Raw genomic sequence first — 134,464 nt, forward strand, 5'->3', positions numbered from 1 at the left:
CTCCAGGCAGTAAAAGTACAGGTGATCTTTGTTTTCTTTGTTTGTTTGTTTGTTTGTTTGTTTTTGCTTTTCTATATTTTCAAGATTTTTGTTTTGGTAATGAACAAATAGTCAGGAAAAAAGCAAACAACAAAGCTATATTTAAGAAGAAGGAGGCAGGGAGCCCACAGTGCTGGAGGGCTAGACTCCTCCCCTTCTCCATCCCTCAACCCCCCCCAACCCATCCCTCCCCCACCCCCCACCCCAGCAGCTCAGTCCGAGGGTGGCTGCGGGCAGAGGAAGTAGGGCTGCGGCGCTCAGAGGCAGCTCAAAGCCGGGATTTCTGGCCGAGCAGATCTCCCATTCTTTGCTTCCAGCCTCAAATCCCACGCTTACTCACTTCACAGCACCTACTTTTAACCTGCCAAATGCCACTAAATCTGCAAATTAAACCTCTGATTACAGAATTCCTTTTGATGTAAAAAAAATGTGGGGATTTTTAAAATGTAATTATTCATACACTAAGATTTTAATTGTGCTGCTTTTCTCCCTCTCTCGCCTTTTTTTCCAGGGCAGGGTGATTCCCCCGTGCGGGCCTGCCCAGGCAGCGCCAGGGGCCGGAGCAGGAAGCAGCCTGCAGGAGTTTTCTGATGCGGATCTGGATGCTCCATTCCAGGGAGGCGGGAAGGGGTCTGGGCGGCAGCTGGTGGTCCCAGGACTCCACCCACAACCTCCCCACCTTAGCACTGAATAACAACCAAACGCAGGGCCACCGTGTGACTTCCCACGTGGGGAGCTTTAAGCTGAGGGCCCAAGGTCCTGGCCTCTGCTGCAGATTCAACATCCAAAGTGCTGGGACTTAGCAAGTGCTCTGCAGGGAAACTCCGGGGCCAGCCCAATACTGTAAGGAGCAGTGGGGGAGATGGCCTGGGCTGTCCTCTTTTTTCCAATTTGCTCCTCCCTCCCCTCTCCAAGGTGTAACCAAACTGATCTTTTTGTTTTTTAAATTGTGGTAAAATACACATAATATAAAATTTACCAGTTAACCATTTTTAAGTGTACAGTTCTGTGGCGTTAAGTACATTCACTTCGTGGCGCAGCCATCACCACCATCCATCTCCAGAATGCTTTCATCATTCTGCACTGAAACTCCACACCCACGAAGCAGTAACTGCCCACTCGCTCCTTCCCCCGCCCTGGAATCACTATTCCCCTCTGTGTCTGTGTGCAGTTGACCACTCTGGTACCTCATATGAGTGGAATCATACAGCGCTTGCCCTTTTGTGTCTGGCTTATTTCACTCCGTACAGTGTCTTCAAGATTCATCCATGTTGTCGCATGTTAGAATTTCATTCCTTTTTAAGGCTGAATACTATTCCGTTGTATGTATGTACCACATTGTATGTATGTACCACAATGGACATTTTGTTTGTCCATTGACCCACTGACAGACACTTAGGTCGCTTCCATCTTTTGGCCATTGTGAACAATGCTGCTATGAACATGGGTGTACAAACATCTCTTCAATACTTTGGGTATATACCCAGAAGTGGAAGTGGAGGATCATATGGTACAAACTGATCTGTTAAACATGCTAATTAAACCATTTTGTTCCACTGTTCATAATAAAATCCAACCCCCTCTTGGAACCCAGGAGAGTCTGCCTGAGGGGGTCCCTGCAAGCTCAGGGAGCTCATCCCCTCCCACTGTCCTTGGGGACACGGCCACAACCACACTTAGACTCTTCAGGATTTGCAAACACCCCAAGCCCGCCCATCCCTATGCCCCTGCTCTGGCTCATGACTTCTTCCTGGAATGCTCTTGGGCATGGCTATTTAATCCTCCTCCTTGGGGAGGCAGCTCCTCAGGGACCCTCCCCTGACCACCCCATCCACAGCCGGCCCTGCCCCTCCCGCCTCCATTGCATCTTCTCCCTTCCGTTTATTCCCCCCACAGCCTCTCACGATCCGGAACGACTTGCGTATTTATTTCCTTCTCTATCGCCTGCGCCCTGATCCCCCATGATGAAAGCTCCAGAAGAGGGGGGACTTTATCTTTTATATCTGTTGCCTAAAACCAAGCCCGGCTTGTAGCTGGTGCTCCTTAAAGGTTTGTTAAATGAATGAATGAATCCAAGCCCCCACCTTTCCAAGTGAGTGGAGTGGGGCCACCGGGGACACTTTAGGCCATAGACTAAGCTTTGTTGTCTTCTAGGAACATAAATTTTATTTGAAGAGTGGAGGGGAAAATATTTTTATATTTATATTTACTAAGACAAAAAAGATACTTTAAAGAATTCATTAGTTTCCTGGGGCTGCCATAACTAAGTATCATAAGCTGAGTAGCTTAAACAACAACAACACTTTGTCTCGCAGTTCTGAAGACCAGAAGTCTGAAGTGAAGGAGTCAGCAGGGTGGGTTCCTTCTGAGCTCTGAGGGGGAAAATCCGTCTATGCCTCTGTCCCAGCTCCCGGTAGCTGCAGGTGCTCCTTGGCTCGCAGAAGGCATTCTCCCTGTCCTCACATCATCTTCCTTATGCTTGTCTTTATGCCCAGATGTCTCCTTTTTATAGGGACAGTGGTCATATTGGATTAAGGCCCACCCTAATGACCTCATCTTGATCCTCTGCAAAGACCCTATTTCCAAATAAAGTCACATTCACAGATCCTGGGGGTTAGGACTCCATCATCTGTTGGGGGTAACCCACAGCAAGGAATGACATGTAAATGTGCATGGATGGTCTGGATGCAGGGGGAACGTTGATTTATTTACCCCCTGTAAGCAGCTGCACCATCAGGGCAGGCAGACTGTGTTGTCAGGTTTCTCTCCTCTTCTGAACTTTGGAGGAAAAGATTTAAAAAGCCCTGGATCTTTTACAAATCAGGGAATGGAGCCAAGGGAAGGGATGCCTTGTCTCTGGTCACGTGGTGCCAACTTCCCACCCAGGGCGCTTTCGGGATCAGGCCTTCTCAGATGGAAGGGAGGTTCCCCCAGACCTGGAGATGGAGAATTGTGTGTAAAGACTTTATTGGGGTGTGCCTGTAGGAGACACGCCTGCCAGGAAGTGAGGGAGGAAGGACAGGCATGGAGAAGGTGACCCACAAAAAAGCAGCTATAACAGAGGACTCAGGCAATCCCACAGGGAGCCAGGAGCTGAGGTGGCCCCTCCAGAGTTGCCCTTTGTACCCCAGTCTGGACCTCTGGGAGGGGGTGTGACCTCAGGTGAGGCAATTCCTTGCCCCGCAAGGGATGCAGCTGTCAGCTATGAGCAGGTGGTACTACCAGCACCTGGAGGACAGGTGTGGGTAGACCTGAAGAGATCTGGGCAGAACATCACAGCCTTTGTGACACAGCCGAGTAAATGTGTGTGAGACAGTGAGCACTCCTGGCCATGGGCCACGGCGAGCAGCCCCGGTCCGTCCAGCCTACATGGTGAGGGTGACAATGATGGCAACCGGCAAGGGAGGTGAACGGCAGGCAAACGGAAGCCACAATCTAGCTGTGTGATCTTGGCCATGTCACATGCGTTTCAGAGCCTCTGGTCTGTCATCTGAAAGCAGTGTCTGGGGAACTTACAGGGGATCGAGTGCCCTGCCCCCGCCTAGCGCACAGGAGCTGCTCCACAAAGCTCAGCCCCCTCCCACTGCACCTCAAGGCGGGCTGATCTCTCGACTACGTTCTGGCCTCTCTATGGTTGTGCACGTTTTGCCGCTTGGCTGGTGCATTACTTTGCTAAGGCTTCCATTACAAAGTACGACAGACCACGTGGCTTAAAAGAAATTTATTGTCTCACAGTTCTGGGGGCTGGAAGTTCAAGAGCAAAATGCTGGTGTCGGCAGGATTGGTTCCTTCTGAGGGACGTGAGGGAGGCATCTGGTCCAGACCTCTCTTCTTGGCTTGCACATGGCCATCTTCCCCCCGTCTTCACATGGTCTTTCCTTTGTACATGCCTATGTCCAAATTTCCTCTTCTTAAAAGAACCCGAGTCATGTTGGATCAGGGTGCACCCTGAAGACCTCCTTTTACTATCATCACCTCTTTAAAGCCCCTGTCTCTGCATACAGCCACACTCTGAAGTACTGGGGTGAGGACTTCAACATGTGAATTTGGGGAATTTCCCTGCTAGAGAGCAGGGCCTACCTTCTTCTTCAGGGGGAAGACGCATTTCAGCCTGCAACGGCTGGTAAGACCTCCCTCAGCCGAAACCTGCCACCCGTTAGTGATGTATGTGACTCACTCCCTCTAGGAAGTTTCCACTAAGTGCCCAGCACTATACCAGTGAGTGCTCGGAACCATCGCAGGAAATGCCCAGTGCCCGCACTCCTTCACGCGCGTGTGCACAGCTCTTCTAGCCACGGCTAGAGGGCAGGCGCCACCCTGGTGCCTGGCATGGTGCCAAACACGAAGCAGGGGCTTTACAAATACTGGATGTTCCACTGGCTGTTGAGCCAAACCCGAGACAGAGAACACTTCTTGTTCTGAGGAATCGCATCCTCTCCCTCTGAAGGACCAGCACAAGCAGCATATGCAGCCCAATGGAGGGCAAGGCTGCCAGAGTGCGGGGTGCAGGGACTAGGGAGGAACGGAGGGGACGTGGGCTGTGACAGCCCGGCCCCACTATTCCACAGACAGGGCACTGCAGCGCTGAGAGGGAAGAGGAGTTGCCAGACAGCAGCAGAAACAGGAGTGGGAACGGGGCCTCCAGACTCCCAGGCTACTCCTCCATCCACAGCAAGCATCGCCTTTGAGGCTGAGGCCTCTGTGCTAGAACCATCTGCTCCAGCCCCCTGAGCTGATTACGCGGACCCACCAGCCAAAGCAAAACAAGCTTTCTTTTATCTAGAAAAAAATGAGGTTCCAGTTAGAAAAGAGGAATAAGTTCAAGGGGTCTGTTGTACAACAAGTTGACCATAGTTGATGATGATGTATTGTATACTTGAAAATTGCTGAGTAGAGAATATGGGGATTCTGGTTCATTGAGAGCAATCACTCACATCATAGACTGGAGGAGAAGATTCCAGTGCTAACTGGCGCTGAGGAGACTGCGGTACCTCCCGTGAGGGCGCTGACCGTGTGCTGGTGCCGGTGGGGGCTCAGTGCCCGCCTCTGAGCCTTCTCCCCGGCAGCCCAGCCTCTGGGGGCTCTGTGAGATCGGGCTGACTCGAAGGTGTCCCCTGGACATTGAATTTTACAATAAATCTCCAGTGTTAACATGTTTACTTGTGCCATTCCTCTTTTTCACTAAGCTGAGAACAGAATGAGGCTCCATTCCAATTTGCTTATTTACCGTATCGGCACTATTTCCTCAACCCTTTTTTCAAATTTACCATTTTGCATTATTCTATCCTCCACACTGCCCCCAAGGTAATCTCTTTAGAGCATAAATCACACCATTTTGGTCCCTTCCTTCCATTTGTCAACCCCTCACCCATCCACCCATGCCATCACCTGTAAGAATAAACCACAGGTTCCCTGGAATGGCATCCGTGTCAGGACATGGAAGTCATCCTCAGGATGACCCTTGCCTCCCTCTTCACCCACACTCTATTACTGAAGATGTCTTTAGCTGCAAGGCACAGAAAACTCAAATAAAATGGGCATAAATATAACTAGCCTTGCTATCTCCCTAACAAAAATAAAGAGGTGGGAAGCTGCAGGGCTGCTCACCCAGAGGTTCCCAGCATCACTGAAGGCCTTGCCCTTTCTGTGCTCTGCCATCCTCATGAGGACAAGCTGGCTGCACTGGCTCCAAGTTGCACTGGCTCCCACCCCAATGTCGAACAGCAGAGCCAGGCCTGGGTGAGCTTTCCCTTGCATCTCATGGGCCAGAATCAGCTGACAGATCCTTTCTGAAGCAATCAGAGAGTGTGGAGTACCGTGATTGGTTTAGACCAGCCTGGTACTCCCCAAGACCCAGGGCACATCCCAGCCCTCACCTTTCCTTTGAAGGATTTCCTGTCTCATTCCTGGAAAGGCTACTTGATATCTTTTCATCCAGTCATTCAACAGCCTCTACTGAGCATCCAGGAGGTGGCAGGCACGGGGGATAGGGCAATGAACAAAAATAGACACTTGGTTCCCCTTATTCTGTCCCTATTTCCATGATAGGACTTGACAGGTTTATTATGTTTCTTGGAGCATGCGATATTAGGCACCTCTCTGAGCCTCAGTTTCCTCATGCATAAAACAACGTCCACCTCATTGTTGCAAGATTTAGAGATAAAGTACATAAAGAACCCAGATGTGCCCAGTTTATAGTTGTACAAGAAATAGTAACTCTTTACAGATATGTTTCCCCCAGCAAAGAGTGTTTTTCTTGTGCCATGAACTCCTTTGACAGTCTGGAATGGTATTTTCAAATGTATATAATAAAATACACGGGAGAAGAAAGGAAACCAATTATATTAAAGAGAGTTATCAAAATATTTTAAAATGTTTATAACAGAAACATATGCTCTTTATTGGTAATTAAATAATATGGTGTCAGCTCTAATAATATTTCAAAGTAGTGATGATGACTATTCATGATATTTCAAGGAAGCTACAACTGTTGTAATGTCATGTGAAAAGGTCTGTGATTTCTACTGCTGACACAGTCCCAGGTGCTGCTAGGTTAACTGGTGTGTTACCAACACACATTGGAAGGAAGTGCTAACCTTCTGTTACAGGTAAAGGAAAATAAAGATGCAGTCTCTTTCCCTTCAGTTTCTCAGACACCCTGAATCCCATCCATGGACCCCTTTGCAGTTAATAGACCTCAAGTTACAAACCTGCCCCTGGAGTTGGGGCAAAGATGGATCTTTTCCTCAAAGGCTCTAATAACAGTGTCCAGTGTGGCCTCAGTATCTGAAAGACCTAATAAGCTGAAAAAAAAAATCAGTGAGAACACACACACACACACAGAGGTGCAGACTGGGTCTTCTTATGAGCACTGCAAGAAGAGCTCCAGGCTTTCTGGGAGATCCCGAGACAAGGTCTTCCCCTCCGTGGTAGCGGCTGTGTATGTCTTTCATTTTCTGAGCTTTGGAAGATGGCTGCTTGCAACCTGCAGAACAGTGGGCCCCACACTGGGATAGCTGATCTCTAAGAAAACCTCCAGGGCTCCTTTTCCAGGGCCATGCCTTCTGTGTGTACAGGAGGCATTGCTGTGCAAAGTGAGAGCCAGAGTTCTCTAGTTGCCTTGTCCTGATCAGCTGTGTGACCTTGGCTAAGGCCACTCTCCTCTCTGAGCCTCAGTTTACTCATCTGTGAGAAACAAAGGTTGGGGGAGATGATGTTTCTCAAATGGGGCTCCAGGCATGCATTCTTGCTGTTTCAGAATTATCTATCGATGATGGGGTATCTGTGTGTTTGTGTGTGATTTCATCTTGATTTTCTTCTTTTGAAAAAAGACATTTTTTGGATCATCAGTCTGGCCACCTTAAAAATACTATCTCAACTGTCACAAGCCTGTAAGGAGACGCCGACTGATGGGACATATATAGGACAAGCTGACACCAAGTAAAGACCATGTAACATGGTCTTTACAAAACTCTTGGGCTTGGGAGGTTTTCCTGTGGTTAGAATAAGAAAAGGACGGAGGAGCAAAGGTGCTCCACCACAAACTGAAAAAACAAAAACAACAAAGCTCCTGTCCCAGGAGAGAAGTGCCAGAGTCACACTGCATCACGGATTTGAGGGCAGCACATGATGTCTCACATATTAATGCTATCACATTGAATTTTATGGATGTTGTTTGTAGATTTGTCCTCATTTAATTTGAATTTTTATTTCTGCTTATCCTTGCATAGGAGCTATCAGTATAAGGAGTTCTTAGGTAGTTATATGTTTAAACATGTTTAAGTAGCTTTATTATAAAAACAAAAACTGTTTAAGACAACATTGGAGGTACCTGTGAATTTTTTTTTTCTTTTAAAGAGAGGAGATCCCAATATTAAATTTGAGAAACAAACAATTAAAAAATATATATCTTCAGGGCCCCATCCCCCCATGACCTTCAGGGCCTCTAATTCCCAGAGAACAAAGTCAGACTTGCCTGCCTGTGGGGTGTGGGAGTGGAAGCGGGTGAGGCCACTTTGGAGGACTTTGGGTGTGTTCTGCTGCCCTCTGCTGGCCATACAAATCATCGGCTGGGCTTGTCCTGGGCTCGGAGAAGAACTTGGAGGGAATGTTTGCCCCTCTGGGGCAGGTCACAGTGACCTTTAGTTGCAGGAACATTGCACAGTGCTGGGCCCTGACCCATTTAAACTCTCCTGATGTAAATCGAGCCAATTTTACAAGCAAGCATTGTCCCTACTTGGGGTGAGCCCTGGATAAGGGATGGTGGAAGACAATGATCCAAGCAAGGGCTGAGATGAAGGGAAGGTGGGAGAGGTGACCCTCTGTGGGCCTCCCAAAAGGAGGCTCCAGCACTTTCACCCTGGCCTGACTGCCCAAGCCCTGCCTTAATTCTCGACTTTGTGCCTGTTACAGGGCCTTGGCCTTGGCTACTTAGCTTCTGAACATCCATTCAGAGGAAAGGAGACCCCTCTCCAGCTGCTAAGGCACTTCTGCCTGCAACAGGAGCCCCCCCAACACACACCTTCCCCAGGGGGTGGGTTTGTCACAGATCTTTGCAAAGAGGAGAATAAAACACCACTGTCGGAGGCTCCCTGGGCATTCAGTAGCCCTTAAAGGTCCAGCTCATCTTTTGCACCCCAGCCCCTGCCCAGGCCTCTCTCCGGGCCTTCAGCGCCTGCTACTGGTTTTGCTCCAGTGAAACATTTGCAGGTTAGGCTAGGCAAGGGGGGTGGGGGGGGTGGGGGAGGAGGTCCTGCACATACCACAGTGGCCTCTGAGGAATGTTCAGGTGGGGGTGGGGGGCGGGGCTGCACCCCAGGTTGGTGCAGGGGTGGGGAGGTAAGAGGGGCTGCAGGAGGGCTGCCTGGGCACCTGAACTGCAGAACCTGTCGCTCACAGCCAAGGGGCAGCTCCTGGATGTTCTCACAAACTTCCATGCTGCTACATAAACAATCTCAGCCACAGCTTTTCCTACTTTTTACGTCTCCTTTGGCACCCAACACTGCGCAGCACAGGGTAGGAAGTCACCACTCTGGTCCTCAGCATCTGCCCAGCCCCTGGCGCCTGGAGGCCCCCAGGCTGTGGAACGGAGGATTGATGGGTGGGGCCTGAGAGCCTGGGTCTGCGCAGGAAGATGCTTCCTTGGGCAAAAGTAGCAAGCTCCACGCATGGAGAGGTTGGCCCTGTCCTCTTTCCAGGAGGCTGAATGGCCCAGCCTTTTCTGTGCTCACCCCATGTTTATTGGGGGACACAGCTGAGAAAACTCAACAAAGCCTCCCAGGCCTTGTCCATCTCCCTCACTCACACCCGCATTCTGAGTCTTTCTGGTGGGGCCCACCAGGCTGGGCTTCCCTGGCACAGCTGGAAACCCCAGGGAGCCACTCTCACTCTCCCCACAGCGCCCTCCACTGAGCAAACAGCTCCCAGCTGTCCCCACAGTGTGGAGCCCAGTTGCCTGTGGGACCCTGAGCCAGAGGGAAGCTCCCCACCAAGTTCCTGGCTCTGTGCCCCATCCCAGAGCATCTGGCCCTTCTCCTAACGATGATGGGCTCTCTCTTCCACCCGTAGACATCACCATCTCCCCACCTAGCTTCAGACCACTGCACACTCTGATTTGAGGGGAACTTGGAGACCACAGGCCCAAAGCGCCCCTCCTGGCACGGCAGTCCAGCCCAACGCTCACAGACCCTACACCCAGCAAACTCACTAGCTGTGTGACCTTGGCCAAGTTTCCTAACTTCTCTGAGTTTCATTTTCTCATCTTTAACATGGGGATTCTAATAGTGTATTCTCACACACTCCTCATGAGGATTAAGGGAATTAATGTCTGGAAAGTGCTTTACAAAGGGCTCAGCACATCATTTGTGCTCAAGTAAGGGAATCGTTCTATCACCATCACCACTGCAAAATAACAAATCCAGTTAACTGGCTAGCAGAACCTAGTGACCAGCCTGTGGGTATTTGGCCCCAGGATCCTAGCAGATCCTGTTGCTGCGCACACTGGCTGGGCCGTGTCAACTTCCAACCCTGTGTCAGCACTGCGAGGGCCACAAAAAAACTTCATCCTCAAGGAAGAGATAATATCACAGGCAAAATAAGACTAATTCACAAAGCAACTGCTAAAAACTACAAGATATTAATAGCTTAAAAGTACTAAATTGTTCGGTGCAAGCTATAATTGTGTTAATAGTAGGAACCATTTGTAAGGTATTTGCGAGTTTACCTAGCACTTGGAAATATGTTATCTCATGTAATCCTCAAAGCAAACCAGCAGGGTAAGTACAGATGCTCCTCAACTTCTGATGGCTATGTCCCAGTGAACACTTTGTAAGCTGAAAATATCCTACGTTGAAAACGCATTTAATACTCCTAACCCACTGAACATAATGGCTTAGCCTAGCCCACCTTAAACGTGCTCAGAACACTTTTATCAGCCTTCAGCTGGGCCACGTCATCTGTCAACAGAGCCCCCTGTCCAGCATCGGCTATTGACCTGGTGACCGTGGGGCTGACTGGGAGCTGGGCTCGCCCTCACTGGCCAGCATCCCTGCATCACCACCAGCCTGGCAAAAGGTCAAAACTCAACATTGAAAGCACTGTTTCCACTGAACGCATATCAGTCGCACCATCTCCACCATAAAGTTGAAAAGTCCTAAGCTGAACCATCCTAAGTCAAGGACCATCTGCATTGTTATTAGTAGATGAGGAAACCCGAGGCTCAGAGAGACGAAATGGCTTATTCGTGATCACAGCACCAGGAAGTGGATGACTCAGAAAAGATTCCAACCTGATTCTAACTTCATTAGGTCCTAGGATCCTTGCTTTGTCCATTAAGTGGTGTGTGTGCGCCTATTAGTCAGCTGGGGCTGCCGTAACACAGTGCCCCAGACTGGATGGCTTAAACAATAGAAATTGATTTCCTCACAGTTCTGCAGGATGGAAGTCCCAGATGGAGGGGCCGTCCAGGTTGGTCTCACTCTAAGGCCTTTCTCGTTGGCTTGTAGACATCCACCTTCTCCCTCTGACTTCACATGGTCTTCCCTCTGCCCACGTCCACATCTGCATCCTAATTCCCCCTTCTTATGAGGACCCTAGTCATATTGGATTAGGGCCTACCTTAAGACTTCATTTTAATTAAATCACCTTTATAAAGACCTTGTCTCCAAAACAAAGTTATATTCAGACATACTGTGGGTTCAACTTAGGACTGCGAGGTGGAGTGGAAACAATTCTGCTCATTATATCATGTGTGCACTACAGCGGTGGGTCCTTCTCATTCCTCCACGACTCCCTGGGGCCAGCACGCCCTGCAGTTCAGGTTTCGTGTCTGCCTGTGCTGTGCCCAGTGGCGTTACTCTGGGTCTCCCTCGCAGGTATGGTGGTCTCTCAGAGCTTGGTAGGTCCAGAACCATCCCAAGGGCAGGAGGTTTCCCTGTGACCCCAGCCCGGCCCTGAGCCCCTCAGAAATTCGGGAGCAAAGGACAAGGAGCCACTGGCTCTGGCCTGCCTGTCTCAGGTGGCAGTGACCTTCACAGACCTGGCTGGTAGGGCTGCAGCAGCCCCAGGTGGGCATGGAGAAGCACAGCCACACTCCCACACCCACCCAAGAGAGGGAAACAGGAGGACGACCCAGAAGCAGGGCAGGGCCTGCGAAGGATGGAGAGAGGCAGACAGCAGAGCGAGCCCCACAAGCACGTGACTGACTTCCTATGAGGTGTGTGATGAGAGCTATACACCAAACTGGGGGCCACATGCCTGGGTTCAGATTCCAGCCACTCTGCTCCCAGTGGTGCCACCCTGGCAAGTTTCTGTACCTCTCACAGCCTCAGTTTCCTCAGCTGTAAAATGGGGGAAGCAGCAGCACCTACTTCACAGGTTGTTGTCAGGACTCAGTGAGCTAACTTTTGTACAGTATCACCTGGCACATAGTGGGTACTATCAGGGCTGCAGTATGACTTTGGTGGGCCCTGGCCACTTTTGCTTTCATGGGCCTCTTCCTCTATAAAAAATATTTAAAATTCTGTTGTACAATTGTGTTCGTAGAAAGATGAATGTAATCCAAGCTGGATTATCCTCAATGTTTTCTTTCAGTTTTAAAAGAAATTAAACACGATGGGTGCAACGCGCACGACCTGGGGAACAGACACGCCTGGAGCTCTGACTTGGGGGGAAAGGCGGTACAGGAGCAACGTATGTAACCTGCAATTCTGTATCACCCATAACAAGATGAAATAAAAAAAAAAAAAAGAAATTAAGACATTTCCATGGGCCTCTGACAATACGGTGACCCCTAAGCACTGGGCCTATCATACCTAATGGGTAAGTGGCCCCAGGGCATCCATCGGGGTCTGCTACTGTGGATATTAACCTGTCTCAGAAACTGTCAAGAGCCACGGCCTGTAAGGAGTCACAGTCATTCCTTTAAGAATACCCCTTCCATCTTGCTGTGGGTCCAGCACCCTCCCCTTCCCTCTTGGTACTTAATGTCATGCCTCAGTGGCAAGTTTTCAAGCAGAGGTGCCCTCAGGCCAGTCCCTCTCCCTCCAGTCCCTAGGCCACGAAGATGCAGGGCTGGCATGTCCTGATGGGGACTGCCAGGCAGAGATGAGCCCTAGGTGACCAGCATCTTTAGACCTCGGGGCAGGGGAAGGGAGCTCTGGAAGCCAGATGCCCACTTGGTCATTTCACAGCAGCCCTTAGTGTGGTGGCTGCCACAGCGCCTCCCCATGCCTGCCTCCCCTGCCTTCTAGAGGGACTCCCAGGGTCTACAGCATGAGGCTTGTGTTGACATTCATGTGTCTGTGTTTGCCTAAAACTCTCCTCACTGCACATAAGACTTGAACCCAGAAATATAAATAACCAGGTTTGCCAGTGTAGTCGATATACAAGCAACAGGGCAACTCAGCTCAGTTTGTATGTTGGTGCCTACGCTTTCCCATAGGGCCTTGATTTGGTGATCCCACCCCTACCGACACCACCGCCACCAGGGCCACCTGCCCCTGCCTGCTCTGCCGGCCTCTTAAGTCTTGGCCAACCTGGTGCAGCAGGTGGACACGGCACACACCACAGCATTATCACTCAGCAGCCACCAGGGCTGGGACGGGATCTGCCCATAGGACGTGCAGCGGCTCTATCACACTGGACAAACACTTTATTCCAGGGGTTCCCAACACTTTAACAGGGTGGAAGCCTCTGATAAGGTGGACCAAGGCCTCTGGATCTGGTTTGGGGGCCAGATCCACTAAGGCTCAGAGACTGTGAGCTGCAGGCTTGCGTTAAGGTGGTGAGCGGCCCTCACCTTCACAGGGCTGGAATCCTAAGCCCTGGAGCTGTGGTTGATCCTGTGCCCGGGGCTCTTCATTTGCAGGCCCTGAAACTTCCACATACAGCATGGTCCAGCAGGGGGTGGGGGCACTTCCAGCAATGATCCACAACCCCTCCCCCTGCCTTCCTGGTGACCAGGCACAGCACCGCCAGGTTGGAGCACAGAGCAGCCGTGGGACGGGGCAAAACCAGCTGGCTCCAGACCCACTGAGCAGCCTCCCGAGAACCTCCTACAACAACTCTTAAGGAGAGAAGGTTCACAAGGCAGCTCGGAGGCTGTACCTCCCTGGGGTCTGAAGCCTAAGGGAAGTCAAACAGAGCCTGGCTATTCTGTGGAGTTCAGGCCATGACCCGTCCACCGCCGGCTCAGGTCCTCAATCTTGTCCCGAAGCATCAGCGTCCAGTCGTCGCCTCTCCTCATAGGGGTACAGCGGGTCTCCTTGTGCTCCAGGGCTAGGATCTCCGCAGGAGTCTCAGGGGACAGCCCAGCAGCCAGGACAGCTTCCGGGAACTTGGCCGCAGAGGCTGGGGCCAGGCAGCACCGGGCAGCACTGCAGGGGATGAGGGGCAGGTGGGAGCAGGAGGGCCGTGAGGGAATGGACAGAAGGATGGGGAAGGGGGAGGGGGGCAGGAACAGGGGAAGGGGAGGGGCAGGGCGGGGCACAGAGGAGGACAGGGCGGGGACAGGGGGGCACAGAGGAGAGACACAGGACAGACAACTGGCACCTTGAACCTATCTCTACGATAATGCTGCCTGGCAAACTGCTCCTCCAGGTTGGAGGCCACCTCTGCCACTGGCTGTCCCTTGGGTATCTGTCATGCTTCCTCTTCTGCGCCCACAGCTCATGGGCATAGTGCCACACACCACCCATCACAGCCCATTAAAACCATTTGTTCACATTCCTGTCTCCCCCCTTGGAGAAGATGAGGGCCCCGAAAGTCAAAGGGTCCCCCACAGCCTGTACCTGGGCTGCTGCCTGTCCACTTGCTGGTAATGGCAGCTCGCGGCCACGGCCGAGTGAGGGCACAGCAGGTACTGGTTCTCGGCCCAGCAGCGGCCCATGGTTTGGGTGATGGCCTCGTCCGACACTGACTCAGATGTCACTGCCTCTGAAAGCTGAAGGGCCCCGGGGGCAGAAGGGTGGGAATCAGGTTGGGGCGAGGCAGGGAAAGAAGACTGAAACCCCACTCTACCCCACACGGCCAGGCGGACGCCAGGGACTCCAGTGAAATGCTCAGATCGAACGGCTGAGATTCAGCTCACAGGCAAATCTGGTTTCCCAGTTTTGACCCCATTCATTCAACTTGGAGGAAGGGTAAGTTTGAGTTTGAGGTCAATAAATTTAGTTGGGATTTGGCTCATGAATCAGCAACTTAGTATATGGTCTTGTTCAACAAGCTGATACAACCCAGAAGGCGAAGGGCACTCACACATTTCTAGTGCTCTGTTGCTTCATGACCGTTCCTGTGGGCGTGAGAACTTCCCTCAGCCCAGACCCAGCTCATGCAGCACCCCCCCCCCCAGGAAGCTTCCCTACTTCCTTCAGACAGAGGACGACTCCCTTCTCCGTGCTCCCTCGGTGTGGTTGGTTTATCTGATTATTCTCTGAAAATGTACTGCATGCTTATAATACACCTAACACCCTGCAGGTACCCGACGGCAAGAGACCACACGGTTTTTTTGTTTTTTGTTTTTTTTTTTTTTTGAGACAGAGTCTCGCTTTGTTGCCTGGGCTAGAGTGAGTGCCGTGGCGTCAGCCTAGCTCACAGCAACCTCAAACTCCTGGGCTTAAGCGATCCTACTGCCTCAGCCTCCCGAGTAGCTGGGACTACAGGCATGCGCCACCATGCCCGACTAATTTTTTCTATATATATTTTAGTTGGCCGGATAATTTCTTTCTATTTTTAGTAGAGACGGGGTCTCACTCTTGCTCAGGCTGGTCTCGAACTCCTGAGCTCAAACGATCCGCCCACCTCGGCCTCCCAGAGTGCTAGGATTACAGGCGTGAGCCACCGCTCCCGGCCCACACGGTGTTATAAATTGTTCATACAGCTACCTGCCCCAGTAGGGTTCACAGCTGACAATGAAAGTATTTAGTTTGTCTCTGTACCCACAGTGCCTGGCCAGTTCCTGGCTCATGGAAGATATATAATCTGAATGAATGAACGAATGAATGCCATTTCAGCAAGTAAAGGGTCTCCTACGTGTACAGCCAGGGAGAGAATGAAGGAGTCAGGGATGTACTGTCCGTCTTCTTGGAGCGCCTCATTTATATGAAGAGAAGGAATGTTAATGGCAAAACAAACCACTAACCAAATAAACTGATCTTTGGTTGTATTAAAAGCAGCATAGAATCCAGAAGACAGGAATTTCACTCCAGTTTGCATGGGTACAGGTCAGCCTAGAGAACTCTATACAGTTTTGAGAACAACTCTTTAAGGTGGACATTGACCATGCAAAACTATGTCATGGGATGGACAACTAAAGGCACTGAAAAGACTAAGTCAGTCAATGCAGATTCTCTTCAAATATGGGAAAAACTTGGCAGTGGAATCAGACTCTGCAAGCTAGAAGGAGCACATTCTAGCTCAACATAAAGACCTTTGTAATGGTTAAGCTGGTGTGAGGTAGTGAGGGCCTCGTCAATGGAGGTATGCACAGTCTGGATGGCTACTCAGTAGGAATGTGGTAGAAAAATTAAAGGCAGCTTCAAAAATCCGATTTTTTTTTTTTACATAAAATAAGTAATGATCACCAGGCTGTATTAAAAGAAAAGCAATCCTTCCCAACTAGACTCCTACCAGTCCAAGGAAATACAATTGCTCCAAAGGCAGGCAGGCAGGAAGGAACGAAGGGAGAAAGGGAGGGAGGGAAGGAGGGAAGGAGGGAAGGAAGGAAGGAAGGAAGGAAAGAAAGAAGAAAAAGCTCAACAGGAACAATAGTCTCTGGTCATAATGGATGAGCAAAAATGGCTTCCAGTTTTCACTCTTATTAGAAATAAACAACAATAAATAAAAACAATAATAATGTACCAAGCCCTATATTAGCAGGTGGTATGCAAAGTGCCTTGCATATATTATTTGACTTAACTCCCACAAGAATTCTATGAAGTAGGGATTCTTATTATCCCCATTTTACAGATGAGAAAACTAAGGCACAAAGTTTAAGAAACTGGCCCAATATTGCACAGCTGGCTTGGGACTGAGCCCGTCTGACTCTAAAACATGCTCTCTATTGCCTCTCCTCATCCAATAAATTATTCCATGTAAAGTGACTGTAAAAGTGCCTGGCTCATAGCAGGTGCTCAAGAAACAGGTGTCCCCTTCCCTTGGCCAGACTTCCAAACTCCAAGTCAGCTGTGTGGCTGCTCCCTTCCCTTTCTCTGTGGTGTATGGGTAGTAACCAACCTTGCTATGCAGTTCCTTGGGCAGTTTCAGACTTTGGGTCCTTTCAAACTGCTCCATGAGGACTCTCGTCACCTGGCTGTCAGAGCCGGAGAGAAGCCAGAAGATCCTCTCCATGTTGTAGGGCACCTGGGCAGAAAGGCAGAATTTCGAGGGCCATGTTGGTCTCAGCCATTGTCCAACCCACCCAACCAACACCTGGGCCAGATCTGCACACCTCCCTACAGGCCCACCTGAATGTCCATAGCTGATGCCAAGGTTGGTTTGACAGCCTCAGACAGAGAGAAGTCTCCCTGCTGGACAGTCCTATGGATGATATCATTGCGGTTCACTGCCACCACCAGGCGGATGGGCAGGCCCATTTTCTGAGCAATGCACCCAGCTTACGACAAAAGAAGAGGAGAATATGTTTGTTTTAGAAACAAAAACAAAAAGAAAAAAGTAAATTGGGCTTCATAAAATAAGAAACTTCTGTGCTTTTGAAGCTTTTGTGCTTCAAAAAGCACACCATCAAGAAAGTAAAAAGGCAACTCACAGAATGAGAAAAATATTTGCAAATCATGTATCTGATAAGGGACTTGTATCCAGAATACATAAAGAACACTTACAATTCAACACTAAAAATACAAATAAGCCAATTAAAAAATGGGCAAAGGATCTAAATACACATTCCTTCAAAGAAGACATACAAATGGCCAATGAGCACATGAAAAGACACTCAACATCATTAGTCATGAGGGAAACACAAACCAAAACCACAATGAGATACCATTTCACACACACCAGGATGGCTAGATCACAAAGACAATAAAAAGCGCTGGTGAGGAGGTAAAGAAATTGGAAAATTCCCACATTGCTGGTGGTAACATAAAATGGTGCAGCCACTTTGAAAAATAGTCCAGTAGTTCCTCAAAAATGGTAAACACAGGATTACTATACGACCCTGCAATTCCACTCCTGGTTATACACCAAAAGAAATAAAAACATGTGTCTACACAAAAACATATACACAAATGTTCATAGCAGCATTACACAAAATAGCCAAAAAGCTGAAACAATCCAAATGTCCATCAACTGATAAACTGATAAATAAAATGTGGTATGTCCATACAATGAAATAAGGATTGATACACGCTACAACATGGATGAAACTTGAAAAAACATTATGCAAAGTGAAAGAAGCCAGACACAAAAGATCACATATTGTATGATTCTATTTATACAGAATGTCTAGAATAGGAAAACCTATAGAGACAAACTGTTTTTGTCTCCTGGTTGCCCAGGACTGGTGGGTGGAATATTCTGAAGGGAAATGAGAAGTAACTGCTGATGGGTACAGTCTCTTTTTAGGGTGATGTAAATGTTCTAAAATTGATTGTGGTGATGGTTGCACAAGTCTGTGAATATACTAAAAACCATTGAATTTTGCACTTTAAATGTGTGACTCTGCTTAGCATGGCAGAGTCAGTATTCAAAAGACATCTAAGTCTGGAGTACATGCTCTTACCCTAACCCAGCCCCCCAGAACCAGCGGCTTCAGACTGTTTCCTGCAGAGGCACCGAGGGAGGGCAGAGCAGCACCCTCGGTCCACCCTAACAGCAGTTCTTGTTTCCATGGAACAAACGAGGAATTCCTCCCCCTGAGAGATGTGGAGCCCCGAAAGGTCTTGTAGTTTCAGAAGGCTTTATATACGGTACTTTCATGAGTGGTGAGTCATTAAGTGGACTTAGGGATAACCACACCACCCAATCTCTCTCTTAATTTTCAAATCACTTTCTCATTCATATTACTCGATCCTCATGAAAACGTAATGATATCCTTGTATGACACAGAACAAATGGAGGCACGGGAGGTTCTAGGGGCTGAAAGTCAAACAGGTGGTTCCTGACAGAGCAGGGATAGGCAGGAACACCCTTGGCAAATGCCAGCTGCATGTTTGTTTGGGGCCAGCCTACCTCTGGGCCACAGAGGGCCACAGGCAGCATGACCCCAGGCTGCATCGCTAACTGGAGGATGGGAGCATGGGGCCATGGGCGTGAAGAAGCTGATCCATCCTTGCCTAACAGCCAGCCCACTGCTGCTCCTTCCACACCCTGGTTGGTGGCAGAAGTCAGGAAGTTTCCTAACCACAGAGATGCTTCCGTGGTCTCACCTAGACCGTCCTCGGCGCCCATCAGAACAATGCCGTTGGCGGACTATGAGCAACGGTGATGCCCACTAGCCTAGCGAGGGGTGAGGAGCAGGCTCCGCAGCCAGACTGCCTGAGTTGTAGTCCTGGCTCTGCCACCGCCCAGCTGTGTCACCAGGGCATGCTGGCTACCTTCTCTGTGCCTCCGTTTCCTCATAATAAAATGGAAATGATAGTTTTGTCCTCCTCACAGGTGCAAGTGAGGACTAAGTGAGTTACTATGTAAAAAGCACTTAGAACAGTGCCAGCTGCATAGCTAAGTGCTTGTAAATGTTAATTATTAGAGAAAACTATTTGAACGCCACACAGCTGTAGAGCACTTTACCCTTACAAAGTTCACACGCATACAAGAATCTTACTTGCTCCCCACAGCAGTCCTGAGAGATATGATAAGTGATCCAATCTCCTTTTTATAGCCGAGGAATTGAGTCTAAAGGACTGTCCCCCAGCCATTCAGCTAGTAAAGTGCAGAACTGGGGCCAGCACCCTAAGTCCGGAACTCTTTCCACCTCACATGGTGTCTGGGAGGTGTGTCCCGGAGCGGGAACACACATGCCAGTCGAGCTACTTGCCCTCACAGCACAGCTGGCAGAGGCTGGGAGTGAAGTCCGTATTTCTGATCAAGGGCACTGCCAGCTGGGCACAGCGACTGACCCCTGACTTCACCCCTCCACACTCTGCTGAGCCAGCAAGTGCATCAGTTCAGGATGCTGGAACACGTCAGGGTTAACCCATCACTCCCCCGAGCAGCAAGAGCCCAGGAGGTCCCCACAGGACGTTAGGAGGGAAGTCTGCTGGGAGCATCGTCTGTGTGGTTTCCCGTCACCTCCAGAACTACGGCTCCACCTTCTTTCTCCTCACACTTGCGGCCAGAGGGCAGCTGGAAGGACTGGGGCCACAGGCATTTTTAAGCAAAGCCGATTTGCACCCCAGGGTCTCCTTACCTGCAAGGTTACCGGCAGCCCCCGTTGGCACAACCACCTCCACAGGGGGCAGGGGGTGTGTGTCCAAGGAGGGCGCACACCGGAAGTAAGCAAAGAAGTGATGGGCCATTTGCACAAGGACCCGGGACCAGTTGATTGAATTCAGGCTCATCAGATGGTGTTTCTTGACAAAAGGCACATCAGCAAACACGGCCTTGATGGGCTCATCGAGCTCGTCGCTGTTTCCCTCCACTGCCAGAGGAGAGAGGAGAGGGCAGCTGTCAGGAGCACAAGGGTCCCCGGGCAATCAGCACCTGTCTGCAACAAGGCCTTCCCAGGCTGAGCCCATCCTGGGACTTTCACACAGCCTTGCTTTCATTACTGTCACGTGACTTGGCCTGGCTTTCTACACTCTACATTAAGCTCCTCAAGGACAGAAACCATGTCTCAGATTCCTGTGTTCTGCCCTGGCTTGGAGAGAACAGAAAATGTAGCCAGAACCAGTTCCAATGTTTCTACCATTATATAAAACATCAAATTTCAACCTTCTGGGATATTAGGGAAAGAATTCCTTGTTGTATTCCACGCCCACTTCCCCCACTCTTCTGCAGAGCAGGAAGAACTGTGTACCTGGCTGTGAGATGGGGAGAGGCTGAGCCTTCACTCCACAGTCCTCTATCAGGGGTCAGGGTGGAAGTAGTCACGGTTCCCCTGTGGTCTGCCCTCTGCCCTCATTTAGATCACATGGGTGGGTGATCTGCTCTCTGCTCCTACGTGGCAGGTAAGCTTGCATGGGCAGAACTTCTCCTCCCTGAACCTGGGTGTGTACGTCAGCTTAATTTATGGGTGAATTATTGGGTAACTTTATAAGTGAATTGTCTACTGTTCCAAGTTATGGTCCCTGTTCTGGCTCAACCAGCAATCAAGCCAATATTGGTCTCTTATCTGATAGCACAATCTATTTCTCCACTGGATCCATACTTGGAGGGGAGAAGGGTGAAATTTACAGAGGCAAGTAGCACAGTACCAGTGAAAATACCAGAGCAGGCACTAAGGTTGTAAACCATTCTGCCCTTCACCACTGTGCAGCAGCAACAAGGCTGGAGGACTGAGTCTAGAACCACATGTGAACCCTAAATGGCCTGAGCTAGTCGTGGTGATACTGTTACTTTGCCAGGACCACGCCAATCAATGCCTGACATTCCCACAGGGTTAGGGTTGGCTGGGAGCCCACCCCATTTGCAGACTTACAGTTACAGAAGCTGGAAAATATTCTTGTTTAAGCTGGTCTGAGTTGGATTTTCTGTTACTTTTAGCCAAAAGCTCCCAAATAATATAATCAATAATCACTAAGTACCTAGCACTTGCAGATTATTCTGTGCTTAAGAAGAACAAAGTATCCAATGCATGTGGAAATTAATGACTTTATAAACCCAATCAGTTTCCACACACAATAATCCAGGTGGTCCATCCTGCTCCTTGGGCTCACCAGTCTAAGGGAAAACACACATTTGCTGTTAGCTCCTGAACTAACACACATCCTCACTGAAATCAAACCAGAAGGCTCCCGAAAGGAAAGGAAGAATTTGAACAGTGCTGTTTATAAACAACACTGCGTACTTTAAAGTTTTGCTGCCTTATTTTCTTGAAGCTCAAAACATGTACAGAACAGAAATACCCCTTCAGCTCCAGAAATACCACATTTATGACATACTGCACTCATCGTCACCCACATTTCTGCCACTATTTTATAAAAGGGCACCATCCTCCAACCCACAGGTCAGGAATGGAGCTTCCATTCACACCCTTAGGTCTGTGAACAAGGCAAGGGAGAAGGGGGCAGGACAATGGTACAAAACACTATTCTCTGCATTGACACACCTAGATCCGTAACTAGCAATTAAGCCTGAATCTTGTGCATTACTGTCTTGCAATAAATAACTGCTGCAAAATGCAGCCCAATGTAGACAATTACCAAGACTAATGTGTAAGGTTTTGTCAATAACCAGAATAGCTAAACCATGGACTTTTCCCTGGAATGTGTAAGCACTTGCTAAAGAATAGAGGGGAGGGGACTTTTTGCTTGCCCTTAAATAAATCAACAAAGGATATTTATGCTACTCCCATGGGTAAGGTTTTTTTTTGTTATTGTTGTTTGCTGTCCTCCCAGGTGAGTGACCAACCAAGCCAGGCCACCTGGACAGCCTGCCCAAGGCCACAGTGTACAAACCACAACCAAGCCCTACCTTGCAGCTACCTGGGGTCTAGTGGGGTGTGAGAAGTGGAAATAAAAATGTACAGCTCCACCCGTACTCACCCGGTCTCTCTCCACTCTCTACCCCCATATCCATTTGGAATAGATGTCCTGACGTTCAAGGAGATGGTTTCTGCCTTTCTCCAAACAAAAAATGCAATGACTCTCATGATGTGGCTCAGCAAGGGGTATAACCAGTGATGGGTACCACCGAGTAGCCTCCTATTTTAAATACTTAGACCTGCTAACCGAGTGCATGGCTTAGCTATTCCTAAGGGAATGTGTGAACTGTCAAAATAATTATTTAACATGTTGGTGTCCTCTAAACTTCAGTGCCCTGGAACAAAACCCAAGTCACTTGGCTTTGGTAATGGCTCTGCATGGCTGCCTACATACATGATGCCAGCAAGTTGAACCTGCATGGAGGTGGCATTCTTTGGGGTATGGTTTTAAACCTGTACTTCCTATGTGGTACTGTTTATATTGGTTTATGCACCTGTTGCTTCCAATAATTTATGAGACTGTGTAGCCAGAAGCCTGCCCAGAGCTAAGCCAAGGAGTATATACCAACCTCAAACTATTAATGGTGAAGGAAGGTTAGCTAGTTAATTGAGCAGTTTTGTCCCAGCCTATCTCCCAAAACAAACCCAGTTAAGACAGGGCCACATTGTCCCTATGGCCTCTGCCTCAGCACCCACCTTCAAACACATGGACGTTCTCCTTCAGCACTGTTGTCATCTGGAGCTCCTGAATCTTTGAGCAGTGACCTTTGGGCAGCAGAACGATGATGTCCACGTTCTTTGCCCCTTGAACACTCTCAATGGCAGCACTCCCTGTGTCCCCAGACGTTCCTGGATAGGAAGAAAAGAGAACCAACCCTCCCCTTCGGAACAAAGGGGATGGAAAAGGGAACAAAAATGGCCCTAAAGCCTTGTTGCCAAATGCGGCAACATCTATTTCAAATACCTTCAGGATAGGCACCTAGTACTTAACCTGGGGTCCATGGATCTATAGATAAAATTCAGAATGTTGATGAACTTGGTACCACATAAACTTAAGTATTTTGTGCATTTAAAAATATTATTCTGAGAAAGATGCATCAGACTGAGAAGGGGTCCATGGCACAAGAAAAGGTGAAAAGGTTAGGGACCCTGCTCCAGAAGAGCCAATAGCACAGTCCCCGAGCAGCTCAATGGAGGGTGTCCAATAGGTGGACACCCTATACTTGGGCCACTACCAGGCTCCTTGCGCAGGCCCAAGACACCCACCTACAACCACGGTGACGTGCTTCTCCCTCTTCCCCAGGAAGTACTGCAGAAACTGTGCCGTACAGCACAGGGACAGGTCCTTGAATGCATACGTGACTCCATGCCACAGCTCCAATACGTTCAGCCCATTCCTCAACCTAGACAGATGGACCACTTCTTTGTGGCGGAATCTGCTGAAGGCTCGGTCGATCAGATCTGTGAGGGTGGGGGGGATTGGACAGTAGATGAAGGGCACAATCTCTTCCCTCAAGTTCTCTCTCAGTCTCTTCAACACTTTGGAATTTAAACTTTCCCGGCTCTTGCTACAAGGTAAAAAGACCAGAAATTTTAATCTTAAATGATACCATTCATGAATATAATTGTCTAAACCTAGAAAGAAGTCTAGAAAGACAAGCACCAAACTTCACAGATTCCTCATAGTGATTTCCTCAAACATCAGAATTGGTACCAGAAGACTTTATTTTTCACTTTATACACTTCTTCACTGTTTGAATTTCTCGTGAGCATGTATTCCAAGAGAGGGTCAATTAAATAGTTTTATAACAAATCAACGTCTCATCTCTTCTAATTTTCCTTCCTAAAGATAGGAAGCTTTTTGGGTTTTGTTGTTGCATTACTAAATCTCACACCTGTGATGACAAAACTTTCAATGGTTGATATACAATCCTACCTAAAGCCGGGCAGTCTAGAATAGAGCGTCTCAAACTTTCATTGGCAAACCAAGCATCTGGGATCTTGTTAAAATGCAGAGTTAGGTTCAGCAGGTCTGAGGGAACCTGAGATTTCTAACAAGTACCCAAGCAATGCCATCACTGCTGGCCACTGGACTACATGTTGAGAGATCTTCTCCTCCCCAACCCAAAAAAACCCACCATTACGTTATGGGTTTTATTTCTGCCACTCAAAGGGTGGTCCATGGACCAGCAGCACCAGTACTATCTGGACACCTGACAGAAGTGCAGAATTCTCAGGCCCACACCAGACCTGCTGAATCAGAACCTGCATTTTAACAAGATCGCCAGGGGAATCCATCTAGGCACATTATAGTTTAAGACAAGCTGCTCCAGGATACTCTCAAACTCCCTCCTGGAATTACCATTCAAGAAAATAAAATAGCAACCTGGGGATTTGGGTGCTTTATACGCAAGAAGGAAATACCCCAACATTCAAGCCAATCAAGAATGATTGTGAAATCTCTAGGCTTGTAAAGGTTTTGTTAAAAAAAAATAAAGGAAAAAATTTTCTAGAGATCATTTCAGTATTCGTCTCTCTGGAAGTGGGAGCTGGAATAGATGAACTCTTTCAGGATGCTTCCAATTCTGGGATTCTAGAGTCAAGGGGAAAAAACCAAAGTTTGGAAATGTGCCCAGAGACTTCCTGGGGGTTGGGTGACGGGTTTATAACCCTGTGAGGGCTGAACTGGCAGAGGCTGGGGGAGTGGAAGCAGGAGTTGGAGCACTCACCATTTAAGTCATCTCTTGGAATGAGCTCAGGCCCAATGAAGAGGGTGCACAGCTCCTTCACCAAGCCAGGATAGGAGAGTGTGCTCCACTGACACAGGGTCTCTTTGTCCAACTGTGGGAGCTCCTCAGGCATGAAGAGGCCCCCATCCGATGCATAACCAGAGAAGAGGGCCCCCTCAAAGTTGACCCGTGGGGCCATCCCCCGGGTGCTGACATACCACATGATGCTGGAAGCCTGCAGAGGGAACAGTTCCAAGGACACCTGGTCTCCAAGTTTCCACGTCCTATGGGGTGAAGCTAAAACCCGCACAGCCTTCTCAGCTGGCCGCTGGACCACCACTCCAGACATGTCCTAGACCCAGAGACAGGAGCTTTGTCTCAAGTCTCACGCCAGCTTCATCTGGGACTGTGTAAATCGTGACCCCTCTAATTCAAATGAGACAATTCCACTGGCCTACTATCCTGTGGGAGAAGGTGTTGGAGCATGCTGGGAAAAGAGAAACTTGGGCTTCACTGGTGAGAAATGAGGTCTTGGGGTGGGGAAAGACAATAGCAATAATGGGCAACTGCCATCGTGACATCCCTCTCGATAAGGAGAAGACTGACATACCTGGCCATACACCCCTTTGAGAGATGTCTGGGATCGCTTCTGCTCAAAAAATAACTGACTACAATGGTTATTTAGGGACATTGCCTACAACCTAGTAGTTCTCAACTCTGGTAGTTTATTGGAATCAATCGGGGAGCTTTAAAAAATTATACCTACTGACCCTATCTGGATCAATTAAGTTAGTCTCTAAAGGAGAGGCTCCTCAAGTGAGTCTAATGTGCAGCCAGGGTTCAGAATAGAGTGACTAATTCGTCCCAGTTTGCCTGGAACTTTCCTGGTTCTAAACTGAAAGTTCCAAGTCCCAGGAAAGCCCTCAATCCCGGGTGAACTAGGAATGACTGATTATCTTAGTCAATAACCAATGCCTTACCTCTCAGCCTAACCCTAGAATGGTAGTTAGAAGTGCTGAGGGCAGTCCTTAAAACTCTCTATCCATAGCTAACTGGTCCTGCATAGACTCAGAGCTCTCTGGTTCTTTGGGTGGGCAGGGAGTCCTAGGTTACCCCAGGACTAACCTTGGTCACATTCTCACATTGGTTGGGTTCCTAGGAACCAGGTGTCTTGTCAAATTGCTGTGATTGATGTCTGAACACCTTTCCCTGGATCATGGTGGTGAATGTAGGAGATCCAGTTTCAAAGTCCCACAGTAACCCTGGGGATGAATTTGACTAGACAGAGCTCTCAGTACCAGCTTGGACTCTTCTGTGCCAGGGCAGGAGAACTCCTGCCCTCTAGGGGCAAAGCCACCCAAAGCTCTCCACCTACAAGTAGGGTATGAGCTAGCATTGACCTGGAGGAATTCTGGTTTTCTGGGCTGTGGCTATGACACCTGTGGGCCACGAGCCACTTTCCTGCCCACAAATACAAGTGCATCCAACTTAGAGACAAAGACAAACTTAATCATCCAAACTATGAATCTTTTGAAAGTGAAAGGGGATACTGTTATGCTGGGACAATGCGAATAAGCCAGAACTGCCTCCCACAAACTGGGAAATACGGTCACCCTGTATAGGAGTCCATGTCAAAGAAATGAAATCAAGGTAACTCCAAAAGCCAACTGCAAGGGGTAAGCAAAGCAGGCACAGTATTTCACAAAACAGAACCAGGGTCAGGGGCAGGGGTGGCAGTGCCTTCAATCTAGAGGAATTTCTGCAATTCTGTGGTAAGAGTTAGAGCCAATGCAACTGCCCAAAACCCTGGAGTAACAGGAAGAAGGCTTTGCCAGGCCACTTCATGGGATCAGACTAAAGAAAATGCCACAACTGAGCTGACAAAAGGAGTGCTACAGGAGTGAGGGCAAGGGCATGCAGGACTGTAAGGAACAGCAAAAGAAAGCGTTTCTGGAATACCCTTCCCTGGATGTGGGCGGGGGGCACATCACACCTGGGGCACTGGGGAAGGAAGATGTGCACAAGCTGTCGGGGAACAAAGGAGAGGGGATGTCCCTGGCGCTGCACATGCCAGTGTAAGGAGCTGGCCTGAGTAGCACACAGACGCATGCTCCTCACGGGAGCAGGCAGTCCCTGCTCTGTCCAGTGAGCTCCAGGAACAGCATTCTCAGGCCAAAAGCGCAAACCTATAGAGAAACACACTTCGTGGGCTTCAATGTGAGGTCAACAAAATAGAGAGGCCCAGCGGTAGAATTAGCTACTCCAAGAGGTGGTGAAGTGGAGGAAGAAAATCTAGCACTTTTGTTGGACTACAAGTTGCATGAGGGGTTCCAAGCATTGGATGGCGGCCTGGACTAAGTGACCTCTAGGGTTTAATATTATAATATTTTCCCCTGTGACTCCTCTGAACTCTATTCCAGAGTAGAGACAGGTGGGAAGTCTCTGACCAATAACCAGGATAAAAGGGGAAAGAGGGCATGTCGCCCGAAGGGTGGGGGTGGAAGTAGGGGAAGCGGACATTTGAGGAAGGGCTCCTTGGTGTGGCTCAGGGAGAGATTTTCTGAGACCGGTGGGGCAGGGAGGAGACTTTCACCCCAGCGGCCAACTGTGCCCCTCAGGGTGGAGGCCGGCCCTGGGCTCTCTAAGGTCACTGGGCTCCAGTCCTGCGGCCGAGGAGGGCGGTCTAAACCCGCAGGGGCCTCCCGGGAGCCTGAAGCTCCTACACTCCAGCAGCCAAACACAACGCGGCCTTCTCAGTTTCGGGCCCTCCAAGACCGCCCCAACCCCGCGGAAGGCGCAAAGGATCGGAACCCGCGTTCCTCCAAGTCCAGTGCCTGCGCTAGAGCTTCCAGAAACGGGCGGGGCGGCCCACGCAGGCACGCCAGGGTCCCGGCTGAGCCGAGTCGCGGAGCTCCCAGAGCCCGGGAAGCTCGGCCGCCGCGACCCCCAGCAGGGCGCGGCCACTTGGGAGGGCGGCGAGCGGTTACCGGGTGCGGACGCGGGGCGCGGCGGGGCTGTCCGGGCTGCGGACGTGCGCTGCAGCCCGAGTCTGCGTGCGCCACCGGCAACAGCTGCGGACTTCCGGTCAGACCCCTCCTGGTGCGGGTATAACTATCCGGAGTGGGGCGGATCTCGCGGGAGTGAGGCGGGGCGGGGGAAGAAAGGGCGAGGGAAGCCGGGGAGGAGAGAGCGAAGAAGGCGAGTGATAACGAGAAAGAAGCCCCTTTGCTCCTACCTCCTGTTTTTCAGGCACTTTGCTAAACGCTTTATTCACATTCAGGCTGTGAATCTTAGCTGCAGGGCTGTGAATACTACAAAACTTCACTTTGCAAATTAGGAAAAGGAGGGCAAGATGGGAAGGAAGGCCCTGCCTTTCTCTGGGCTTCTTGCCTCTCTGTCTGCAACACGAGAGAGCTGGGCAGACGCCTTGGTTCTCAAACTGAGGCCAGTATGGCAGGAGCTCAGAACTCACGCGATAGGTGACATCAACTCAGCTTTAAAAAATTCCTTATATTTTCTGAGGAACACTTTTAAGTAATCATGAATCTATTCTAGGGTAAAAGCTTGCTCCCCCTCCCATTCGTTTTTTAGAGAAAAAGCAAGAACTTGAAAAACAGACCCTCCAGAATGCGCAAACGCCCCCAGATTCACATACATCCTCCTAGGTCCCATCCCACTGAGGTGGCAAAGTTTGAGGAGCTGGACTGGACAGGTGCAGGATGAGGTTTAGCCCTGCCTCTGGGCTGGGCCTGGTCCTGGTAGCGATCCCAGCTCGGCCTCAGGCTGCCCTCTGGTTGCCTGTTTTCGCCCTTTCTTCCTCCTATTTATGACATCCTCCTAAACCTGTGGTCTCTGCTTACTTAAGTTACCCACTCCAAACTTTGGCCCACACGTGGTGCCCACATGACATATCTACCAAGTTCCTGCAGCTACCATTGACCGACCCTCGTCTGGGTGGGTCTCAGGTCCTAGAAAGAAAGAAAGGTGGAGGGGGGGAGAGAGGTGAGAAGGGCTGGTCGCTCCTTAGCTAATGAGATTGGCCTTCCCTGTAGGAGCTGGGGCCTAGGACCTCTTGTCATGGAGTTCACACAGGGCTGTGTGTGGGGCCATCCCCAGACAGGGGTGTAGGCCAAGCAGGGACCCACAAAGGGTTTACATCCCCTCCATCAGATGTGCTTAATCACTCAGAGGCCAGGGAAGCTGAAGCCCATGGCAAAAATGCTATAAGATTCAGCAGTGTTTGTTAGAGTGCTCATAACTAACTGAGTGAAGTCTGTGTAACCATCACAGGGACAGAGGTCCCTTCCACAGAGCTCTCCCACTTGGCCTTCTGCCAGACTCACACAGGCCTGCAGGACTTCTTCACGGTTCTGTGGGCAAGAGGGGCAGCCAGAAGCTCTTCCGTGAATTGTAGTTTGACTCCTCAGAAAAGAGAGGAGCAAAAGGCTCAAGGAACAACAGATTTAATTCGTGAGGAGTCCCTGCCTGGGACATTCAGAACAGTGCAGCCACAGAAAACAAACATCTGCATGGCCCATAAGGAAGACAGAATTCTGAGAGCCAAGCAAGAACAGAAAGGATGTGGAGTTCATGGAGACTTCTGCACTGTATCCACATTTACTTTTTATAGGATTAAGAACCGCTTTTATTGTTTTTCCTTTTAGACCTTATTGGTTAGAGTGCTTAGCAGTCTGTGGCTTTGAAGCCATCAAGCTTCAAAGAAAGCCGAAGCAGGCACCCCAGGGTCCTTGCTGTGCATGCTATTTCTTTGGTGTGACCCAGGCAGAGCTATCTTAAGTGAGGCTTCTCCAAGGCTGTGCAGAGGGACACTATGCACTGGGATGTGGGAGTTAGGGACCAGAGCCCTGGCTGAGGATTAGGAAACACAAAACCTGGACTGCTGGAGAAAAAAGTAGCCTGCCTCCAGCCTTTATGCAGGGCAAAGGCCAAAATTCAGCCTTCTGGTGTCCAAGCTGGGCAAGGACAGCAGGGCAAAGTCCAAAATTCAGCCTTCTGGTGTCCAAGCTGGGCAAGGACAGCAGGGCAGAGAGGAGAGAAAACGATGTTCCAAGTTAAGACAAACCTGTTCTCTCTGAGCATTTTTGAACTCCTAAATTAACAATCCATTGTTTCACCAAATGTACATGGTTTGAGAAGGTGGGGTAATATTTAAGCTCAAGTACCCTGAATCACACTCAGATCACTTCTTGAGTTCCTCACTCTGTAACAAGATTCCAAATAAATAGTCCCAAATTATCAAGCAAAAACTGACTTGCATAATTCCAACTGCCTTTTTCACAGAAATGGATGAGCTAATCCTAAAATTCATATGGAAGTGCAAGGAACCCAGAATAGCCAAAATAATCTTGAAAAAGAAGAACAAAGTTGGAGGACTTATACTTCCCAATTTTAAAACTGGTACAAAGCTATAGTAATCAAAATGGGCTGGTACTGGCATAAGGATAGACAAAGGAATCATTGGAATAAAACTCATACACATATTGATTTTTGACAATGGTGTGAAGACCATTTAATGGGGAAAGAATAGTCTCTCAACAAATGATACTTAGAAAGCTGAACATCCACATGCAGTGCGTGAATTTGGACCCCTACCTCACACCATATGCAAAAATTAGCTCAAAATGGATCAAAGACCTGAATATAAGAACTAAAACTATAAAACTGTTAGAAAAAAACATGGGTTTAAATCTTTGTGACCATGACACATTTGACAAAAGGGAAAATAGAGAAATTGAACTTCATCAAAATTAAAACTTGTGCATCAAAGGATTCCATTAAGAAAGTGAAAAGAGGCCATGCGTGGTGGCTCACACCTGTAATCCTAGCACTCTGGGAGGCTGAGGCCAGAGGACCACTTGAGCTCAGGAGTTCACAGCCAGCCTGAGCAAGACCCTGTCTTTACTTTAAAAAAAAAAAATAGAAAAAAATAGCCAGGTGTGGTGGCACACACCTGTAATCCTAGGTACTCGGAAGGCTGAGGCAGGAGTTTGAGGTTGCTGTGAGGTAGGCTGATGCCACGGCACTCTACCCCAGGCAACAGAGTAAGACTCTGTCTCAAAAAAAAAAAAAAAAAAAAAAAAAGAAAGTGAAAAGACAACCTAAAACATGGGAGAAAATGGTTGCAAATCATATATCTGATAAGAGTCTAGTATCCAAAATATACAAAAAGCCCTTACAACTCAATAGTAAAAAGACAATCTAATTTTAAAATGGACAAAGGATTTAAATAGACATTTCTCTAAAGAAGATACAAAAATGGCTGCTAAGCAGATAAAAAGATGCTCAACGTCATTAGTGATTAGAGAAATGCAAATCAAAACCACAATGAGATACCCCTTCGTACCTGCTAGGATGGTTAGAATGAAAAAGAGAGATAACAAGTGTTGTCAAGGATGTGGAGGAATTGGAACCCTCATACATTACTGGTGGGATGTAAATTGGTGCAGTCATATTTATTTATTTTTATTTACTTTTGGAGATAAGGTCTCATTCTATCACCCAGGCTGGAGTGCAGTGGTGCAATCATAGCTCACTGCAGCCTCCAACTCTTGTCTCATCCTCCCCAGTAGCTACAGGCTTGTACCATCATGCCAAGCTAATTTTTAAAACTCTTTTGTAGAAATGGATCTCTCTATGTTGCCCAGGCTGGTCTTGAACCCCTGGTGTCAAGCAATCCTCCCAACTCGGCTTCCCAAAGTGCTGGGATTACAGGCATGAGCCATTATGTCTAGTTGGTGCAGCCACTTTGGAAAACGGTTTGGCAGTTCCTCAAAATGTTAAACATAGAATCACTGTGTGACCCAGCAATTCCGTTCCTAGGTACATACCCAGGAGAATTGAAAACATGTTAATACAAAATATTGTGCATGAAGGTTTATAGCAGCACTATTTATAATAGCCAAAAAGTGAAAACAACACAAATGTCCATAAACTGATAAATGCATAAACGAAATGTGGTGTATTCATACAATGGAATATTATTCAGCCATAAAAGGAATGAAGTACTGAAACATGCTACAACATGGATGAACCTTGAAAACATTATGCTAAGTGAAGGAAGCCTAACATAAAAGGCTAGGTATTGTATGGTTCTATTTATATGAAATATCTTGGAAAGGGTCTTGCTGCTGCCACTGGGAGAACAAGACAATCCGAGAATAATTTTGATTCAGACGTGACTAATTCATCAGTAAACAGCTTTAGAAATCATTTCTAAAAACTCAGAGAAGAACAACAAAGCCTCTTCCATTGCTTCTTATATGTGTTAATTATGCACTGTTTCCTTTTGTTCCAAATAAATTTTTCCATCGCTGAATTTGGAATAGCAGTGAATAGTCATGCAGAATTAATTCAGATTAGAGATGCCTTTTAATATTCTGATATGTAGTTTTACTCAATAAATTTGAGAAACCAGCAGAATACATTTGAGAAAGGTACAAGTAGTTCTATAGTTATTTTTACTTCTGGTGCTGTTCTTTTACCATTTGAGCAGAGTGTGTGTTATAGGAGGTGTTTGTTGTAAGGACTGGGTGCTGGTTTCTCAGTCAGGTCTTTTTCCTTACCCTGGTCCATGACAAGCATTGCTGTATGTGCATGAAAGCATCTGTGCCAAGTTCAAAGGTACTTTTATTCATGCAAATAGGAAAAATATGCCTATCCAACAATCTCCACTGAAATAGAATTAAGTCAAAGTAAGGTTTGCATCCCCAAATTAGGAGTTTTATAGGCTGCTGGTACATCTGCTCATTCTTCCCTCCAGAGAAAGATTACTCATTAACAAATCTCCTCCAAGGGAAGGGGGAAGGTATAGCTAGATTGATCACCCTAGAATGTAAGGAATGTCCCCAGAAAAGAGGAGAGGGATGTAACTCTTCAAATCTCTCAGGAGGTCTCTACCTTTAGGGAGTCACTATTACCAGTTTCCAAGACCTTGGCAATTCAAACACGCTCTTTGTTCATTCAGAAAGCCTGCACCATGCAAAACTGTGAAGTATTCATGGAGAATTTTTTTCCCACCTTGCACCATGAGGAGGAAAGCCAAGTTAATGATGAAGGAGCAGAAAGACAGAGGGGGCCTGGGACCTTCGTGGCTTCCTTGAGCAACTGAACAAGCCCTGTACTTGTTTGTTTGAACCTTGATTTCTCTTGCTAGGAGCCAAACAATATCCTAACTGCTATATTTCTTCTACTGGAAACTAACAGAACAAAAGAAAAGCAAAAAAGAAAAGAGTGTGAGTAGGACAATCATTACAAAAGAGTAAGAGTACGAAAGAGGTGCCTGTGTCATCTTCAGTGCAGCACCCCTGCACAGAACTCTTCACGCTCCCCACTACTCTTCCCTCACTCTGTAAATGGCACCACCATTGGCTCAGTTGCTCAAGCTCCTAAGTAGGCATTCTTGATTTTTCCCTTCCCCTTATCCCCCATATCCAATCCATCAGCAAGCCATAGGGGTTCTACCCACAAAATGTGTGGTCCACTTTCACCATCTCCACCTCCTACCCACCAACACCCTGAAGTCTCTGACCTTCCACCCTGTAGTCCATTCTCCCAGCAGCAGGACTGGTCCAAGGACACTGGTGATTAAAGCCTCAACAGATATTGTCACTATTAGAATTCAGTTCTGAGCCCATGTGGTCTTGAGTGATTTCTCCAGTCTCACTTTGATACACTCCAATTCTCATCTACTGTGATGATCAAGCAGCACTTAGCTTTCTTCCTTTCTAGAACAAGACAAGCTTTTTCTTATCTCTGGGCATTGCTGTTCCTTCTAACTAAATGCTGTTCCCCAGCATTTTGTTGTTGTTGTTTGTTTGTTGAGTTTTTTGGCCACAAGGTCTTGCTCTGTCACCCAACTAGAATGCAGTGGTACCATCAGAGCTCACTGTAACCTCAAACTCCAGGGCTCAAGCGATCTTCCTGCCTTAGCCTCTTGAGTAGCTGGGACTACAGGTGTGCACCTCCACATCTGGCTAATTTTTCTATTTTTTTTTTTTTGTAGAGACAGGTTCTCACTCTTGCTCAGGCTGGTCTCGAACTCCTGACCTCCAGCAATCCTCCCACCTTGGCCTCCCAAAGTGCCAGGATTATAGGCATGAGCCACTGTATCCAGCCCCCAGCGTCTTCTATAATTGACTCTTTGTCAAAACTGAGGTCATCACCTTCTCAGAGAAGCTTCCCTGATCTTTTCCCCTTTCCTGTTTCTATCAGATTACCCTTCTTATTTTCTTTATAGCACGTAATACAGTCTGAAGTTGCCTTGCTTGTTTTTTGTTTTTATTTATTGTCCACCCTCACTTCAACCTTGGGAAGCAGGACCGTGCCCCATTCATCACTGTGCCTACAGCCCCTGGGCCAAGTACCGGCCCCTGGAGCTCTTAAGAAGGTTGGTTTTGGTAGGCGTGGCAGCCACCTCTCTTTTAGGAAAGAGATAGTGAATACTGTTTTATCACTTCAAAATGGCCTTACAGCAACCTAAGAGCCCACCTGCCCACAATCACTCTCTATCATATCACTGTTTTACTACGTTTGTAGCTATTGCTATCAGATTCGTGTTGGCTGTCTTTCTCCCCTCTCTATTCTAATGGAAGCTCTATGAGAGCAGAGACCTTATTTGTTGTATTCAACACTTTGTCCCCAGCACCTAGAACAGTAACTGGCAACACTCAATACATGCATGTTAAATGAATGAATAAAATGCAAGAAAACAAAACTGACCTGCTTAAACAGTCACCTGAATGTCACTGGCAACTCAGCACAGAGCCAATCTGCAGAAGTTGATTTGACCAATATGAAATTCCACAATTCGTGGCCATGATAAATGCCCCTGGAAAACAAGGTTTAGCAAGGACATTTCAAGCTTCAGAAAGAGAACACACTTTTGCAGTTGAATACATTGAGAACTAGAAAATCTTTGGAGATTGAAGTGGTCTCAAATGCAGATAGGGAACCTGTAGACTGTCAAGCAACCGTTTCTTGGTATGTAAAGGACGGCATGAACAAGACCTCTAGGAGCTCATAGTATGGGGAGCAGAAGGAAAGGGACAGACAGTCAGAAATGCACAGCCCAACTGAGAAGTGCTCTACAGTAAGCAAGCACAGGCCTTGGCACAGCACAGGGAGTGAAGAGGCCAGAGAAGGTGGCCTCTGATCTAGCCTTGGCGACTTGGGTTTGTAGCGATAGGTGGAACTGAAGAGGGATTCTTGTTACCTGCCCACACCAGGCAGAAAGCTGGCTGATGCAGTGTTTGGCACCCTTCTCTCCTATATAGTACTAGCACCATGAGTTGAAACTCTCTAGTTCTTTCTGGTTCCGGCAAAACCAAGGTAGTTACATTCACTACCACTAGATGGAACTTGGTCAAAAGTGCTCCCAACAGGTGTTTTATTGCAAATCAGCCCCAGTTCTGGTTTTGGTTTGGGGTTAGGGGGAATCTTTGGGAGTGGCAGTAGAATGTTATAGATTAAAAAGAAAATTTTCTTTAATTCATTATATTACATAAGGTATATATATTCATTTGCCAAAAAGGATTAAAAAATCAAGCAAATACTAGAGTTTATAGGCCATTATATTCATATCCATAGACTGGAAATTGTTGCTTAAAAAGGAGAGAAGGGATGAGGAGAAGGAACAGTAAATGTTTTCCCAGAAAATTGTCAACACTGGAATTCTTCCATGACAATTACCTTTCCTTACTATGTCCTCTGCTACTGCCTGGCCAGATACTAGTGTACCCACATTAGTGATAGTATATAATAGTTAACTTTTTTCTTGATCTCCAAGTAACAGCATCTTCTATCACTTTTGCCTGTTCCTTCGGATCCTCCGTTAAGTAGATGATGATTGGAAACCAGCAATTGTCTAAAACGTTTGTAATATGTTAGAATCAGAAGGTAGGTTAGACCTTACCCACATTTTATAGATGCAACAAATAAAGTTAGGGTCTCATCTCCAAGGTCACCTGGCTCCTTTAACAGTATAGGCATACGCTGGAGATACTGCAGGTTTGGTTCCAGACCACGGCAATTAAGTGAATATTGCAAAAAAGTGAATATTACAATAAAGAAAGTCACATGAATATTTTTATTTCCCAGTACATATAAAAGTTACATTTATATTATACTATAATCTATCGAGTGTACACTAGCATTATGTCTAAAGAAAGTACATTAGTTTTAAAAATACTTTATTGCTAAAGATGCTAATGATCATCTGACCCTTCAGTGAGTAACCTTTTTGCTGGTGGAAGCGTCTTGCCTCAGTGTTGATGGCTGCCGACTGATCAGGGTGGCATTTGCTGAAGGTTGGGGTGGCTGTGGCAATTTCTTAAAATAAGACTACAGTGACATTTGCTGCATCAATCAACTCTTCCTTTCACGAAAGATTTCTCTGTAGCATGTGATGCTGTTTGATAGCATTTTACCCACAGTAGAACTTTCAAAATTAGACTCAGCCCTCTCAAACCCTGCCGCTGATTTATCAACTAAGTTTATGTAACATTCAAAATCCTGTGTTGCCCTTTCAACAATGTTCACAGCATCCTCACCAAGAGCAGATTCCATCTCAAGAAAACACTTTCTTTGCTCATCCATAAGAAGCAACTCCTAATCTGTAAAAGTTTTGTCATGAGATTGCCGCAATTCAGTCACATCTTCAGGCTCCACTTCTGATTCTAGTTCTCCTGCCATTCCCACCCCATTTGCAGTGACTTTCTCTACTGAAATCTTATCCCCTCAGTCATCCATGCAGATTAGAATCAACTTCTCCCAAACTTCAGTTAATGTTGATATTTTGACCTCTTCCCATGAATCATGAATGTTCTTTCTTTTCCTTCTACTTTTAGTTGATGTGTAATAATTATACATATTTATGGGATATAGACTGTTATTTCAATACATGTATACAATGTGTAATGATCAAATCAGGCTAATAATTAGCATATTCATCACCTTGAACATTTATTATTTCTTTGTGTAGTGAACATTCAAAGTCCTCTAACTTTTTGAAAATGTACACTAAATTATTGTTAACCGTCTGCACCCTATACAGTACTACAGAACACTAGAACTTATTCTTCCCATAGAGCTATAACTTTATATCTGTTAACCAACCTCTCCTTCCTCCCCTCCCTCTTACCCTTCCTAGTCTCTAATAACCACAATTCTACTTCCCTCTGTGAGCTCATTTTTTAACTCTCACAAAGAAGTGAGACTATTCAGTATTTATTAATATCTTTCTATGCCTAACTTATTTCATTTAATATCCTCCAGGCTCATCCATGTTGCTGTGAATGATAGGATTTCACTTTTGTATGTCTGAATATGGATAAAGACATTTTCTTTATGCATTTGTCTGTTGATGTACATTTAGGTTGATTCCATTTCTTGGCTATAGTGAATAGAGCTACAGTGAACATGGGGGTGCAGGTATCTCTTCTATATACTGATTTTCTTTGCTTTGGATGAATACTAAGTAATGGTACTGCTGAAATGTATGGTAGTTCTATTTTGAGTTTTTTTGAGAAACTTCCATACTGTTTTCTATAATGATTGTACTAATTTACATTTCCCCAACAGTATATAAGAGTTCCCTTTTCTTCACATCCTCACCAGCATTTATTATTTTTTGTCTTTTCTGACTGGGGTGAGATGATGCCTCATTGTGGCTTTAATTTGCATTTCCCTGATGAATAGTGATGTTGAGCATTTTTTCATATACTTGGCTGTTTGTCTTCTTTTGAGAAATGTTTATTCAATTCTTTGCCCATTTTTTAATTAGATAATTTGTTTTGTTTTGTTTTGTTTTGCTGTTGAGTTGTTTGGGTTCCTTGCATATTCTGGATTTTAGTCCATTGTTGGATAAATAGCTTGAAAATATTTTCTGCCATTCTAAAAGTTGTCTCTTCATCCTGTTGGTTGTTTTCTTTGCTGTGCAGAAGATTTTTAGTTTCATATAGTCCCAGTAGTCTATTTTTGTTTTTGTTGGTTATGCTTTTGTTGCTTATGCTTACCCATAAAATTTTTGCCTAGACCAATGCCCCAAAAAGCATTTCCCCTATGTTTTCTCTAGTACTTTTATAGTTTGAGGCCTTACATTTAAGTCTTTTTTTTTTCTTTTTAAGACTAGTCAAGTACATTTAAGTTTTAAATCCATTTTGAGTTCATTTTTGTATATGGTGAGAGATAGGAGTCTAATTTATTCTTCTCCATAGGGATATCCAGGTTTTTCAGCACCATTTATTAAAGAGGGTATCCTTTCCTCAATGCATGTTCTTGGCACCTTTGTTGAATATCAGTTGGCTACAAATACATGGATTTATTTCCGGGTTCTTAATTCTGTTCCATTGGTCTGTGTGTCTGTTTTTACACCTATACCATGCTGTTTTGGTTACTACAGCTTTGTAGCATATTTTGAAGCTAGGTAGTGTGATGCCTTTAGCTTTGTTCTTTTTGCTCAGAATTGCTTTGGCTATTCAAAATCTTTTGTGGTTCCATACAAATTTTAGGATTTTTACTTCTATTTCTGTTAAGAATGTCATTGGTGCTTTGATAGGGATTGCATTGAATCTGAAGATATCTTTAGGTAGTATGGTCATTTTAACAATATGAATTCTTCCAATCCATGAGCATAAGATGTTTTTCCATTTTTTGTTTCCTCTTCAGTTTCTTTCATCAGTGGTTTATACTTTTCATTATAGAGATCTTTCACCTTTTTGTTTAAATTTATTCATAGGTATTTTATATTTTTGTAGCTATTGTAAATGGAAATGCCTTCTTGATTTCTTTTTCAGCAATTTCATTATTGGTGTATAGAAAAGCTGATTTTTTGTATGTTGATTTTTTATCTTACAACTTTACTGAACTCATTTATCAGTTCTAAGAGTTTTTGATGGAATCTTTAGATTTTTGTCTATATAAGATCATGTCATCTGCAAAGAGGGACAATTTGACTTCCTCTTTTCCAATTTGGATGCCCTTTATTTCTTCCTCTTGCTTTATTACTCTGCTTAGAACTTCCATTACTATGTTAAATAAGAGTGGTAAGAGTGGACATCCCTTATCTTGTTCCAGATCTTAGAGAAAAGGCTTTCAACTTTTCCCCATTCAGTATGATATTAGCTGTGAGTTTGTTATATGTGGTCTATATTGTGTTGAGGTATGTTCCTTCTATACCTATTTTGTTGAGAGTTTTTATCCTGAAGGGATGTTGAATTTTATCAAATGCTTTTTCTGCGTGTGTTAAAATGATCATATGGCTTTTGTCCTTTATTCTATTGATACGATGTATCACCTTTATTGATTTATGTAAATGAACCATCCTTGCATTCCAAGGATAAATCCCACTTAATCACGGTGTATTATCTTTTTGATGTGTTGCTGGATTTGATTTGGTGGTATTTTTTAGAGGATTTTTGCATCTATGCTTATCAGGGATATTGGCCTGTAGTTTTCTTTCTTTGTTGTGTCCTTGTCTGATTTTGGTATCAGGGTAATGCTGAACTTGTAGAATGAGTTAGAATTCTGTCCTTTTCAACTTTTTGGAATAGCTTGAGAAAATTTTGTGTTAGTTCTTCTTTAAAAGTTTGGAAGGATTAAGCAGCAAAGCCATCCAGTCCTGGGCTTTTCTTTAGTGGGAAACATTTTTTGATTACTGAATCACTCTCATTGCCATTGGTCTGTTCAGGTTTTCTCTTTCTTCCTGGTTCAATATTGATGGGTTATATGTGTCCAGGAATGTATCCATTTCCTCTAGTTTTTGTAATTTGTTGGCATATACTTGTTCATAATAGCTTCTAATGATCTGTTGCATTTCTGTGGTATCAGTTGTAATCTCTTTTTTTTCTGATTTTATTTATTTGAGTCTTCTCTCTTTTCTTAGTCTGTCAATTTTGTTCATCTTTTCAAATAACCAACTTTTCATTATGTTGATGTTTTGTATTTTTGTTTTACTACCTGTATTGTTTAGTTCTTCTCTGATAATTATTATTTTTTTCCCTTCCACTAATTTTGGGATTGGTTTGTTCTTGCTTTACTAGTTGCTTGGGGGTCATCAATAGGTTGTTTATTTGAAATTTTTTTACTTTTCTGAGGTAGGCATTTATTACCATAAACTTCCCTGATAGTACTTCTTTTGCAGTATATCATAGGTTTTGGTATGTTGTGTTTCCATTTTAATTTGTTTCAAGAAATGTTTTGATTTTCTTCTTAATTTTCTATTGACCCAGTGGTTGTTCAGGAGCCTGTTATGTAATTTCCATGTCTTTCTACAGTTTTCAGAGTTCCTTTTGTTATTGATTTTTAGTTTTATTCCATTGTGATCTGATGAGATGCTTGATATGATTTCAATTTTTTAATATTTGTTGAGATTTGTTTTGTGGCCTAAAATATGGTCTATCCTGGAAAGTGGTCCCTGTGCTGATGCAAATAATGTGTATTCTGCAGCTGTTGGATCAAATGTTCTATAAATGTCTATTAGGTCCATTTGGTCTATAGTGCAGTTTAAGTTCATTGTTTCTTTGTTGATATTCTGTCTAGAAGATATGTCCAGTACTGTAAGTGAGCTGTTGCAATCCCTAACCATTTTTGTATTGCAGTCTATCTCTCTTTAGCTGTAATAATATTTGCTTTATATATCTGGGTGCTCCAGTGTTGAGTGCATATGTATTTATAATTGTTATATCCTAATGCTGAATTATATAACTTATTATCTAATGACCGTCTTTGTCTCTTTTTATGTTTTTTGACTTAAAGTCTATTTTGTCTGGTATAAATATAGCTACTCCTGCGTGTTTTTGTTTTCCATTTGCATGGAATATCTTTTTCTGTCCCTTCATTTTCAGTCTATGTGTGTCTTAACAGATGAAATGAGTTTCTTGTAGGCAGCATATAGTGAGGCCTTGATTTTTTTTATTTTTTGCTTTTTTGGGTTTTTTTTTTTTTTTTTCCATTCAGCTGGTCTACACCTTTTAATTGGAGAATTTAAACTATTTACATTCAAGGATGTTATTGCTACTCCTGACATTTTGTTCACTGGTTTCTGATTGTTTTGTATATCCTTTGTTCCTTTCTTCCTCTTTTGTTGTTTATCTATGCAATTTGATGGTTTTCTGTAGGATAATATTTGATTCCTTTCTCTTTATCATCTGTGTATCTGCTCTTCTAGTGAGTTTTATGCTTTTGTGTGTTTTCATAATGGTGGTTATTGTACTTTCACTTCCAGATGAAGGAGCATTTCTTGTAGGGCTGGTCTAATGGGTCTAATGGTGATGAATTCCCTTAGTTTTTGCTTGTCTGGGAAAGACTTTATATTTTTTTAAATATTTTAATTTTTTTTTTTTTTTTTTTTTTTTTGAGACAGAGTCTCACTCTGTGGCCTGGGCTAGAGTGCCGTGGCGTCAGCCTAGCTCACAGCAACCTCAAACTCCTGGGCTCAAGCAATCCTCCTGCCTCAGCCTCCCAAGTAGCTGGGACTACAGGCATGCACCACCATGCCCGGCTAATTTTTCTATATATATTTTTAGCTGTCCATATAATTTCTTTCTATTTTTAGTAGAGATGGGATCTTGCTCTTGCTCAGGCTGGTCTCAAACTCCTGACCTCAAACAATCCACCCACCTCGGCCTCCCAGAGTGCTAGGATTACAGGCATGAGCCACCACACCCGGCCCAAGACTTTATATTTATTAAGGATAGCTTTGCTGGGTATAGTCTTCTTGGCCGCCAGTTTTGTTTTTCCCCCCAGAACTTTAAATATATCATCCCATTGTCTCCTGGCTTGTAAAGTCTCTGCTGAGAAATCTGCTGTTACTCTAAAGGGGATTAGTTATATGTGACTTGATGCTTTTCTCTTGCTGTTTTCGTTTTTTATTTTTAAATTTATTTTTATTTATTTATCCATTTTCAGACAGAGTCTTACTCTCTTGACCAGGCTAGAGTGCAGCAGCAGCATCATAGCTCACTGCAGCCTCAAACTCTTGGGCTCAAGCAACTCTCCTGCCTTGGCCTCCTGAGTAGCTGGGACTATAGACATGTGCCACCATGCCTGGCTAATTTTTTTTTTAATTTTTTGTAGAAATGGAGTCTTTCTATTGTCAAGGCTGGACTCGAACTCTGCCCCAAGCAATCCTCCTGCCTGGCTTCCCAAGCTGCTAGAATTACAGGCATGAACCACTGCACCCAGCCTCTTGCTGTTTTCAAGGTTCTCACTTTAACTCTCTTAAACTTGGTGTTACACTGCTACAACCCTCAGGATGTGGGAGGATGTCAGTGGGGCCCCAGGGATGTGGACATGTAGTGGCCATTGGATCTCAGGGCAGGATGTAGTCTGGTGTTGGCTATGCTCTCAAAATGGTGCCATGCTGGGTCCTAGGAGTTGGGTGAGATCCAGGGTGAATTCCTTCTCTAGGACAGTGCAGTCACATGGACACCAGGCAGCTCCCTCCACTCCACTCAGGATCTAAGAGAGCTAAAGGGCTCTCCTGTAGCTAGGATTCAGGTGTCTGTGCTGGGAATGTGAACTGTCAGGGATCTCTCACTTACCTTTTCCCCTACAGTGAGGAGTCTCTCCTGGCTCTGAGCTGATCCCAGCCAGCTGCTTTGCTTCCCTCTATATGCTGCCATCTTGAGTGTCTGTGCCTCAGAGGGTCCCTCTCACTTCCCTGCTGAATTCTGGTGTTCTCTCTTAGGTGTTCTATGTGACATGTGTTTATCTACTTGCTGTTTTGGTCCTTCTTAGTGGAGCAAGCAAGTGATAGGTACCTCTAATTAGCCATCTTGATCTATCAAGCTTGAATTTCCTTAATAGTGTCTAGAAAGGTGGCTCCTTTCCATAAGGCTTTTAATTTACTTTTCCCGGATCTATCAGAGGAATCACTATCTATGGAATTTGTAGCCTTATGAAATGTATTTCTTAAATATAAGACTTGAGAGTTGAAATTACTCCTGGGCTGCAGAATGGATGTTGTGTTAGCAGGCATGAAAACAACATTAATCTCCTTGTACCTCTCCACCAGAGCTCTTGGGTGACCAGGTGCCCTGTAAATGGGCAGTAATATTCTGAAATGAATCTTTTTTTCTGAGTGTAGTTCTCTACAGTAGGCTTAAAATATTCAGTAAGTCATGCTATAAACAGCTAAGTTGTCATCCAGGCTTTTGTCATTTCATATATAGAGCACAGAGTAGATTTAGCATAATTCTTTAGGGTGCTAAGATTTGGGGAATGATAAATGAGCATTGGCTTCAGCTTAAAGTCACCAGCTGCACTGGCCTCTTAAAAGAGAGTCAGCCTGTCCTTTGAAGCTTTGAAGCCAGGCATTGACTTCTTTCTAGCTATGAAAGTCCTAGATGGCATCTTCTTCCAATAAAAGGCTGTTTTGTCTACATTGAAAATCCGTTGTTTAGTGTAGCTACCTTCATCAGTGTTCTTAGCTAGATCTGGATAACTTGCTGTAGCTTTTATATCAGCACTTGTTGCTTCACCTTGCACTTTTATGTTATGGAAATGGCTCTTTCCTCAAACATCTTGGAACAAATCTCTGGTAGCTTCAGGCATTTTTTCTGCAGCTTCTTCACCTCTCCCAGCCCTCATAGAATAGAAGAGAGTTAGGGGCTTGAGTTATATTAGGCTTTGGCTTAAGGGAATATTGTTGCTGGTTTGATCTTCTATCCAGACCACTAAAATTTTCTCCATATCAGCAGTAAGGCTGTTTTGCTTTCTTATCATTTATGTGTTCACTGGAGTAGCACTTTTAATTTCCTTCGGGAGCTTTCCTTGCATTTATAACTTGGCTAACAATTTGGCACAAGAGGCTTAGCTTTTGGTCTATGTTGGCTTTCAACATGCCTTCCTTACTAAGCTTAAGCATTCCTAGCTTTTGATTTAAAGTGAGAGATACGCAATTCTTGCTTTCACTTGAACAGTTAGAGGCCATTGTAGGGTTACTAATTGTCCTAGTTTGAGTATTGTTGTATCTCAGGGAATAGGGAGGCCCAGAGAGAGGGAGAGAGGGGGGAATGGCAGTTTGGTGGAGCAGTCAGAATACACATAATTAAGTTCACCATCTCATATGGGCATGGTTTGTGGTGCCCCAAAACAATTACAATAGTAACGTCAAAGATCACTGATCACAGACCATCATAACAGATGTAATTATAATTTAAAAGTTTGAAATTTTGTGAGAATTACTAAATTATGACACAGAGACACAATACTATTGGGAAAAAAATGGCACTATTAGACTCGTTTCATGCAGGGTTGCCGCAAACCTTCAATTTGTAAAAAGTGCAATACCTGTAAAGTGCAACAAAGCAAAGCTCAATAAAATGAAGTATGCCATAATCTCCTTTTGATAGAATTAAGAGTCTCACTTCTTATTAACCAGGCCAGTACTATCTCCTGTTTTCATAATTTTATCTCTAGGAAAACTACACTTTAAAAAATACCAGCAGATCTTTTGTAAGGCAAAGTTATTCATTCAACAAATGTGCATTAAGCATTTGCTAATTGCAAAATACTGTATTAGAGTGGAGAGTCAAAACTGAGTATAGTGGTCTCAGCCTTGGAGGCACAAGTGGGAGAAGCAGAGGATATTACACAACTGAGTCCCTCAGCAGAGGAATGACTTTTTTTTTTTTTTTAAGTGAACACAAATTAAAAATTATGGAGTGTCTAATCAACATCTCTTGAGTTGGGAAGATGATATAGAGTTGAAAGTGTGCAGGCAAGGGAATGAAAATGCTGAAACATGGGTCAGGAGAGGCAGAGAGGCAGCAGGGGGACCCTGCAAGTCCGGAGAATGCAGGGATCCCCTCCATTCCCCACACGTTCCCATTGAGAAGATTTACAAGGGATTCCTAGGTTTCTTGTGGCCTCAGAGCAGCTGTGGATGGCAGCTGGGAATGTAAGCCATAGACCAGCTCTCCAGTGGCCCAAATGGGCAGAGATCGGACCTGCTGTGGCAGGTGAAGTGGAATCTGTCATTTGTGCCTCAGGAGTATTCCCTGCTGATGGAGAGGACAGAGGTGTGCCCAGCTGGGCACCTGAGAACCACCAGATCAGTTTCATGACCCTTATTTTCCATGATAATGAATCAGGTGGTAATATCTAAAGCTAAAAGGAAAGAGGGGAGGGAAAAAGAGGGAGAGGAGGAAAGAAAAGTTATAAAAGCATGTTATTTAGAAATGTGGAGAGAATCACCAGAAAAAAATAGCTGAAAGAGCTGAAAGTGGTTGCAATTATCTCATTGCTTAACCTTTTTTTTTTTTTTTGTATGTTTTTTAATTCTGGGAAGGGTCCTGGATTCTCAAACTTTAGAGTGCCCCCAAAACACTAGGGGAGCTTGCTAAAACATGGGCCCTGTGCTCAGAGACTCTCGGTGATGGGCCCAGACATCCAAATGTTTAACCTGATATAGGAGTGGGGTGGATCACTTTGGAGAATTCTCTAGATCCCAAAAGGGATTAGAGAGTGGAGTGTAGCAGACCCCAAGTTCTCTTCCATTTCTACTCCTTTCTAGCTGTGTGACTTTGAGCAGATCACTTGACTTCTCTGTTTTCTCATCAGTTAACAAGGGATTGTTTGCATTAGGTCGAGGCTTCTTGAACTTTTGGGGAAGTTAAGGTTGAGAATCTGGTGAGAGCTTTATCAGAAAAACTTAATCGGAAATTTTGCACACAATTTGGGTGTTCCTGGACTCTTTGAGATCCTATAGACTCTTGGTTACAATCTCTGAGAATAAATCTTCTTCAAGAAGATGTCCCTATCAGCTCTGACATTCAAGGATGATTGGATTCTGGATGCTGTGGGCAAGCTGGCTGGAGGGGGAGGACAGGACTCACTCTGGACAGCAGCTTTGGAGTCCCAGCCTGTGGGTGGTCTCTGGGCACACACTGAATTGGTACCTCACACTGCCTTTTCTACGGATAAAGAGCTAATTGCTAACTTGGCAGATACACACACGATACAGATTGCCCCCACGGTCACCAAGATGTTAGAAGCTAAGCTTCCTGGGCATACTGAGTGACCAAGGACATCCAGGGCAATAAGGAAGTGGAACATCTCAAAAGAGTTGCATTTAATCAGAAACTATCAAGAAAGATGAATGAATCAGCCTGAGGAAGTGGCCTGAGCTTTACCCTTTTTCTTCAGATCCCAGAGGAAATAGCCTTTCTAAATAAGCACAATGTTTCTCCCAGTAATAATTGTGATAAGGGCTGTGATGCTAATTCGTCATCCCATCCATGAACTCATAAGTGAAAAACTATGGGCCAAGAGAGTTCACATTTACTGGGACAGGGTGAAGCAATCTGTGCAGCTGTGAGGTCCAAAGGTCCTTAGTCATCTTTGTCAAGCTCGAGGAGACCTTTCATCTGGATAGGAGCCACAATACAGCCCTGCCCGTTATCTAGTCATACCAGTCCAGGTCTAATCAAAGGAGCCACTGGCTCCTGCTCTTCCCCAGTCTCAATGAGATTAATACAATATTGGCCAATGGTCACAGGGCCAAGTTCTTAGATAGGAAAAGCAAGCTCAGGGCCAGTGAAGCTGTGAGCCACCAACAGGGACATATGTGCTGGCACTGGGCTCCTGAGCACAGTCCATCATTCCTGCCAGCCTGGAAGAGGAGGCTCTCGATGTGAGAGTGGGGGAGTAGGGAGAAGGGTGGTTTGACTGTGGGACACATATCAGAGGACTCACTTGCCCAAGATATGGATTTCCTTCATCAGCCTGCCATCCTCCCTTCTCACTCCCAGCCTGAAAATCCCACTGATACATCATGACTGGGTTACATAACATGTCACAATCAGGTTGCCCACTGTTCTGTCTGAGATTGTACTTTTCTTGTTTGTTTGTGTTTTGTTTGTTATGGTATGACATGATCACCTATGTACTTATTGTTATTGTTATATGTTAGCATCTTTGCAACCCAAATTCTTTTGAACTGGTTTATGAAATCCCAAAACTGGAGTCACTGGGCTGTAAAACAGGCTTGCCAAAGCACTCTTCTTCACTGCACCCTGCCCAGGTCTTCTTATTCCACTGGACTTTTTTTATTAGTTCATCCGGTTAACACAAAAAAATCATAAAACAGTAAGAATGAATAACATACACCACAGAGTTATATGCCCCAGATCTATATAGAGATGATTGACAGATCTACCTCTATTTTACACCAAAGGAGGTCCCCTCAAGAACAAAGGTTAAAGGTTATCCAAAAGCCATCATGATCAGATGTAAGTCAACTTTTCCAACATCATTGCTCTCCATTCCTGTCCTTTCCTCAAGCACTCCTCTAGTCACATTGACTATTTGCTTTCACACCTCTCTGCTTTGCACATACTTTTCCTTCTGTCTATAGTGCCATTCCCATTTGGTCAGACTATTGAACCCATCCTTCAAGATTACACTTAAGTATCACCACCTCTGTGAAGTCCTCCCTGACTTCTTCCACCATTTTTCCTTCAGGCAAGTCATATGTCCTTTATCTCTGTGCCCATAACACCTGGACATATCTCTTGTTTAGTGTATAACACGCTACATTTGGAACAGCTGGCTTAATTTTCTTCACTCCCTACTAAGCTCTGAGCTCCTTCTCTCAAAGACTCTACCACCTGCCTCTTGGTATGCCCAAAACCTAAAATACAATACTTGGCATATATTTGTGCTAAGGAGATTCACTGAACTCAAATGAAACAGAATGAAGCAAGTGACATTTATTGGCTAAAACCTGAATCAACCATCATACTTAGTTAAAAACTTAAGAAAACTTTTAAAATTAGGAATAAAACAAAATAACCCATTATTGCTATTATTGTTATCAGAGTTGTAGCTGTCTTAGCCAAGACTATAAGGCAAGAAAAAGAAATGACAGGTAGAAGGATTGGAAAGGAAGAGATAACATTTTCATTATTTGAATATGATCGACAATTTTTTAAAAAAGGGACTTCTGTTTCTGGCGAAGATTAAGCTTCCTGCATAAAAAAACAGTTTTCAAGACACTGGACATCACACAATGAAGAAAACTGATGTGTGAGAAACTGGAAATAAATGATGGAGTTTTACAGTTGCCCCGGCTTATTTCCTTGAGAGACTTTCTAGGTGATAGCATTGAGGAGACAGAGCTGAGAGTCCAGGAAGACCAAGTCAGCTAAAGTTTGCAGAGCAGTGTACTGGAGAGGAGACAGCTGCATGAATAGAGAACCCCAGAGATCTGCAGAGGGTGCCCTTCAAGCAGTCTCCAAAGAACCTATTAGCAAGGAAACCACCCAAGGCCAAAGAAAGAACCAAAGTGATTGGAGGGTAACAATGTCTGACATTCACACAAGGTCAGGAATAGTGCCTGTTTCTACCAACACAAATGAAAAACCTCATGATTTATAGGGTATTGAATATGTTACATTGAAAGGTCTTCTCTTAGTACTGGTGACTGATTAGCCCTAGTCAGACCACTGCTCCAGTCCTGCCTATCAAGCCTTAAAAATAAGACCTAAAAGGATCAAAGTGTTTCAAAGTAACTAAACTACATCCCAGAACAAAGGTCCAGAATATTTATAGGAATACAAAAACATCTCCCACCCAACACAGCAAAATGTACAAAGTATAGCATCAATAAAAACATTGCCAAGTATACAAAGAAACAAGAAAAAACAACCCATAATAAGGAGAAAGTTCAATCAATTATACCTTCTCAGAACTGACACAGATGCTAGAAGTAGAAGACAAGGATATTGAAACAGTTATTCTTATATTTCATATGTTTACCATATGTTAAGTAGAGATAGGAAAGATCTAAAAAACAAACAAAACCACATTCAACTTTGGGGGATGAAAACTGCAATATCTGAAAGTCTGAGATGAAAAGTACAGATGAGATTAAAAGAAGGTTAGATATTGCAAAAGAAAAGATTAGTAAACCTAAGGACACAGCAATAAATACTATAACAAATGGCAAACACATAGAAAGACAGAATTAAGAAAAGTAATAGAGCAGCCTTGTGGAGTCCTGCCTGACTTCTCCCACCCTCTTTCCTTTGGCCAGGTCATGTGTCCTTTATCTCTGTGCCCATAGCACCAGGGACATTTTGCTTGTTTAGCATGTAACACACTGCGTTTGGAAAAACTGACTTGCTTTTCTGACTTCTCTACTAAGCTGTGAGGCAGTGAACAATAGGACTTCAAGTAGCCTAAATGAAGTGTATCAGAGTCCCCAAAGAAGAGTAGAAATAAGAAGGTACAAAAAATATTTACAGAAATAATAACCAAAAACATTTCCAAATTTAACTAAAACTGTTAACATGCAGATCTAAGAAGCTCAACAAACCCCAAGCACAAGAAATATGAAGAAAACTATATCACATCTCATCAAATTATTCAAATTGTTGATTATTCAAAACTAATGATAAAGAGAAAAATATTTAAAGCAGCCAGAAAAAAAAGACATGTTACATAGAAGAACAAAGGTAAAAATGATAGCAAACTTCTCACAATGCAAACACAAAGATGTAGAGCAATATCTTTAAAGCAGTAAAAGAAACCCTGTCAACCTAGAATTCTATATCAGCAAAAATATCTTTCAGAAATGAAGGAAAGATAAAGACTCTTTCAGATGAACAGAAGCTGAAAGAATTTATAACCAGCAGATCCACACAATAAAAAAATATTAAGGAACTCCTATAGGAAGAAGGAAAATAACAGCAGATGGAAATCTGGATCTACACAAAGGAATGAAGAGCAGAAGAAATGGTAACTACATGGTAAAATTTTAATTATTATTTAAACCTCTCTAAAAGATAATTGATGATTTAAATACAAATAATAACAAGGTAATGTGGAGTTCATAACATACATAAAGGTAAAATGCATGACAGCAGCACAAAGATCTGGAGGGAGGAAATGGTAGCATACTATTTTAAGGTTCTTATACTACACATAAGAAGATGTAATATCACTTAAAGGTAGCACGTGATAAGCTGTGTACTGTAAACCCTAGAGTAATCACAAAAATAATAAAGATTTCATATCTAATAAACCAACAGAGGAGATAAAATGGAAGCATAAAATATGTAATTAATGGAAAAGAAGACAGAAGAAAAAGGAGATAAAGAATAAATGGGACAAATAGTAAACAAACAGCAAGATGATAGATTTAACCCTAACCATATCAATGAACACTTTAAAAGTTTATGGTCTATTAAGTTTAGGCAATGGTTTCTAGACACAACACCAAAAGCACAAACGATAAAAGAAAACTTGATGTATTGGACTTAATCAAAATTAAAAGCTTTCTTACTTCATAGCACACCATCACAACTCACAAAATGAGAGGGAATATTTGCAAATCACATGTCTGATAAGGAACTTGTGTCTAGAATATATAAAAATCACTTAAAATTCAACAATTAAAAGACAACCTAATTTTAAAATAAGCAAAATATTTGGATATGCTTTCCCCAAAAGAAGATATACAAATGACGAATAAACACATAAAGTTATGCTCAAAATCATTAGTGATGAAGGAAATACAAATCAAAACCACACTGAGATACCCACTATAAAGGTGGAAAAAAACAACTGGTGGTAAGAATGTGGAAAAATTAGAACCCTCATACCTGCAGATATAGGAACAAGATTGGGTTTTGTCAGTAAGGAAAATGGGTAGAGATGTATGTTAGGGAGCAACCAAAAGTGTCTACTGCATTAATAAGCATATATACAAGGCACCATTCCCGGATCAGGAGTTAAGAGTCTAGGACTTGAATACCAGCTCCAACATACAAGAATGTGGGAACTTTGGGGCTGATTTCTTTGGCCTCTTATCATCAAACATGAAGGTGAAGTTGGGACTCCTTGATCTCTATAATATATTTTGCCCCGCATTTTACAGTTGAAGTAATAGGCTTTGGGACAGTCGAGTGAGTTGCCCACTCTCCTATAGCTTCAACTTCTGCACAGCAACCCAGGGGGCAAGGAGGTGCCTCCAGCCCCTGGGATCCTCAGTCTTTGTCCTTTAAGAAGATAGCCACATGAATGATCTCCATGAATCCTCTCAGCAATGCCTATGGAGAATGGAGTTGACTCCTGGAAGGATCATAGGTCTGCAAACTCCTCAAGGACAATGGCTGCAATTTATGAGTGTCTGGGATATTAACAAGGAATGAGCAAAGTCCCGGAACAAGGTAAATGCTTAACAAATATTTGTAGAATGAGTAAATAAACTACTTCTTATTCCACAAATGAGAAAGTGTGGTCAGGGAGACTGATGCACCCCCAGGATTGTGTAGCCAGGAATCCCTAATATCTGACTGTAAATCCTGAACTCTCTTCAACTTATCACAGTGCTTATTTTTTATGCCCATTGAAGATATTGAGAGTGGAAATGTGAGTAAGGAACAGGTACCATCCCTAAGAGTCACTGAGGCTGTTTGGCAGCAATAAAACTGCTCCTCCCCCGGACCCCTCCCGCACGGCTCAGCCCAGGCTGAGGTGAGCTGCTAGGAAAGACCAGGGGTTGCTGCTGCAGCCTGGGGTCTTCCAAGGCAGTATGAAAACCTCTTTCCTTCATTCATTCATTATTTAGCACCGACCATGTGCCAGACCCTGATTTCTCTGGCTCTCTGGTCTAGTAGCCAAACTTGCTAGCGATGAACTAGCAATGAAGAGAAATTTCCAAGTTCTGAGTATTTATACTTCATTCTGATGCAAATCTTGCCTTGCATTTAGGATGAAGATTTGAAAGGGAGGCATCTCTGATGTAGTGGAGACTGTTCCAGGCTTACACTCAGAAGGCTTGCCTTCTCTGCTGTTTCCTAGCTGTGTGGCCTCAGGAAAGACACTTTCCCTCTCTGAGTCTCAGTTTTCTTTCTGGTCAAATGAGAGTCATTATATATGCTGTGTCTGCCCAACAGGTAGTTGGAAATGAGTAAGTCTTGGTGAGCTGTGCTGTGCAGGATAAGGGTTCATCATTTTATTCTAGTCTTCAGGAATTCGAAGTCTTTTTGAATCAGTCTCCCCAACGGCAATGGAAAATCTCAACCAAAACCAGGGTCAGGAGTTTGTCCACTGGGACCTATTTGAGAAAGGAGTCAAGTGAATGGTTTGAGACCCCTGACTGGTTCCATCTGGGCCCACACATCTTTGTAAATAAAGATTAGAATCCCTCTTATCATGGCTAATCCTGCCCTTTTCCAAGACACCAGGCTTTTACTCGGCCCTGACGGTGGAAAGCAGCTCCAATCAGAGCTACTCTCAGCAAAGACAGCCAATGAAGGCTGACAGTCTCCAGTTCCCTAAAGCATAAGGGCGTAGTTTAGTCAAATAATGTTTAGTTGAAATTTAACCCAATTGTCAAAAGCTTCAGTCAAAGAGCAATTTGGGTCAGAGTTGAACATGTGATTAAAAACGTCCCACATACTCACACTTATCAGCAGATGAGGTGATCTGCCTCACTCCCACTCTCAGCGGACAATGTGCACTGTGTGGGTTCTGCCCCAGCGTGGAATCCTGCACCCCCCAGGCTGCTTCCCTGCTGCCACTTCTTGCCTATGGCAGTGAACTTTAAAGTTTCTATGAGTTACTTATGAGAATATTGCTACGTAGACTCCAGACCCTTTCTCATAATCTCTGATTACTCGCTCATCTTCACTCTGTGCAAGGCATTTGTTCCCCTGCCTAAACAAAGATCTTGCCAGGAGGCATTTATAGTTGAAATTTGAGACATTTGTTTTATTCTTATCTGTGCACTTAGCCATTCATTAAGCATGTCCTGGGTGCCTTTTGCTCTCAGCAACTTTGCTAAGCTCCAGAGATAGAAATAGAAACATAGTCCCTGCCCTCAAGAAATTTATAAGTAGGCCAGGTGCGGTGGCTCACACCTGTAATCCTAGAACTTTGGGAGGCCGAGGCGGGTGGATCGCTCAAGGTCAGGAGTTCGAGATCAGCCTGAGCAAGAGTGAGACCCCATCTCTACTAAAAATAAGAAGAAATTATCTGGCCAACTAAAAATATATATAGAAAAAATTAGCCGGGCATGGTGGCACATGCCTGTAGTCCCAGCTACTCGGGAGGCTGAGGCAGGAGGATTTCTTAAGCCCAGGAGTTTGAGGTTGCTGTGAGCTAGGCTGACGCCCCGGCACTCTAGCCCAGGCAACAGAGCGAGACTCTGTCTCAAAAAAAAAAAAAAAAAAGAAACTTATAAGTAATAAACAAAAGAAAACAGAAAAAGAAATGTTATTACAAACCCAAAACCTCTGCATCCAATTTTATCGTTGTACCTTTGACTTAATATTATGATTAGTACCTTCTAAAATTTGAAATCATCCTAATCATAAATCAACAGACTGAAAGTAACAGTAGAAAATGTGCTTTTTGTACTTTGTGAGTACTTCACTTCTTAATCAAATTTCTCAATATTCAAAAATGTAATAGTTTAACCATAGTTTGAGGCACAAAGGGAGAGAGAGTAATTCAGGGAACCCCAAGATTTTCCCTTCAGCCCCAGACCAAATGGAGCCTTCAGTGTCTTTGTGCCTGTTGGCCATGCTGCAGAAAACGTCAGAGGTACTGTAAGAAACCTACCACTCTGAGACTTTGGCAGGTTCAAAAACTACACAGAGCATTTGGTAAGGTACCACTGACATGAGGTAGTCCCAAACGTCTAGCGACTTGCACATTTATGAGAAGCATCCTGATGAAGGATTTACAGTGGTTTCTTCTAAGTAGAATCACCCCCAGGTACAGTACAAAGAAAGAGAAGATTGGAGCTGTTTTTACATTAATGGATCCATCTGCCCGTTTTCCATACAAGTTTCCTGTGAATCTGGTGAATGTGGATCATAATCCACCTGGGAAATCTAATGAAATCTGACTTCTCATCTTGCACGGATGTGACTGGTAGGGATGGGCCCAGGTTCTAGAGCTGGACTCCATGGGTTTGAATCCTGAACCTTCAGTTTCTCACCTGGGAGACCTTGGGAAAGTCCCTTTACTTCTCCGTGCTTCAAAGTGCTCATCTCTAAAATGGATTATAATGCCTTGTACATGGGATAATTCACACGCAGGTGCCCAATAACAGTGAGTGTTCAGTATCAGCTGTGTGTGTAGCTGTAACAGCCAAGGACCTGCTGGAGGGATGCCGTGATTCTGCAGCCGTTCGTCCCAGTGAGACGGCTGACTGTGGTTTGGACCTGGAAGGAGACGGGGCAGCAGCTTTTCTCAACTCTACAGGTGGGAGGCGGCACCTACACTTTTCAGGAAGAGGGAGAGATTGGGATGAGTGTTTCTCACACAGCAATGACTGCCTCATTTAAAAAAAATTTTAATCATACAATGAATACATGATGACATTGTGAGAAAAAGTCAGTAAAAAGTAACTTTCCATTCTCCTCCGTGCCCCCTGCTCTCTTCAGAGGTAACCACTGCTCACAGTCTGGAATGTGTCTTTCCAGATGTTCTCTGTATGCGGGTAGACGTGTACATATGATTTTGGTTATTGGGTTTTTTAATTGAAATAAAATCATTCTATATATTTTTCTGCAACTGCCTTTTATTACCTGGCAGCACATTTTTGGAACTATTTCCAAGTCAGTACAAACACAACTTATTCATTTATCTTAATGGCTACCCAGTACTTCAAATCACAGATGAGACACAATCTATATAATCAATCTGTAATCAAAACTGATAGATATTTTGATTATCCTTCTTCTCCCCTTTTTTGCTTTATTAAACAACAGTACAAAGAGAATATCAGTGTGGAGGCTTATTCTTTCTTTCATGAGCCCAAATAAGTTCAAAATTCTGGGGTAAGGATATTCTAGGTTACAGACCTTTAAAATGGTTAATTAAATGAGAAGATGCTACATTTTGAAGCAGAACCGGATTAATTTAGTTTAATAAATGTTTACTGAGCCCGTACTATATATATGTTGTCCTGAGCTTCAGAAACCAGGAAATCCCATCAGATAAGGGGAGCCTGAATGGATTCTGCTGAGCAGCTTTCATCTGGTTTTTGCTATTTCTATCAAGCTATTGACTCAGATGCTGGGTTTTGCCCTCAAGGTTTTAAGGATACCACGGACAATCTACTAGAACTGGAGGGGAAAAAGGAGAGGAGGAGGCATGGTGTGCAAATGCACAAATAACTGTTGTTACAATGTTACAGCTATTGCTTCATTCACCAAACATTTACTGAGCCTGTCTCTGGGCCAGGAACCAGAAAAGTCCAGCACAGGAGGTGAAATGAATCCGTATGCCCTGCCACTGAGCACCTTACCATTCACAGGAAAAGAAGACATGAGCCTAGGTGAGGTTGTAAGATAGAGTGGTCCAAACAATAAAAGGGGCAGAGATCTAGATCAGGAGAGTTCAAAGTGAGAAGAAAATACTTCCAGCTAGAAGAAGGGGAAAAAGAAGGGACAAGGATGTCTCTTCTACCTGCATGGCCATCTCAAGGGATGGCATTAGCACCCCCGTGGCAACCCAAGCTGGGCTTCTAGGTTTGTCTTCAACCCTTCCCCTTCCCTCATGCCCTATAAGGGACCCCCAAAGGCTCTCTGTTGCAATTACAGAACATCTCTCCAATTCATGCCCTCCTACCTACTCCCCAACTCAGGTCCTTATCCTCTCGTGCCAGAATTTTTGCAAGAGGTTCCTAACCCATTTCTCTACCTCCAGGTCTCCCCCGCCATCTTGTCTTTCCTGCTGCCTTGAAAGTAGTCTTCCAAAAGCACGAATCTGATCACTCCTTTGATTAAGAACTTTTGCTGCCTTTCCATTACCTAGAACAGCAAATCCAAAATTTTGTCACTAGCATATCAGCTTCACTATTTTATTTTTTGTCATATCTTTATATGTCTTTGTGCCAGTTATTTCCCTGTGTTCTCAGCCCCTTACCCTCACTTCACCACTCTGCTCTCTATTTGGGGAACATGGTGTCTATAAACTGTTTTCCAGACTCTTGCCAGCTACATCTCTGTTAGGACTAGAGTATGCCAATCACCCAACCAGTGGGAATTAAAAGTCAGGAGTGAGAAACGATCTTCCTTCACAGCTTTGCTGGAAGTTCCAAGGGGTTGCTGTTGTGGCTGCGGTTGTATAGTGGTTCTAGATTCCAGCACCCTGGACAGGGGGAGCACCTTTTTAGTGGTTCAAGCCCTGGTCAAGGTGGTGCCACTTTATTGGATCTAGAATGTAAGTCACCAGCAACCTCCAACATTGTAGAAGCAGGTGTAGACAACTGGGCATTAACAGCTTTGAATCTCTTCTTCCTTTGTTCCGTCAGCTCTTCCAACATCTTGGTAACCAACCCCATGTATTAAATTCCCTCATTTGAAATGCGTAGGTTATCTGTTTTCCATACCAGACTCTGATTGGTATTCTTATATAGTATGTTATGTACTATTTTTCTCTAAGTTACTGCTTCAAAAAAAAAACTTGACCTTATCCTAGGCAATAATATCCATGAGATCATAATTTGGTGTATATTTTTCTAGTATATATTAGACCAAATGCTTAATTATTAATATTAAAAATGTTCATCCATGCACCATCTAGAACCGTCGCCTGTGCTGATATATACCCACTCTGGGAAGGCATGGACCTCCTGCTCACCACTCACCTGTGACCCCTCTGCAGCTCCCGTCTCGGCGCCTCTACTCAGACTCTTCCATTCCCCTCTCTGTCCTCTGCCCTGAACCATGTGCCTTTCTTCTGCAGTAACCTGTTTCTTCATGTTTGTGCATGCTTTGTTCTCTCTTCTTGAAAGAGAGAACAGAAAAATTCCTTCTCACTCTTAATTCAAACATTCCCTACAATTTGAAGTTTCATTCAAACATCATTCTTTCCAAAAGACAACTTCACCTCCCCTCATGTTCCCTACTAGACAGTCAGTTTTTTCATAGATTCAAAATGTAGCCAGGCGCAGTGGCTCACGCCTGTAATCCTAGCACTCTGGGAGGCCGAGGTGGGCGGATCGTTTGAGCTCAGGAGTTCGAGACCAGCCTGAGCAAGAGCGAGACCCCATCTCTACTAAAAAAATAGAAAGAAATTATATGGACAGCTAAAAATATATATAGAAAAAATTAGCCGGGCATGGTGGTGCATGCCTGTAGTCCCAGCTACTCGGGAGGCTGAGACAGGAGGATCGCTTGAGCTCAGGAGTTTGAGGTTGCTGTGAGCTAGGCTGACGCCACGGCACTCACTCTAGCCTGGGCAACAGTGTGAGACTCTGTCTCAAAAAAAAAAAAAAAAAAAAATGTAACCCCAGCAAAAATTGCACACATTGGATCAGAGGATGCTTGGTGAGTGAATAAACAAGTAGTAGGTGAATCATCTGATGGCCTGTAGCTTTGATGGGATCTGAGGTTGAGGAAGGCAACCCAAGAGGGGTGAACAGAATGGTGCTTGTGATCATAATGGAACACAGGTGTGTGTTTGCAGCATGGCCTAGTTGGGGTATTCCAGTAAACCCAGTATTGGAAGAACTGTAGAGCCTTGCTTTAAAGAATGAGAATTCAGTGTATATACTTTACACTGCACCTCTATTAAACACAAGAGTCCAGCAGCCACCTCAGGATCTTTCATTTCTTGAAATCCATCTTCATGCACACAGACTGTGAGGTTATTGTAACACATTTCTGAACCAAGAATAACCCTTTAGAGTTCAATGGCACCTAGACTATTGTCCTGTAACATTTTCTAGGTATGTATTCCATGGAAAGTAGACTGCAAAGCTCCAGTTCAGAAGAATTTTTAGGATGGTAGTCAAGCTATATCTTTAAAAATTATATTATTTAATTGGAGTTTAATAGGAAGACTGGATTCATCTTCCTATTTGGGTAAGTGGAGTCAGTTACAACCCTCTTTCTTCATACCTTAGTTTTCTCATCTGAAAAATGGGGATATAATGCTTACCTTATAGTATTATTTTGAGAATTCACTGAGCTAGTGCAGAGAAAGCACTTACTTTGTGTTCAATTAATGGAAGCTATTATTTTATCACTATTACTATATTGGAATAGAGTAGAAATTGCTTTGGGCATGTTGGTCTAGGAGTGCAAAAAGGCAGAGAGAGGCCTCAGGAGGGCTTCATGGAGAGGGACCAAGGTGCTAAGCCTTAAAGGAGGTCAGTGGAGTCAACACCGTGGCTCCGAAGCATGGATGGTCCATGGCCTGGAAGCAGAGATGGTGCAGGGCTGCAGGGTAGGGGTGGCAAGAGGGTTCAGGACTGCTTGGGAGAGCTCTCTCTTTGAAGTGTCAGGCTGACACTGAAGCCAACTGGACTAGCTTTCAACCCTCAGGGGGCAAGAGACACAGAGACACAGGACAAATAAATAGTATTGGCTTAATAGCCAAAACAGGGGCCTTAGGACTCAGCCTTGCAGATAAGTTTTGAGTTCTTTCTTGATCACCTCAGCCTGCACATTATCTCCACTGCCTGCCGTGTCATCCACGGGCTTCTCCACTCTGCCGTGTGGAGGGGAGCTCAGTGAGGGCCCTCACGTCATAGAACAGGGACATTCCTAAAAACCTATTGTGTGAAGGGAAGGTTTGTCCGTTGCGTACACTTTTCTATGCAGTCTGTGTAGTATGATTTCTTTTACAGTGTAAAGCACCGCCCACAATTTCTGTTTAGCATGTTTTTATTTTCACCCCTCCCCACGGATTCTTTAAGCAGGTAAGTCTCTAAAACTGCCGAGGATAGTGAATGGTTCCTTAAGGCAGGTCCCATTCTAGGCCCTGTGCAGTTGTTACAGGGGAATTCTTTAAGGAACTTACCATGGTTGAAGAGACAAAATAGGCATATGTAAAATAAAGCTTAAAAATGTCTTTGAACATTTTTTTTCTTTTTCTCTTTTTTTTTTTTTTTTTTTTTTTTGCTGAGGTGTGTACATCCTGAGATCCTACCGAAAGGATTTAAAACAGCATATGGTAAAAGCAGAAGACTTCCAGGACTGACACGTGGCGGACTGAGTTGACGGAAACTCTTCCCACAGCATGGCCAGAGTGTGCAGGTTGAAGCATAGCAGCTGTTCAGATATATAGCTTAGATCACAAGAAAAAAAATCCCCAGATTCCAGGAACACAGAGGGAACCGAAAGTCAGAGCAGTGAGCAGTGAGCTCTACTGGGAAGCCTGATGTGGTTGCCAGACCTGGAAATAGACCCACATGGCCAGGAGCTTCGGTTTTCCTGGCCCTTGGGAGGAGATGAGACTCTTGGGCCTGCAAAAGACACAGCTGCACCACCAGCAAAGCAGGGACTGGAGACACTACCCACTGGCCCAGGGAGATGGGAAGGAAGCCTGTCCCCAAGCCAGGAGATAAACATAAAAATTGGTCCTGGATAGAGCTGGAACCCATTCTACAAAGTGAAGTATCCCAAGAGTGGAAACACAAGCACCACATGTACTCACCATCAAATTGGTATTAACTGATCAGCACTTAAGTGCACATGTAGTTATAAAATTCATCGGGTGTCCAGTAGGTGGGAGGGGGGAGGAGGGAATGGGTATATACACACCTAATGGGTGCGGTGCGCACCGTCTGGGGGATGGACACACCTAAAGCTCTGACTCAGGTGGGGCAAGGGCAATATACGTAACCTAAACATTTGTACCCCCATAATATGTTGAAATAAAAAAAAAATTTTTTAATTTGTCTTGGGTAGTGATGCCCCGGGGACACCTGGCAGATGCAAATGCAAAGTGCTCTGATCCCCTGTGACAGGAGTGGTGCATTTCTGAAGGCCTTGAGGGTTAATGAAGTTCTTTCCCAAGGCAAAGAATGTGATGACCATTTGACCGATAAGGAAATGAAGCCTCAGCAAGGTTCTAAGCTTACACATCGGGTACAAAGAAGAGCTGGGCCCAAACCCAAGTCCTTCCCGGATGCAGCCCTGCCTCTAGGAGAGGTAATGGCTCCCCAGGGCACCTCCTGGGTCCCAAACACCCAGGAAATGGGCAAGCACTGCAGGCACTCGGGTCAGATACAAGTGCAGAACTGCCTGTTCTAAAATGAACTCCTGTCACATCCTGCCACCAAGAGGCTCCCCCTTCCACTCCCACATCTCCACACTGCCCATCTGAGTATGGAGCCCAAGGGGAGGGGCCAGAGTCTTCAGAGGGACCAAATCCAAAGCTGTGCCCATGGAATGGGAGTCTTTTCTTTTTGTTTGTAAACTTGAAAGCCACTTGAACTTTGTCATTGCAATTAAGCTTATCTCTTCTTGTGTTTGCCCAGCCAGTGGGTGGAAGATGTCATTACCCTCTCCTAATTTTACAGAAAATCATTCACAAGTATTAATTTTTGAAATGGCTACCTAGCTCTATGGCCTCAAGATTCACCAAATAAATAAATAAATAAATAAAACTGGCCTAAAGGAAGCCACTGGGGGTTGCCTAAGAATGGCCACGTCTAGGATCTGGGAGCCAGAGGGAGCCTGGCCCCGTGTCTGTCAGCTTGGGCTACCTGCCTCTCCTCCTGTCGAGCTGCCCATCTGCCGGGGGGAGCTGCCAGGTCCTCTCTGGTAGTGCCAGGCCCTAGACCAGCCTGTGTCAGTCGCATCCACAGTGCGGTTCTGAGTCTGCAGGTGCTGCCTGGACAAGGCAGGCAGGAAGTGCTACGCCAGTAGATTCTCCCAAACTAAGCACTTGATGGGCGGATGGGGTGGGGGTGGTAATGACTCTACCCTGTCATTTTCCTTGGTGATTATTTCATTGTTTTTGGCTGCAAAGCTCCTAAGCTTCCCACGTAAGCAGGTTTTTGCTGATTAGCTCCATGATAAATGTTGGAAGAGTTCTTGAGGTAGGTGGTTGGTGAGGTGGGGTGGGCAGGGCCTCAGATATAGATTGGAATTTAGCCCCGGCTTCAACCGTGGCATGGTCATTAGACAGACATAGGCTAGCTATCAGCCAGGCTTCCGGTGGCACAAGTAACCCACTGGGATCTAGATCAAATGAGCTTGAATCCCTCCAAAGCTTTCCCTAAGATTTCTGGGGACCTGGGGACCCCTAGGGGGAATGGACCCCTACGGACACGCTGCTCCCTGGCACTGCTTCTAGGTGCGCTATCTCAGCTCCGTCGCACCCATCCAGAAATGAAAGCCAGCCCTTCATCATCTTCTACCGGCACATGTGTTGATTGATGTATTATATTTTACTGAAGCTTTTGAGTTGGTTAGGGAAAGAATTAAAGAAAGGTGGATGGGGACTCACTCTGCAGCAAACGAGCAGCTTCAAAGGCAACATCAGCCTTCCTGGAGTCCTTCTTGTCTCACAGCCACTGGGGGTATCTCTGTGCCCCATCGCCCCACGCCCTCTGGCTGGTCCCCCTCCTCCCTGCCTGCTGCACCCTCTCCCTTCCCCTGCAGTCTGGAGGAGGGACAGGAAGACACACACAGGCCTCTCCTTGTCTCCTCACAGTGCAGCAGCCCTTCCCTTCGCCAGCTCAGCTCTCCCTGACACATGGTCTGGGATCTCACACTCTCTCTCCCAAGCAGCTAATCCAGTCATTTACACACACACACACACACACACACACACACTTTCTTCTCTGAGAGGAATTCTCATGCCAGTTCTTAAAATAATGGATTTCTCACTTCCTTCCACGTACAATAAATGAAAAATCAATATCCCACCTGGAGATTCAGGGTCTAATATGGGCTCCCTCAGTATAACAAGACACGTTGAGAGACCCATAATCAAGGCTCGGAACAAGGTGAGAGAGGGGACTGCAGGTGTCCCCACCATGCTTTCAGCCACTTTGCCCCTTCCCATCCTGGTGCTCGGGCAGTTGTGGTGATATAAACAGCTGTGAGTTCTCCCACATAAGCCTGCTCAGCTTCGTACAGGGACAGCCCAACGAGTGGCCTGGGAAGCACTGTGTGTCTGGGACACTGTCAGAGGAGGGCCCTTTGTGCTGGAGGGAAAGGGGTGCTGGTGCCAGGATCTGCAGCACTGCGTGCTCTCTGCTCACGCCACTCTGATCACGCCATGGTGATCTCCCCATGGCAGGGTGCACGCTAATGCCACTGGTCACGGATGGCAGAGAAGGGCCCTGGCACTGCGCCTGTGGGTGCAGGGGAGGACACCTAAAGTGCTTTGCTGGATCAATGTGTCCAAATGCCGGAGAGTGTGGCGGATGTGTGGGGCCTGGAGACTGCAGAGCACACGTGTCCTGTGGGCGGGCACACCTGTGTTGGTCCCGCACTCTTCATGCGTGTCTTCCCATGGTGTCGATGCCCCCTGGCATGAGCTCTCATCCACTCACATGCCCCCGGCCTCCTGCCCAACCAGACCCTGAGGGCTGCAAAGCTTCAGGAGAGAGTGGCTTGGGCGCAGACACAGAGACAAGGACCCCCTGCAACTTGTTCCCTTGGCCTGTGACTGGAACTACAGCCTGGGGAGAAAGGAGGGATGAAGGTGGAGGGGGAGACCAGAGCAGGGTTTTGAGGGCTGGCAGCCCTGCTAAAAGTTTAGGCAATGAAATCATTTTCCAAGCCAAAAGTCAGAGCTCATGATAGAAAAGTAGGAGTGTTGTTGGGGGTGGTCGTCATGATGGTACATGAGACACTAGGGCGCTCCTGGCTACCCAGGACCTGTGGTCTCTGGAACCACAGGAACTGCCAGAAGCTCACGCCCGGACGAGGCAGGAGGATAAAGGCTGGAGGCTGCAAATAAGGAGGCTGACGCCGAAGCACAGGCAGAGAAGGGAGAGAACCTGGTGGTTATGGGTGTTTGCCGAGAGCTTCCTTGGGGCCAGCAGTGGGGGGAAGTGCCTCCACTGGGTACCGCATCTCTCTGTGCTTCATGACAAACAGGCGCATCCCAAGGCCCCTGGAAGTGCTGCTGTGTCATCCCCCCAAGGCTGGTGCCAGTCAGGGGCTCCTTGCATATGAACTTGAATCCCCCGTCCTGCCCTTCTAGGCAGGAATGGGGTAGGTCAGCAGCTACTAGTTTCCCTCTTCCCCCTCCCTCGTTTCTGCCTTATAAATCTCAGTTTCCACGTGCTGCCCTTTAGATGTGTTGCTTTAACACTTTAAATCTGGACTGTGGGGGGCCCATAATCATCAGGGGGGAATTCCCAGAATACAAAATCACTCTAGGGGCTGATGACAACTCTAAAAATGAAGTTTGTATGATGATAAGGGTGGGAAGAAATCATAAGATTATGTAAAGAAGGTGAGGGTTTGAGTTCAAAGGAAGTCTTTGGTATTTTTCTGTGTGTTTATATGCAGACACATATATGTGGGCACACGTGTGTACACATGTCTATGCATACATGTATACAAGCATGTACACATGTGTACATATGCACATGCACACATTTTAGACATGCAACACATATACACACAAATACACATCATGTAAACATGTGTACATACATGCATACACACACTTATTTCGGGGAAGGGTGCTGAGTCACCTTAAAGGCTGCAGGGCCAAGGGCTTTGCACTCGACTGACTTTTGTTACTGTTTGTTGACTGAGGGCAAACCTCTGCCGTGCCCATCTTGTTCTTTATCATGACCATTGCTCTCAGGAGTTAATGTTTGAACCTGGCCATAAAGGAATTGACAGCTGCTGACCTCTGGTCAATATTCAAAGGCAAAGGAGCCCCCTATAAAACAGCCCACAGTGGCAAGTCTAACCTGCAGTGCTGTGGGTCAGCCGTAGAGAGGGAGCCTTATTGCCACCATGAATTTCTCCGGCAAGTACCAACTGCAGAGCCAGGAAAACTTTGAACCCTTCATGAAGGCAATTGGTGAGTCCAAGGCTGGACACCAAGGCTCTGGGTCCGGCCCCACCGGCAGTAGCTATTCAGGGTTTGGATGTTGAGATGGGAGGAGAGGTTCAGGCTACACACAAAGGGGCATTTTGTCGACTTCTGTGGTTACCTGCAGCTCATGCTATTATTCACTGGGCAAGGCCAGCCTCCAGGCAAGTGGAAAGAGCACTGAACTCGGTGTGATCTGGATTGACGCCCATGTCTGCCGGTACTTCACTGTGTGGTCCTGTCCATTCAGCCACGCACTCATGTGTGCATTCACTCCTCTAACAAACATTGATCCAAGGCCAGCCCGGCACTGAGCACTGTGCTAGGGGGATACCAGAGGGACAGATAATGATGAGCTCTATTTTCAAGGTCGCAGTTTAATGAGAGAAGAAAAGAAGAAATAAGGGTAATATATCCACTAAGGTGTGCAGTGCTGACTGTGCCAGGCACCGAGCTAAGCACTGGATATGCAATACCCCATTTAATCCTCAACAGAAAACTCTGAGTCCTGGGTGGCATTATTTTCCCACTTTACAGTGAGGCAACCGAGGCTAGAGAGGTTAAGTAATCATGACCAAGGTCATGCAGGCAGGAAGTGTTTGAGTTGGGATTGGAAGCAGGTGCTGGTTCCCAGAAAACTTGTTTTAACCCCCAGGCCTCCCAGGGTCACATACAGGAGGGTGTGGCACTTGTGGAGGAAAGGCTCTTGGGAGGAGAAGGGGGTCTTGGGCTGAGCCTTGGAAGATTAGCAGGTGTCTGCCAGGGAACTGGGGGAGGGGAGCGTGTTCCAGGTGGAGGGAGCCCTGTGAGCAGAGGGTGCAGCATGACAAGGGAGGGTGCCGAGCAGGAGAAGGGTGCAGAAGACAGCAGGGCCAGGAGAGGAGGACCTTCAGGGCTGATATATTCTTCTGCAGCCAAGTCACACCACCTCTGTGTCTTGCATCCCTCCCTGTGCAACAGGACCCTCCACTCCCACTGCCAACACACATGATTTCTGTGAACTCAATTCATATAACAGTGTACATGTGCTCTGACGTTTGTAAAGCCCTATCCCAGGGCAAGGGACTGCTGGTCCGTCTTCCTCCAGAGCCTTGACTGCAGAGGTGAACACAGGTTTGCCTGGCACAGTCCTGCTTTGTGCATATTGTCCTGGCATAATTATGAATCATTCCCCCGTCACTCTCAGGAGTGACCCGGTTTGGAAGGCAAACTCTCTGGTCGCCCTGGGTGTAGGGAATGAAATGCTCCAAGAGCGAAGTCGTTAAAGGAGGAAAGAATGAGGAAGGGGAGTGAGTGAGAACCGCGGTGCTCACAAGAAGAAAGGTTCTTTTGGCCAGAAGGGTGTCCTTTTTATAAATTGACTATCAAGATACAGCAGGCCAGGCCAGGCCAGGCCACTGACCTTTCCTGTCAGAGGCCAAAGCCCACGCCTCCCTTGGACCTACAGTGAGTTTGCTCCCCTGTTCCCTACCCCAATGCCACAATGCTTCCCTCATCTACCGTGCTTGGATAGCTCCCACCTCTGCCCATCTCTAAACCTCAGACGATTTCTCCCAGGTCTGCCTGACGACCTCATCCAGAAGGGGAAGGACATCAAGGGGGTGTCGGAAATCGAGCAAAATGGGAAGCACTTCAAGTTCACCATCACCACCGGGTCCAAAGTGATCCACAGCGAATTCACCTTGGGGGAGGAGTGTGAGCTGGAGACCTTGACAGGGGAAAAGGTCAAGGTAGGAGGGGCCCCCCTGGCCACGCTCTCTTCCAGAACTTTCCCTGGAACCTGGGTTCCTCCCTCAGGACCCACATCTCAATTCCCACCACAGATATCCCATCTCTAACCAACCTCAGGGTGGGAGAAGCAGAGAGACAAAGGCAGCTCTTAGGGAGGAAGGTCTTAGAGCAGCTGCTCTCGTCTTCCTGGGGACTGTCTTGGTGGTGCTCAGTCTCCCAAATCCAAGCTGCCCCATATGGACGATGTGGGGGAACCAGGCACAGAGCAGGATTCTAGGTCTCAGGTTCTCCCAGGCCCAGCACTCCTGCCTCTCAAAGTCCTCTAAGCAGGGCCCAGCAGCAGAGTAAATGGGGTTCAGTGAAAAACCCTAACTGGCAAAGGCCAGAGCTGGTGGTGATGGGTAGAGACTTCTTGGAGCCGGTGATGGTGACACCAGAATGCCAAGGCCCCAGGCAGGCACTCAGACCAAGCCTTCGGGTGGTCACTAAGCCATGGCCTCAACTATCCCATCTGTACAATGGGAATAGTCAATCTTCCCAGACGGAAGGCAGCGGGCAGGGCAGCATTGCATCAGCTGGGCTGCAGCTCAAGGTGTGTGACGAGAGCTGGGGGGTGGGCTGTGCGGGTGGACGGCAGGCAGTGGCAGCAGATCCCAGCACTGGGGGTGGCCGTCTCCTCCCTCGCAGACGCCCCACACCCCAGCAGCCCTCTTCTCTCCTGCAACCCCACCCCCCAGCTCTGTGCACTGGGCTCAGCTTGTCCATCTTTTTACCTCTCCTGTTTGCTCTTTATTTGTGCCTCCAAATATAACGTTACAGGTGAGGATAAATTTTAGGAGGGAGATCGTCTTGATGTGCCCATGGTAAGGGGCAGGCCATCAGGGCTTTTGTCTCAGACCTTTTCCAATTGTCCATTTTGGAGGCAAATTGTTAACCTTGGCCATTGTCTTGGCCCTGCTGCGTTTCTGTCACCTCTTCGGGGATGTATAAGGCTTGGAAAGGACATCATGATGGGAAAGATTAGCATTCTGGAAAGAATAATACATGCCAAAGCAAAATATGCGTTCTCTCAGCTGGCCAATACTTTAAATTTTGCCACTACCTCCGTCCATTAGCTTGTAGAATTGAGATTTTATTTGATTTCATTTTAGCATTTGTATTTGGGACCATTTAGGTGTTCTGTGCTCATTTCTAGACCACATGCCATAAATTAAAATTCTGACAAAAGAAGTCCTGACGTTCTTCAGTTCTTAAATGCACCTCACTTCTGTGCAGAGCAGAGAGCTGGGGGGTTGAGGGTGTAGGAACAGGAGTGTTCGGGTCGTTGCAAGCTGGGACCTGCGCAGGTGCAGACACCATGTCAGCCTTGCTCCCTCCCCAGGCCCTTCCTCACAGGCTGCCTCTCTGTCCCCTACAGGCAGTGGTTCACTTGGAAGGCAATAATAAGCTGGTGACAACTTTGAAAAACATCAAGTCCGTGACTGAACTCAACGGCGACACAATCACCAGTGTAAGTTGGCACTCTGAGCTTTCGGCTCCCGGGGCTTGAGGGAGGAGAGGAGAAGCGTGAGGAGCAGCTCACACACCCCATGCCCCCACTCCTGTACCCCCACCCCCAAACGCCTGCCTTTCCTATTGTCCATGCCTGCTACCACTTACTGCGGATCCATAACGTAGCAGGCAGTTTATACACATTATTGATAATCTTCCCAACAACCCTGAGTTTTCTAAGTGGAGAAACTGAGCCAGGACCCCTCTGAACTAGCTCTGTCTCATGGAGCTGCCAGCCACAGTGTTCACTACACCAGCCCTCAGGGGAGCCACTCACATTCTAGAGAGTGTAGATTTGTATACTTACTACAGTCTTGTTCTAACAAAACCAGTGTGGTGTATTAGGGCAATTTTTCAGCAGAGAGAAATACAGTGTCTTGAGGAAGAGACAACGTTTTCTAATGCACCAAAGGCATTGGACACATCGGCTAGTGGTGGCCCTCCTGGTGTTTCCCTACCTCTCCTGGTTCCCCACCCTGGCTGTCCCTCACCACACTTTCCTAGTGGGAGTCAGCCACTCCTGCTCCCCCCTTCCTTTCCTCCCCATCGCCCACTCCCCAGCTTCTCTCCCCTTTCTTGACCAACATCCAAATGGGATGCAATAAGAGAGGCACCTGGTAGGACGTGCAGAGACACCAGCACAGGTCACCTTTTTCAGTCTCCGCTGGGATGTAGCCACAAGACTCGCCCACAGCCTGGAGGGCAGAAATCCATTCAATCCGCAGGCGTCCACTGAGCCCTCCTGTGGGCCTTGGTGATTCATGTAGCAGCCCTTCCCTTGGTGCAGCACCCACACACAAGGAAGGCTTTATTTGGCCAAAAGTTCAGTCCTTAGAAAATAGCTTTTTCTATTTTATGAGGTCATGGTAATTCAGAGCCATACCCTTCCCTTCTGCCTCAGCACTAGCCAATGAACCACCGAGGCCTCCATCTGCCTTGCAAGCCCAGGCGCTTAATAAATGCCTTTGCCCATTTGGCATTATAAGGAGAATCGCATTCTTTGTGAGATTGTGGCAGCTTACAAGCCTGGCACAGTCCAGTTGTGCAGTCATCCTCGGGGCCTGGCTGCCGGCCGGGTCCTGTCCTCAGTTCAGGAGTGAACAGTTCACTGTTTCTCCTTTGGTAACGTGTCTCTGACTCCTCTTTGCACCCAATATGTGCTTTAGGGAGTCACAGGAGACTGGACACTGTCCACAGGGCTGTCAGCACCCTGCTCAAGTGGAAAAATCCTTCAACTAGTGAGTGTGAGCATCAACCACAAAATGTGTGATGCCCACCCCAACCCCAGCCAGGGGTGCAGGTGGGGGGCAGGAGACGAACTGTCCTCCTGGCCAATGTCCTTTGACACACTTCGTCTCGCCTAATCCTCTTGTCTCCTTGTGAGGCAGGCAGGATGAGGGATTCAACAGACAGGTTGGCCTGCCCGAGGCCACCCAGCTAGTAAACCAGGACGGGAACCCATTAAGCAACAGCCATTCCATGCTGAAGCTAAGGGGCTCTTCTTCACCTTGACCTTCACCCTAATGCAATGTCATTAAAGCAGTCTTATTCAGAGAACCAGGAGGGGTAGAGGAAATATCCCTCAATAAGCCTAAAGCTGACACGTCCAATGTTTTTGTATGTTTCACAGCTTTAGGGGGATAATTATGCAGTGCCCACTGTGTTCCAGGCTAAGTGCCTGTGTGGTTCGGTGTACGTGTATCCTTGGTGCCCGACATGTATTTGTTGAATAGTAGGCATTCAATGAAACTTTGAGAAGTTGGATTGGACTGGGCTGGTTTGGATGGTCTCGCTATAACGGCTGTTGACGTAGGAAGGATTTCAGTCAAAGGGAGGACAGCCCTCCACGTGAGGAAATGAAGTGACAACGATTTGACATAGGATTTAAGAAAGAATTGCCAATCCCTCCCCAGTCCTATAGGAAACAAAAGAATCTTTGAGTTGTCTCATATGTTAGCATATTTGGGGCTATTTTGTAGGCATTTTGTTTTGTTTTATTTTTACAATTCAATGTGAACATTTCATGATTTCTTTTCTGGCTTTCAGACCATGACATTGGGTGACATTGTCTTCAAGAGAATCAGCAAGAGAATTTAGACAAGTCAGCATTTCATATTCTTTTACCGTGTAAAATTAATGTAATAAAGTAAACTTTGTTTTAAAAATATCTTCTCTTCTCAGTGGCTTTTCATTGACAGTGCTATTGGTGACAGTGAGCACAGATCACCTATGTTTTCATGTATATTTAGCTCTTTAGTTCATCTGCCATTCACAAAAATAAATTCCAGATAAACTAAAGAGCTAAATAAATATGAAATATTAGAAATAGATATGACAGTAGATAAATAACTTCAAATATAGAAGACTTTTTTATACTAGGGGCAAAAACCATGAAGGAAAAGATTAATAAATTTGACTACCTCAAAAATTTTATGTTTTATATGAAAAAAGATATTAACCCAGATTCAAAAAAATGTTTTGGCTTACATAACAAAGGTTAATAGACAGAGTATAAATATCCCCCCAAGCTGGCACAGTGGTATATGCCTGCAGTCTCAGCTAGTAGGGAGGCTGAGGCAGGAGGATCCCTGAGCCCAGCAGTTCAGCCTGGGCAACATAGCAAGATCCCTGTCTCTAAAAATCATAACAAAATTTTAAAATCTCCCCAAATCAATAAGAAGACCAACGAGTCAATGGATAAGTGAGTTGAGGATATTAATAGGCAATTCACAATACAAAATATGTTTAGTCTCATAGTAGTCAGGGAGGAGGGCTGCAAGAGGAAGTATTATGTCATTTTAAAAATCAAACTAGTAAAAATATTGGTAACTCCCAGGATTTGTAAGGATATGATAAATGGCTATGCGCCTGGTGTTGGAGACATAAACTGGTAAGGCTGATACGGAGCACCACTTGACAGTGTCCATTAATATTTTCAATGTGAAGTCCTAACACCTAGCAATGCCACTGTTGTATCTCTCCCTACTGAAGTGTTTACCCATGCACAAGAAGCATATAAAGGACGCAACAGCCAAAAACTGGAAACAAATTCTTATAAGTAAAAAAGAGTTAGATAAACTGTAGTACAGCCATACTACAAAATAATCCACAATAGATTAAATGAATGAGGTAGATCTCTATATACTGATATAGAAATATAATTATCTAAGGCAAAGCTCTTTTTTAAAAAAAGCAAGTTTCAGAATTATATTAGCAGTATAATATCATCTATGTAAATTTTGTTAAAACATGAAACAAAATTATCTATTTATACATATATGTATGTGAACATATAGAAAAAAGTCTAGATGTTTGGAACACCAGATATTAGAATAATAGCCATTACCTCTGGGAACAGAATTGAGTGGGAGGTCGAGAGCTTTTTGTATCATTTATGTTGTTTGAATCTTTTGCAAAGCACTTATTTTGTGAAACTATTTCTTTCATGAGCAATACATTTTTTAAAAAGCAGATGACTTAAAGTAGAAATACTGGGCTTGAAGAAACGGTTCTAGCTAACTAATCCATGATTTGGGACCTCAGTTTTCTCACCTGTACAATGGGCAATACCTTCCCTCCTGGCTTTCCTGAGAAGCCCATGAAATAACGCAAGTCAAATACCATTCAAATAAAACAAGTCAGTAGTGCCATTCTCAGATTCTCAGGAATGTCAGTTGGGTTTGATATTCAGACCATTTGCAGAAACTCCGTCATGCCCAGAGAAACTAACCTCTGAAAGCAGATTCAGAGGCAGGGGGAGAAAAAGAGGTTTTCTTTGGACCACAAAGTCGATAAATGGCGGAACTCTTTGACACTCGAGCCACAGGAGGAGAAGTAGCACAAAGTCTTCTCAGCAAAGCCTCCAGGGATCTGACAAAATTCCGAAAGTCTCCTCCCAGTGAGGCTCTTCCCCTGGGAACAACTCTGGGTTTTGGAGGGGACAGTTTGTACGTTTTTGCCTGGAAAGGAGAATTAATTAATACTTGCTGGATTTAGAGTTTGTACGGGGTCAGAAGCCTGCTTAAATAAACGGAATAAACAGCTGTTGCTGTTACCAGCTATTTTTACGTTGGCCCCTCCCCCATTCGTGCCCCCTCCCTCCCCTCCGCCTGGCCTGTGGGCATCCCACCAACAGAGGGCGCTCGTTCCCGGTGAGCGCCGATTGGTTTGCAAACTGCCAGTTTGGGTGTCTATGTCCACACAAATGTAGCCATATCTTTTTCTTTTTTCTTTCTTCCTTTCTTTTTTTTTTTTTTTTTTTAACCAACTGCTATTAGGGTAAACAGAGTGATTGGGTGGGGGGGAGCGGCCTAACTTAGTCCACAATCTTCAGAGCACTTTTTCTGTACTTAGTAGAGGCATGTTCACCATCCCCTGATTCTCTAGTACTTATTACTAGAAAAAAAATGGAGACATGGAATTAAATGCATGTTCTCCGCACAGCCGAGCCCCATTCAGCCAGGGAGGGCTGGGCAATGCTAAGCCCTGAGGATACAGCGATCCGTGGGACATGCAGTGTGTACTAGCTCCAGACCCTGGTGCAGAACGGGTGGGGGTGATGCCTGGGAAAATGTCTCAGAGGAGGTCTGGAAACATCCAAGGGTATCTGCTGGGCAGGGAAATGTGGAGGCAGAGAAGGGAAGAGTCTCTACCGTGAATATCCTTTTACTCTGGTAAGGGGTTTGAACTTGATTCCGAAGACAGTGGGGAATCATTGAGGGGTTTTTACTAAATGTTACTAAATGTGTTGTAGAAAAATCAGTCTGACCAGAGTGTCAAGGGCCAGTGAGAAGGAACAACACTGAATACAGAGAGATGATTAAAAGGTTGTGGCACTGGTCCAAGCAAGACATTTTGGGGGCCTGAACCAAGCCAGTGCCTGTGAGGATGGAACAAAGTGGAAAGGTTCGAGAGCATTTAGGAATTAGAATCAATGGGCTCTAGTGACTAAATGTGGGAAGCGCCACCAGCAGATGTATCAGTCAGGATGTATCAGCAGGAGACAAGGCACACTCAGAAGGTTCTGATGAAACTCAATGAAAAGACTATTTATTGGCCAGGCGAGGTGGCTCATACCTGTAATCCTAGCACTCTGGGAGGCCGAGGCGGGTGGATCGTTTCAGCTCAGGAGTTCGAGACCAGCCTGAGCAAGAGTGAGACCCTGTCTCTACTAAAAATAGAAAGAAATTATCTGGACAACTAAAAATATATATATATATATATATATATATATATATAAATTAGCTGGGCATGGTGGCACATGCCTGTAGTCCCAGCTACTCGGTAGGCTGAGGCCAGAGGATTGCTTGAGCCCAAGAGTTTGAGGTTGCTGTGAGCCAGGCTGACGCCACGGCACTCTAGCCGGAGCAACAGAGTGAGACTCTGTCTTTTTTTTTTTTTTTTTTTTTTTTGAGACAGAGTCTCACTCTGTTGCCCAGGCTAGAGTGAGTGCCGTGGCGTCAGCCTAGCTCACAGCAACCTCAAACTCCTGGGCTCAAGCAATCCTCCTGTCTCAGCCTCCCGAGTAGCTGGGACTACAGGCATGCACCACCATGCCCGGCTAATTTTTTTCTATATATATTTTTAGCTGTCCATATAATTTCTTTCTATTTTTAGTAGAGATGGGGTCTCGCTCTTGCTCAGGCTGGTCTCGAACTCCTGAGCTCAAACGATCCGCCCACCTCGGCCTCCCAGAGTGCTAGGATTACAGGCGTGAGCCACCGCGCCCGGCCGAGACTCTGTCTTAAAGAAAAAAAAAAGACTATTTATTTATAAAGGTGTAGTTAGAGTAAAGGAAGCCAGTAAAGTAGGTGAGGAGGCACCCGCCTAGCAAACCACAGGAAGCCACTCCCACCTGTAGGCCTGAAGGGGCAATGCAGGGAACAGTTACTGGAGCCATAGGAGGTTCACCAGGTCGGAGCTGGGTCAGCCTTCCTGAGCACAGAGCCGGGCAGAGAAGGGTGGAGAAGGGATGTGGACGAAATGGAGAAAAACTAGCACAACGGGAGCAAGTGAAAGAAACCCACCAAAAGGTGTAGGCCAAAAATAAAAATGGGGCAAAGGGGCATGGTTCACTAGCTCATAAAACTGGAAAGGGTAGGTGGACCCAAAACTGAACAACAATGTTAATATTTCTTACTCCTTTCCAACTCCTCTTTCCTCCCTCAACTTTTTTTCCCAGGGCTCTCCATATGGCAGAGACTGTGACTGTCAGCACCTCCAGAGTCACAAACTGAGAGTTTGAATCCCTAGAGAACAGCAGGGACTCCTTCTCCAATTCAGAAGGGCAGGGGTCCCCCAGTAAGAGTCAGATGGCCTGGCTTGGGTCCCTTGCAGTACGTGCTGGAGCCCACTAGTCCTACTTAACTCCTGACTCTGCATACAGTTTGGTACTTGGTGTTGGCCTCAGTGGGAGTGTTTACACTACGGAAATCAGCAAATGTTTCAAATCAGGGCTCTTCTTTTTTTTTTTTTTCTAACAGTATATCTTGTTAGATACAGTATGTCCTCATAATGTATACATTATTTCTTGTACAATGATATGAAATAATATGGGAAATATTCATGATAAATTATTAAGTGAACAATGCAAGTTAAAAACAAGTTTCATATTTTTTCCCCACCCCCCCTTTCCCGAGTCAGCACCTTCAAGTGTTACCACTCCCCAAACGGTGCGCAATGCACTCATTGTGTAGGCATACCCCCATCCCCTCCCCCACCCCCCACCTCAGTCTGATGTCCAATTGGTGTCGTTCCCAGATTTGTATTTAGGTGATATTCAGGGAAACCAATTTTCTGGTGAGTACATGTGATGCTTGTTTTTCCATTCTTGGGATACTTCACTTAATATAATGGGTTCCAACTCTCTCCAGGAGAACCATAGAGATGTTGTATCTTCATCATTCCTTATAGCTGAGTAATATTTCATGGTATACATATACCACAGTTTACTAATCCAATCATGAGGGCTCTTCTTAACGTTGTTGTTAAATATTTACCAGAGCACCATTGACTCCCGGGCCCTCACTGTGTGTCGGGAAAGGCTGTGCCGTGACAGGTTCAGGCTGAGTCCTGCACCAGCCTGTGCTGAGCAGCTTCCTGAGAGCCGCATGGTGCAGAGTCCCTAGAGAAAGGGCTGGAACTGTTAGCAGAAGTGGGGAAGAGGTGCTGGTCTGACAAGCCAAGCCACGGAAGGCTATTCAGGGGGTGAAGGAGAGGAAAGTATCTGAGATAATGCACCACGTCCTGGGCATCTAGGTGGAAGGTGACGTGCAAGGCACAGGTCTGGAGGGAAGTGAGGAGTTCATGTACAGACAAATCCAGTATGAAGTGCTCGAACATCAGCTGTCCTGAGTAAGGCCACAATCTTCCCCTCAAGAAACATATACTCTAATGAGCCAGGTGAGGAACCAAATGCAAATAAGTGTCCTACAAGGGCAAATGTAAGTGCCACTGAAGGACACAAGCCACATAACTGGAATTCTATCTGCTGCTTCCAATTGTAGTTCCCTGCACTGCCCCAGCTCTTGGCCAATACATCGGTAGTGCGGTGGGCAGATGGCTTAGTCTGTTGGTTGGTAATCAGAGGTCTCATACTTGTTTGCTGCAGCCTTAAGGAGTAGAGGCTTCAGGATGCAAATTTCACCCAGTTTAAGTGAAGACTTCTTTAATGCCTAACTATCTATTCTGCTACTCCCATGTAGTAAAATCCCTTTATAGATGGACAACACAACAAATTAATGCATTCTAAAATTAAGCCAATCACTGTGGTGTAAATATTCCCACCATGGCCAATTTCAAGTTATCAGTGTGATGTTGGTGAATGCAGAGCTGGGAAGAGATGTGCCCAGTTGGCTCTCACGTGCTGACGCAGCTGGTTGTAGCACACCACTGCTTGTCTCTACCTTTCACCTCCCCTTTCTACTGGGAGAAGGGACACCCAGCAGAAGCAAGGTTGGAATGCTCAAAGTGGAATAACAGCTAACAGTCTCTAAGCACTTGTGATGGGTCAGGCACTGTTCTAAGGGCTTTGCATTTAAGAAATTTAGTCCTCGCAGGAAACCTGTGCAGTAGGTAGAAATGAGGAAAACCGAGGTATGGGTGAGATAACCAGTTCAAGGTCACATAGCTAATATTAGGAGGGCTGGGATAAAGACAAGCTTAAATGGTTTTTCTCAGTGTCCATGACCTTAAAAACTACACTAAAGTATTTCTCTAAAATTTCGCAATCTAATACAGTTGCCACTAGCCACATTGGTGATTTAAGTATAAATTAATTGAAATTAAATAAAATTTAACATTCAGTTCTTCAGTCATACTCAAGTCTTCAATAGGCTTGTGTTGCTAGTGACTATTGTAGTGGACAGTACAGATATAATGCATTTCCATCATCACAGAAAGTTCTATTAGACATTGCTCCTCTGAAAAAGATTATCAGAAAGAAAGAAACCACACCTATTTGCTTGGAAACACAGAGTGTTTAATGGGCTTTGCTGACTGCTGTTACATAAAAACTCCAAATACACAGTTCCATGTCTCTTTTGCTCTGAGATAAGCAAATTCATTCATCTGTTCATTCATTCATTCACTTACTCAACACACATTTACTGAGCACCTACCATGTTCCAGGACCTGTGCTAGGTTCTGGGATACAATGATGAACAGAGGGACACAATAGCCCCCACCCTCCAAGAGCTCACAATCTGATGGAGGAGGTGATCTTCCTGGGTGGTGTTCTGAGGAGGAACAAATGTGGGGAGGGGAGAAAGGAAAGAGAAAGAGTGTCATTTTGGACATGCCGAGTTTGCTGAGCCTGCAAACATCAGAGAGGACAGAGTGAGGGGCTGGAGTTCAAGTGCAAGGTCAGAGAATACAGACTTAAAAATCATCAGCCTCAAGGTGGTCATTAAACAAAAAGCCTGCCTAAGCTCATGCAGGGGGTGTGTGCAGAGTGAGGAGAGAATGAACCAAGGTCAAAACCAACTCCAGAAATGCCAACACACCGGGGGCAGGTAGAGAAACAGGGCCAGTGAAGGAGCCTGAGAACCACCTCAGAGGATCATCACAAGGAAGTGGGGTCACCAAAATCAAGGGCTGGGAGTGTCGACTGATGCAGAGAGGCCAAAAAATATAAGGACTAATAAGTACCCACTAGAGCTGATCTTGGTAAGAGCCAGTTTAGTGGAGAAATGGGAGTGGGAGCCAGGCTGCAGTGGAGCCAAGAAGAAATGGAAGGTGAGAAAAGACAGATAATAATTATACAACTAAAAAAAGTATTCAGCTTTGAAGATTATGACCCAAGAGTCCCCACCGTTTTTATTGATTGCACTTAAGACGGCAGTGGGTGGAGAAATGTCAAGGATCTAGGATGAAGAAGCAATAATGGATGAAGCAAAGTCTGGGGGCCACGGGAGGGGAGGGGCCCAGAGCCCAGGTGGAGAGTCAGCTGTGGAGGGGGAGAGGAACTCGCACCCCTCTGGTCTGAGAGGGAAGGAGGTGCATAAACACAGAGCACAGTTTCTTGAAGATCAATTTTGGAAGATGAGATGGAAAAAACGACCATGAATATGGGGAAATGACTAGTGGCTGGTCAGACGACAATGACAAAGAAGGGAAGAAGGTTTTCCTGGGAGGTTTTATATGAGGGTGGAAAAGTGATATTTTGAAAGTGCCATTTAGATCCCTGAGAAAATGTCAGTGCTGTCCCTAAGCCTGTGATATGGGGGCTTGAAAGAACTGTCAGTCTTTCTGTAAAAACCTTCGAGAAAGGAGAGTGTCCCCAAAGAAGACCCAAATGTCAGGTACATGTATTCTGTGAAAAGGTGGCCCATTTGCAGAGTTTTCAGCCACTGGACAGGGTTCAGAGGGAGACAGTGGGTCATTCTGGGGATAAAAGGGTGAAGATGAAAGGGCTAAGGTTTCAGGCAGAGATAACAAATATGGGACCTGCTGGGATCGCTTGACTTCAAGACACTAGGCAGAGCTCTACGGTCAGCGGTAGCCCCAGGTCATGTAGAAGTCTTGGTGACACCCTCAACTGAACAACTTTGTTCCTGGATCTCCCAAAACACTGGTGAGAAATGTGGGATCTCAGAAGATAACAGGGTAACAGGCCAATCTTGGGATTGGTTGATTCCCAAGACCCTCACTTCTCAGATGGAAATCACGAAGCCTCCCAGGAGACAAGGCTAAGTCATTTCCTGAGACATCCCAACCCAGGCATGGAGGAGTCCATATTAGAGTGCTCCCTCTGGTGAGAAGAGCAGAAGCCCCTAGGGATGAACAGAGAAAGAAATTGAGCAAGGAAAAGGAACAATGATTTAGCACTGAGACTGGAGCTTCACTGGGGACCATAACAAAGTCTGAGCTGGTAAAGACCACCCAGGCACATGTAACCAATTCTGCTGGACCCATGATCACCAGGTATGTGTGTTTCCAAGTTTCTCTCTCAGCTTCACCCTGAAAAGACCTTTTCCATCCTACTAGGTAAATGGACAGAAAAATCTCAGATGTCGTCCAGGTAGCCCCCACCTCCCAGGGAGCCACAAGGCTTAGTGATGAAAGTGGGGAAGGGAACATTCCTTCTCTGCGTGTTCCAGAAATATTTCTAGAACTGTACTTGGAACCCAGATGTTAATGGAAGCCTAAGGTGGTTTGGGCAAGGCCCTCGCCTCTCTCTGCATATGCACATTCTGAAGAAGTTTCCCTTCTCTGAGTAGAACCTAAATGGCCCAGACATAGCCCCACCCTCATCACACCACACCAGCCTGAGGGAACTGGACACCATCATCCTAATCAGCCAGATCTGAATATTCCAGACCCAGGTGAGACCAGCAGCCCCAGAGACACCTGCACAGATGGGGGAGCAGCCACCTGAGACTCCAGGCACCTGCCACCCTCAGCTCAGACGTCACCCCTCCATGATATCCACGTGCACACGCACACACCCCAGACACACGCCGGCCTCTGCACCCCCCTCCGTATAGTTCACCACTGCATTTGATTACACTGTGCTTTAAATGTTTGTTTGCATTTTGCTTCCCCACCCAACTACATTTGAAGCTCCTTTATTGGGTGCTAGGGGCCTAGCACCCAATAAATATTTGTAGGAGGAGTTGGGCTGGCCTGGGACAGAGTTAACTTGAAGTGAATTCAGTTGAATTGTACTAAAATGACGCTGGGGAACACAGGGAAGAACATTCCCACAGCAACAAGGTTGAGCATTACCTCAACTTCCTCATCAAGGGTCTCCCCTAGACCCGCCACCTCCAGAATCTCTCTCCAGTTCCCCGCCACGCTGCCCCTCCCCCACCAGGCAGGTCCTCATTGCTTCTTATGGAACAGAGCCGGAGCTGGCTCACTGCTGGGCTCGGCCATGACCTGCATGGGCTGGTTGTTCAGGGCAGCCTCGCGCATCTTGTGATACATGAACTCGTTCTGGCGGAACATGCGCAGCTCCATCTCTGTCTGCACCCGCATGGCCTGTGGGACACAGGTACACCAGAAACATGTTGGTCTCTGACCTGCCTTGGGGTAAATGACTCCCAGTCACTGAGATTCAAATCTATCCCCTCAGAAGACACACATGCAGCACGTGTGCATAGACACACACACAAACACACACACTGGGGGCCTAACATCCTGGCAGGGGGCCCAGTTTGCTAGGGAGAGAGAGTTTGACCCTTGGAGAGTAGCTGGAGGGATAGTTCTCAGCAGAGAATGTTTGTTCTTGGGAACTGTCCACTAGGGATCTGAATTTGCACCCTGGCTCCTGCACTTACTGGTTGTGAGAACTCAGGCAAGTGACTTAACTGTCTTAGCCCTCAGTTTTCTCACCCATTTTTGGGGTGAGATTCCTTTGTACCTCATAGTGGGTTAGGAAGGTTACAGTGTGTGACACACAGAAAGGCCCTCATTCTCCCGTACGTCCATTCAAGAAATATTTGCCAAGGGCCAGGCATTGGTCAGGGGCTGAGGATGCAGCAGTGAGTAAGATCGAGAAAGGCTCTGCCTTTGACAAGCTCAGTACACCAGACATAAAGCTAGTTACTCCCACTCTTCTGCCCCTCACTTGGTCCTCCTGTCAGCTTTGAGAGACTCATATTATATCCACTTTAGGGATTTGGAAACTGGGGACCTGAGAAGTAAAAGGACATCCATATCTGAGGTCACACAAGTCCTAAATGTCATCATTCTACAACACATTTTATGACACCAAAGGCTGTCTGTCACACTGTCTGAGGACAGCCTTGTCACTGTCAAATAAACCAGCCCTTCAAAGCACAAAGGACACCGGCAGTGCCATTTGCCAGGTGCTATTCTAAGTGCTTTTCACATATTAACTCATTGCACCCGCACCACAACCCTATCCTTTCCCCCCATTTTACAGATGAGGAGACTGAGGCCCATACATTCAATATATGTGCAAAGTCACACAGCTAGAAAGCAGTGAAACTGGAACTCAGTCCTGGTGGTCTGATTCCAGAGCCTGTGATCCCAAACTCCACTGCCTGTAACCCAGGACACTCTCTAACTAGGTGGCTGCACACACAAACATACACACACACACAAATACACATTCCCCATTGTTTAGGTTTTCTCAGTCCAGGCTTGGAGCATCATGATACAACAGACTCAGGGTTCAAGTCTCAGCTTTGCCATTAACTTATTATGTGACTATGGACATGTGACTCCCCTTCCCTGGGCCTCAGTGTCCTCATATGTGAAAAAAAGAGGAGTGAGCTGACACGTTTCTGAGTTCCCTTCTGTTCTAGCTGGCAATCTATAGACTTTCCTAAAGTACAGTCCACCTGAACTCAGACTCCCATCTTTAGAGAGCTCAGATCAGGCAGGGAGCACCAAGCCCCAAGATGCTACTTGCCTCTAAGTCCTTGGTGATGGGGTGGGAGGGTCCATGTGTCACCAGGAGAATGGCATAGGCCTTGCAGATCATCCCATGTCCCACCTCAATGTTACCAGCATGCCAGTTGGTCAGCCCTGCCCGCATCACGGCCATGCCAAGTTGGGCATTGTTGGGGTGGTAGAGCTTCCTGTAGGGGCATAGCAAATAATCACACAGAGCATCGTCCCAGCCATCCTTCTATCTATCTGCAAATCATCTGACAACTTATAAAGTGCCCTTGTTGATTAAGTCCATCTGCTCCTCCCACCAGCACCATGTGGCTTCTGCGGCCTGCTGAAAAGGCACTGAGGCACAGAGACAAACACCCCACACAGCGAGGAAGTGAGTGCTGGGACTCTGACCTGGGCCACTCAGCCAAGCCCTCAAGGGGAAAAGGGACCAGGATTGTACTGAGCTTGAGCACAGGAAGCTGGGGGTTCTCAGGAACACCTCAGCTCTCTCCAGGGAAAGTGACGGGAAAGTCAAGGGGTAAAAATAACTTGGAGGTTCTTCTCGGGACAGCCTTGTGTTTTCAGCTCCTTGGCATTCTCTTTGCAGGGCTTCCTTTTTGCATGTTGTACAGTTTACCTGCATTTTGTTTATGAGTAACATCCCCTCAAAGAAACAAACCTTCTTGTGCCAACTTATTCATTTGGCCAGAAACACAAATTCACATAACAATGTGGTCACAGAAGGCAATAGAGGATATTGGCTGAGGGAAAGCAAGGGAGTTGCATTTTACAATTCATAAGCAAGGATGATTGCTGGCTCTTATAAAAAATAACAATAACAATAATAAAAGAAAACTCACATTAATTTCCTGTGTTGATTATTGGGGGTAGGGGGCTTTGCAATCACTTAAAATCAAGTTGGACTTAGCCTTAAGGAAATCAAAAGGAGAAGAGGTCATCCTAGGGATAGATGTTCCAGAGGATTTGGGAAAGACCAGGGATGACAAATAGGTTTCAACTCAAGTATGGCTCTGGTTGTTTGGTCATTACTGCTTGGAGCACCATGATGAAAAGGCTCAGTCATAACGAGAACCATGATTGATTACTCATGCCTGCTGTGGGTGCAGGAGGAAGAGGTAGCAGCATGTGTGCCATCTATCTGCCACTTCTGGAATAGGCACACTTCCAGGAGGCTGAGACGCCCAATCGTCACCTACATGTAGCCATCCACCATCCTCCTGGCATAGTCTGAGGCCTCTTCAAAGGCCTGGAGGTAGGAGAGGACCTCCGAAACGATGCTCAGTATCCGCAGCATGTAAAGGTTGGTGTCAGCAAGCACTGGCTCCTGCTTCTGCAGGCACTCCCGGCATAATTTTACAACCTAGAGTGAGACATAGTCCTGCGGGTTACCATCGCACCAGAGCACATGCTTAATTCACATACGGGAGCACCGTGATGACATTGGACACTCATTCTTTTAATGTTGGGAAAATTGCTAACAGAGATGGAAAGCACAAGTTTGTGATTTAAATAACAAAATGGTCCTATTTGGCTAAGTATAAGGATAGGGAGGGTAATGGTGGAAGATATGGCTGACATAGCAAAGCAACGAGTTTTCAAGTCAGCAGGTAGCAGGGAGCTATGAAAGCTACACACACGCACACATACACAGTCAGCCCTACATATCTGTGGGTTCCACATCTGCAGATTCAACAAATAATGGACCAAAAATATTTGAAAAAGAAATAAAAATAATAATACAATAAAAATAATACAAATAGAAAAACAATAGAGTATATACAGTATCTACATTGTATTAGATATTATAAGTAATACAGAGATGATTTAAAGTATACAGGAGAATGTGTGTAAGTTATGTATAAATACTTCACCATTTTATATAGGGGACTTGAGCATCCATGGATTTTGGTATCCTTGGGGGGATCCTAGAACCAATCCTCATTGATGCCGAGGGATGACTGTATATATATACACATACATGAATGTATATGCAAATAAACATGTGTGTATGCATATATATTAATATATATAATCACAACAATGCAATGAGATAGGTACTATTAATACTAATATTCTCATTTTACCAGATGAAGCACAGGTAGGGTAAGTACTTTGCCAAAATCCTACAGGTAGTGAGCAACAAGTCAAGGATTCTAACCACCATTCCCATGATTCTCTACCCTGGATGTGCTTTGGAATCATTTGGAAAGCTTTTTAAAACACTGATGTCCAGGCATTACCCCAGACCAATTGAAACCAAGTATCTGGGAGTGAGACATTGGATGTGCAGGTAGTATAAGCCCCTGGGTTGGCCTTATGCTCAGTAAGGCTGGATAATCATGTCCTCCTAGAAGTATACGAGATGGGTGAGTGGAGAAGAAGTTGGGAGACCCACTGGGAGGGTGCTGCCTTGGCTTCGGTGAGGAATAAGATGGGCCTGACTCCAATCAGCTTGGAGTCAGGCTTTCCTGACCGATTTGTGTGTAGACATAGGCTTAGGCTGCACCCTACAAAGTCGAATGGTCTCTAGATTTGAGTTGTTCATTGTTCTTCCCTTCTGCCCTTGCTGCTCTCATGAGAGAAATGTCATACAAGTCTTTCCATTTAAAATGAGTGAAAACTAATTTTGCTCTGAGACCGTCCCAGAGCCCATGAAGCAACTAGGTAGGGATGTTGCAAAACGATGGCTAGCGTTGAATTCATCCTGAAGACCATCCTCTAAAACCCTTGGGGGCAGTGTCCAGCCCTACACCTGGCCCTGTCAAGTTTAAATGAAAAAAAGAACGAAATGAAGAGGAGGAAAGAAGCCACGGGAATGGAGCTAGTGGAGCCCTCCTGCTTGCTCCAGCTGCTACCTCATGCCTCTGACATAGATTTTCCATATTAAACAATAACAATTTGCTAACATGACTGTCTCCTCACCTGTCAGAACTCCTAGAAGGCAAGGAGCACGTCCTGTATTGATCACCCCAGTAAGGGCTCAAAAATGTACAATAAATGAGTTAGTAAGGCAGGAGGAAGACAAGAAGCGAAAAGCAAATAGAAATGAGCAGACATTAATCTCCCACTTTGCCATGTCCTAGTGGCATCCAAACCTGCTTACGCCCTCTAATTGCTTAATGAACTTGGGGAAAAAATACTGATTCGTGTTTCTGTATTCTGTGTCAATTGGATGAATCACATCTTAGTGGGTGAGAACAGGAATCAGTATTTCCAGCAAGCTGCCCGGGGTTAATTCAATGCAAATGCTTTGCAGGCCAATGTTTGGCAGTGGGCTTCAACTTTGGCTGCACAATGGAATCACCTTTGAGCTTTAAAAATCTTGATGTCTGATTCCCACCCCTAGAGATTTTGGTGAAACTATTCTGAGTGGAGATCTGGGCATCAGGATTTTTCAAAGGTGAATCTAGTGTAGACACTGTTGAGAATCCCTGGTGCTTCAAGAGTCAAGTTCAAATGCTCTTTGAACACTGGTAGAGATTGAAAGTTAGTAGAGACTGAAAACTGTGGCCAGCACATGCGTTCAGTTATGAGAGAGCAGGCAACCACGGCCAGCATGTCCCACTGCCATCTCCTGTCCTCCATCTCTGATGCCAGGCTCAGCTATCACAGATCCCCCAGAGACATGTGCCTGGCTGCCTTTGTTCCCCTCAGACCCAGTTTCAGTGGGTTGCACAGTCACTGAGAACACACCCCTAAGAGGTGTTGAAGGTTTCAGGGCAAGAAGAGTCATGGTCTCAACCAAAGGACATCTTCCAGAAAAACAGCGTGCTTGGCAGCCTCCCTCACCCCATTTCCCTCCCTTAGTAGAGAACCTTTCCACCCTCCTCTCCACCCTCATCCTCTATAAAAAGTGACTTCTTACCTCATGATACAAACCCTCAGAGCGAGCCTTGTCTATTTTCTCCAGTGTATCCTTGGAGAATTGTATCATCTCCTTCACCACTTCCTGAGAGGGCTGGGAAAGGGAGAGACATTGAGCCGAGACCCCTTCATGAGGCTGCCCACTCTACCTTTGAATAGCTGCCATCTTTGACATTCGACGTCCTGCAAGATTAATGCCTTCCTCGTTCTGAATGCCTCATTCCTGAAAATGCTACCTAAGGTCCCTGTAGCTTCTCCAGCTTCCTCATCAGCTTTTGACTCATGCTGTGTATTCTATGAACCAAGTCCCTGAGCCTTGCTGCCAGCCAGTCGTCCCCCAGCCTGTGCTCATTCCTGGCTCTTTGGACCCCAGAGCAGAACCTGACATTGATCCCTGTTGTGTTTTCTCTGGCATTTTGGATTCTATCACCCCAAAATATTTGCCATTCCTCCTCTTTGCTTCAAGTCAACCCCATATTCCACAGGTGTGCCCTTGCACTTTTATCTTCACTCAAGTCATTGATTTAAATACTGATACTAGCCAGCACAGAGCTGAAGACAGAGCCTGAGAACTTGACCCAAAAATCTCAAATTTCAAAGGACCCAAATACTCCAGCTTGCCACTGGAGTTCATTCAGGAGGGCCCTTGTGATTATGGTTATTCAAATCCTTCTAAATGTATTAGCATCTAGCCCATATTCCCCTTGTCTTGACCTAAAGGACATCAGGAGAAAATTTGTCAGCTATCTCTGTGAAATATAGACTCATTAAGCTTACTCCATTTGCCTAAGCAGCCTAGCCATTTCATCAAAAAAATGCAAACAAAAAACCCCAAGGTTTTGAGATTTGAGGCAAGGAAGCATCATAATTAAGAAGCCAGTTCCCATGAAAACATCATAATTTTGAATAAAAAGTGCCACATTTCTCGAAGTCCAAAGGAGAAATTTCCTTGCTATTCTTACTCCTATTAGAAGCTCTTTTCTGAAAGTTTTTTTTGCTTAAGCAAATATTGTACAAATTTTTTCCAAAATGAAAACAACTTTATTATTTATTCTGACTGTAAAATTAACATATGCAAGTTGTGAAAAATTAAAACAATATAAAAAAGTATGGAGAACAACAGTAAATCCCCAGAACCCACCCAAATATCGAAGTTAGCATCTGGAGGAACATTTTCCTACGCATATAATCAAGAATAATATTTAAAATATTTAGTGACTGGTACAGGAAAGGCACTGGCCAATCAGAACACAGACTCTAGCCACCAACAATGAGTATGTCTATGTGGCCTTACCAGTGCGTACTGGCGGAAATTCCGTTCTATGTGTGCGCACACAAGAGTGTGTGTGTGTACATGCCAATAGGATCAAATCTTTTTTCTAACTGAAATAATACATATTTCTGTATATAGCATTTTTTCACTCAGAAGATTGTAGACATTTTCCCATATCAATATAAAGATATCTATATCTTCACTTTTAATTAATGTAGAGTTTTCCACTCTATGATTCTAGACTAATTTATTTAATCAGTTCTCTGGTTGCCCAATTTTTTCACTACAGGGAATTAGGCTCGATAGCTTCCTTTAAATTTGCTGCTCACATTGTGTTGTGAGGTCACTCTCAGTAAACTACCAAGAAGTAACAGGACGATGGGCATTTGTTCCAATGAAAATATATCCCCCTCTGCAGATGGAGATCATCTTCCCTCAGTCTCCCAGCTGTCCTGAACCAGTGGGTGTCCATCTTACAGTGGGAGAGGCCTCTGGCCAGGACAGCCTGCTTCAGGGTCAGGATCTTCCAAGGAAAGAGGTATTGTATGTGTTCTGCCCACTCTACTTGCTTTGGCTTCTGCATAGTTCTTGACTATCCCTACAATTTTGACTACCCTTGTTTCCAAACCCTCTGTATCTGGGCTTCCCTGGAATTCTGTGTGTCCCATGGCCTGACCCCAACAATTGATGCACCCCAACAAGCTCTGACTTTGGCTTGCAGGTCTCACTCCTGGCTTAACCTTTGCCTTGACCTTTGATTTGGCTGCAATTTCTGGATTTCTGGCTTCTGGCTGCCTTCCTGCCACTACTCAGCTGCTGCCTTCCAGACCCGGAGTGTTGTTTAGCCTTCTGTTAATTCAAATCACGTCTTTGTTCTAGACAAGTCATTTCAGTGTGTGCCTGCTTTCCTAAGCCCATTTGAATCAAGTGCATTAATAAACTCTTGCCCAGTTATGCAGAGTTCTGTGACTGGTGGTCCAGTGGTATACCATCAATCTGTCAGAACCACATTTTTAGTTTCATCCATAGCTTGTTGCCCAAGTAATGACTCATAAAATCACACCTAGTTTATGACCACTGGCCTGTAATCTACTCTGAGTTCCATAACCTTTAAAACTCAAAATTCTTAGTGAATCTTCTGGAGTAATCAGTAGCTTGCAGAGTAGATTCAGAGAATACCAAACATTTAGGCGTTAAGAAAAAGTCTTGCTCAATTTGATGATGTAAGGAAGAGTGTCATTTTAAGCTTTGGAAGTGAATCGATTTTTTTAAGGAGGCAACTTCCAAGATTCCCAAAACAACCTGGCAGAAAGGTGGTTAATTAAAAAGTGTAACGTGATAAATCTATTCTGAGAAGGAAATGGGGCTGTTCCATTTGGCTCTGCTTTTCAGAGTAAAGGCAGGAACCTTCCTATTTGCAAACAGGATTTAAGGAACTCCAGAACTTCCCTCTCCAAAAGCATCCCAATAAATAGAAAGCAAGGAGGAAGAGGGAGGCAGGAGCCAGAGGAGGAAGGGGAGGAAGGATGTAGGAGAGAGGGTAAGAGGGATGTTGGTTCTCCAACCCTGAAAAATTAGCACATTTCTATTGTGAAAATCATGGGTGAAGGCTGGAGAGAGAAAAAGAAAAACCTAAGCAGCCTAAACAAAGAAAGTCCAAAAGTACAACTGAGGGAAATCTTAGAAATTGCGGTGTTACAATATCATTTAAAAATATATTTGGTTTTTATTTCTATATAGATTTACATATACAAGTATTAATTAAAGGACCTAGAAAAGATTTTGATGCCAATTAAATGTCTGAGGCTTCCATACTGAGGTGGGGTGCTTATCAGGCTAGGATAAAGCATTACAAGGAAAACGAAGAAAAACAACTGTGGTGACGTTGTCGATAGTCCAGTTTGAAGGAACCATTAATAAGTTAATCCAGCTGCCCATTTTACAGATAAGGAAACTGAGGTCCAAAAGGAAGAGACTTGTGCAAGCTCAGGCATTTAGGGTCACAGCCAGAACTAGAACACAGGCCTCCTAATTCTTTTTCCACCATTCTTTCTACTATATCATCATGGCCTTTTGGAGTATGTACGCCCCTTTTAATGTCCATAAATGGTAGCATACACAGTGTTATGGGTTGAACTGTATCCCCCCAAATTCATATATGTTGAAGTCTAACCCCCAGTACCTGAGAATGTGACCTTATTTGGCAACAGGGTCATTGCTGATGTAATTAGTTAAGATGAGATCATACTGGATTAGGGTGGGTCCCTAATCCAATATGACTGATGTCCTTATAAAAAATGCCACGTGAAGAGAAAGTGACAAGCATGGAGGGAAGACCGTGCGAAGAGACACAGGGAGAAGACGGCCACCTACAAGCCCAGGAGAGAGGTCTGAAACAGATCCTTCTCTCACCGGCCTTGGAAGGAACCAACCCTCCAAGACTGTGAGACAAATTTCTGTTGTTTAAGCCCCCTGGTGTGTGGGACTTCGTTATAGCAGCCCTAGCAGACTAATACACGTGGCATTGTTTGGTCGCTTAATTCTTTTCCCGTCAGGAATAGAGCTCATTCCGTACCTGTACGTAAAGATCTACCTTGTGCATTTTAATAGTTGCAGGATCTTTCCTTCATTTAAATATTTCCCTATTGGTAGTTATTTGGTTTTATTCAATACTCTGTTGTTGCCAACAGTACTGCCACAATGCTGCTTTATACATGCATCCTTGTGCACATGGACAAGTATATCTGCAGGGTAAATTCTGAGAAGGAGAATTTCTTGGTCAAAGGGGGGAAATAGTATGTATTAAGAATAAAAATAAGTTTGTGGCAAAAAAAAAAAAAAAATCTAGACTAGCCAGAGGATGAGAGGGAGAGATGAGTCAAAGGAGGGAACAGTGTCATCTGAGCATTCGGGCCGACACCACTGAGTAATGAAAGTCATTGAGGGGCCACGTCAGCTGTACTGAGGAGCCAATTTTGCTTGTAGCCTTTGCTCTAACCAGAGGCAAATTTCTGCCCACACATAAGATGCAGAAGTTAATTTAGAAGTATATTTGTGTCTCTGTATTTTGTTTAGAGACGGAGTCTTGCGGTGTTACTGAGACTGGCCTCAAACTCCTGGGCTCAAGGGATCCTCCCACCTCAGCCTGCTGAGCAGCTGTGTGCATAGGTGGGCTGTCGCTACACAGAAATGCTCACTCAACCTCCCCTGAGGAGTCTGGCTCCTCATTAAAAACCCATGTGGGATTTTTCAGGCCTGACCATAGGCAATCACAGAGGTTCTACCTGGCAGGCCTCAGGGGAAGCCTGCTCTCCCCACACCAGACACCGTGCACAGCCAGTGCCTGGCATTCGCTGAGGGTGGCTGCAGTCAAGGACTCAGGCTCCCCTGGCTGGTCACACTCTTCACATATTTGCATTTCTGGCCCCAGTGCTTTTGATCCTGAGTCTCTTTATCTGGCCTCTTTAGGAGAGGAGGAGGAGGAAGGCTTGAAGGCTTTCCCCCACTCTGACTCAGTACCCAGTACTTTTCCACTCCTATCCCTTCCCCCTCAGTCTTCCCCCAACCCCGAGGTCAACAAAACTGCTGGAGCCTTTTGTTGGGGCTCCCTCAGCAGTGAGACGCCCCACACTGTGCTGATCCACCCGCCCCTCCCCGTGCACCTGCACCACTCCAGGGGAGGACGGACCAGGAGGAGTCAGCGCTTGCTTGGTTTTAGCTTCTCGCTTATACTATTGCTGTAAGTGGTTAAAGACGTCACTCTCATTCCTGGCTTGCGGCTTTCACAGGCCACTCTGACACCTGGCAGCTCAGCTCCCTCTCCCAACTCAGCTGAGCTCCTGACAGCCTCAGCAAGCCTGGCTCTGGCGATCTCCTCTCAACGGGCTCAGCAGCAACCAGCAACAGCACCCCCCCCACCCCCCCGGCCCGGAGTTAAGGATGTTAAACCATCTAAACATTCCCCCATCTCCGTATCTCCCATCTCCATGGGACTGGGAGTATCTTTGTGATAACCAGACAACAAATCTCTTTGCCTATCTGGTCTTGATATCTGAATCCTCGGCATTACTTAACCTGCAAAGGAGCAATGGGAGGAACCAACATTTGCTGAGTGTCTCTTCTGTATGCCAGTCCCTTAAGCATGCATCATCTTGCGCAATCCTTATCACAACCCCTTGTAGTGGGGCCATTATTCCTATTTTACAGCTGAGAAAACTGAGCAACTTCCCCAAACACCTGGCAAGAGATGGTGCCAGGACAGTAGCCGGGACCCACCTGCAGCGCTCTGTCCACCAACCCATGCCACCTCCCCAGGGCTCACAGGCTGCTTCCCTGAGAATCTCTGGACAGGGGTGCGAAACCACCCTTGACTGGCCCCTGCAGAAGACAGCTACAAACCGCCCAGCAACAGGGCTGCCTGTACCTTGGGGTCGGCTTTCACCCCCAGGAAGAGGTCGTCCTTCAGCTTTTTCTGGCAGTGCTCACACGTGCAGTCAAAGTAGTACTGCTTCTTCAGCTGCTTCTTGCGCTCTTCACTGACATTGAGGAAGTCGATGTAGGACACGGTCAGCTCCTCTCCTTCTGAGATCTTGCCCAGGGCCCGGAGCTCAATTCTAGAGCAGGGTGGGGAAAAAAAAAAGAGTAAGTAGAATCTAGGCCTATGGAAATGGGATCCGTGCCCTCCAAGGCTTCATAAAGTGGAGTCTCAAAGACAGAGCCTTCCACTGGCACTCTGAGAAAACTCCCATTCCCCTCAAAAGGGGAACATGACTTAAAGGACAGTTTTCTGCATAATTTCACTGCACTCATTATAACAGTCAAATCTGCTCCATTCCATTAATGGCTCTGGAATCAGTTCACATAGACTCCCAGCAGAGGGCTGGACACGGTCGTAAGACCGTACGCAGCTCCATACCCAGTATCAGCCCCACACTTTTAGCTACTGATCATCTGTAACAAAGGAAGGGAGAAGTCCTAAGGCAAAAACTCCAAACAAGAAACGACCTAAAAACCATTTCTGGTTAGTTTGGGGACTACTCTCTCAGAAACATATACACATTCAGTTACTCACAGTCTTGGCCCACTCTGTGTCTAACTTTAGGCTCCCTCTTACCTTGACCTTCAGCCCAATGGTTCAGGCCTATGTTATATGAGGAGACTTATGCCCACTGGAGACCAGTTAAGGCAAACAAAGGCTGGCTCTGTCAGCCCTCTGCATTGTTTATTTCTGTGTTTTCTAGGAGATGTGGTTTATTGGTTGAAGGTGGTTAGCAAGAAGAGATGGCATTTCATTCCCTTCTGGCTTAGACCTGATGCCACAGCACTATCCACCTTACCATGTAATAGATACTGAAGGTGCTGAAGGAAAAAGCCCCCTGCAAAACAGACATCCAGCTGAGCCCAACAGGTGGAGGCCAGCCCACGGGCTGCTCAGCCACGTACCCTCCAGACAAGGCCAGACAGCTGCAGAAAACAAGTGGTGAGGCCTGCAAGCTGGATCGTAAGCCATTCTCCTGGATCTCCCCAAGATCCTGGGGCCTCACAGCTTGGGGGAAACCATCACCCAGACAGCAAGTGGCAGGATGCAGAGGGCTGGGGAGAAAATCTGCACAGAGATCTGTGGTCATTTCTTTTACCTTCCAGAAAAGCTTAGTTGGACACCATGCAAAAGGCAGGGGGAGACTCCTGGACCCCAAGAGGGTCCCAGTCAAAGGAAGCCCCATACTCTGAGACAACACCCAAGGGAACAACTGCTGAATGGCAGTGATATGCATGTCCAGGCATCTTAAGTGAGCACTTAAGGATAACAAACCTTCTCCCAAAGTGGGATACACTGACATGCCCAATAAATGTGATAATATGTATAAAAACAACTCATATGGAAGCTGGAAAAACCCAAGTGTCTTCTCAGCTCTTATTCTTTCTTTCCTTTCTTCCCCACCCCAATTTTCAGCAGCAAATGATGAAAAGCAAGTAGGAGAGGAAGGCTGGGTGAGTCTCCTCATAGCTCTGCTTAGAAGCCTAGTATATCTGAGTTCAGGGGACTCTCAATTCTCAAATGAAGTTTCTGACACAAGAGAGATAAGTAACTTCCCCCAAGGTCCCACCCACTGTGGCAACAGTCAGGAGTGGAACACAAGTGCCATTCACGATTCCCCATGTCATACTGGCCTTGCCTGATTGTTCCCAAGCTGCCTTCCAGGTCCTTGATGCACAGGGAATTAGATGCATCAAAGTCCTTGCTTTTTAGGACTCTACTTTTGTCCTAAATAGTTCTCTGTGAGCAACTCCTGGGCCATGTGGAGTGTGGATCTCTGGTGTCCGGCTCTGGTGGGATAAATAACCAGTTCTTCCCATTCTAGCCCCCTTTACAGAAGCAGCTTGCTGTAGTGACATATCCTAATTCAACAGTGACTCAGTGGCCAACTGGGTTGGAACTTCCTGTAACTTTGCTTCCCATAATGGTTTGACAATTTTTATAAGATCTCAGGGTGCCTTAGATTATTCCAATGGTATTAGAGAATTTTCAAAACCAAATTAATTTAATGTCACTCAAATACAAAAAATGCATATATGTCCACCCCATTTGACCTTACGTGGAACTGGGGGCTGGGGGAGGAAGAATGGTGACCAACATGGAATAATCTCACTGTGGGAGTCAGGAGATGAGGGGTTTAGCCACATCCCTCCCTCCAACCAGCTTCCTTGAGCAAGTCTCTTTCCCACCCTGGACCCCAGGCCCCTTCCATCCCCAACACTCTGCAATTCTATAGCTCAGCTAATGGAGCCACAAGTAGGCGAGTTATTTACATATTTCTTGCAGAGGTTAGGAATAGAGCCCAGAACACAGAGACCAAGAACTAGGAAGGTCCCTGGAGATGCTCTCCTCTTGATCTTTGCTCTACAGATGTGGAATCCAAGCCCAGGACATGATGTGCATCATCCAAAGTCACATGCAGTGCACACCAACACAACCCATATACACTAGCCACTCCTACCCCTGCTTTCCCAAAGCCCAAACTCCCACACAGCATTTTGTTCTTAATCCAAAGACCATTTCAAGGACTTTCAACCCCAGCCTGAGAAAAAGACTCATCTGAGTCCATTGGGTTGTCATTAAAAAATATCAAAAGTAAAATTTAACCTAAACCACTAATGCACAGTAGGCCTGAAGTGGTAAACAGAATACTATGAATAGATATTTATTAAAATATCACAGTAAGAATGCTATTTTCTCATAGCATAGTGTCTGGGTGAGAAGTCAGGGCTTACAAACAGACACAGTCCTTTAGTAAGTCAATGGTATCAACAGTCCTCATTTCATGGTAAGCAGGGTTTAGGGGGACAATGTAGACTTCTGCTAAGATGGTGTGCACTACAAGGGTTCATGCTCTGAGGTTGGAGGAACAGTGGAAGTGAGGAGTGACAGAAGGGGAAGAAAGGAAGGAAAATAAAGCAAAGGCAAGGCAGGTGGTATGTGGACAAGGAATACATTGTTAATTTAAATGCATTAAAAATATGCCATTCAGTGAAGACAAGACACTGGGGTATGAAAGACATCACAGACCAACAACAGCCAAGGAGTCTTGGAAATGGGCCCCAGCAAACCAGGCAAGTGAGGGAGATGGGTCAGAGGAGCAGGGATGCTTGGAAGGACTGACCCACCTCATCTGGGTGTGAAACATGGCTTTCACTGCCTCATGACTGAAAGACAAAACAGATACCCGAATGGAAATCATTACCATTGGCTGATCCAGTGTGGCTAGCAAGTGTGCACAGCATTCTCAGTTACACAATCAAAGCTTTGGCCACTGCAGCAACCTTATTTCAGCCCCTTCTAGCAGCTCTCACCAGCTAAGACACAGCCTGGTATAGTGGAAAGTGCACTGAATTTAGAAAGAGAGGGTGCTCGGCCCTGAGCAAGTTACTTTCCTTCCCTGGCTTCACCTGTAATGAGACTGTCATGAGAAGATGCATCTAAAAAATACATGGGATGTTGTTATTATTATCCCATTAACAAGCATCCTGGATGAATAAGTGTTGCCTCTTTGGATGCCTGCCTGGGGAGAGTTTGAACTCCAGTGGAGACTGGTTGGGTCATGCAGGTAGCATGTAAAAATTGTCAGGGTTAGAATTGAGCCGCTAACCCCATGTCCAGGGTTCTTTCCACTATGGCAGGCAGCTAGGCAGTAACTGCAAAGCCACCTTCTTGCACAAAAGCCAAGAAGCCTGGATAAAACATGGGTGCTAGAAATTAGTAGATGCAAGGAAGGCAGAGCAAACACTAAAGATGATCTGAGAAACAGCTCCTAGGCTCCTGTGGTTGTTACACACAGTGATGAGAGGAGCCGGGGGACACCATTTAGGGGAGCACCATCTCTAAAGCTCTGCCCTGTATGTGGCTGAATTTGATCCTCTTGGCCAAGCGGGTTAAGCTTGGACAACAGCCCTCTAGGGAGGATTCCATGAGGTCCAGGCCAATGACCCCAAGATGCTTAGGAAGGGAAACACAAATGCTAAGAAAAGATTATCATCTGGCTCCAAAATAAACTTTCCCATCTTGAGAGACTTTCTCAATTACTTAAAAGCCTGGTTTCAAAAATAGGAAGGAAAAGGGAAATCAGAGTCCTTGTTATATTGAAGCTTAGACTTGGTCCTCAACTGAGAATCGGAAACCATTGTCTTTGGCTTCTAGGAAGTTTGGAGGGGAAACATGCTCATTATTGATGGCTCAGAGTAGACTTGCATCTGTCATGATAGCTCATCTCTAAGAGCAAAAGCAATTAATATTGCTCGGGCCTCACCCCCCCCACATCTCCCCAACCTAAGCTGCGGACAACCAGGGGCTCATCCCATTTACTGATTTTTTTCCATTTGTGCCCCATCCCCAAGATCCATTCTTTGCCCTTCTGTCCCTGATCTGCACCTTCCTAGGGGCAGAGGGCTGGCCTCTGAGGGCTGCTCCCCCAGGTTCCTTTGCTCTCTGGCTTCTGGTTGGGGTTTGGCCAACAGGAGGATGTCAGAAGGTGGGAGGAATGAGAGGTTGGGGTATTTAGTCCACTAGCTTCCTCTAGGCAGCTCCATGGTTCCAGCAGTGTCTGGTTTCCCTGCAGGCACAGCTATAAGCCACAGCCGAGCTGGTGGGGGGCCCCTCTACCACACTTGGCACTCACTGGCTGCAGGAACAGCACTTCCTTCACTCGCCCCTCCAGATGTAGGGGTGGTAATGGTCTCACATGTTGCTAGACCCTGGGCATCTTACCATTCCTTGTTAGTTTCTTAAACTCTGCCCACACCTCTGTAAATTGTCCCTTCACTAAATTCTATTTGGGTAAACCCTTTTGAGTGTGCCTCCTGTCTCCTGCTGGACCTTGACTAATAGTATGCTTCTGCCACACTCCTTCTCAGTCAATGTCGTTCTTCAATGACCTACCCCTTGGGATAATTCCAGGCTTCAAGTTTTAAAATAGTAGTTAGAGGTTTACCTAACACATCCAGGCAGCCTCAAGAAACAAGCAAAGACTCAGAAATAACCCATGTTGAATTCTTTGATATCCTCTCTGACACCTTTCTCCCATCCACAGTTATTCTGGAATGAGATTCCTATTTGCTGTACATTTGAAATCCATGCTGGTCCAGGTTCAACAGGTTGACTTTGGCTTAAGTCAAGTGAAAAAAATACCATAAGGTCTCCCTATGCCCATCACGCACCCTCAGTTTAAGACATACTCACTTGCCGTTGTTAAATATGACGGTGCAGTTGGGCCAACAGTCATGGTTCACCAGGCCCAGGTTGGGGAAGATGCCTACGCCCACTGCCTGCAGGCCTCTCTGGTCACTGAGAGTGAAGCCGTTGCAGTTAATCTACCCATAGGAAAAGATAAAAGAATCAGTCAACAGACACAGACTAGGGACAGAACACCATTCTACCTGGTGAAAGGAGTTGAAAAAAACAGAAGACCCAGTCTTGCCCTGGAGATGCTTAGAGAGTCTGGAAACAAAACAACTAATTCCCTGTTCTCTGCGTAACTCCAAATGATCCATAAGATTATGGGAGAGTCCCATATCTGCAAAAACTGTAGCCTTACCTTGCAAGTTTTTGGTGGTTGTATTCTAAAAAGGCCAAAGATGAAAATGAGGCTGGGTCCAGTAGCTCACGCCTATAATCCTAGTGCTCTGGGAGGCCAAGGCGGGAGGATCCCTTGAGCTCAGGAGTTCAAGACCAGCCTGAGCAAGAGTGAGACCCCCGTCTCTACTAAAAATAGAAAAATTAGCCTAAAAATAGAAAAATTAGCCGGGCATGGTGGCACATGCCTGTAGTCCCAGCTACTCAGGAGGCTGAGACAGGAGGATTGCTTGAGCTCAGGAGTTTGAGGTTGCTTTGAGCTAAGTTGATGCCACTGCACTCTAGCCTGAGTAACAGAGCAAGACCCTGTCGTAAAAGAAAGATGAAAATCTCCTTTTTCTGTATCTGGGTCTGACATGAGTCTTCTCAGTATCTGTCATGGTTTTTCTCTCCATGCCCTACTGTGTGTGTGTGTGTGTGTGTGTGTGTGTGTGTCTGCTTCTCCTTCCCCTACCTCCTTTGTCTCACCCTCAACTCCTGTAGCTGCTCACAAAATAAAATTGACATCTCTTCTGAGTTATTTTGTGTCTGGGGGATAGTTTTATGCTCCCTATTCACAATTTTAAAATCCGATGAGTGCCATATTTAACACCTATCTCTGAAATGCAAGGCAAATCAAGTTGGTTGTTACTAATGTTACTAATGTGGCATTCAACTGATTTTCTTTTCCTTAAAAGTAAGTCGTTCTTTATAGAAACAGATTCCAAATATCTGCTCTTATGATATGAAAATTGCATAAGAATACATATAACCTAGAATACATTAATAACTGCACATGAATTTCTACTTTATATATAAATAATATATGAACACAGTATGCATTTATGCACTCACGTGGCTGTTTGTTACAGATTTGGAGGAGTATCACTTTCTCCATTTACTCTCACAGGACATTTAGCAAGTGCATGATGTTAAGCCTGTGAGTACCACTAACAAGCTGTATTACTTTGGGCAAATTTCTTTCTTCTCTGAGTTCTGGTTTTCCCATCACTTGGTTGAATTAAGTTGGACTAGATGAGCTCTAAGGATCCTTTCAGCTCTAACCTTTGGTAATTATGCAATCTGTGGCCTCAGTCCCTAGGCCCCTTAAAGACGTTCAGGATTGGTCTCACACACCAATTCACCCCAAGGCTATAGAGCACAACAATTAAGAGTAAAAGCTCTGGTCCCAGAGAGCACAGACCGCTGCTAGACCTTCCCTGGGCACTGGCTAACCATGTGGCCTTCAGAGGTCATATAACCTCTCTGGGCCTAGGTTCTCTCTTCTATAAAATAGAAATGTTAAAAGTATGGACCTCACCTTGTGTTGTAAAAACTGCATGAAATAACATATGGGAAGCTGTGGTGGTTAATTTTATGTGCCAACATGGCTGGGCCATGGAGCCCAAATATTTGGTCAAACATTCTTATGTATGTTTCTGGGAAGGTGTCTTTTGCATGAGATTAACACTTAAATTGGTGATCTTTGAGTAAAGCAGAGTGTCCTCCGTGATGTGAGTGGGCCTCATCCAGTCAGCTGAAGACCTCAATAGAATGAAGGCTGACCTCTGCTGAGCAAGAAGCAATTCTGCCAGCAGACGGCCTTTGGATTCGAGCTGCAACTCCTCCCTGGGTCTCCAGCCTGCTGGCCTACCTTGCAGATTTTACACTTATCTAGCCTCCACAATCTCTCTCTACACGATGAAGACTGGGGAGATGTTGAGTGTGAGCATGCTGTTGTTGCTATGACAACAGCCTGCTCGCCATCACCACATAGGGGACCTGGCCTGCCAGAAGGAAGACATCTACAACCACAACCCAGGACCTGGGCCTCCTGACCCACCAGGCCCCCAACTCCACCTCCTGGATTCGCAGCCTCACCTGGCTTTGGTGCTCCCCCCACCAAGCCCTGACTCCCCTCTCCCTGGCTTATGCCCCTCTCCGCTCCTTCCCATCAATCCTGCCTGGTAGACCTGGGCAAGGCTTCCAAAGTGACTGGTGGGCAGGAAGGGATGATGATTGTGGGTCTTTGCTTTCAATGTGGAGAGAAGAAAATTTAGAATGCACAGATAAGCAAGAAGATAAATTAACATCCAAATCTACCATCCGGAGATAATAAATAAATAAAAGTTTGTATGTGGGATGCCAATTTCAGATAGGGCAGGAATGACCCCACAGTAGACAAGGCCAGAAAAATAGAGTATAAGATGTGAGGTCTTCATTTCAGATTCTGTCCCCCTTCTGTCCTTTCTTGGCCTCCCCTCTGGCCTGGCAGCCTCTGGAATCTCCTTAGTTGGATAATCCCAGCTGTCACCAACGCACCTCCTTTAAGAGGACTCATATGCTAGAATCTCTGGATTTTCTTAGTTGAGTCATTTAGGTGCCTGTCCCTGGGCTTGGAAATGGAAGGGTGAGTAGGTGGTTCTGCTACATCTGGTAAATTGAGGGCAGACATCCCCAGAGCCTCTGGCTGCCAGGGGAGACGCAGTCTTTATGGAAATAGAAGTCACCGTCCAGGGCCAATGGAGCTTCCCCCGTAGAGCTGTTCACCTCTGAGAAACCCCACCCTCCCAAAGGGGGAGCAGGGAAGGAAGGAGAAGGACAGGGAGGATGGAGGAGGGGACCCAGGGCCCTACCACTCCGAAGATGTGCGAGATGTACTGCATGCTGAACTGCTGGCTCTGGGGTGGCCAGTACTGCAAGAACGTGTCCACGTCCACCCGCAGCTCCTTCTGCTCCTCCTCCCCAAAGTGCTCCACGTGGTTCTGCAAGTCATCCACGGAGACAAGGCAGCCCTCCGTGAGTCCGGTGCCCTCTCTCTCCACCCGCCACATGATGCGCGCTGCCAGCCTGTGGAGAGGGCAGCGTCAGGGAGGCCACCGCTGTATGCATGCAGTCATCCATTCACTCATTTCACAAACACTGGGTGCCTAATGCACTCCAGGCAAGTGTTGGGCCCAAGATACAATTTTGAGCTAGATGGATAGAATTTCTTCTATCGTGATGCTTCTTGTAGTGGGTGAGACAGTAAACAAGATCATTTGAAGTAGTAAGTACTATGCAGAAAACAAAACAGGGTGATGTGACAGAAAGCGGCTGGGGGAGGAGAAGCTGAGGCCATCCGGGGAGGTATCAGGAGGAGGTGCATTGGGCTGCAACTGGAAGGGACAACGGAGCCGGCTCTGTAAGGCTGCGGAGAGAGCACTTCAGGAGGAGAGAGCAGCAAGCGCGAAGGCCCTGAAGGAGGAACCAGCTCTGCACGACGGAGAAACAGCAAGAGGACCAGGGTGGCTGGCGCACAGGGAGCAAGGAGCAGGGACCAGATAAAGGCAGAGAGGTGCGGCAGCCTAGGTCTGTCCTGACAGTGTGTCTTCCTGGGGTGAACGCTGATAAGGAGTTGGACAAACTGTTTCCACTTCTTACTGTGAGCCTGGGCGAGTCACTGGACCTCCCTGAACCTATCTGGTGGCCAGTAAAGTAGGGGCAATATTCGCTGCTATACTGCCCTCCAGAGGTATTCAGGAGACAAAGTGAGGTAGTAGATGCCTGTGTCATTTGTGAACTTATTTATATTCTTAATGATTGGGTAGAGACAAAGTGGAGAAGGCAGTCAGGGTGGGGAAACAGTGTGAGAAAAGGCCCGGAGGCAGCCCCAGCATGGCACGGCCAGGAAGCAGGGAGGGCTTTGGCCTGGCAGGAGCAGAGGGCTCTGGGAGAGGAGAGGGAGCAAAAAGGGACCGAAAAGGACCCAGAGAGCACAACGGGGCATACTTCACCCTAGGCTCCAGCTCATTTTGCCAGATCTTCAGGTTTGTTCCAAGAGAAGCCAGAAACCCTAATTTTTAAAATGTGAAATTTCCCAATTTGTAAACATTGGTGGATCAATTTTAAAATACTAAACACTGGAGAGCCACACAGGAGCAGTCTGCAGGCCGGCTTCAGCCAGCGGCTACGGTTTGGGGTCGCTGCTGTAGACAGCCGGTTCTCCCTCCGAGACCTGAAGGGTGTGAACAGAAGAAGTGACCAGATCCGGTCTCTCTAAGGCTCTTTCCTGATTTGCAGTCGGCCTGGCTTCCTTGGGCCTGGGAATGGAGTCACTGCCCCCATCCCCGGCCTGACATTTGGGAATCCCAAGCACCACCCCGGGCCCAGCTCTGACCTGATGTTCTCATTGGGCACCTTCCCGTATCTCTTGATGGCCGAACACTCGTTCTTGTGGTTCAGCCAAGCGTCCTTCTGGCAGGTGCGGTCACAGTAATGGGCAAACTTGCACTGCCCGCAGCGATGGAGCTTCTCCTGCCTCTTGAAGCAGGTGTGGCACACAAAGTTAACGAGGCTGCAAATGAGGGAAAGACATGTGACCGGGGGGCACAGTGGAAAGGGCACTGTGCTGGCCGGTGGGAGACCCGGGTTCTGGTACTGGCTCAGTGGGCCAGTCCTTGTCTTTCTAGACTTGAGATTCCCACTTTTCAAAATGAGGAACTTGGGCTTCCAAAGGTCTCTTCCAGCTATAACTATTCCTTTAGCAGATATTTTCAAGTGACCCCGATATGGGGGACACCACTGCCCTCTGCATATAAGCCCTTCAGTGCAATGCAGGCAAGAGTACATTCATGACCCATCTGTGTCAGTTACTGGGAATGCTACCCAGAAACTGCTGAACTTGCAGCCACCATGCAGTGTGACAAGACTGTGACAAGGGAGCACAACGTATTCCCGGAACACACTGGAGAAGACACCTGAGGAATGCAGGACGTCTTCCAGGCCAAGGGAATGGGCTGAAATTCCTTAATGGTCCCCTGGTAAAAAGTCACAGGTCATCCGCAGTGTATCTTGGGAGGAGGCATTTTGTGTGACATGTCCTTCTCATTGTTGAATGCAATGTCCCCTTCCCAAAAGACTATCAAATTGTAATTATCTACAATATGATGAGATAAGAAGCGGGATAGTGGGGTACACGAAAGGAGGTCTACACGCTATGATATACGTCCCGGTTCTGCGTGTTTTGCAACAGTAGGAATTACAAGGTTACTGATGTCACTAGTGTCATCAGACGTATTCTTCCAGCTCAGAGAGAGACTGGAAGTGATGAAGAGGAAAAACACATGCCCATTCCATGGGTGAGGGAGAGACAAGTAGGAAGATGAGGCTACTAACTCTGCTTCCAGCTCCCCAGTGTTCCCATTACAAAGCCACATGTCCCCCATATGAAACCTGTCATTCAAACAGAACAGGCTGCACAGGAACCATACTTCAAGACATAACCTGACAGCCAGAGTGCAATCTGATGTGATCCCATATTTCTGGGCCCCAACTGCACACTCCTGCAATGTGGGGAAGAGAAATCCCTGCCACAGAAACAAAAAAAATGATGAAAACGAGTTCAGTGATGCGCAGGGAAGTGCTGAGCAACCTGGGAGGAAGTAGATATATAAACTCAGATTGGAGTCAACAGTCTAAACAGGCATCTCAAAAGTGTAAGAAAACAGGGTCTTTTGGAATCACAGAATTCTAAAGCCTGGAGGAAGAAACTTCCACAGAACATCCAAGCACAGAAATCCCTTGTGTCCATCCCTCACCATGAATTTTCTAATTCCCACAGTGAAAAAGAGTTCACTGTTTCTAAGAACAGTCAGTTCATTGTTGGCCAATCTTAATTGTTGCAAACTTCCTCTGTGTGCTAAGTTTGAATTTGCCTCCCCAGAAAACACTCCTATAACCTAATTTGGCCCTCTGGTTCCTTGCCCCATGGAACAAGCCTGGCCAGGTCAGTTTTTCTAGAATCTGAAGACTACTGCTTTGCTTCCTATTCATTTCCCTTCTCCAAGTAAAATGCTCCCAAATCCTAGAATAATTCCTTGTACTACATGGTTTCTGGAATTCTCCCACCATTCTGGTGGCCTCTGAATATGCCTGCAGCAGGTCCCTGCAGCCAAAGGAAGGTGGACGTAGCAGGGCAATCAAGTAAGATCCAGTGGCCAGTGCTAGGGGGTCAGGCTCCAGGAACAGCCCGAAGGCCCAGCGCAGCATCAACAAGGGGAGAGACCGGTGTAGAGTCAGCTGACATACTGCGTGGGCTGCTGCTCTAAGCTACATCCTGGGATTCCTGGAGGCCAGGCAGCTTTCAGCCTCTGGCTGGCCAACTCAACACACTGCTATGGCCTCATCTGCTATGAGATACGTTCTTAATAATCACAAAGTGCTCAAGGGTGTGAGAGGTCAGTACTTATTTATAGGTTAGAGCAGATTCAAGGTTATCCTCTAATAACATCTTCCTTACTCTACACCAGCCTTCCCTTAAGCTTTCCTGGTGAGAGAGGAGGAGTAGAATTACACTAGCATACTTGGAATTGCACAGAATCCACAGCCCATTATAACTAAGCAGAGAGTGTACGCTGCTTAAGAAGGTCATTTGTCACGAGTGTCCCAGCAGAATAGAGCACATGGGGTTTATGTGGAATGCTGACCATTTAGTGAAATCTCCAAACTCCTGGAGATGGGGAGCTAAATTTCTCTCGTCTGTCTTGAATCTAGATTGCATTCTCTCACAGAAATTTGAGGCTCGTTAGCAGGGACTGGTTCATTGCTAATGGACCCTAGTAGATTGTGTCCCAGGGAGGCTCCAAATCTTGTCTCTTGGACACTCAACTGTGAGATCCTGGGTGTCGGCACTTCACAATCATGGTGCCCAGAGCATAGTATCCAGATGTCATGCTATTTACACTTCCTGGATCTCAACATTGTGCTTCCATTAGTTTCACTTAAGTGAAAAACTCACATTAATTTAAGGTCAGATTAAAAATATAGTCATTAGAACCTCTCGAGTTTCCTCAAAGGTTCCTCAGGGTTGCCCTCTGTTTGCCCAAAGGGCGTTGCATTTTCTAGAAAGCTTTATGGAGGTACAATTGACATATAATATACTGCACATATTTAAAAGGTACATTTTATAGGTTCTGACATATGCATCTATCCACAGAACCATTATTCCAGTCAAGACAATAAACATATCCATCAACCCCAAAAGTTCCTTCCTGACACTGACTTGTTTAACTTGAAATGGAGCCTTCACCTTTGTCCCCATCTGGATGCTTTCCATGTAGCATTCCAAACTGGCAAGATCATTGTGAATTTTCATTCTGTCATCTTTTATATTGGTGTGCTAAGCTTTGAGTCATCTGCGAACTTGGGAGTATGTCTTAGGTTAAGAAAGAGGAAGGAGGAGAAGATGCCCACCTCTCAGGTCTTAGGACCCAGACCAGGAACACAAACCCAAGGTAGGAAAGAAAGGGAGGAGAGCCACGAAATGGTCTGGAGAGGGAAGAGTTAGAAGCAAGCATAATTGTGCTGCCTGTCACTTGTAGCCTGTCACTTGTAACTCCATGCCTGTCTGTTCCAGGGGCTCCCATCAGAGTGCAATCCCACATTAAGATTGCTCTAATATTTTACACCCAAACTGATATTTTTAGAATGTTCTAGTATAATATCTTTTTATTCATATACATATATTGATGTATTCATATTTCATGTATACACTTGAAATTTGGGCCTACCAAACAAAAACATTACATGTCACAGTTCTCACTCTGTTTCACTGTTTTAGATTTTAAATACAAATAAAAATTCCAGGTGATAGCGTAGAATAACAGAAGTCTTATCATCTTTACAATCACTGCTTAAATGTGGGAATTTTTAGCATCACAGGGTTTGGAGACATACACTGAACCTTAAGAACTTAATGCTCAAAACAAACATATATAACTGGGAACATGTGTGTTAGGGGCTGACTCTATAACTGAGGGTCCTCAGAATGAACTTCCAAGTGGAATACAATCTTTATTAAAGGATAAATGATTTTAAAATGTGCTAACATGAAGTTTACCCGATAGCAACTTTTCAGAACTTAGACCCACATAGATTTTGGGGAAAGAAGGAATGGTTTATCCCTGACATGGTCTAGGATTGCTGGTGGATGGTGACAGTAAAAAACAGATTGACTTTTATTATTGTTGTTTTTAAATTCTGTGCAAAGATCCCTTATTTCCTGCACTGGGGATGGACTCCTTGCCCAGCCCTGTCCTTAGTCCACACTGCCCGGGAGGTTTATTAGGGCAAGTTTTCCTAGCCTGGCTCTAAGAGAAAGAATATGTCTGGTCTGGAGTTTGCCTGCAGGCTTCCATGAAATGACTTCCTACACTTCTAATAGGCCCTGATTATCAAATAACCTATCTTCCATGAACTGTAGCTATATTATGTCTCTAAGAATAAATTCCAGTGAAATGGCTCTGATATCTTCAAAGTCACAAATAATCACTTTGACCAAGAGAAGGCTGGAAACAGAGCCCTGAGAAGCTGCAATACAAACTTCACCCCAGGCTGGGTGACAGGGGGACCTTTACAATCACCTATAGGATCATTTTATCAGGCCTGGAATCAATTCAGCTGTCATTTCAACAATATCTCACCATTGTATTATCTCATGAGATTCTTCACTATCACTTCACTGTAATACACTTTCAATGACTTTTCATAAAAAGAAAATGTGATCCATGATTTTTTTCTCATAGTGAACTAACTCACAGTGGGTTCCAAACGTAGACCACCAACTAGTTCTTCCAGGCTCACAAATCTGTTTCATATTCCATTCTATAATTTTGCTAGACCTGGAGCCAAGTTTTAAAAGCTGGTGAAACCCAGGAAGTCTTGTGAATTATCTTCCTTAAATTTAGGTCTTTTTGGGGTGGAGGCTTACCCTTCTCTCCACCGCTCACCTGCTGTTAAGGCTTAGCCTGTCGGCTGGAGCTGGGGAGGAGGAGAATGCAAAGTAGGGCTTTTCAAACTTTGGTGCACACACACATCCCCAGAGAGCCTGTTTAAACTCAGATTCTAATTCAGTAGGTCTGGGTGGGGCCTGGGATTCTGCATTTCTAACAAGCTCCCAGGTGATGCTGATGCTTCAACTTTGAGTAGCAAGAATGTAAAGGTGAGAGGAAACCCCAATCCTGCTCCTTCTGGTGGGGCACACGGGGAAGTGTCAGGTAGACAAGACAGGAAGAGGAAATTAAAAAAAAAAAAAAAAAAAAAGCCTGTCCCTCTGGTTCCCATCTCCCCTCATTGGTGGAGGGATGGGTATTGTGGAAGGTCAAAGCTGGAGTTGGTCAGAGCTGGGTTCAACTCCTGACTCCAATATCCACCGGCTGTGGGACCTTGACAAGGTCCCCTAACCTTTCCGAGCCTTTGTTTCCTTATGTGAAAATAGGAATAGCAACACCTAGACCTTGATAACTTTGAAACTAGTGACCATTACTATTGAATGAAACATATTTACTGTTTAAAAAATTCAAGCAAGAAGAAAATTACAAAGAAGTTCTGAAATCCCACCACTCTCAGAGTGATTTTAAGAGTTAAATGAGATAACATGTAAAAGTAGCCGGCATAGAGCCTGGCGCAGGATGACAGCTTAGTGGACGTCAGCCTGGGCCACCCTCCTGCCTGTCACACGGGAGGCTGGGCCAGGTGATCTCTGAGCTCCTGCTTCCCCCCAGCCCACTGAGTCTCAGGCAGCTGCACAGAGGGAGGCGGAGAACTCTGCGTGGGGACAAGGGCACGTCTCTGACAGAAATACCCACCCCTGCCTCCCTTACTTCTCCCCGTGCAGGACCGTGTCCAAAAGACATGAAGTCCTAAAACTATTTTTTAGATTCCAGGAGAAAGACCAATTGTCCCAGCCAGGCTTGGCTGGGCAACCTTCAACGAGTCTCATATTCCTATTCACGCAAGAAGATATTTACTTCCATTTATACAGCACTTTGCCATTTTCAAAGACATGTTGTTCATGATTCTCTTTTTTAAATCTTCACAACAACCTTTAGAGTAGTGGTGATCATTATCCCCAAGGGATAGTATTCTCGTAAGGGTCCCTGATGCTGGCCGCTGCTCCAGCAGAGGGCAGATGCAGCCGCGAAGCCCACCTGCTCGCCTGCAGCCCTGAGGGCGCCCTGCCCGGCAGCTGGTCCTCACTCGTGCTTCGCTGTGCGGCCCCGCTGGGCTCTGTCATCTGTCAAAGGCAAGAGGGCTGGAAGGGCAGCTGCTGCTCAGCTCCTTGTATGGAAATAGCCAGTTACTGGACAGATAAACGCAAAGACAAGGCGGTCGCATGGGGGATGAGCCCTCTAAAATCACAGCCAGAAAGGACTGAACCGATGGTTCTGTCTCTCTGGGATGCCTACAAACCCTCAGCCTGCCAGGTCTCCCCTCAAAAACTGGGGGGAGGTGTTCTAAAGAACATTCCATCTCTCAAGTACCCAGAAAACTTCACAATATTTTAGATCCCTTTTCTCATTCCTTCTTTTTCTGCCTTCTTTCCCTCTCTCCTCCCTCCCTTCCTTCCCCTTTTCCTTCCTTTCACAAGTATAGTGCACAGAGCTGGGTAGTAGAGAGCCTTAAAGGTAAAGAAGATCCGACCTCGCCTTCAAGCACAAACAGTCCACAAGCATGGTGACCTGCTGTAAGGGTCAAGGGAGGGAGACCTGGCTTCCGTTGAGGTGGGGGAGAGGAGGAATCCAGAGAGGCAGTCACTCAGGAGGTGAGAAGGCACCGTTCTCACCCTCTGAAGATGGGCTGAGGTTGAACTCAGAGAAGGTCAAGGTCTTCAGGGAAGCAGCACCCACAGGAGTCAGAGGTCTCCGTGTGGGGATGTGAAGGCACACAGAGGAGACAGGAGCAGCTGCTTGACAAGATTGTGGGATTCATGTTGGCCCTGAACATTATAAACCTCGGCATGCGAAGTCAGGCGGATTGCTTCCTTGGATCGGACCAAGGGATTGCCAATTTATATTTAACATCGCTTTTTATTAAAACACCAACTCTCAAGGGTTTCTCTGACACATTCACAGGACAGGTTCCACACTCCCCACTCACCCCACACAGACCTGCATGCACGTCCGTGTTCCAGCTGTGACCACACCCCTCAACTCACATTCAAAGCTCATCCTCAGATGCAAATGAGGGAAGATGGCATCATCTTGGAGGCAACCTGCCATTTGATCTACTCTATGTATAAAAGGCAATTATTCCCAAACTGCAGAAGTTAAGGATTATGTAGCAATATTTAGCAATACAGCTCACAACAGGTTGTGACGTGCCAACATGTCTTGCCTCTGCAGCTAAAAGTGCCAGATTAAAGGCATAAGTCTGGCTGGGTGCTGTGGCTCCCACTTGTAATCCTAACACTTCAGGAGGCCAGGGAAGGAGGATTGCTTAAGGCCAGGAGTTCGAGACCAGCCTGAGCAAGAGCAAGACATCATCTTTACAAAAAATAGAAAAATGAGCTGGCATGGTGGTGCTGGTCCCAGCTACTCAGGAGGCTGAGGCAGGAGGATCGCTTGAGCCCAGGAGTTTGGGGTTGCAGTGAGCTATGATGACACCACTGCACTCTAGCCTGGGTGACAGAGCAAGATGAAGGAAAGAAGGAAGGAAGGAAGGAAGGAAGGAAGGAAGGAAGGAAGGAAGGAAGGAAGAAAGGAAGGAAGGGAGAAAGAAAAGAAAGTCTAAATCTACCATGGTTGTCCTTAGCATCAAGTGCAAACATTTAAGGCTGTGACCTGAATACTTTAACAAACCCTTATTCATTCATTTTCTGAACTAATTGTTCAGAAATTTCTCTAATCCTTTTATTAAATTATTTCCATTTTTAGCATCATTTATCCCCCAACACCCACCCACCAGCTGTTATCACATGAAAGGCCAACATGTGTGTCTGCGTATCTGCCAGGGCTAATCCTGGTGTTCCCACAGGCTCACACGGAATTACACTGGCTAAAAGCCCAGCTGTCTCCACTGGACCTAGAGAAGCTCATAACTGGTTCGATTTTCAAAAAAAGCCTGGCTGACAGTAATTTCTTTAAAAGTACTCAGCTTTTTCTCATCTTCTTCTCTATCTCTTCGCCTACACACGTAAATATACATATACATATACACAGTCTCCTAGGCACTTCAGCTCCTTAACCAGAATCATTTAAGAACTGGTCAAGCTTTTGTCTAAAGAACTTTTTTAAAAATCCACTGTGCTTTCTCCTTTTTAACATATTTTGTGATGAATTGGATTAATCTAGAAAATTCATATTATTAGCTGTGGCAGGCTGAATAACAGCCCTCCCCAAACGTCAATGTCCCAATCCTCAGAACCTGTGAATATGTTACCTCACATGGCAAAGGGGCCTTTGCAGATGTCATTAAAATTAAAAACCTTGAGATGGGGACAGTATCCTAAATTATCTAGGTGGGCCTAATGTCATAACATGGTCCTTATAAGAAGGAGGCAGGAGGTCCAAGGGGGAGAAGATGCTACACTGCCGGTTTTAAAGATATAGGAAGGGGGCCAGGAGCCAAGGAATGTGGGCAGCCTCAAGAGGCTGAAGATGGCAAAGAAACAGAACTGGGAGCTCATTTTAGACTTCTAGCCTCCAGAACTATAAGATAATAAAGTTGTGTTGTTTTAAGGTTATGGTAATCTGTTACAGCAGCAATAGGCAACCAATACACTGGTTTATTATTGCAAGCACTTATTTCCCTTTTTATAATAACATGTGTATTCCTGGTTCTTACCTACGAGTTTCTGGATCTAACCATTCTCAGGCCCCAGAACCAGCTTTTGATTCTTCTGAAATTGAGGGGTGGATACCCTTTCCTTTATTAAGATTAAATATGATTAACTGGACTGGCAAGAACAAAAGAAAACGAAGTGGGCAATGCTGCAAAGCCCACTTGGGGGGCAGTGAGAAGTGACGGCTGGACAAGATGTGGGGGCACTCAGTTCTGCTTTATGACTCACTCCCTGTGACCTGGGGAAGGCCCAGGACCTCTCTAACCCTCAGTTTCCCCATTTGTAAGATAGGATTGAATAAATTCAATGGGTCTCAGCCTTCTGTGTTGGGGACCTTTTGAAAGTAATGAAAGCTATGGACTTTCTGTCCAGAAATAAAAAGCACGTATGCACAGCTACATAAACTTTGATCCTCCAATTATAGGTATTTCCCTAGCTAAGGATTCGTGGATCCAGATGAGGAACCCCAAGGCTACATAATCTCTAAATTCAAGACAAACTTAGATACACTCAAATTCTGGCACTGCTAAAAAGAAATAATTGAATAGTATTTTAGTTCCTAGCACTGCCCACAAGCACCATTCCTGTGCAATTTCTTATATTTGATGATAAAATAAAATAATAATGAGAGTAAGCTCCATTCCTCTATTAGCATAGCACTCCTCTCTTGCTGCACTAGAGCCCTTTGCGTGTACTGAAGAAACCATGTAACCCACAGACTCTCAGGCTGGAAGAGATCTCCAGGGTCACATTCCCCTTATGTTGCTTGACTCCCCGTGTAAGCAGAACCTTGCCAGGTCTTTACCAGGAGATGGCGAAGGCCTCGCAGATAGCCCTGTCCATCGTCAGGCAGCACTGACAGGCCCTTTCTTCCCATTGAGCAATAGAGGCTCAGTGCCCAGGGCCTAAAAGCTTCCACATGGCCCAGAAAAAAAGTCTGGAGCCTGAAAAAGCCTTTTAATAATGCTAAAAAATTTTTTTAAAACTAAAACAGAAAAAGCAAAATGAAAATCAATAACAATTTCAAAAGCAGAATTGTAAAAATCCATTCAGAAGTGATAAGCAGAACTACACTTCATAGATCATGAGGTGGCACCTCCGAAGGTAAGGAGTTCCAGAGCCTACATCATTTTAAATGGCTTGAGCTCTGACTCCTAGGGCTTTTTCTCCTACCCACTTTGACCTGAAAGATGACTCTGAAACTTCTATCCAAGGTGCCTGAAGGTTCTAACTTTTCAGTTAAAAAAAAATACTCAGTACCCTCCTTTTTTCCAAATGATAGCTCATTATTTGTGGATGGCTATTAGGAGAAGAGATTCTCCAACCTAACTATATAACATGCTTCAGATTCCTTCACCTGCTTGATTCTGAACTCATTCCAGTTTGACCATATATCTATTATGTATGGATATTGTTTGAAGGTTATGAGGATGATGGTGATGGTAATGATGCAATTTTGTTCATGTTGCTATAAATTGTCCTCCATGGATTTTATTCTGTAGATCAACTGGGTTATCTAACTGACTGATTTTAGAGTTTGAAAAAAATGAAGGTTCTATTTCAGGGGTCTAGAAGAGTCCCTCTAGAGCCACCCACAGAAAAGACAAGAATCTAATAATCTCCTTGCTGAAGACATGAGTCACTCTTGAGGCTAAAACCATTTATCTTCTCATTCTACTTGACATGAAATAAACTAAATAAGCTAAAAATGAAAAATAAAAGCATACAATGACAATAAGGAATAGAATAAAAATAAGCTAAAGAAACAAGAAAGAAACTTAAAGCTTAGATATTATTTTTAAAAGTACACGTAAGAAAAATGGATACTTTAAAAATAAGATAAAAGAAAGATATGCAAAATATTTAAAAGACATAACTAATTGGGGACTACAAAACAGGTGAAATCAAAACAAAAATGGTACAAAAGAATTCCAACAATTTAGAAGACCTGGATATAAAGAAGTAATAAAACAAATGAGGGCCAGGTGTGGTGGCTCACGCCTGTAATCCCAGCACTTTGGGAGGCCAAGGTAGGAGGATCATTTGAAGTCAGAAGTTTAAGGCTAGCCTGGGAAACATAGCAAGACCCCTGTCTCTACAGAAAAATTAAAAATAATTAAAAAAAAATAGCCAGGCATGGTGGCACACAGTTGTATTCCCAGCTACTCAGGAGGCGGAGGCAGGAGGATTGTTTAAACCCAGGAATTTGAGGCTGTAGTGAACTATGATCATGCCACTGCACTGCAGCCTGGGCAACAGAGCAAGATCCCATCTCTTAAAACAATAAAATAAAGATCGGTGAAAAGAAGAAAAAAGTAAAAAAATAAATAACAATTTAAATAATCTATGCATATATTAATACTTAAATATTGAGGGCATCAAAAGAGAACAGACAATTCATAAAAGAATAAATATTAATGACTAACAAAAATGTTAGCTTCTCTAACATTAAAAAAATCAAATTAAAACAATATTAAAATAAGTTTTTACAGATTAAGTTGGAAATATGAAAAAGTAAAAGATAGCTTTCTCTGTTGGCCAGTATTGGGATCGAGAGACAAGCCCCATGCTACTAATGGAGAAAAGTATGATCTCTTTTGGTGAGGTGATTTGGAAATCTATATCAAAAGCCTTAAAAATGTCTTTTGAGCCCAAAATTTCTACTTCTAGGAGTTTATCTTTAATAAATAATCAGAGATACTTGGAAATATTTACTAGGAAAAACTAGAAAACATCCCTGATATCCAAAATGTGGCATCTAATTAAATCAATACACAACAGTCAACAAAAGGAATACTAGGCAGCCATTAAAAATGGTATAGAAAGATATTAACGGTTTTGAAAGTTACAACAAATTGTGAAGTAAAGAAAACAGGTTACAAAATAATCCCACTTTTTGAGAGAAAAAATATATACAACTTCAAATTAGTACTAATTGATCAACATTTACGTGCACATATGCAAGCAACATTCATCGGGTGTCAGGCAGGACGAAGGGGGGAAGAGGGGATAGGTAAATGCACACCTAATGGGTGTGGCCTATCTGGGGATGGGCACACTTGTAGCTCTGACTCGGGTGGTGCAAAGGCAATGTATGTAACCTCAATGTTTGTACCTCCGTACTATTTTGAAATAAAAAATTTTAAAATTTTAAAATAAGTAAATAAAATCAAGTCAACGAAAGGGCACATATCTCACTAATTTTAGCTTGCTAGGCAACTAGTCTACTCCATTGCATCTCTTCTATGGCTCAGGAGATACAGAAAGTTTAGGAGAAATTATATACCATTTAAGACAAATATATATTGATTGATTTTTTTTTTACTAAAATAGAATAATTGTAGGAAAATTATTTAATCTGTGGACTTTGTGTTGTCTTATTTCTCTAAGCCAACTTCCTCTTCCATCTTTCAGTCTTACTAAGAGAAATAAAATTAATATTTAGAATGCTACTTTAGGGAAATGAAGGAATGTCAATGTGTATCTTCTCTCTCATCCTCTGAAATTTTTCATACATAATCAAAACTTTTCTTAAAACTGATACCAAAGACAAATATTTTTCTTACTGTCATACCAATTGATATTCATCATTGTCACTTTATGTGTTTAGGGTTGCAAGGCCAGAACTTCAGAAGCTGATAATTTTCTGTACGGTAACTTACATGTCTATAACTATATGTATTCAATTTATAATGATTTCTTTGGTATGTGATCTGAAAACTGTTTAGAGATATAAATTCATTATCTTATATTTTTATTTCTTAAAATAATAATTTTAAAAACAAAATAAAATTTAAAAAGAAAAATATATATAATTTAATTACATTGAATGAAAAATTATTTAATGTACCACTTAATAATCTTAAATTATTAAAATCATTAAATGATTACTGAATGCACTATTTTTATTCACTACTAAGAAAGCAAAAATCATTCTGCCAATTAAACCATAATGAGCCACAGATTTTAGGATACATCATGATTTAAATGTTAAAATGAAAGCCGGGCGCAGTGGCTCATGCCTGTAATCCTAGCACTCCGGGAGGCCGAGGCAGGTGGATTGCTTGAGGTCAGGAGTTCAAGACCAGCCTGAGCAAGAGTGAGACCCCGTCTCTACCAAAAATAGAAAGAAATGATCTGGTCAACTAAAAATATATATAGAAAAAATTAGCCGGGCATGGTGGCGCATGCCTGTAGTCCCAGCTACTCGGGAGGCTGAGGCAGTAGGATCGCTTAAGCCCAGGAGTTTGAGGTTGCTGTGAGCGAGGCTGATGCCACGGCACTCACTCTAGCCCGGGCAACAGAGCAAGATTCTGTCTCAAAAAAAAAAAAAAAAAAAAAGTTAAAATGAAATGATGTATTCTGGAATTGACAAAATATGTGTTCTGAAGTTGATAAATGTGGCCCACTATATGTGTGCCATTTTCCTTCCATTCCAAAATAAACTTCTTCTCCCATATTTTAATAGCTGGAATTTAGAAATAGGTCTTACAATGAAGGCATACATTTAATGTAATGTTTCTCCCATGACCCCCAACCCACCTACAACTCATCAGGACCAAGAAAATATTTTATATGCATTATATTTGCATTAGACAACACAGGATATACACCAGAATGTTAGTAGTTTTTTCCAAATGGTAAGATTGCAAAGAATTATTTTCTTCCTTTGGTTTTTCTATAATTTATAAATTTTCTAAAATGAGCTTTAAAAAAATCTGGACAATGCCAACAACAAAAACAGCATCAAAAATTCCCAACCCCCCTCCCCCCAAAAAAAAACAGCATCAGGAATTCCCACATTGCCTCCATTTTACATAGAGGCGAGCAGGATCATGTGGGCCAAGGTGTGGTGGAGCTCCCACTCGCTGTCCTTCCAAGAACAAGGAACCCTCAGAGAGGAGAGCTAAAGGGGCAGACAGCAACATTTACCAGCTCATGCACCACCCTGGTGTCTCATCTGTAAAATATTGTGTCAAAGAAAAGCAACTCCTTGGTAAGCAGACCTCATCCTACTACTTCACCTTCACTCCTTTCCAGTACCCAATCAAAGCACCTATGAGGGATGGCAGATAGATTTCATTTCAAATGCTAGTTCCCACTGATCAATAGTAGTCCCTTGGAGCGCCCTGCTGGAAAAGATTCTGAGGCCAGTTGGAGTTCAGGAGCAAGATGTGCCTGGTTGATTAGTCATGCCTGCCAGGGATCATGGTGACCCCAGTGCTACATATTTGCTAAGCCTGAAAGAATTTTCCAAGCTTTATCCTTGCTCTCTCTCTTACATTTAAGCAGACCACCTGCTTTTCCAAAGAGCAAAAACAAAAAGAGATCCTAACCAGACTAAGGACTATAATTTAAGGGCCTGGTTTCTGTTAATGCTAAGCTAGGTCTATTCTAACAAAGATACAATTCAAACTTGCAAATCAGCATTTCACAGTGCAGCATTATATTTTAAAGCTAAATACACATACATTAATGACCCAGTAATTTCACTCCTAGGATACACACCTCATATATCTGCTCTTGAAGATAGGGAGATAGTGAACCTACAAAAATGTTCATAGCAATCATTTACAGGAGAATGGAAAAATTAATTGTGGTATATACAAACACACACAGTTCAGTCATATTATTATAAATAGTTACACAAAACCATATGGATGAATAATAAAACAAACAACTGAGTGAAAGAAGCAAGTGGCATAAAACCACGTATAATATTGTACCTTTGTTTAAAGGATCAAAAACAAAACATAAAAACTAAATTATACATTGTTTAGAAATATATAACTATGTGATAAAAGTATTATTTAAAAGGCATTAGAATATGCAACACAAAACTTAAAATAGTTACCTTCGGGGCAGGCATGGGACAGAATAGAAAAAGATAAAAAAGATACAATATGTTGGAATATTCTAGCTGAGTTGGGTGTTCATTTATCGCTATGCTTTATATTATATATGTTAGAATATATAATGTATACGTTAGAATATATATAATAGTAGTTAGAATAATATGTATTACATATATTGTTTAAGGAATTAATTTTTATTTAATGCAGTGCTCAACTAAATATAAAATATTTCCTCATGTTTGTGTTGGAAGGGAAGAGCAGAAAGCCTGTCTTGTAATAACGTGGATTAGAGCTTGCCACCTTTTGTAGAGTGACTTTTGTGGGTAACTCAGGCCTACCTCCTTCTTATCTTTAGGGTTGAGCCTCGCCAGAAGCCAAAAGTGGATACAATTTTCCTTTGATGCCTCTCTGGGCTGTCTTGGGTATAACCAAAGAAAGAACAGCCTCTCATCTGTGCAGTGACAAGTTTAGATAATGCACTTTTGAAAAAACCATCTCTTTTAGATTTTTTTCAATCATTTTAAAGATCATTTATCCCAAACATCCCTATTTTTATTACCTTGTAACTATCCTAATGTAATATTTAATGTAGCATTTTATCTGCAATATGCACTAAGGTTGTTTTTATCATTACTTCAAGTGAATGACAAATTATTTATAACAACAAAAACATGGAAACAACCTAAATGTCCAGTCATCAGCAAGTGACAGAAGAATGTGCAGCCTTTAAATACTATGTCTCTGAAAAATATATAATAGCACAGGGGATATCTAAATTATTAAATGAAAAACATAATAGCTTTCATAATAAGATCCCAACTGTGTATTACAAACAAATGAAACCTATGTCTTAAAACAAGCTGGAAGGAAATACCCAACATGTTAAGAGTGGTTATCTTTGTGTGATATCTTTGTTTTTCTTTCTAAATTTTCTAAAATAAGAACTTTTATAATGAAAGGAAAGCCTACTCAGCTCTAAACATTCTTGAAAGAGAAACTTTAATGCTAGCACTTTGGGAGGCTGAGGCAGGAGGATCACTTGAGCCCAGGAGTTTGAGATCAGCCTGGGCAAGAGTGAGACCCCATCTCTACAAAAAGAAAAAAAAAAAAATAGAAAAATTAGCTGGGCGTGGTGGTGCATGCCTATAGTCCCAGCTACTAGGGAGATGGAGGCAGGAGGATTGCTTGAGCTCAGGAGTTCGAGGCTGCAGTGAGCTATGATCATGCCACTGCACTCTACCCCCGGCAAACAAACAAGACCCTGTCTCAAAAAAAAGATATTCTCCTATGTTTTAGACAGAAGCGAGAACATGGGTGAGGCGAAGGAAAGAAAGAAAGAGAGAGAGGGAGAGGGAGGGAGCGAAACTGATTGCCTAGATTGGCTTCGGGGACTAGGAGCCACCAAACGGAGGTGTTCTTCACAAGGCCAGGCGGCAACTCGATGGCAGCCCCAAGATCAGTGTTCTCAGTTCCTGTGTTTCTGTATCGTTGTGTTTTAACTCTGAATCCAGCTGACTTCCTAGCTGTACTCACCCCTCCCCTGACACACACACAAATTAATGAGATAAGACAAGCTGTCCCTGAAGAGCTATCAGTATTCCTTGGGTGGTTGTGAGCCACATGCCCCAGTTCACACCCTTATCCCTGAAGGTCTTGATAGGCAGGAAGAAAAGAGAATGTAAAAGCTAATCAAGTTATCTCTGAAAAGCAGTACCCATTCCCAGGATGGTTAGTGCAGCGGGCCAGTCACAAAGCCTAGATTATCAGAGGCCATCTTGATTCCCACCACATAAATGTCAGGCAGGTCACCGCAACTTTGATCTCAGAAAACACTGTCATTTTAATTTAATCACTGTGTAGGTTTGTTTAAAATAAAGCTTTAGCATTACTTTAAATGTTTGGTAATCCAGTGTAGACAGGGTTATGGGGAAAATGGGAATGTGAACTTAATGGATAAAGTCCCAATCAGTTAGCTTAAAAAAAAAAAGTAAACTTAATAGAGCCCCTTTGGAGAGCCTATTAAAACTGAAAACAGGCCAGGTGCAGTGGCTCACACCTGTAATCCTAACACTCTGGGAGGCCGAGGCGGGAGGATGGCTCAAGGTAAGGAGTTCAAGACCAACCTGAGCAAGAGCGAGACCCCCGCCTCTACTAAAAAATAGAAAGAAATTAACCGGACAACTAAAAATACATAGAAACAGTTAGCCAGGCATGGTGGCACATGCCTGTAGTCCCAGCTACTCGGGAGGCTGAGGCAGTAGGATCGCTTGAGCCCAGGAGTTTGAGGTTGCTGTGAGCTAGGCTGACGCCACGGCACTCTAGCCCGGCCAACAGAGTGAGACTCTGTCTCAAAAAAAAAAAAAAAAAAAACCCAACTGAAAACAGCACACCCTCTGGTGCAGCAATTTCTCATTGGTGTGATCTAGTCATATACGCTGGAGAACAATCACACATGTGTACAATTAGACACGACTAAGGATTTTAATTGTTTGTTTTTATGAAAAATTGTAAACCACCAAATTTCTCTCAATAGGGAAATGCATAAATAAAATGTCATATATTTATAGGGTGGCATATTTACAGCAATTAAAATTGGTGCTCCATATGGCATATGTATCTACATGGATAGTTCTACATGTAGTTAAAAGAAACAGATCTCTGGGGATTTAAAAGAAGTATCTATAGACTTATAGTTCCTATAAAGGTAGACATCAAAAACATGTTTAGAGAAAAGAGCAAAATGATATCTAAAGTATGAAACCACTTCTGTAAAAATAAGATAACACAGACAAATTGCAGCTATCCTTTTTGATAAGTGCAAGTATGTGTATATAATAGTACAAGAACATTTTAGAAGGAAATACATTGAAATAATAACATAAGTTACCTCTGAAGAAAAGCAGAAGGGACCGGGATTGGGTGATATTCTAATTTTTCAAAGGTAAATGGATTCCTGTGGTACTTGTGTATTTATAATTAATTTCTTAAAGTCTCAGCAATTAATTTATCCTTTATTTGTTATACCAAAAGAAGCTGAAAACGGAGTTTTCTGTAAGGAAATGTTTCCCACAGAACCACACCCACCTTTCTACCCCCAGCACTCTCTCTTCTTCTTCTTTTTTTTCCCTTGATTTCACAGCATTTGGAAGCAGCATATGCTTTCAGTCAAGTTCACCAGTGTTAGGAGAAGGTGCCCAAAGCCTTTGCTCACCTTTATCATCCTTCCAGGAACCACAGCAAATCACACTGGCAATGACCCCTTGCAGAAAAAGGTATGCCAGAAAACAGCCCTCAGACGTGCCATTTTGTTAAAAAAAGATCACATGAATTTTATCCCTTCCCCTGATGATTTTGAAAGCAAAGTATGTTAGAGTTTGGCACCAGCCAAACCAACAGGAGAGAAGGCAACTCCCCACATTTCATACCTGTCAAAAACCACTGCAGAATAAGCCCGCTCGGCAAAGATGACATCTGCAGCCCAGAACTCCTTTGTGGCCTTCAGACCCCTGCCTTTGCCCTCAGAAGTGAACACCTCCACGTTCTCCATTCTCCCTATTGTCATCTCAGAGTCTGTCAGACCAGCACGGTGGATATTTAACACTGAGCCAAGTCTCTTGTCACTGCTGCTATTTCAGCACCTTCAGCATCCCAAAGAGCGAGACTATAAATGGACAAGCCACCTCCCCTTCTCCACCCCCTCTCAGCCACTGGGCCCTCACCTCCCCCTCTGCCACTTTTCCTGGAGGTGGGGATGGGGCGGGCAAGAAGACAATGATCTGGGAAGGGCCTCACTCATCACCCAGCAAAGCCGACTGAGCAGAAAAAGACCATTTTCTGGGCTAGTGTGGTTATAGAGTTGGGCCTGAAAAGGTTTGAAAAGTTCCTTTGTAGGAAGAAACTATCTGTATATGCTAAGATCTGGCTGCAGTCATGTTCAGCTTTAGTTGGAATAGGGAGCACTTGGTCAGTAGGGTATTTTTAGCAGCCAGATGCCTCTGTCAATCAAAAACAGACAGCTGGAATGGTCCAAGAGAAGAGGCGAGGTGAAATTTGCTGCTCTGGGGCCCTTCAGCTGTCAGCTTGCACTTTCTCAAGTGAGATGGGCCCCTTGCCCCACCCCTCTCAGTCTCTCAGTGGACTGCTTGCAGGAAGCAGCAAAAGCTAAACTGAGCCTTTGGCATATACGTAACAGCACTATTTAGTCTCCAAGGGGCATCCTTTCTCTCCAGTATCACCTGGGGCTCTCACAGCACCGCTGCTCCAAGGCATGGAGCTCCCTGCTCTTAGCATCACTGATGACGCTGGTGGATGCAGGCTGGATACAAAGAAGGCAGGCTTTAAAAATAACTCCCCCCCCACCCCCCGCCTCTATCTTTCTATCAAATTTCCTTTAAACATGTCTGCTGCCAGGAAAATACCAATGTGCTCTGTCCTTCTTACCCAGGAGTAAGAAATATTGGAGGGACAATTCTAAAATCCCCATTGAACTAATGCAACTCTTCTTGGCTACCAGGCAGCTCTCACTGAGGATGAAAAGAAAGACACCTGCAGATCTAGAGCTCTGGCTTATCTTCCATGTAATATTTTTAGTTTCTGGGATGCATCTATTTATGCAGGACCAGTGTAGTAGTTCACAAGCACTGGTTGCTGAGTAGGATGCATCTGGGTTTGAATACTTTTTCCCCCCCCCCCAAAATTTAGGGGGTACAAGTGGTTTTTTTTTTGTTACACAGATGAATTGCATCATGCTGAAGTTAGGCCATTCAGTGTACCTGTCACAAGACTGGTGTACATTGTACACAATAGGTAGATTTTTATCCCCACTCCCTTCTTAGTTTCCAATGTCCATCACACCTCTTTATGACTATATATATCCTTCATTTAGCTCCCACTTATAAGTGAGAACATGTGGTATCTGTTTTTCCATTCCTGAGATACTTCATTTAGGATAATGGTCTGCAGTTACATCCAAGTTGCTGCAAAAGACATTATTTCATTCCTTTTTATGGCTGAGTAGTACTTCATGGTGTGTGTGTGTGTGTGTGTGTGTGTGTTTATACTACATTTTCTTTATCCATTCATCAGTTGATGGGCACTTAGGTTGGTTTGCAATCGTGAATTGTACTGTGATAAACTTTTGGGTGCCAATATCTTTTGTATATAATGACTTATTTTCCTTTGAGTAGATAGCCAGTAGTGGGATCATTGAATCGAATGGTAGGTCTATTTTTAGTTTTTGAGGAATCTCCATACTGCTTTCCATAGCAGTTGTTCTAGTTTACATTCCCACCAACAGTGTATAAGTGTTCCCTTTTCACCACATTCATGCCAATATCTATTGGGTTTTTTACTTTTTAATATGGCAATTCTGACAGAGGTAAGGCAGTATCTCATTGCGGTTTTAATTTGAATTTCCCTGATAATTAGTGATGTTGAACATTTTTTCATATGGTTGTTGGCCATTTAGCTATCCTTTTTTGAGAAAAGTCTGTTCATGTCTTTTGCCTACTTTTTGATGAGGTTACTTGTTTTTTTCTTGCTGATTTGTTTGAATTCTTTGTAGACTTTGGATATTAGCCCTTTGTTGGATGTACAGTTTGTGAATATTTTCTCCCATTCTATAGCTTGTCTTTTTACTCTGTTGATTACTTCCTTTGATATGCAGAAAGTTTTTAGTTTAATTAAGTCCCATTTATTTATTTTTGTTGTTACTGTATTTGCTTTTGGGGTCTCACACATAAGTTCTTTGAGTAGGTCAATGTCTAGAAGAGTTTTTCCCATGTTTTCTTCTAGAATTTTTATGGTTTCAGGTTTTACATTTAAGTCTTTTTTTTTTTTTTTTTTTTTTGAGACAGAGTCTCACTCTGTTGCCCAGGCTAGAGTGAGTGCCATGGCATCAGCCTAGCTCACAGCAACCTCAAACTCCTGAGCTCAAGCGATCCTCCTGTCTCAGCCTCCCGAGTAGCTGGGACTACAGGCATGCGCCACCATGCCCGGCTAATTTTTTCTATATATATTTTTAGCTGTCCATATAATTTCTTTCTATTTTTAGTAGAGGTGGGGTCTCGCTCTTGCTCAGGCTGGTCTCGAACTCCTGAGCTCAAACGATCCACCCACCTCGGCCTCCCAGAGTGCTAGGATTACAGGCGTGAGCCACTGCGCCCGGCCTACATTTAAGTCTTTAATCTTTCTTGAGTTAATTTTTGTATATGATAAGAGATAGGGATATAGTTTCATTCTTCTGCATGTGGCTATCTGGTTTCCCCAGCACGATTTATTGAATTAGGCATCCTTTCTCCAGAGTATGTTTTTGTCTGCTTTATCGAAAATCAGTTGGTCATGGCTATATGGTTTTATTTCTGAGTTCTCTACTTTGTTCCATTGGTCTATGTGTCTACATTTATACCAGTACCATGTTTTTTGGGTTACTACAGCCTTGTAGTATAATTGGAAGTTAAGTAATGTGATGCCTCCAGATTTGTTCTTTTTGCTTAGGATTTCTTTGGCTATTCAGGCTCTTTTTTGATTCCATATGAAGTTTAGGATTATTTCCTAGATCTGTGAAAAATGATGTTGGCATTTTAATAGGAATTGTGTTGAATATGTAAATCACTTTGGGCAGTATGGACATCTTAACAATGGTGATTCTTCCAATCCATGATCATGGGATGTTTCTCCATTTGTTTATGTCATCTTTGATTTCTTTCATCAGTGTTTTGCAGTTCCCCTTGTAGAGATCTTTCACCTCTTTGTTTAACTATATTCCTAGGTATTTTTTTTTTTTTGCAGCTTTTTTTTTTTTTTTTGAGACAGGGTCTCACTGTGTTGCCCAGGCTGGAATGCAGTGGCCTCATCACAGTTCGCTGCAACCTTGAACTCCTGGGCTCAAGCAATCCTCCTCCCTCAGCCTCCTGAGTAGCTGGGACTACAGGTGTGTGTCACACTGCCTGGACAATTTTTCTATTTTTTATAGAGATGGGGTCTCCATCTTTCTCAGGCTGGTCTCAAACTCCTGGTCTCAAGCAATCCTCTAACCTCAGCCTTCTTTGCAGCTATGGTAGATGGTATTGAGTTCTTGATTTGACTCTCAGCTTGACTGTTATTAGTATACAGAAATGCTATTAACTTTGTTACCTGGGACTTTATTGAATTTATTTATCAATTCTAGGAGTCTTTTGGTAGAATCTTCAGGGTATTCTAGGTATAAAATCAAATCATTGGCAAACAAGGATAGTTTGACATCCTCTTTCCTGATTTAAATGCCCTTTATTTCTTTCTCTTGCCTAATTGCTCTGGCTAAGATTCCAGTACTATGTTGAATAGAAGTGGTGACAGTGGGCATCCTCATCTTGTTCCAGTTCTTAGGGGGAATGCTTTCAACTTTTCCCCTTCAGGATGATGTTGGCTATGGGTTTATCATACATGGCTTATTATTATTTTGAGGTATGTTCCCTATATGCCTAGTTTGTTGAGGGTTTTTATCATGAAGGATGCTGGATTTTATAAAATACTTTTTCTGTATCTATTGAGATGATCATATGGTCTTTGTTTTTACTTCTGTTTATGTGGTTAATCACGTTTATTGATTTGCATATATTGAATCATCCTTGCATCCCTGGGACGAAACCCACTTAATCATGGTGAATTATCTCTTTGATGTGCTGTTGAATTTGGTTGGCTGATATTTTGTTGAGGATTTTTGCATCTATGTTTATAAGGGATATTGGTCTGTATTTTTCTTTTTTCATTGTTTGTTGTCGTGGGTTTAAATTCTGAGCCTGCCACTACAACCTTGAGATGGAACCTAAAGAGTGATAATTTCTACCTCACTGGATTGTTGTGAGGGTTAGATGAGATAATATGTATAAAGGACATAACATAGCACTTGGCACTTCATAAAGTGCTCAGTAAATGATAGCTCTTTTATTTGATTCATTCTGCCACATTATCCTCTCTTAACTATCAAGATATATAAAAAATTATAATGCATCTTCAACCAAATTGCATCTTCCAAAACTCCTTTACTCTGAAAAGGACATCAAAACTCTGTTGTTAGACCATATATCCCAATTTTTAGGTCAGAACACACAGCTGAGATAATATCTCAGTGACTGTGGATAAATCCCAGAGAGCAAAACACCTTATGATATTTAAAGTTAAGTGCCTCAAAAAGTAAACATCACATGTTCCCAAGAAAAAATATATTAAAAAGTTTTTCTCCATTGTTATTTAGTGGTTAGGAAGAAGTAAAAATAAATAAAAAGGAGTTTTTCAATCCAGGTTAGTTTCCAATGAATGCTGATATCTACATTTCCAGGCAACTCACTACCTTACAACAACCAGTCTTCCCTCAGAGACCAGGGGTTCAGCCTGGCAGGAATGAGGTTGTTCTTCTGTAGACACTGTACTCTTGGAGCAGGTTCAACCCAACACATAGTCAAAAAAGAAATCTTCCTACCCCGAGACCAGAAGGAGAGAGGAAGCACCAAGCCTAGGGCTTTAATTATACCTGTGGGTCATAACCTTATCAGAACAACCATTATTATGTTATTAAAGTATGGTAGACAGAATAATGGCCCCCCCAAAGATTTCCAGGTCCTACTGTCCATGTTACCTTACATGGCAAAGGGACTTAGCAAATGTGATTAAGGATTTTGAGATGGAAAGGTTATCCTGGATTATCCAGTAGGACCAGTATAATCACAAGGGTCCTTCTGAGAGGAAGGCAGGAGGGTAAGGCTTAGATGAGAAGGCGATGTAACAATGTAAGCAAGAGGCTCAGGGTCAGAGATATATTTGAAGGTGCTAAGCTGCTGACTTCAAAGATGGACAAAGAATGGGCCATGAGCCAAGAAATAGGAAAAGGCAAGAGAACAGATTCTCACTCTAGGGCCTCCAGAGGGAGCGCAGCCCTGCCTCCTTGATTTTAGCCAGATGAACCCCATTTCTGGCTTCTGACCTCCAGAACTCTAAGATAATAAATTTATGTTGTTTTCATCCACAAAATTTGTCATTAATTTGTTACAGCAGAAATAGGAAACTAACACATAAAGTATACTCTCTTATTATAGTCTCTCATTATAATAAATATATAACATCTTTTTTTGCAACTCTGAAATTCATACATAAGATCATTTACTAGCTCTTATTCCTAAAAAGCATAAATCATTAGTCTAATAAAGGAGAAAGAAAATGAAAGTTAACTTGTAGTAAATTAATATATATTAATTATAAATTAAGTAGGCAAATGTGCCATTATCCATATACTTGGGTACAACTATACTAGAAGACATGATAAAATGGTTAGATGTTTGCACCTCTAAGTTGAATCACTGTGATAGTGAGAGCTAAAAATGCAGATTGATTTTGGAGACACAAATACCATTTGACGCATTATTGTCTGTGACCATGATTTTCTAAAATGGTGAATGACTCTTCTTGGAGTTCTGAACAAAAGAAAGTATAATCTTCCTTCGGTTAACAAGAAGTTGCATTCCTGGAAAATTCAGTGTATATTAAAACTTTCTAAAAACTACACTACGAGTATATGCAAAACAGAGTTCTAAACTCAGATAATTATGAACCAGTTTTTTGCCTACCTGAAATGCACGTTTGGGTATTTGAGGTTGTGCAGAATGGGCAGACATTCTTCATTGTATAAGGCCTCCCCTTGTTTCCCAGGGCATTTAGCATCTCTGGCCAACATCAGTGAGACAGGAGATGTTAGCATTAGTTCCCAGGCTGGTGATAGGGAAGGGGGAAGTGGGCCCTACTACACTGCATAACAACACAAATTCTACATAAAAATTTTGTGCCCATCTGCCCTTGCTACAGCCCCTTCCCAGTCTTTCTTTTTTTCACTGAGATCCAAGCCTTTCTTGATGGCCCTGCCCTGCCAACAATATACCAGTAGCACCCCACAATCATTGTGACAACCACAAGTTCTCACCACATTCTAAAATGCTTCCTATGTAGACTCGCTTCCATTAAGAACTACAGGTCTTACTTTCAGGAAAAGTACGTCTAGAGTTTTGAAAGGACTTCTTACTGCCCTACTCAAGATGTCTAATCAGAGAAGAAAAGATTTAGGAAAAACATGAGAGCTTTCTTGGATGTCATACATCTTGAGGTATGGAAGAAACAGATTTATTCTGCCTTTCCTGAGAGATCAATCTAGGGGTCAGGGTGGATGTAACCGCGTGATAATGTGGTGTGATGGTTAAGATTGAGCTTCACAGACCTTCACAATCATGTCTCTATAGATGAGCCCTTCTCCACTCCAGGAAGATGAAAACTGTTTCCATTGTTAATGATTTCAATAGGCATCCAGTCTCCTTCTTTTGTGTCTCTGAATAAAGAAGGGCTGTGAGAAAGGAAGAAAAATGAGACAGCTCAAGCCAAAAGTCATTGGTCCAAAAAAGAGGTCTTAGCTGGAAGATTCTAGACAAGGAAACAAGAATGACCACTGTGGGATAGAGCCATTGCTCATCTAGCTATATTTCAGCTGACCACACACACACACACACACACACACACACACGTGCGCGTGCGCTAAGAACATTATTACCATGGCTCCCCAGTACCCCCAATACCCCCATACCCTAAAGAAGGAGAGAGGCAATTGGTGCCGGATATGCTACACACAGGTAATGCGGGTCCCTAATCACACACCTTAAAGGTAGAAGAATGTGACATGAAGAGGCCAGGAGTAGGGGCTCTTTGGGGAGACCTATCAGTGTAATATCACAAGACTAGGCATGGGCTTCAAGCATCCTCTTAATGTAAGAAGGGGTTCCACTTGTTAACCTGCATTATGGGAAGAATCTGTCCATAAACACCACGTTACACCCCTAAATCTTTAACTGTAGCCTGTATTCATATTATTGTCCTGAGTCTTTGAGCTATTAATGTCAGAGGCCTTGAGACAGCGATGGTGTTCCCCTTGGTTGGGTATGTACAAATAAATGTGAAGGTGGAGACGTAAATTAAATCCATATAGTTTGTGATAATCACTGGGAACAGTTTGTACACCTGTTTTAATACTGCAGCCACTAATCTACACTCTGTAAAAACTCCTGTTTTTACAGGAGTAAAAAATCATATCCTGTTGAAAGATCCACTGGCTGAGTCACATGCCTGTGATCGCCATCTAGTGGCAAATCAAGGGAGCTGCAAGATCTTAAATCTTTCCTAAGGCTTATTTTAGTAAAAGAACAGCCCTTATCATTAGATTCGACCTTTTTACTCAGAGCTAAGGTTCATTTAGACCAGGGTGACACAAGAAAGTGGACCCCAAATGGGGGATCGGGCCTGAAGGCCGTGTAGGTGCTTGGCTTCACACAGGGAAGAATTCAAGAGCAAGCCAACAGAGTAAAGCAAAAGCACGGTTATCAAAATAGGAAAAGAAAAATGAGGCTGCCCCATAGGGCAGTGGCTATCTCTCAGAGCAACAGAGAGTGAGTTGTCAGGGTCTTATTTTATACCTTCTATTTAACTTTATGTTATGTGCAGGGAGGATTATTCATAAGATTTCTGGTAAAAGGGTAGGGAGTTCCCAGAACTAACGGTCCCTCCTCTTTATAAATCATATAGGGTAACTTCCGGGAGTTGCCCCAGCATTTCTAAACAGTCATGGCTCTGGTGAGAGTTTCTTTTAGAGTGCTAATACATTATAAACAGGGTATAATGAGCAGCGAGGGCAACCTGAGGTTGCCTCCTGTAGCCATCTTGGTTCTAGCTGCTTTTGGTGGGCTTCTCCACTGCTTCCTGTTTTATCAGAGACCTTGGTTCAGGTCTTATGACTCCTTATCAAGCAGGGCCTGCTGTTTCTCTATCTTAAGGGGTCAACGAGGTTCCTTTAGGCCTGTGGACTAAGAATGGTTTGTACCTTCTTTTTTTTTTTGAGACAGAGTCTCACTTTGTTGCCCAGGCTAGAGTGAGTGCCGTGGCGTCAGCCTAGCTCACAGCAACCTCAAACTCCTGAGCTCAAGGGATCCTCCTGTCTCAGCCTCCCAAGTAGTTGGGACTACAGGCATGCACCACCATGCCCGGCCAATTTTTTCTATATATATTTTTAGCTGTCCATATAATTTCTTTCTATTTTTTTAGTAGAGATGGGGTCTCGCTCTTGCTCAGGCTGGTCTCGAACTCCTGAGCTCAAACGATCCGCCCACCTCGGCCTCCCAGAGTGCTAGGATTACAGGCGTGAGCCACCGCGCCCAGCCTGTACCTTCTTTAATGGTTCAGGAAAACAAATCAAAAGAATACTAGTTTGTGACACAGGAAAATTATATGAAATTCAAATTTCAGTGACCCTAAATAAAAATGTATTAGAAAATAGGCACACTCATATGTTTACATATTTTCTATGACTTCTTTCACACTACAACAAGGAGAGTTGAATATTTGCAACAGAAAACATATGGTCCACAAAGCCAAAAATATTCACTACCTGGCCTTTATAGGATACGTTTGCCAATCCCTGCTTAGACTAATAATAGCTTAATACCTGACAATGTTAAATAGGCCAAGGGAAGCTTACTGCTTCCAAGTGCATTCACTAACTGTTTCATTCATTCATTCCACAAGCACTGAGAGGAACATGATCAAGGAAAAAGTTCTTGTGCACATCTACCACTCACATTCCAGGATGAAAGGAACAGATTCCCTCCTTAGTAGACCATGATTAAAAAAAAAAAAAAAAAGACCATGATATCCTGCGTAATTCTGCATAATTACATCCCTGACGAAACTTCACACTCTCTGGACTCTGTGTTATTACTCAAGTAGAATGCTTGTTTCCCTCTTTCTCCCTCTGGCTCTAAGAAATCCTTAGTTGTGAAGTGCTTTCCTCCCTAGAATTCCTAAATTCACTCATTCCACATGCATTTATCAGCACATGTATCAGGCACTGTGCTCAGCGCCCCCAATATAAAGATGAATAAAATGTGGGTCCTGCTAGAAGACATTCACCATTTAACGAGGATTATGGAAGAGCATGTAAGATGGTGAGAGATAGAAGACAAAGAGGAAAGATGTCCAGGACAGTCTGAGGAGCCAGGGAAGGCTTCAGAAGAGAAGTGGCAGACAAAGAGAAGTGGGACATGGGAGAACCAAAACGAGAGGAGACCATTTCAGGCCCAAGGACACAGCAGGAGCAGAGATGTGGAGGTCAAGAAACAGCATGACATGTGAGACAACTACCATTTGGAGCTACGGAAGCACAGAGTGTTATACTTCTCTTTACCATTCTGGCACCAGCACTTTTATGTCCCACTGTTTCATGTACATTTGAAAGCTATTCTAACAGCAACAATTGTTTGAATGCTTAAAATTGTTCTTTACTTACCACAGGTTTCACAGCACCTTTTGAGGTGTTGTATATTCATTTCTGACTTTACCTGCAATTCCTGTCTCTCAAAAATGTATGAAACCAAACAGTAACCCAACTGCTGTGGGACCACTTGCTCTAGACTTCTTGGGTATGGCTCCCCAGGCCATAGTCACATATATTAGGCTCATAGTAAACATCTTTAAATTATTTTACACAGTTTGGGGGTCTTTTTCTATTAACATTTCTGAGGGGAAGAGGAGTTCATTAGGAAGAAGAGCAGATGTTAGGTAGATAGCAAGGGACCTCCAAGACAAAAGTGGGTGCCTTGTCTTGGTGATGCCTCCAGCAATTGCCCCCCCTTGGAAGAAGGACAAGGGCACCACCACCATCTTGGTGCTGCCCCACCTGAATCCTGCCCCGAGTAACTGTCACACCTGGGGGAAGGAGAAACCCCTACTAATCTGCAAAAGAAAGTAGGAAATCCCCAGCCCACAGGCCAGGCAGCCCAGGCACAGTAGGATTTGAGAAGTGACCTAGAGTAATCTAAGGCTAATTATCATGTTGTTAACTGTCCATCAAAGCGGTTCAGTGGTGACATCTGAACTATGAGGAGGGCCCAATCCAGACACCACAAAACACGACCCCAGACCATAATCAGAGCCTTTTTTTACGACAAAAGGCCCATTCATCGTCTGTGGCAAACATATCTTGCTCTTACCCTGTAAACCTATATCTTGTTCTTGCTCTATAAACCTATCTTGCCCTTTCTCAATAAACTTCCATGCTTGCCTTGCCTTTGGTGTGTCTGGTCATTCTTCAGCCAAGAGCACACCAAGAACTGAGAACAGACAAGATTACCAATCCCAAACCCCAACAGAGAGGGCATTTCAAGAAAAAGGAGGAGCATATATGGTACTTTGAGTTATGCAACAGTGTGTATATAAGAATCAGTGTAGGTTTAACATTGCATAATCATAAGGTGAACGCAGTGCAGGGAGGTGAGGGCAGTGGAAAGATAATGAGATCAGGGAGGTAGGCAGAAACATAGTACTTGGTTTGACTTTTTCTGACAGACAATGAGGAGCCAGTAAGGAGTTTGAGATACAGCCTTTTGGTAGCAATATGTAGAGTAGATTAGAGCAGGTGAAGTCAGAGGAAGGGAGATCTTAGCAGGTTTCTAGCAAGAGATGATGGGAATCTGAAATAAGGCAATGTCAGTGTGACAGAAAGTAGAGAATACCCAAGAGAGACTTTTGCACACTGCCCCAGGAGACATGCTCATCAACAGGAGAATGGGTGGAAGAGTGTCTAGCTAGCAATGAATAAACTACAGCTGTATTCAACAACTTAGATGAACTTCAAAATAGTAAGTGAAACAAGTCCCAGAATACTGCATAAAAATTAAACCTTATAAAGCTTAAAAACAATCTAAATATGTGTTAGCCATGCATATACGTGATAATGTAAAGAAAAAGGATATGATGAATACAAACCAGGGTAGTGATTTCTTTGGGAAATGGGGCTTGACATGATGAGATTTATACATTTATATGTACATATTTGTGCGTACATGTATAATAAATGCATATACTGAAAGAATGAGAGGAAGAGAAAAAGGTCGATATGGACCTGTGATGACAACCAAGGATTGTGCTTAATATAGTCTATGTATTAAAGACAATAACAAAGAAAAGAAAGATAAGGCAGGAGATACTGTATTTTCGAGGTACTCTGGGGGTGGATCTGTGGCTTCCCAGACTTTTTTTCCCCTCGGTTGGTTTTAGATTCATTCTCCCGAGGCGATCGGCTCCAAGTGCTCTCCCTTACCCGCAATAGGAAGGCAAAGAGGCAGGAGCCTAACGAGCCCCGCGAGCAAGCTTAGAGCGGAGCCCGAAGCGGCCTGCCGAGGTGGGAGCAGCGAACAAGGAGGGGCTAAAGGGGTTTCCTGGGAGGGAGGCTCCTGGCGCAAGCGCAGTAGCGCGCCTCCCCGGCATGGCGTCTGTGCCGTCCAGTCATTGGCCGGTAGTGGCGGCGACTTCCCCTCAGGAAGCCGGGTCTCCGCCTCCTCCTCCTACCCCGCCTGTTCGGCGGCGGAGGCGGCGGCGACGGCAGCGCTTGTTCCTGCCTCTCCGCCACCTCCACCGTGGCCTAGCCCGTGGCCGGCGGCGTTGGCGGGGAGGGGGACACTAGTTGTAGACGCCCGCCCCTGCCTCAGAGAAGGTGAGTTCCCGCCCCAATGGCGGGGGCGGCCCGGTCTTCAGCCCCTCGACTCCCGCGGCCCAGGAAAGGCTCCGCGCGTCCAGCTCGCCGGGCGCGCCCAAGAGTGCGAAATGGCTGACAGGGCGCGGCCGGAATCCCAACGCGCGCCCCCGGGCAGGGGCGCTAGGACTCCCGAGAGGAGTGTGGAGGGAAGGGACGTCTCAGCCTGCCGAGGAAGCTGAGGTCTGAGGGGGAAAATGGAGGCGGCCACGCAGAAGTCTGTGGAGCTGGAGCGTCATGGAAAGGGAAGGGAGGTCGATAAGGAAACCCCAAGATTGAGGGGACAGAGATGAGGGGGGAAATCCTAAGACATAGAAGAGAGTAAGTCTCCGTTTGGCGAAATTGAACATCCTGGAAAGTAGAAACTAACCAGTAGGATATTTAGGGAGAGGTGGAGTTAGAAACTAGGGAGAGCAGGAAGTAGCACGGGAACTGTAAAGTTGCTGGGACACGCGGGGAAGAGAAGAGGGGGTGAGGGTTTGGGAGGATCACTTTGGAGAGTTTTCCTAAACTTTTGAGGACAGAGCCCTGTAAGACAGGCTTCTAAGATTACAGGCCCATCTTGATAGTGTTCTGAGTTTGAATACGAATCTACGCGTGTCAAAGATAAAGCCGGACATTTAGATGGTGAAAAGAGAGTTCATTCCGTAACTACTGACAGGAGACAGAGCTGAGCTCGTTCGGATTTGCGCAGAGGTGACTGGGCGCTTTAAAGGGAGAAGGAGGGGGAGAGAAGGGCTCAAGTAGAGTCAGGGAGGCGAAAAATTACAAAAGGTTGGGCAGTGTAAATGCAAGTGGGCCGGCCGTGTCTGCTAGCTGGGAACTCTGTATCAGATAGGATACTATCTGACCCGCTCCTGGGAGCTTGGGCCCCTATCCTTTCCGATAACATTTCAGAGGAATGGCATTCAGGTCCTTGAGAAAGACACTCCAGGGTTGTAAGAGATACATACACATCTCAAAGAGACAGAGGATTCGCCATTGTGAGCCCTTTTTAGTAAATGCTTTTAAAAAGGTAGGTCAGAGGCCTGTCATCTGGTGTTGGCTAGAACAAGCAGTAAATTCTTTTGATAGCCCAGAGCTTTTCCAAACAGGAACTCAAAATGGGGGTGGGTTGCTTCAGGGACCTGGCCTTAGGCTGCTAGGGGCCATGTTAAATTTTGATTAAGTCTCTTCTTACAGGGGTTTGGAAAGTTTTTACAGTTCTCACCAACACATTTCTCCTAACACAAAAAGCTATTTCTTGACCATCTCAATCTAAGAGTTCTTACAAGTACTATTATATATCTGCAAACAGCCTTCTTGTTGCAAACTGTGAAATAACGCTTTGAAGCAATTTCGGAAATTATTTTAGATGGTAATGCTTGATCCCACTGCAGAAGATCTAAGTAAAATATTCAGCTATGTTCAGTTTCATAATTTTTTGAGTATTTGTCATGTTGCCTTATGTTGCTTTTCATCTTCAGAGTGAAAGATGATGGAAGCCAGAATATTATAGAATAATTTAGATTCCTTTTTCTAGGAGAGACACCCATAAATATAATAGACTTAAAAAACTAATTTCTTTCTCATCCTTTTTGATAATATATTGTATTTTGTGTGTTATTCTATAATTTTTACACATGTCATTTCACATGATGCTAGCAATAACCATTCTATGGCACTTTAAGGGGGCAAGATGAAAATACTGGACTGGTAATGGTTATAGTGCTAATTTCTCCATTAGTTGTATGACCCTAAGTCCCAAACTTCCTGGACTTGAGTTTTGCCATCTCTGTGGTGGGGGAATTGGAGTAGCCTGGTGGTTCTCAACTACAGGTGATTTTGCCCCCCAGAGGATATTTGGAACATTTTTGGTTGTCACCACTGGGCAGGGAGGGATGGGAGACAATCATAATTCCGAAAGACAAAATCCTGAGTGTTGAAATCTCTAAAGTCTAAAATCTCAAAAATCACAATCCCAAAAGATCTACATCTTGAAAATATAATTCTGGAAAAAATAATTTTAAAACTTTTAAAAAATATTTACATTTTAAAAGGGTATTTATTTGAGAAACATAACACAACGGAACACTTCATAGGCTATTTTACACAATAAAATAGGCAATGATAACATGGATTTTTGCAGACACACAGGTGTGTTAATGACAGTTGCTTGGGTATAACCGTTATGAGCAAATGAACCTTATTCATAAGGAAATAGGTCAAAAAGGGAAATGTATAAATGCATATCACTATGGTTGGTAATTATGTGCACCCAGCTTTGTAACTGTGGTTACCTAAAATACCATGACTGCCCAGGAGTTTGAGGCTGCAGTGAGCTATAATTGCACCACTGCACTCCAGCCTGGGCAGCAGAGCAAGACCCCTGTCTCTGAAAAATTTTTGAAAAAAGAATGAAATACTATGACAAACAACCTAAGTCTTTAGATGAGATCGGTCAAACATTGTGGTAGGTCACCATCACATGTATAGTCACCCAAAGAGCCTAGATCTCAAGAAATTTTATCTTTCACAATTGCAGATGTACAAAAAGGACATCTGTTCATTTATTGAGGAAGTTTCAACGTTTTTAGGTACATGCACAGCGCTGACACTCAAAGTCAGTATTATGATAATGCACTTTTATGAGGTCAAATTTGCAAAAAATGTATAAAACAAATTAGTACTCTCTACAAATCTCTACATAGTTTATACCTCCAGTATTGGAAATGATGTGAAGATGAAATACATAGCATAGTGAATTGTAAAAAAATAACGGTGATAATTTAAAATGGTGAAAAAGAAAAAAAAATTTGACATATGAAAAAGTATATAAGAGCTGGCCTCACATGATTCAACTACCTTGTGATTTTGATTTTGGGGATCTTAACATTAGGGATTTTATTTTAGACTTTAAGGATTTTGATCTTTCAGGATTTCTACGTTTAGGATTATGATTTAAACCCAGGAGGGGGCTGGGCGAAGTGGCTCATGCCTATAATCGCACTCTGGGAGGCCGAGGCGGGTGGATCGTTTGAGCTCAGGAGTTCAAGACCAACCTGAGCAAGAGCAAGACCCCTGTCTCTACTAAAAAAATAGAAAGAAATTAGCTGGACAACTGAAAATATATATATAAAAAATTAGCCCCGCATGGTGGCACATGCCTGTAGTCCCAGCCACTCGGGAGGCAGGAGGATTGCTTGAGCCCAGGAGTTTGAGGTTGCTGTGAGCTAGGCTGACACCACGGCACTCTAGCCCGGGCAACAGAGTGAGACTCTGTCTCAAAAAATAAAAAAATATAAAAAAAATAAACCCAGGAGGGACATGGTGATCAGGTGGCAGTGCTACTGGCATCTAATTGGTATAGGCTAGAGATGCTACATACATCCTAAAATGCACAGGACAGCCCTGTACGTACAACAAAGGGTCATCCTACCCAAAATGTCAGTAATGTTGAGATTGAGGAACCCTGCACTAACCAAACTCTGAGGTCCTTTACAACTTTAAAATCGTGAACTGATTTAGCAGTTCTGTGTTGGTACTCTTTCCATGGCATGGCTGTATATTAAAACAGTAATTCATAAAACATCAAACTTTGACTATAATGGCCATCAGATGACATCAAAGAGTAATAAAATCTATGTTGAGTTAGGGTTGAGACTCCTCGCTAAGACTTGAAAACCAATATAATTGTTACCTTAAAAATTACTTATTGTGGCTGGGTGCTGTGCCTCATGCCTGTAATCCCAGTACTTTGAGAAGCTGAGATGGGAGGATTGCTTGAGGCTGGGAGTTCAAGACCAACCTGGGCAATATAATGAGATCACATTTCTACAAAAAATTCTTAAAAAATTAGCGAAGCGTGGTGGCATGCACCTGTAGTCCCAGCTACTCAGTAGGCTGAGGCAGGAGGATCACTTGAGCCCAGGAGTGAGAGGCTGCAGTAAACTGTGATCATGCCACTGCACTCTAGCCTGGGCTCTCTAGAGAGTGAGACCTTGTCTCTGAAAAAGAAGAAAATTACCTCCTGTCACTTTATTTCAGGTAAATATCCTTCATTAACAGTTAACTGCCACTTGACAAATGGTAAATACTTGATATGTCACACTTTTTAAAACACTATTAGGACTCAATATGGTTTTATTTTAGATATTTATAAAAGCGTTAAATAATTACTGATTATGATAGTACATAAACAAGATTAAAAAAACATGGGTCAGTACTTAGTCAGTATCTTTTATTGTTGTCATTAGGAGATTCCTCAAAAAGGTATCAAAGAATTCCCATGCTTCCAGTTATTACAATTTCACTCTAACTTTCAAACTTCTTATAGGATCATTAAAATTGATTTGAAGAGCATTTGTTAATCCATTTTCACCTACATGTGTACGTTAACAGAAAAACCCCAAACTCTGTAAAATAATTTAAAGAGATTTATTCTGAGCTGACAGTGTATGACCTCAGCCTGGATCACATGGCCTAAAGAGGTCCTGAGAAAATGTGCCCAAGGCAGCCAGGTTACAGTTTGGTTTTATACATTCATAGAAATGGGAGTTACATATAAAATCATAAATCAGTACATGGAAGGTGTACATTGGTTTGGCCTGAAGAGGTGGGACATCTCGCAGCAGGGGCTTTCAGGTTATAGGTGGGTTCAGAGATCCTTTGATTTGTAGTTGGTTAAAGAAATAAAGCTTTGTCTAAGCTTCAGACTATTTTAAGTTAAGGAAGTCTGTTAATCAGAGACAAGCAACTGTACATATACACATATACCAGACTCAAGTGAGGACTCAGTGATCTGTTAAGTAAATTGATGGCCTGCAGGTATGTTTTAACCTTTGTTTTGTGTGGCCTTAGGTCCTGTTAATAATTTAATATCTTACTGTCACAAAGAATAACTCCAAAAGGGAGGCAGCATAACAGCTTTGTCCAACCTCCTCCATTTCATGGCGGCAACTCAGTTTGAGGTTTTTATCAAGTCTCATTGGCCAGGACGGGGTCCATTCAGTCGCCTGGGGGGCTTAGGATTTTTATTTTATCTCACATATAGCACCCATAGAGGAACTTCTCTGTATTAGGCTTGATAATGAGCAAATGTCAATAAGAATTAAAAATTGTCAAGCAGGGAAGATATAGAAGGTATAAGGTTACAAATAGGAAATTGAGATATTAGACTCAATCACGAAATCTCAAAGAGGTACCATGTAACCAGACTTATATGAAAAAATATATACATACTTAGAATTTATGGTCGTGGTGTCAAGATTTTCCAGGACACTTGGTAATTTATTCAGTGAAGTTTCTCACATGTTTCTGACAGTTAAAAAAAAGTTTCACCAGGTAATGGTATTCCTGAGTAATCATAGTAAAAACAGAACTGCAACAAAAA

General features: G+C 44.6%; 4 protein-coding genes across 5 annotated transcripts in view; 2 read left to right on the forward strand and 2 right to left on the reverse strand.

The window, feature by feature from the left end:
- Positions 1–13,171: 13,171 nt before the first annotated feature.
- Positions 13,172–27,930, reverse strand: THNSL2 (threonine synthase like 2). Its single transcript, XM_069494486.1, has 9 exons — positions 27,852–27,930; positions 24,865–25,099; positions 23,402–23,596; positions 22,832–22,984; positions 19,901–20,131; positions 17,001–17,149; positions 16,771–16,896; positions 14,328–14,479; positions 13,172–13,913 (listed from the first exon to the last, which is right to left on the reverse strand). The coding sequence occupies exons 2-9, from the start codon at positions 25,085–25,087 to the stop codon at positions 13,688–13,690; spliced, it is 1,455 nt and encodes a 484-aa protein (XP_069350587.1). The 5' UTR covers positions 25,088–25,099; positions 27,852–27,930; the 3' UTR covers positions 13,172–13,687.
- A 35,545-nt stretch (positions 27,931–63,475) lies between these two features.
- Positions 63,476–69,099, forward strand: FABP1 (fatty acid binding protein 1). Its single transcript, XM_069494520.1, has 4 exons — positions 63,476–63,636; positions 65,206–65,378; positions 66,797–66,889; positions 68,977–69,099. Exons 1-4 carry the CDS (start codon positions 63,570–63,572, stop codon positions 69,025–69,027), a joined length of 384 nt encoding a protein of 127 aa, XP_069350621.1. The 5' UTR covers positions 63,476–63,569; the 3' UTR covers positions 69,028–69,099.
- A 9,153-nt stretch (positions 69,100–78,252) lies between these two features.
- On the reverse strand, positions 78,253–117,063 carry SMYD1 (SET and MYND domain containing 1). The gene is made up of 9 exons (XM_069494779.1): positions 116,927–117,063; positions 99,205–99,381; positions 97,682–97,895; positions 94,674–94,804; positions 89,364–89,553; positions 83,669–83,761; positions 81,000–81,163; positions 79,811–79,979; positions 78,253–78,411 (listed from the first exon to the last, which is right to left on the reverse strand). Exons 1-9 carry the CDS (start codon positions 117,061–117,063, stop codon positions 78,253–78,255), a joined length of 1,434 nt encoding a protein of 477 aa, XP_069350880.1.
- Positions 117,064–128,896: 11,833 nt separating this feature from the next.
- The window catches only part of KRCC1 (lysine rich coiled-coil 1), a 23,211-nt gene continuing 17,643 nt past the window's right edge, over positions 128,897–134,464 (forward strand). For both annotated transcript variants that reach the window (XM_069495372.1, XM_069495371.1), the window contains exon 1: positions 128,897–129,054. The gene's annotated coding sequence lies outside the window, so the exon portion shown is untranslated. The remainder of the gene's footprint in view (positions 129,055–134,464) is intronic.

The sequence above is a fragment of the Eulemur rufifrons genome, chromosome 19, assembly GCF_041146395.1.
Source record: "Eulemur rufifrons isolate Redbay chromosome 19, OSU_ERuf_1, whole genome shotgun sequence".
Classification (NCBI taxonomy): domain Eukaryota; kingdom Metazoa; phylum Chordata; class Mammalia; order Primates; family Lemuridae; genus Eulemur; species Eulemur rufifrons.

Bases quoted from the DNA above. Each gene is read 5' to 3' on its own strand.
- THNSL2 (XM_069494486.1), bottom strand. From the start codon at position 25,087: ATGTGGTATGTCAGCACCCGGGGGATGGCCCCACGGGTCAACTTTGAG. The intron at 14,480-16,770 runs GTTGGTTACTAC...GGGGCCCTTCAG, and splicing joins CCAAGGAACTGCATAGCAAG to CTTTCAGAGGCAGTGACATC. The intron at 13,914-14,327 runs GTACAGGCTGTG...CATCCCCTGCAG, and splicing joins GTGGACAGGCAGCAGCCCAG to TGCTGCCCGGTGCTGCCTGG.
- FABP1 (XM_069494520.1), top strand. From the start codon at position 63,570: ATGAATTTCTCCGGCAAGTACCAACTGCAGAGCCAGGAAAACTTTGAA. The intron at 63,637-65,205 runs GTGAGTCCAAGG...GATTTCTCCCAG, and splicing joins ACCCTTCATGAAGGCAATTG to GTCTGCCTGACGACCTCATC. The intron at 65,379-66,796 runs GTAGGAGGGGCC...TGTCCCCTACAG, and splicing joins TGACAGGGGAAAAGGTCAAG to GCAGTGGTTCACTTGGAAGG.
- SMYD1 (XM_069494779.1), bottom strand. From the start codon at position 117,063: ATGACAATAGGGAGAATGGAGAACGTGGAGGTGTTCACTTCTGAGGGC. The intron at 94,805-97,681 runs GTAGGGCCCTGG...TCCTATGGGTAG, and splicing joins TCTCGCACATCTTCGGAGTG to ATTAACTGCAACGGCTTCAC. The intron at 78,412-79,810 runs GCAAGTAGCATC...TGTGTCCCACAG, and splicing joins CCATCACCAAGGACTTAGAG to GCCATGCGGGTGCAGACAGA.